Genomic DNA, 117900 nt, shown 5'->3' with positions numbered 1-117900 from the left:
AGCACCCAGCTCTCAATACCCCAGAAGTGAACTTTACTGCTCTTATTAGATTGAACTGTGTTCCGTTACTGTGATCGTGCTATGATACAAGTTCCAGATATTCAAGTTGACAGTTCTCTCACTCTGCTGTAAACAAAGTACCCCCCCCCCCCCACCCCGTAGTTCCTTGTTTTTTCTGTGCCCCCTTCTCAGCAGTACTATGCTGTTGCTCTCTGTCAGGAAAACCCATTGCAGTATTTATGGTTATGGAGTGTTTTTTTGTTGTTGCTTTTCATATAAACGGTTTGTGAACTCAAATATTACTAATGACGAATTAATTGCCCCCCCCCCCCTTCCCGTTTCTCCCACTGACATCTGAAGTTACAGGGGTGGAGGGGGGTCAGCCATTAACAGCAAAGATCCAGCTGTTTTCAAAATAACTCGTCAAGTTGTTGGTTATTATATCCAGTCAAGTAATGCACAGGCAGTTATCGCCACAGTTGTGGGCTTGGCATAAAACCTTGAGTCCGCCGGGTCTGAGACAAGCCAGAGTAAAAATGCGGTTGAGCCTGAGACGAGACAGAGTCGTCTTTTGGGAACATACATATTGTATCACATGTATTGAGTTTTTGTGTGTATTCATGAGTGGTGTGTGTGCCGGCCCAGCGTGCTTTGATGCTAAGCCCTCTTTGGTTAACCTCCTTTGTTGTTGTTTATCTGGAATATGTGCGAGACGCTCCTGGAGGAATATCCGTCCTCAGTGTGAGGTAGCCCGCTCACTGTTAGGAGGCAGAGACGGATCCAACCTAAATTAATATCCAGTTCCATCATGGGGAACCACGATGAAGCTCAGCTCCTCGAAATGAGGGCTTGTTTGAAGTGGTGAGGAAATCAAGGTGACCATATTTGGGTCATTTTGCTGACTTCTGATCAAGTTTTACCAGCACTTGTCACTGCAAGATTCACACACACACACACACACACACACGCTTTTCCTTTTTGAAATCCGGGAGAATCTTCTACTGATCTAATTAAACTCTTCAACTTTCATCTGCAAAAGCCCTTGTATTATGGAAAGGGGGAAAAGAAAAGATTCTGTACTGCTGGAACATGTCTCTCAGAATAATCCTCTGGTTGGAGGAAAAGGATATCTTCTCATCTGGAGAAAGTCTTTGTCACTGGTACATTCAGCCATGAAATATTGATTGGGAACCGTGGAGTGATACGTCACAGATATGACTTTGAAATTCAGAGGTGGTTCAAGATTCATTAGTGACTCATCCAGGACCAAATCCTGCTGCATGATTACCTCTGTCAGGGAGGTGAGCTTTCCTCACGCTTGTCTGTCTGTCCGTCGGTAGACTCAGAGCAGAGATGTTACATATGAGGTGGCAAATGTGATAAATAAAACCAACTTTATTACATTTTTCAAACCAGTATATTTTCAATTTCAAGTTCATTTTCCACACATTTCCACAGATGTCCATTATTGAAAGTATATTCATGTGTTACAGTAAATTAAAGGGCAATCTAAATTTTTTTCTTCCCGGAACCCGGAACCTTCTTGCTGTGACACAACAGTGCTAACCACTGCAGCACCGTGCCGCCCTAAATCTAAATCTAAAATGGTAAGCCTAAATCTGAATGCTAAAATCAAAATGTTAAAGGGTAAAACCTAAAAGTTAAAGGTAAACTGCCTCCTCCTTGGTGGACTCTTACTCTTTTTTTTTTTTGGAGTTATTTTCCATCGGCTCACACTGACAAGCATTACAGGTACAATCTGAGCTGTTCAGTATTTGCCTGTCAGCTCAGCTCCATTTCCTGTATTGCCATTAAACAACAAGAAAAATGATAAAATAAAGAAATGATGTAATACCCTCAAGGGTGTGTTTACACATTTGGAAAAGTAATATGCTGGAGTTAAAGAGTTGAAACATCTTAATGCTAACAGGCCCGTGTTTTGATTTAACACCCGATTTAATGCTGTTTTGTGAGCAGCAAAACATTTTTGGATGACAGGAGAAAAGCAGCTGGTTGCAGAACATCCCTGTGTTGCTGATGTGTGCCTGCGCCTGTGCATCAGTCCTGTCTCGATCTAAAAGGATAGACAAAGGACAGGGAGCAGATTTTTCCATCAACCTCCCACCAGCTTCATATGAGACTGAGGTAAGCAACCAGTTCCACCCAGGTGGGTCCTCTGTGTCATCCTGCACACTTATCCAGCAAATCCCCCCCCTACCTTGACGATCCATGCAAAACATTCAGTAGGCAGGAGAAGGGCCAGATGGTACAGCATATTAGTGGTATTGATTACTGATTAGATTGGAGAGAGTTTGTCAGGAAGACCAAGGGTGGTGTCCTGGAAAAATCACAGGCAATAGCAGCTGTGTTCCAGCTGGTGAAATCAAGCAAATAGCTGCTTTGGCATGGCTTACAGTTCTAAACAAAAACCCTCTCTAAATCAGAGTTAAGTCTATCTCCATACTACAGGTCAACAGCTGCCACTCCTCAGTCAGAGAATCAGGCTGGCTGGCAGAGATTACCAAAAGGGCACAGGAAGATTAATGCAAAATTTTCTCAAAAAAAGAAAAGGAAAAAATGGGAGATTACTAACCCAATACACTAAATACCAAGCCATTTGTGTTCTTGCTCTGCAGTACAACAGTCACTCAAAGAACATTTATTGTAGTGCAGTCTGTTTTGACTGAATTTCCAGTAAAAGAGCACAGGGTTTCTTAGTAAAATGACCTTTTGCTACAATGCAACATGAGGTCCTGTTCTCTTGTTACAGTGGTGGTAAATATTTGGTTGCAGTCATAATTCCAGCGTTGTGCTAAAGTGAACATCAAGTGTACCCAAAACCTACAAGTGTTTTGCCTAGATTTTGTTGGGTTTTTTTTATATTACCATAAAAACATTAAATCATTATGGAAAGTTGTGTTTTTCAGAATTATACCTTTTCAAGGACAGGCACTTTAGACCAAAAGATGACAGAACACAAACAAAAACTCCACTTTAAACACCTTTATTATTTAGTTGTCAAGAGTTTGTCTCTCCAGCTCAGTGGGGTCAACATAAGGAACATAGAAAGAGGCCATTTATCAAGGACTTTTTCGCTTTATTATTTCTTTTTTTTTTTCATTATTGAACTTAATTCTCTTTGAATTTTTATTTTTTTCCCCCAATGTAAGTTTCGAGTAACGGAGTCATGTAACGTTAGCTAGTAAGTTAGCAGTAATTTTTACATGCTAACAAGGACAGTAGTGAAATGTTGCTGGGGTTGGATGGAGTCATGGGATCGATGGTACTCTCATGATTCTTCGCTGTGCTGCTGACAGTCAATCTGGCACTTGGCTTGTTTCACCATTTTCTTGTGAAAATTCTGCCCCGTCCCAGGGGGGGGATTTATATTCCTCTCAAATCCCAGGGATGGTGTTAGTATTGAACATTGGTTATATACTGTCTGTACAGTCCTAACATTAACTGAAGTATAAAAACAAGAACATGTTTTTCTGAGGTATGTACTACAGGTGTACAAAACACACTCACACACTCAATATCAAAATCAATATCAATATCAATATTTTCTGCTATTCTCTGGTCATCCACACATAAAGAGAATTCCAGCGATAGAAAAGGTTGAATAACAGGGATCTAAATATTAAAAACAGCTGGTGCTACTTCAATTGGTAATTTTCCTGAAAGTGTTTCATCTATCTACACGATACGTGCATGTAGCCATGTGGCCTAGGTGCGATCCGCCCTGCTCAGACGGTGTCATATCTCCTTCTCTTGAGGACATAAAGCATCGGCTCAGGAGAGCATGAAATTAAGTTTAAAGCAGATGGACCTAAGTGATGTTTTCATGATAACCGACAGCAAACACCCAGGCCATCAGTAGGTTAACAAGCCAAACATTCTAATGAGCTAAGCGTTTTTCTTCGCTTGGCGTACGACTCTGGAGTGCTTACAGGGTTTAATGATGAACAGAGATAATGGCTGCATGGCAAACAGGCAGTAAAGGGGGAGGCAGGGGAGCAGCTGGGCGGCAACAGGTCTGAGTGTGCCTCCGGTCTCCCATCCGTGGAATTCCTGGCCAAGTTTATTACAGCAGTGCGTCTTTAGGGAGCCTGGTGGAGATGTTTCCGTTAATTAATCAGTATTTATGGCCTTTAGACGTTAGTTGAGAGAAAAGTGAGATGAATCGTGCCACATGGAGAACACAGGAATGACCTTTTCTCCTTGAATGGAAAATATAACTTCGCTTAAACTGCAGGTTTAATGAGATAAATGTTTTATTACCTCAGCCGAGGCGGTCATGATTTGGTTGTGTTTATCCATCACCAGGATTATGCAAAAACTGTGAAATCAATTTTCACTCAACATGTGGGGAAATGGGGCCAAGGCAGAACCCCTTCATCTTTGGGTCAAACAAGTCATAGCGCCAGCTGATGGCAACAGCAATTGATGAACGTTGTTGTACTCCTCCTGCACCTTTTTTCTGACTTAACTGGTGTGGGTTCTTCATCAAAAATGTCAGAACATCAACATCAAGAATGTTTTCACCAATTTTGATAGAACAGAAGTCACACACCTCACAGAGCTGTTTCTGCTTCTATGTTCCAACCACTGCTGTTCCTGATTTGGGGGCTTCAAATGACTCAATCGGTGGTGAGAACGCTCGAAATGACTCAAAATAAGGTTCACCAATGAGAACAGACCCAGTTCCCTGTCAGTGAGAAAGGTCTGCTGGTGGGTTGACTAGAACCATCTCAGATTTTGTGAGAAACACCCTTTGAACCTGGGTTACTGTGAAGACTTGAGTTTTCATTAAGCAGTGTTATGTTGCTGGAGCGGACAATTTCTCCATAGAACATGAAACTGTTGTAACTGGGTTCCGCGTGGTCAGATCTTTAAAAAAACTTCACTTCCTGAATGAGAGTCCTGATTTGGGGCAGCAAGATGGTGCAGTGGTTAGCCCTGTCACCCCACAGCAAGAAGGTTCCGGGTTCGAGCCCTGGCATGGGGTTTTTCTGTGTGAGTCTGCATGTTCTCCCTGTTCCTGTGTGGGTTCTCTCTGGTACTCCAGCTTCCTCCCACAGTCCAAAGACATCAAGAGGGGACGAGGCTGATTGATACTCTAAATTGACTGTAGGTGTGACTGTGAGTGTGAATGGTTGTCTGTCTCTATGTGTTGGCCCTGCGATGGACTGGTGACCTGTCCAGGGTGAACCCCACCTCTCTCCCGAAGGTTGCTGGGATAGGCTCCAGCCCCCCAATGAGATCCTTAACGGGATAAGTGGTAGAAAATGGATGGATGGATGGGGTCCTGATTTGATGAAGCTGTATTTAAATCATAGTGCCACCTAGTGGATACAGTAAGTAAGTGGATGTAACAGACATTTGTAACAGCAGTACAGAGAGTGATTGATCTGTAGTGTGACGTAGAGGATAAAGAATGTTATGTGTGTACCACAGTAGTGGTACTCCTGTCACAAAAAATCAAAATATTAATTGGTTTCGCCTCCCTCTCACGCTACAGATCAGACACGCACGATGACGTTAACACTTAATGCTGCTTGCAGCTTCAAGGCTCAACCATGAAAGTGCCAGGGGCCCAAAGTTGGCCCTGGTGGAGGTAGGCGTTCACTGGGAGCTCTCTGGTGTTTATATTGAATTACAGAGGATATGAGAACTACTGGAATTTAATTTCCTATCTGCACAAATAGCCTTCAGTGTGTGAATTTGAATCATGAGCATTGATCCAAAACAAACAATAATCTGAGCGCAAGGGCTCCAGAGAATTCCCTAAGGGGTACCCTGTTCCAGCTCCAGCTTCAGTCCCTCTGGGCCGCCGCTCAAGTATGAAGAAGAGAGCAGCTGGCGGATCAGCGTCCTGTACGCATGGGACTTCAGGGCACGGGTGAAAGCTTTAGAGAGTAAAATTCCCCTTTTTATAGCCTTGAACCCCAACTTAGAGTTCAAGGAGAGAAATATGAATAGTGTTGAGGCTTACGTGAAGCCCCATGCAGCCCCCTGCTGATATCACCACTTTACAGTTCACAATGAGCGCAGAAGAAGTGGTCAATTCTTTGATATGTCAGAGACTGTGAGGACCATATAAACCCTGCAGTTCTCACTGATGTCCATTCTCACTGCACTGGAGGCACAAAAAAGGCAATGTTACTGCCATGACAAATGTTAATATCAATAAATTGACAAATGCTCAGCTCCTCTGCTGTTGACGCTTACGGTTCAGGAAATGATGGGTTCTGGAAAGCTATTCAATGCGCTGTAATTACAGCTCAGTAAGAGAGATAATGATGCTGAATGGGCCACAAACAAAAGGCTGGGGGTCCCCAGCTTCATGCTCTTGTGGTGCTTTTCAGATGAAATATTGCATGGTTGCAGCAGCGACAACAATAATGTCCTGCCACCTTTCAGGGTTCTATTCAGTCCTCACTCTTCATTCATTGTGCACAAAGTCAAGTCAAGAGAGACACAATTGGACAGTCGGATGATTTGAATGGTTATTTTCATACGATAAGGGGGAGAAAAAAGTTTGACAAACTCAAATTTGCTATATAAAGCAAATCTTTAAACACTGTTTACTGGAATTCTTCCATTGTAGCGTCAGTTTGTGTTTCAAATGATAACGTAGTGTCATCAACGATGCTGCACCATTGCAGAGTATCAAGAATTTGACTGTTTCATCAAACGAGACTCCGGTGATACACGTTTGACATATACATACTGTATGTATGTATATATATATATATATTTTCAGAGCTGCAGACATCATCCGTCTGCTCGCTACCCAATCAAATAAATGCTCTACATTATCCAGAACCTTCGACAAATGGCAAAAAATGAACTTCCTCTTCTGATTGCGGAACAAGTAGATGATGAAATGATATAACTCCTCTGGTTTAGCAGGGAAAGAGATTTACTATCAGCCTTATGCAACAGAAAACAAGTCCATTTTTCTGTATTTTGTTTCCCTGAGAGGAGATCAAACTGAGCCAGTGGAAAAAAGAAAAAAAGAAAAAAAAAAGCACCCGAGAAGCAGAGAGAAAGGTCCTGAGTGGATAACACTCGGTACCTGTAAAAACCGACCTACTGCATTATCTGGGCTGGCAAAACCTGGCCTATAAAAAAATCCTATTTTAGGCTGAATAAAAGTAAGAACAAAGCAGATGAATCGGCATGTGAAGAGAGGCACTCGTACATTTGGTACAATGAAAAAAAAACAAAACCCTGAAGATCACATATCAGCAAACATCTGTATGTGGGTGTATGTTTATTGTGTGTGAGATGTGAATGAGCTTATCTCACACACGCACACACAGACACACACACACACACACACACACACACACACACAGTGTTGCTCTATTATTTGGGATGTAGCATCGAACTCAGGTAGAAGGCTATAATTTTATTCTGTTGCAGTCATGTTATTTGCTCCAGTTACATCGTTTTAGACTGTATTGAGGAAAAGTGGGCGGAGCAAATGTGACCTCACGCATTGATGTTTGCACCCAGTTTTGAAGCCTCAGCTTCAGCATTGTGGCTGTCACCGTCTCGTTTTTTTTTTTTTCAATGTGTTTGCAACCATGTTTTTGATGACACCACTGAGCAGGAAAGAAGCTTGAGGTGGATGGGCAGGCCCCGACAGACAGAGACGGACAGGTTGTCAATCACAAGGTTGCCACGCCTTAAAGACATCCTGCACAAAAACCTCATTCTAGACTAAAGTCTTGAAAATAGCAATTTAGACCAGAAGTTCTTTCTGGAAATGTTTGAGAAAATGACCCAAATTCTTACTTGATTTATGACCAAAGACTTTTCAGCAACCTTGTTTGATAACATAGAACATAACGCTGCTGTGTTTTTGTATGAATAAATAAGACACAATCCCAGCAGCTCGTGGTTAGTGTACAGATGTAGAGTGGCGTCAGTCTTTTAACCTAAATCTCTGCAACAAGGGTGAACTGCATTTTCTTTGTGTGTCAAGGTTTTTCCATGTTGCTGAAAATGTACATAGTTTTGACCAATTTCCAGTGTGTGTGCGGGTGGAGGTTACAGGGGACAGGTCCAGAGAGGACCTTGATATCACCGACACTATCTGAGCAGCGTGTGAGGCTGAGGGCAGATTGGGAGTGTGTCCTTTCCTCCGTTTAGCTCTCTTCGAATAGGATTCTGGGTGACAAGCAATGACAAATGGTTGGGAACACACTCATGATTGTAAAAGTTGAAGTCGGTGCTGAACTTCAGATTAGGACGGACACGTTTTTTGCCTGTAGATTTATGAGGTGTCTGTCCAATGAACTGAACCTTGTTTAGTAGGACTGAATTAGGCCACAAGTTGACACACAGTCAAATCTGTCTTAGCGCCTGGATAGTTCTCTGACAGATGAAGCTCCCTGGGAGGTCATGCTCCTGGATTCAGGTTCTAAATAGACAGTATCTCAGTGCAATGCTTCCAGTCAATTTAAGTATTCTCAGTACATCACTGCTGTCCTCTTTTCATCATCGCCTGCTCAATACACACAAAACCCCCAGATCAACCAGCAATACTGCATCATAGTTGTATGCCTCCACAAAGTGTACTTGTCACACCGACCTTTGACTTTTAACCACTGAGATGTTTTCAGGTCATTCTTGAGTTCTAGAGGATGCTTGCAGCAACAAATTGCCTCTAGACGTTCCTGGTATCACGGTAAAGAGAACTGGATGAAGGGACAACCGTGAGGACGTTATGCCTGAATCACACACTGTTGTTTCTGTCTTTCATGCCACCATATCACTACAAACTGAAAACGCTACAAGTGGGAACCTGACCAACCTTAGTATGCTGTCATCACGACGTCATCTACGACAGCGTGCGTGTCGATCATGGCTGCGTTAGAGGCGATGTGTTTGATGCGATTAGTCGTGTGCTAGGAAAAGAAAACAAAGGAAAAAACAATTGTGGGCCTATGAGTCAGGAAGAGGACAAAATGGGGTGTTTTTCCTTCAAAGAGAACCTGAAGTACAAATGTGACAACGTCATGAAAACCTAAATAACATTACATTGGTAGCCACGTAGCTTACCGTAGCACGTGAACAGTTTAACGTCACTGTGGTAAATGAAGGTGTCGATCTGTTTTAATGTCACGACTCAGATCAAAAAAGGATTCGGACATGCCAGTCTTATCGATTTGGGGTCGTGGGGCATTCTACAAGTGTGGATGACGTCACTCTTCTAGAGTTTTCCCTACAGTCCAATTTGGGTATTGGATGATGTTGGTTAGCGGCACAATCCGGTCAAGATCTGGCTGAACTCGTGTAGTCTGATCATGGCGTGACGGAGTCTCAGGACTCCACATGCGAGGACAGAAAACGTGATCCCCTGCATGCGTCGCCAAGAATATACATTTTAAATTTGTGTAATGTTTTCCTCCTCTCATCAGCTGAAGAGGCTGGTGATATTTTTATTCTTCCACCTCTAAGAAGAGAAATGAAAGTGAATCAAAGCTCCTTTTAAGGGCACAGAGAGAAATCCCAGACCTTCCTGCTCCTGATTGTACTGAGGCTGCAGAGGCAGAAAGATAAAGGAAAGCGCTTTTTTTTCTCCTCCTTTTACTGGGTTTATCCTTGCGATTGGATGACTAATTCTCTTGTTTGTTGGGCTGCTTTCCCTACGGAGATATTTCCTTCTTTTTTTCCGCTTCAAAAACAATCATCTGAGTAAAGGAACAGCTCACGATGAGTCATGTTTCAGGATTATCCACAGAAAACTGACCTGATCTCTTGAATGTGTCGTGCTTCCTGCGACCGCTTTCATCATCAAACGACTCTTGTCTTACTGAACAGGAAAATATTTTACCATCGAGGAATCCCTTTTTGAATGAGCTTTGCCCTTTTGGGAGTCAGATTAGTCAGCCTACATAATGAGGACAAGTAGGGATCTGTGCTGATCGCATCCTTGAACAAAAGGTCACAGATCAATATCTCAGAAGGGAGGTGATTATCTGTTGTTAATCAAGAGTTGATCACCACCTGGGCCACCAAAGTTACTTTACAAGCAAGTCAAGTGCATTTAAGTCATTTCTTTCTGCTAAACACATCATTCCAGTGCTTGAGCTGCATCAACAGGACGCCACGGAAGAGCGTTTGTTGCAGAAACTGAATCAATTTAAAGACTTGGCTCAAACATAATGAGTTAATAAATGAGGACTGAACCGTGAGAATGCATTAGAACTGAATATGGATTCCAACTTGCCAGGTAAAAATCCACACTGTGATTAACTTACTCAATATTCACTTTCACCTATCGACATCTTTCCAATTACTTCCAATAGAGGTGGATTTTTAATCCATCCGGCACATTCAGCCTGTAGGGGTAAAAGGACCCTTCACTTCAGGCAAATTTCGTGTTTAAGGTCTTGAAAATGTTATTACATTTAAACTTTGCCAAACCTGGTTATACATTCTCACCTTAAAAACTTTTAAATACATGTTGATCCTTCTGTGCCTGGAAGTTACAGGGTTAGCTTGTGTGTTGAATCTGTGTTTATGACCAGATTTATGACAGAGATGTACGCACGGCGCCCTCAAGGTCTGGCAACTGGTCCAGTGACGTATGAAAGAGTGACAAACAATAGCATGAGTTCAGGACTCCTTGGCTCACTCTCCAAGAGAAAATGAATTTATATCTTTTGAGAGTTAAAGGCCGCATGATATAATTTGTTCCCTCAATTGAATTTATATGTGGCAAGATTTAGCTTGTTCAAAGTCAAAGTAGTAAAAGCAAGAGCTAGAAGGACTTGTTACTGAGGTGGTGTGGAACATCCATCCATCCATCCATCCATTTTCTACCACTTATCCTGTTAAAGGGGGTGTGTGTGTGTGTGTGTGTGTGTGTGGGGGGGGGGGGGGTGGAGCCTATCCCAGCAGCCTTAAGGCGAGAGGCAGGGTTCACCCTGGACAGGTCACCAGTCCATCTCAGGGCCAACACATAGAGATAGACAACCATTCACACTCACAGTCACACCTACGGTCAATTTAGAGTAGCAATCAGCCTCGTCCCCTCTTGATGTCTTTGGACTGTGGGAGGAAGCTGGAGTACCAGAGAGAACCCACGCAGGAACAGGGAGAACATGCAGACTCACACAGGAAGATCCCACACCCAAGCCAGGGCTCCAACCTGGAACCTTCTTGCTGTGAGGCGACAGTGCAGACCACTGCACCACCGTGCCGCCTACAATGTGAAATGTGAATATAAAAATAAATCAGGAAGTGACATAAAACAAACGGAGAACCCTTAACTCTATGACAACATTTGGGGTGCATTTTTTGACTTGTCACTAGTGCGACGGAATTCGTGGAATATCCGGGATACAGGTCTTTAGTTACTAAGAGAGCTTGTAAGAATCCCCCTCCTCTGTGAGGCTGTTGTTTAAGGATCTTCTCACTGACACTGAGGTTTTATGCAGCTGGAAATTTCTTCCACAGTTCTACTCTTTCACCTACACAGTAATGTGTCCTCATCTAAACTGATGAATTCTACCAGAAGGCTTTTTTTCCCCCTCCTGCTGGAGTATTTGAAGCAGAAGGGTTTTGAAACAGCTGCCCAGTAAGCTGTGTTTTGTTTTTTTTAAGTCAGAAAATGTCTTGATTTAACTAAAATTCAGAGCACATGAGATCCACTTACAGGAAGACGCCAAAGAACAAGGCTGCTTTGTATCTTTTAGACCGTTGTTGCTGTCTGACTTTTCGTTAGATTGAAGTCACAGTTCTACTTGGCTGTTAACCTCCAATTAGACACCTTAGAGGTAATTACCTCCTGCCCTTTGCTGTGTTTAACACTTTCACGCCTCAGAGAAGCTACCGCTTTGGTGGCCCTCAGTGTTCACAAGCAGATTAAAAGTGAAACACTTAGGAAACGCTGCAGAATGACAAAACACAAATGCAAAATAGAAGAGCAGCGAGAGCCAGACTACGGTCATATTTTCTAAAATGTTGCAAATGTGCTGTCAGACCGATGAGAATGTCAGGCTGTCGTGCAGTCACCACCGCACTGGCGGCTTCTCTGACCTGTGAAAGGCGTTCATTCAACATTACAAATGGAGGGAGGGGATTCTTAGATGTCTTTCGAGGGCCAAATTGGAGATCAGCAGAGAGGTGCGCTCAATCTAAGAGGTTATAGGTCGTCCTGGCACGCCGGTCTCACCAACATGGCTGTATTCCAAGGACCGAACACCTGTATCCAAAATTATGTATATGATGTTAAATGTCACACTTCCAGAGGCAGGAATCATCCTGCTGAAGCTGAGAGAGCGGCGCATCAGTCTAAAACCTTAGAGCACAGCGCTCCCTACTGGTGAGTCTCAGCGACAGCAAAAGCCTGAACAAATGACAAAACCTTTCAAATATGACTGTGGTGATTAGTGGAGTTGATTGTAAAGTCTTCCACGTGACTGGAGAGTATGAACTCCTCTCTCCTCCAGGGAGAACATCAAAAGGAAGCTGACAGTGAGCGGTTAGCAGCTTTTTGATGGAAGGTAGAGGAGGCATATCAATCTCTTTACAGGCCTGGTTCCTCAGAGCAGCCAAGCATGCAGTTTCTCTGTAAGCTCCAGCACACACGCACGCGCACACACGCACGCGCGCAGGCACCCCCACACACATATCCATCATTGGATTCTCAAAGCCCTCCATACAGGCTTTGTGGAAACTCATCCTGAAAGGTTTTATATTTCTCAGCCACTCATCTCTGCTAGGCGCCATTTAGGCTATGCTTGTTTTCTAAGCATTAGGATTTAAATCTCTCCCACGAGAGAGAGAGAGCCAAGAAAAATCTAAAACGGGAATATAGGAATTTGAGCTGTCTGCCTCCAGGGGCTGTTTGTGATTCATCACAAGAATACCCAGCCAATTTAAATGGGGTCCAACTTATTTCCATATATTCCTTCCGTTTATGCGCGGCGAGGACCATTCCTTACCTTTCCGTCGAGAGAGATTTCCGAGGTGTGAGATGAGCAGCCACAGGCGTATGAATATTCAACAAATGTTAATGCGAATACGATTTAATGAAACCGCTCAAATGGCAGAATAATTCAAGAAAATAGCTTATCAAAGTGTAATCAAATGAAATGGAGGCATGCTGAATGAAATATGCATGACAAATTGGCTTTGGAGAACACAGAGCAAGCAGGTGAGCACAAAAGCTCATTGAAATTCCTTCCAGTGTGACTGCGGCAACACAGAGAAACAGAGAGGCCTTGCATCTTATACTAGAACATACAACAACACAAACAACACATTAGCATTTACTCATTTTATTTACAAATGTTAAACGCAATGCCATTCAGTATTATATATTCTTCACACGGCTTAATCGTCTTCCATCTTTCAGTGAAATTGATATGCAAGCAGCCATTATTAAATACACTTCGAAAGTCTTATAATATTCCTAATTACTTCTCCCTGTTACAAAAAAAAAAGGCACATGGACTTGATAAGAATACCTTGGTTCACAAACATGTTAATATGGTAAAGAACAGAAGCACAGAGTGGAGATGAACCTCTCCCCGTAGCTGTAAAATCCTCAGATCTGCCTGTGTAATAATAATAGTATAGACAATTTAACACTTGGCTAGTTTCATGGCTAAAAGTCTGTTGCATGCAGAACCCTTACGCTTTGTACAGCTGTAATACTTAATAATATAAACACATTAAAGTAGAGCAAGCTTACCCTCTCAATCACACACGGTAAAAACAAAAAAAACAGATTCTCATTAGTTACTCGACAAGTGTTTTTGCAGAATGATAAATGTCCAAAGTTGCTCCTCAGGGGTTGTTGTCACAAGTAGTCTCTTCATCGATCTGCTGGAGTACAGTCACGTCACATAGCGGTGGGTTGGCCAGCTGACAGGAAACAGTACAGCAACAACGTTAGAGGAGAGATTGCACATCCTGGTGATGATGATGATGATGATGATGATGATGATGATGATGGGCTTTGATCAGACACTCACTTTTAAATCGCATGTAGCAGGAGTTACAGTAAAGCTGTTTATTTCGTATCCGGACTTCAGCGCCGGCTTCTGACCCTCCAAGGCTGGACTTGCAGTCGATACACTAAAGGGAGGTTAGAAAAGATGAACACTCAAAATCAAAGCGAAGAGGGTCATAGGATGAGGAAGGAGACCAAAGACCCTAACTAACAGAAACAGAGGAGAGACACAGTGGGTACAGAAGGTTCTGGAACAATTTACGTTGGCACTATTTTGCTCAACTGCAAAGAGATCAAGATGAGATCTTATCAAGTAGGTTAGTGATAGAAGAAATCTGAAACCATCAGGTTAGTTCTGGAAGATCGGCCGAGGTGTGTGCCTGCCGCCGAAGCGACGGACGAGAGCACGACGCTCACCTTAAAACAGCTCAAATGATAACAGAGCCCGAGGGACTCGATGATCATGGCTGCTCCCTTTCCCAGCGGGGTGTCACAGAACGTACAGATTTTCTTGCCACTCACTGACCTGGATTACAGAACGCACAGCTGTGATTTCACACATGCATGATGCATGTATGAATGCAAACACGCACACACACAAACACACACGCAAACACACAAGACACATGTCTACAACGGTATACTGAGGTCAGACAGCTCTGTCCCTGAAACCAGCGTCAAAAAAAGTTCAAATAGATGGACCAACCGTCTCTACTGCTTCAAGGAAGATGAGTTTAAACTGACGGGCTGTGGGTGTATTTTTCATGCATGAGAAGAAAAACAATTGTCCTAATAATTTCTCCAAAAAAAACCCCACATGAAAACACGCATCCACAAAAACAAAACTATATGTGAAGGTTCAATGAAATGGATGATTTGAGTCCGAACACGTTTGCGCCAGTTCATCTTGCGATACTAGTTTGTTCCTCAAGAGGCGCAAAAGAAGTGCGGTCCTATTCGTTTCTCTCTACTGCAGCTGAGGAAGTGTCCCGGGCCTCTTTGCCTGGCGAGGATGAGACGCGCCTATCTGATCTCACAAAAACATGAAACGACCAGAAAAATGACCGAGACTCTGGGAACCTCATTTTGTGTTTTAACATCTGTTAAAACGATGCAGCTGCACGGGCCAGTGTTCGTTGGTAACAACCATAATCCTCACCTGCCTCCTGATGTGGGTTTTCTTTATGTTTTAAAAGCACTAACCACCTATAATGTGGCCACTTCATGTATTTTCTGATTTCCCCCTGGCGGCTGGGAAAGTTACATTTTTTCTGACGCCAGTGCTGGATGCTGCTAATTTCTGCTACTGAGTTTTGAAGCGCTAACTTGTCCAGAACAAACTGCACCTTTACACAGTGAAATTAAACAAATTATTAAAGCATGTTTGGTCTGTAAATGAAAGGTGAACGATGGTGCAAATCACATGACACACAAATATCAAATGCAGCAATATCAAAGAGTAAAACAAGGTATTTGACTTTTGCCACAACTCCCAATTAATCCACCAGTTTGGAGCAGCACCATCCTGACAGTCACCCAGTATACCAGTGAGATGTTAGAGGCAGCTTGTGAAGCAGCACGGTCGATGTTACCTGCTCCGCTGCTGAAGACCACCAACTTCCGATGTGGGCTCTGGAGAAGTGGTGGGCGACAGAGAGGAGGGTGATAGAGAGGGAGACTGTTGGGACCACGAGGATGAGGGGGTTCCAGCCCTGCCCCGGAGAGAGCCCGTGGAGTAGGAGGAGGGCAGAGTGGAGGAGCCGGACCGCGCCCCTGACCCACCACCATAAAAAGAAGTGCTGCCGGAGAGGGCAGAGTGAGGCCGAGGGTAGTCGGGGATATGATTGTTACTCCTGGGTGTCCATGATGACCTCCAGGAGTTGGAGGAGGCGTCCAAGTTGTCAAGAGACTCGCCTCTGCAAAGCCAACCCACGCCACACCCCGGTTAGCAGTTAGTCGAAGCATTCAAACGTCTGAGTACCAATCATGTGTGGCAGTTTTACAGTAGAAAAATGTGCCAGAGCCAAGATTGGTAGCCAGACCAAAATGAAAGGATATTAGTGTGTTTATTAAGAAAACCCCAGTGTGTTAGAGACCCCTGCACCACATCACACAATGAAAAAAATCCATCAGTATTTCATTTTTTGTACCTGCGCATGGGCGGCATGTCAGTTTCCTTGCCAGTGGCGGTGTTGGCGGAGCGCTGGCGGATCCAGCTGCTGTCGGTCAGCAGCTGATTCTTCTTCTTCATCTCATTTAGGATCTGCTGCCGCTCCAGCTCAGCCTGAGTCATGGGCTGCTGACCCTTCTTGTCAGCCAGTCCACCGACACCCGTCACTACAGACGAGAGGTAAATGAAACATGCTGGGTGACTTAGAAACTTTCATGAATCACTCAGAGAAAGTGGAAAAGACAAAAGTCGGTTTTGATCAAGTCACCCCTGCAGCCTTTGATATGAAAAGTGCGATGAAACTATGGGCTTCAGACTTCGACTCCAACGGAATCACGGCACAATCAATCAGTTAACACGTGATTTCCTGCTGAGCCAGTGATTGATTTAGAATGTAGCCAATCAGCTGTTAATCAAACTCTTTTGATTCGGTGGGTTTGAGATTCAACAGAGAGGCCGAGCGTCAGGGTCCGAGCCCCCCACCTCTCTCTGGCTCTCTGTATCTCATGACAGAGAGGCTGTTTCTCCTCCCCACCTCCAGCTCTGACGCGGCTCTCTGACTCTGAGCCTGTTTGTCATGTTCTCTCCTCAGCCGCTCTTCCAGCAGCCAGGGAGCCGCTACCCCCGGCCGCACACTCACACCTACGGTAGGGTACAACCAGCATTTGTTCACGTGCATGTACTTTATGGTTGTTATTTATTTTAAAACAAACACAAGAGACTTGTGGCATAAACAAAGAGATAAAAATGATCTCGTAAACTACAACTGACCTTTTCTCTGAGGTTTCTCGTCTTCATCCAGCTGTGGAGATGATTTGGACTTGGCCCTGTCAATGAAGGAATTACAATCTTGTATAAAAAGTCATCCTTTTATAGAACAAGCACTTACAAAAGTGTTGAAAATATACATTAAATAATATACATTTTATTACATGATCTATTTATTGTCAAGCTACCTGGTGTGATTTTTTTTTTTTTTTTACTGTCAGTGAATCAAAGTTGCACCAGTTAGTTTGTAGTTTTTAAGCAAGTTACATAATAAGAAATTATACCCAGAATTAAATAAGGAGCTCAGACAAGTGAACCTGTAGCCAAGAACTGTGGAGAATACAAAGGCAACATTTATTCAGCTAATTGTTATCGGTAGGACAATATTCTGACCAAGAATAATAAATCCTAATCATTGTACGGCATTAATGTTTGGGATTACTACTTGATGAAATAGGTTATGAGGCAATCATGCGATGCATAGTAAGTATGTGATGCCTCTGTTAGGGAGCGGGGCTGTGGAAGCTGCTGGACAAACACCAGGACGTTCTCTCCTCTACTAACCTGTCTGCAAAGGACAGTTCAGGCTCCTGAGTGGCAAAGCTGGAGCCTCTAGGCCTTTGAAGCGAAGGGTAGTGTGGAGAGAGAGAGAGAAAAGGTAGAGCACGGAGGTGAAGGACAGGGCACATGCACACAAGTGAGTTGTGTTAAAGCACACGTGAATGTGTTATGAGCAGCATGATGGACAAATGAGGAAGACCACACAAGAGGAGCTGAGGCTCTACTGACCACTGCTGCTGCTCCCAAGCTCTCTCCCTCTCTCTGCGCTGCTGCTCCGCTGCCTCCTGCCTCCTCCTCTCTTCCTCCTCCTCTCTCCTCCTCTGCCATCTCAGCTCGTCCTCCTCCCTTTTCTTCCTCTCCTGCTCCTCTCTTTCTCTCCTCTTTCTCTCCTCCTGGAGACGCTGAAACTCTCGCTCCTCCTCCTCCCTCTTCCTCCTCTCTGCCTCCTCTCGCCTTCGGCGCTCCTGCTCCTCCTCCCACTTCCTCCTCTCCTCTGCCTGCCTTCGGCGCTCCTCCTCCTCCTCCCACTTCCTCTTCTCCTCTGCCTGCCTTTGGCGCTCCTGCTCCTCTTCCTCCCACCTCCTCCTCCTCTCTTCTTCCGCTTGCCTTTGGCGCTCCTGCTCCTCCTCCCTCCTCTTTTGCTCTTCTTCTTCCCATGAAGGAGGAGTAGGCTGGCTGATGGGAGAGAGGGGTGAGAGTGGGCTCGGAGTGCTCACCTCCAGGCTCCCCGGCTGCAGAGAGAGAAAGAGGGGATGAAAGAGGAGGTGTTGAACTAAAATAACTGATTCATTAATTACAAGAAAATTAAAAGGTTAAAAAAATTCAGGCAAGGAATTTGAGTGTAATTAATTTCAATGCTTTTCACAGCCATATTCTATTTATGCAGTCATTTATATTAATTAAGTACAAAACATGTTATTCAATAAATTTTTTCAAGTGATTGACAGGCCTAGTTTGCACACAACGGCGTGACAGTGAGATTGCGAACTAAATGTTCTTCTTCTCTTGCTGTTTTGTATTCAGTCAAATACATGAAAGAACCTGGAATATCACTGCATAGTAAAATCAATCTCAACAGCCCTCAGAGGTCTTTTTCAGACAAATTGTGATCATGGTATTTCCTGGTGAGTGTCTGTAATAAATTCAAATTGAATTGTAATGTATTACTTCTTGTTGCACTGTGCCCTTGGCAATCTCCTGCTGAGCTTTGAGCCACTCCTCCTGCAGCTTCTCCTGGTCACGTTTGTATTTCTCCTGGGTCAAAAATGTTGCAGGGAAGGTCAGAGGTCAGCTTATGTTAGAACATGCTTGTAGTCTTACGAACAGCAACAACAACAAAAAATAACTCATAACCAGATGTTATATTAGTTAACCATATCGCACAGCATGGTTGGAAGAAAAATAAAGAATGAATAGATAATTTAAGTTGATGGCTACTTTCTGTGTGAGTCTCCATGTTCTCCCTGTTCCTGTGTGGGTTCTCTCTGGTACTCCAGCTTCCTCCCACAGTCCAAAGACATCAAGAGAGGACGAGGCTGATTGATACTCTAAATTGATCGTAGGTGTGACTGTGAGAGTGAATGGTTGTCTGTCTCTATGTGTTGGCCCTGAGATGGACTGGTGACCTGTCCAGGGTGAACCCCGCCTCTCGCCTGTTGACGCTGAGATAGGCTCCAGCCCCCCGCAACCCTTAACAGGAATAAGCGGAAGACAATGGATGGATGGGAAGTTGACGGCTAGGGCAGGAGGACTCACTGGCACATCATGAAATCAGGCCGTTTATCCAGCAGGGAATAAGGGCAGAGCACTGAGTCTTCTATTGGTTATTAGTCTCTACTGGAGGTGAAGTCATTTCAGTGCTCTGAGAGGGGACTTCATTTGCGCTTTCACTGAGGAACAGACTCACTTCCCGGTTTGTTTGACACACACACACACAAAGGGAATCAAATACATCATCGCTGCATGAACATTTATGTTGAAGGGAGCTGAGGTTCAATCGTGACCTAAAAACTGCCAATGTAAAGGGCATTATGAAAAGTATTATGGAAAACTCCATTTTGCTCATGTATATATAGATGTCTGATGTGCCTATTAACACACAAATTGTGAAATGAGAGAACCCATTCACTGCCTGTTAGGCAGACTTGTGCTGTACTCTTGTGATTAAAAGAGAAGTTTAGATTTGATGCCTCTAATGCTATAGCATAGCATCTATGCTAACCTCTTCAGGAGCTGCCCTTATCTTCTTAAAAGACAGTGATTTGTTCCTCAACTTGTTGAAGATGGGTTCTCGCAGGATCTCATGAAACCAGCTATCTTACCTGTGATAAACTGGCAATAAACAGTCCATAAATCTAAATGAATGAACCTGAAGCAAGCGCTCCTGCTCCTTCTGCCACTTCTCTTGTCGTCTGCGCTCCTCTTCAGGGTCCCATGACCAGCGGCTAGCTGACGGAGTGATTGAAGGAACTGGTATCTGAAAGCAGAGAAGAAAGTTACCCAACATGAACATACAACACACAAAAAACTCTTTTAGCGTAAGGTAGAACAGGAGCCATCATTTTTAAAAGTACGTAGGCCAAAATCACAAATTTGTATTCAAAGGTGTATAAAATGACAACTCCCTGACTTTAAAATAATTGCAGTATATGCAATTCAAGTACGTCAAACAAAAACTACCCTACATGCATAATGCGACTTACATCTGGCATCACAGATTCTGATCCTCCTTGAAAAGACAGAAAACATCCTGTCAATATTTGCAGTGTGCACAGACAGAGCAGTGGAACATAAATACACAAGTTAACCTTTCATCTGTTTACAATATCAACCCTCAGCTGACAGGCTTATTAAAGTTTTGACTTGATTTTTAGGTCAAGTACTAATTCATCATTGAAAGTGACATTTAAATGCCCCCCCAGTAATTGATGTTTACAACAAGCCTCGAGCAACAAAGGTCAGATTTCACCCACTAGGACTTATTGATTCTCTCAATTCAAGATCAGCCGATAGCAGTCATTGACACTGAATGCTGGCCCAATAGTTCTGAATAGGAAAATCAATCAACAGATTGTGAGGGCAATGAGATCAAACAAACAGAACACACACACGTAAACACACACACACACACACATTATCGGCAGCATGCATAATATGTACACATAATAAGTACAGGGCAGCCAGCCTGAAACAGACACTTCAACACATGCAAAGAAAGCATTTATCACCATGCACAGCAAAGTGAAGAAAACACCACAAAGACAAGACTGAAAGATTTGTATTTGTGTTTGGTACTCTGACATAATGTCTGGCATGCTGTCCAGCCTTTGAATGTAGCCTTTATGCACATTTAAAAAAAAAATCTGTTTTTCATACAAGTTCAAAAACCTTCAAAATGTTGATATTTGTATCAACCCAAGTTAAATGTGGTACACTTTTCCCTCCCCGATACTGATTCTGATATCTGAACTTGCACATCAACTGATACAAGTACTAAGTCTAGGACTTTTGCAGGGTTTTGTCTGACTAATGTTACCCATCAATCAATTTGTCTTCATTGATCTGAAACAGTGCTTTTAAGAGGAAGCAGAGCACAACTTCCTTTGTAGGCAAGTGTTTTAAAGCAGTGAAGAGGAACTGATGTAATATTAGCCAGGGATAACTGAGCTGATTGGGAAGTAGCAGGGTCCCCAGTAGTATCGGAGGAATTCCCTATAGTGGTTTTGGAACAACTCTGTTCACAAGGAAATTTTGTGAGGAAACAATTTTTCAATGTGCCCCAAAGTCGGACTATAATGTCTCTCTACTGGTTTGGACAGCATGTCAGTGTCCCAGGATGCAACAGCCCAAGGTGAGAAGCTCACTGCACACTCAACCCTGTTTACCACAGAGGTAGACCAGCGCACTGACACTGGGCTCTGAGCCGCCTGAAGAAGGAAGGTGCACAGCAGAGGGGTTAACCAGACAAAACCATCAACAACAGGGGCCCCAAAACAGAGCCATGGAGGATTACATTTCATTCCTGAAAGCTCATTATCAATTGATAATAGGATTTAATTCAAGTGAACATGAAGCTTGGACAGGTAAAAACATGCACAAATCCCTTAGAAATCTGAGGAATTCAGTGAGACAAAAGCACAAAGAACCCAGCCACCAAATTACATAGGAAAAGTCATCTTATTGTATTCAAAGCACCACACTGAGTTGTCCAGCGAGTTTTACCTTGTTCAAAAAACTCTGACCTCCGTTTTAAGTTTTTCAAAGATATGGGTTCTGATTCTACATGAGAGATGAGAACAGGATACAGTGAGAAAAAAACCAGGTGAGACACCTCCTTATATGTCTAATATGAATATATTACACATACTTCACATTACATGTTAATATTGACCACAGACCTCCAGCATTAACAAAGAATCCCACCAACTACTGGTGTGTGCTTGTATTCTGGATAGAAATAGTTACCCAGATCAATTTCATAACCTTTCAGATTGTGTGCTCTGCTCTTTACCTTTGTTCCTCATGGTCACAGGCTCCTCACGGAAACCGCCATTCACTCCATTTGAGGCCACATCCTGCACAGAGACACAGTAAGGTGTGCCACTCATTAAAACACCACAGGGTATCACAGCGGGGAAAACAAGCATAAAAATGGATCAAATTTGAGTCCAACTGAGTGATTCTGGGTCACTTACAATGACTGAGTGGGTAGGTGCCTTTGTAGAGGGCAGGGTTTCCATAGAGACGTGCGAGGTCAAATCCAGGCTGGTATTTGAGTCAGGGAAACCTATAAGTATCGGATGATCCATACTGGTCAGATTGATGGTCTTATGGCTTTTAAATGGCAGGGAAGGTTGGTCTCTGTCCCAGTCTGCATGCAGACAATGCAATGGCAAAAAATAGCATGTTTGCACACAAAACCACACATTTCTGTGCATGTAATGTATGTGAAAGCCAACATTTGACAGAGCATTGTCTATTTAAATAAAGAACACTCGAAGCAGGGGACAAGGTTGCTGTTATGGTGTTGTTACAAAGGGCAGCAGGGGGTGACAGAGAAACCACCTTCCACAGCCATGCAACCTATTAAAGCTTTTATAAACCCACGCAGTGTTTCTAACAGGCTCACAACCACTTCACTCAACTATTCTAACAAGCACTAGGTGTTAGAACAAGTGAGCTACACTGGGTGTCATTATTTCAGTAAGGTGACACTGGTTGGAACAAGTAAGCCTGTCGTACTAACACTGTGAAAACAGCACACTCAGAGGACCACGGACCCGAGCTGGGTTAGTTCTCCAGTAGGAAAATACCACACGGATAGCGAGGGGAATGCTGAGACGGAAAAAGGTCGAAAAAAGGAAAAGCTACCAGAAATACATGGAACAAAAGCTGAGTGAAAGAATAGAAAGAAAAGTATAAAGAAAAAGTAGAGATGAAACAAACGAGGTCAACACAATAACAGTCTTCCTTCATCAGTGCCGTCACCTGTTAGCTGTCATCAGATCATTCATGGATGATTTCACAAAACTTTACGGGCCAATTTAGAGTGTCAAAACCATTTAGCGATGCAAGAAGCATGAACAGCACTGTCAATCCAGGAATGTAACCCTCAAAGTGTCTCATTCCCTTTCAATCTCACACTCACCCACATATTTCTGTTAGTCACTTTTTGGATATTTACATCGATTTACGTTCATTTCCTGAGGATTTAGTTTAACCTTTTATCAACACAACCATGCTGTCCCCAGGTAAGTCGTCTTCAGACAGGTATGTGGAGCCACCGTGAAATCCCCCATTGTTGACTGGACTACAATTTTGAAGGTTTTAGTTTGGGATTTTAGCTGTGGACATCTTGGGTTTTTTTTGGGAGAGAAGTGACCAAATTTGAAAAAGTGTGGCACAGATTGAAAATCCTGTCACGAGATAGCCACATCCTAAAAAAATACCTTAATTTATTGTATATTTATACTCTAAAAGTATTATATTGAACGATCATTTACAAATGAAACGTAACAGTGTATTGAAAAAGACTTAAACTAGCAATTGAGATAGTAAATTCATAGGAAACTATAAATATATAACGAGCAAATATAATAAATAAACTGAGATGCAGAATCATTAGTCGCCCTCTTCTGGCCATTAGAAACAAAACAGTTTCAAAGAATTTCTCTTAACTTTTTAGACCTGAAGAGTCTGTCCTCCACATGTGCGCACACACACACACACACACACACACACACACACACACACACACACACACATGCACGCGCGCACACACACACACACGCACGGCCCAAATGACTCACTGTTCTTGCCGTGACGGCGTATATCCATGACCAAACTGCCTGTCATCAGAGCCTCCTCCATGCTGGCTTTCCAGTCAGTGTAGCTCATTTCTGCCACCTTGTGCCCGTTCACCGTCAGCACCTCGTCCCCATGCTGAAGCTGGAACATCTCGGCTGGACTGCCTGTACGTGACAGAGGACTGGGTCAAAGTCGTGAATTGCTGTAGACTTATTTTCAGTGCAGGACCTGAACAAAGCACTGCTGGAGTGTTGTCTATTCATTGGAACCTCCGGGTCACAGATGTCACTGAGACTCTGGTATGAGAACATCAAACCACCAACATACATTTTGGATGCAAAAAAAGTCTTCCAAGTGCTAATCTATAAGTTTGATCATCCCAGCATGGAGGTATTAAAAACCCAACGAGTGATGGTTGCATTCTGCCTCTGAACCTGGTGCATTTACAGTTTCACTTGACGTCCCCGACTATCTGTGCCTAAAGTTGACATCATCTCCATGGAACCACAAAACAACCTATCTTACAATTGTAAAGTACCACAAATACATGTTTTCTTTATTCACGATGCATTTTCAGTGACAGATACTGAACACAAAAAACACAAAGCACACAAACGTCCGCAAAGACACTGTGGTTACAAGGCCAGATGGCCTCTATTGATGAGTGTGGTTATAATTCTTTCTTACAAGTTCTTAAAATCCACAATATAATAACATGCAGGTGGGGTAGAAAGAGAGGCTCAGGCCCAGCAGATCTGACCCAGATAGATGCTGGCCTACATAGGTCTGGCACTGCAATGGACTGAAAAACCTGCTGACAACCAACCAGCAGCGCCTGACTATTCAGCGTAGTGCCAGGGCACTGGTTTTCAGTATTACTACGGTGCTGTAACTGTGCTCACATCAGTCAGATTTAATTCTTTTTCCACTTGGCTCAGGGAATGTTTCGGGCTGCCAGTTTGGCTGACCCATCCTGCACGCATTATATTGGAAGCTCTACCTACAAACCTCTTTGTTTGAAGGTATTTCTATGAAACGTTACCAGCTTGGATGGACGTGACGTGAGCTCCTGTTGAGTCCCAGGTTGCCTGGAATCCAAAGTCTCGACTGCTGTTGGGCTTCTGGTTGAGGCTGATCCGCGTCTCACAGCAGCTCTCCTAGAGCCCAAACGCAAAACGTTTATTTCAGCATATTCTCTCACCGCTCTAATTGTTAGTAAAGCATACAATTATGTTAACTAACCAAAATAAAGAGCCATTTTGTTTTACAACCTGAAAATAATCTGAATACCTGAATGGTTTCGGTAGCTGGAGAAGGAATGACTGGGTTTTCATTTTTAGTCTGAAGTGGGACAGGCGCGATGCTCTGAGTTGAGATCACGTTTTTGTCCGTTGCCTCCTCTTGTTCCTCCTCATCCTCACTGCTGTGGGCGGAGCTTGACTGGGCCTCATCTTCAGACGTCATGAATTGATGGTAGCGGCTCGGCACAGATGATTTCTTAGAAACATCAACGTTGCCGTTGACACGCTTGTTGGAATTGTCCGTCTGTCAAATAAAGACATTCATTTCAAAATGAATGTATAAAAGACAACATCAAAAATGACAATCAATAAGTCAATATGCAACATAAAGATAAGGAACGATATAATTAGGCATCATGTAATGCATGTGATAGGCTCCAGCCCCCCCGCGACCCTTAATGTAGGAATAAGTGGAAGACAATGGATGGGATGGATGGAATGCATGTGAGGGAGGCTGAAACACTGCAGTCCTGTTAGATAACACTATAAAAACACCAGCTTCTCCTATTATTGACACAGTCATCAGATCAGACTCTGAATTGCTTCAAACAAACTGATGTGACCAATGACGTGAGATTTTCTGCCTTCTAAACAAACACTTTCTCATCCTGACCTCTGATGCCCCCCAGCACATTCAGTTTTTAGGTGTACTCACTGCAAAGGCCCGTGGAAGTGAGGTGATGCGGGATGACTGACTCCCGAAGGGCCTTGGCGTGACAACCGAGGTTAGACGTGCGCTATCCAATGGCTGGTAGCTCCTGGGGAGGGAGGCAGAAATCCGAGACACCCCGGGAGGCTTTGGTTCCATCGCAGTGCGCTGTGGTTGTTTGTACAGGGAACCGGAGGAGGGGGTGTTCGCCTCTATATACGACAATGGGCGCCTTGACTCTGGCACCTTTTGTGTGGAGCTAAGTGAGGAGACGGTGGTGGCGGTGGTCACTGTCTTGGTTGTGCTGGTGTGAGAGATTGAACTCCTTGGCAAGGGTGTAGGAGATTGGGGTCTGAGGGGAGAGCTGCGGCTAATGGGAGTGATGCTGGCGGAGGTGTTGCTGTCTGCAGGACTGTCTACAATGTCAGCTTCCGTTGAAGTAGGAGGGAGACTGCCCCTGCCCGTTGCTACAGAAGCAGCAGGGGGTTTGTCCTCTTCTGTAGTGGGCTCAAGGAAGTCAGAGGAACGGTAAGGAGTGTCAACAGTGTAGCTCCTGCTGGGAGGGAATCGGGTACGAGGGGACGTGACAGGTCTCACAAATACGTCTTCGTCTTCGTTGAAGTAGAGAGACCCAAGACGACTGCCAATGCTGCTCTTTTGTTTTGAGTCACTGTCGAACCAGCAGAGGAGGAGAAGGAGGTGGATTAGAAAAATTAAAAGACAGACAGATTTTATGGAGATGGACAGAACACAGTGACAAGGGTGAATCACGAGAGAGAGGAGAAAGCGGAGAGGAGAGAGGTGGGGGACAAGGGGGAGGCGAGTCATGATTAGGTTACACTTTCACACTGACTAAATGCACCATTACAGTCTCCTCATTCAGTCCTGCACAAGTTCAATGCTGCACACATTGTTTTATTACCTGGTCATGAAAAGCCAAGAATTCCCCACCAAGAGTGAAAGAAATAGCACAAAGATGAACAAATACAGTGCTTCCTTTTTTTTATTTTTTAGCAAAAAACAAAAAAGTAGGGATAGCACATCTGAGTTGATAGATGTTGCTGTTGTAACTAAATTCATTTACCTTCATACCTGATCAGGTGTATTTTCTTACCTTTCCTCTTGTAACTCTTGGAAGGTCTGGGACCTTCTGCTGCCGTAGGTGATCTGCTCTATCTTCTCCCTTTCCTCTTTTTTCTTTACAATGTCAGAGTTGACACTCCTGCGTCGGGTCTTCCACTTGCTCAGGTCCTGCGGTGAAATAAGCAAGTCCACGTGCACATTTTCATTTAAAACCTCAAGAAAGATCCAGATAAAACTCTTAGTATGGCACACAAACTGCTCGGTTGTCAAGTTGAGGAGAAAATACGAAAAAAAAAAGACATTTGAAGGTGTTCTATTTGTGTGCTTTAGGCTCCTCCCGGCTCACCACCCCTGTGAATTGGGGACTGTGTGACCTAAATGCTGCTTTAAGACTCCATTATTTTGCTATGACACCAATCAGAGTGTTGACAGACAGCGACATATTTGTACATAGCTGTTTCTTTTATTGTTCTACCCTGGAATAAGCATGGAGTGCTGCCCTTCATTATTTTACAAGAATAAGTTACACGACAGTTGATTTTTGGGGATTCAGCTAATTTATGTACTTCCAAGGGTTTGTCTCCTATACATTTCATAGCAGCGTCGTATCATTAACACTCTACGATTAGTTTTTACAGTACATGATGCTTCCAACATGGAAATGAGGACAGTCCGAAGCCAGAGGGCAGTGATGCACCAATCAGTGTCTGCCTCCGTTTCATCCACAGCCATAAACTCCATCACACCACCTGCTCCAACACCACGGATACCATATGTGCTCATTTACAATCTGTGTCAGTGTGTTACTGTATGTTCCCTGAATGTTGGAAAACAAACATAACTTCCGAGTGTCACGCTCATATCAGCCATACTCACATCCTGCCACTGATCCTCACTCTGCTTGAGCTGCTGTCGATACTTCTGCACTTCCTCCATCCGAAGCTGACAGGTAGCGGTGGGCTCAACATTGATATCGCTGACTGATTTGCTCCTGTGGAGACAAAGTATCAAATTTTAAAAAAGAGACTGGGGGGTATAGTGGTAGCTCAAGTTAGAATGGACGAGATGTTCCGTTTATTTCCTGGCAAGAGCTTTAAGGTAAAATGTGACATTCATTAAAAACAACAACAACAACAACAGCAACAACAACAACAACAACAACAACAACAACAACAACAACAACAACAACAACAACCATGCACTGTTTCGCCATTTTGTCATATAAGCTGTCAAAAAAAAGAAAAAAAGAAAGTCGCAGCAGGCAAAATACTCTTTAACTTGTAATCACCCTCTCATATTTAGCCTGGATGCTGAAAATAAAAGCAATTAAACATTAAAGGAACATGCTGACATTTTGGAAAATTCACTTAGTGTTCATCATCCCCAGAGCCAGACAAGAGGAAAGCCACCCTTCTCTCCTGTGTGTGTGGAGCTGCAACTTCACACACCAGCTGATCGCTAGTTAGCTTAGCCAAATGAATGGTAGTGGATGGGTGGGATAGCATACCTTCATTCAAATCTTCAAATACACGTTTTTCCATAATGGTCTTTACTTGTAGAAATAAAACTAAGGTTGCACAAAGCATTTGAAATAACAATGTAAAAATTGCAAAACATTGTAATTTCAGAATCAGAGTCCTAGCTGGAACAACTGTGAGCGGAGTGATTCGATGCAAGAGGATTACTTCTGGACAACCGAAGGTCATAATCCTGATCTATTTGATGACTTTTGGTGATGTTATGCTTCATAATCCATTACCATTCATTGCGCTATGCTAACTACCAGCCAGCTGGTCTCTGTACTGTAGGTCTATGAGGAGAGGAGCACATCTGTCTTGTTGTCTGGCTCTGGAGTGGACAGTGAAATAAATTTTCCAAAAACTTGACCTTCCTTAAACCTAACAGTTAGTTTGCAAACACAACACACACAAAAAATCACACAAAAAAAAAGACTGTAGGGTGTTTTAAGCTCAGTTGGTTAGTAAAATATATCACAGTCTTCCCCATCATGCAAAAAAGCACAAAGCCTTTAGAAAATCGTACTTTGTTTTTACTTACCTGTAGAAAAGCTACCTATGTCTCATACTGCCATCAGCAGCATGACCAGACTCTCACTGGGACACACAGCAGTTAAGGTAGATGACCCAGCGTATTGCTATTGTCTCTTCTCACTTTGTTGCTTTGTCAATTGATCTTTGTGAGCGTCAGTGCCCCCCCCACCCCCACCCTGAACTTGGCCATGTGCCACACAATACACCATGTCATGTGTCAGCGTTTAACAGCTAGAGAGGGAGAACAGCAGCACAAAAGCAAGAGGCAGCGGGGTGCGACTGTAAGAGGCCAGCGCCAACGCAGTAGTGTTACATTCCTGGGAGCCTGTGTCAACTCACCCGTCGATACTGTCTCGTGTTTGCTGCTGTCTAGGAAACCAGAGAAAACCACAGACAAGAGAGTCACATTTCTTTGAACACACACACACACACAGTCTGAGAAGGCTCAATTAGCCCCTCTCAGATGTCTTCATCTCCGGGTGGTGGGCTTTAAATGTAGCTAAACCCAGCATGACCGCACTGGTTTCACTGAAGAGGGGTCGAGTTTTGGGTGTGTGTCACAGCAGAAAGAATCACCCTTCCAGTTTTGCTCTAAACATGGCTGCTTCTCTAGAGACGTCAACGTGATGTCACTAGGAACTAGGCTTTTTAGAGGAAGAGAAGTAAACCCAGACAGCCTTGACCCTGTAACTTTGTGAGTGCCTGTTTGTGTCATGCAAACACTGTGGAACATATTTGTGTTCACATTATTATAAAGTTGTGTCTTCTTATGGAGCTATGAGGAATTTATACAGGCTTTTGAAAGTAGTGGTCAGGCCTTGTCATTGTCTTTAGGCTCCACACTCTAATGTCGCTGCACTTTGAGCTTCATATGTCGCCGTGAAATTCTCGGAAATATCATTCCACTCTGGTCAGATCTATGTCACCATAGGTGAGAGGCGAGGTCAACAAATGGCCAGTGTAATACATCATAAGATAACAATCGTTTTCTTTATTGAGCTTGAGTATTTGTTTCCATTCACAGGCAAACTCGGTGTGGTGGGGAAACCAAAAGCAGATGTCAAAAGCAGAGATGTTTTGTTCATAAATCACACTTCAAAGTACACAGTCAGTTTTCAAGTACTGGCTTTTCAGTCCATATATATATATATATTGTGTCCTTCGGGTAGAATAAGTCACATTGCCATTATAATGATAATAATAAATGTCCCTATGACCCGATAGCGCCGTTGTTGACTGAAAACAAAAGCAAATGTTCGTTTGGTAGCAACCAGTTCTTCACAAGGAGGGTCAACATGCAGGCTTCAACATCAAGAATGAAAAGGCACAGAAAAATCGAGAAACAAATGAAAGCATAAATCTAGGCCAAGCCAACATAATCTGCTGCTACAACTTCAGAGCAGCCAGCCTCTCAACCATCAGCCTTTTCTTATATCTCTGCTGGCTCGCTTCCCTGATAGCCTGCCACCTCTGCAGGTCACCTTCACTACAGGAAGTTGGCACGGATGGAGTCATCTGATTGGCTAACGAGTCTCTCAGTAACCCCTGGGTATGATCAGAACAAAGCTTACGGACCAGCATGTCATCCGTTATTGGACGTGTCTCCTTCAGAACCTGATTCTGTTCATTTGCTGCCGTTTCCTTTTTCAGAGGACAAGGGGGGCACAGGAGTCTGGACTGGAGCTCAGGAGGCAGAGCCCAAGGTTCTGGGATGGGCATAGGGGAGTAGTTGTCAGGGGCTCCAGATAGAGGCCGTTGAGCATGCTCAGTTTTTTCCTTACGATAGACCACATCGTCCTGCTCGATATCAGGGTAAATGTCCTCCTCGGTGCTGTCACAGCCATGGCGCTGGGTGACGATGTTGAGCTGCGGGTCAGATGTGTACAGTCGACGTTTAATAGGAGTCTTCATCATAACCAGGTCCGTGTTGGACTGGAAGGCCAGGGTTCGTCTGGCAAACATGTCATCGTTCTCCAGGTCAGGGATAATACTCTCATAATCAATGAGGTCTGGGGGTTCCCGAGGGTCTTGGCGCCCCCGGAGGGGCCACTGCTCACATTTGACCAGTCTGGGACCGGAGGTGGGGTCCACTGGGGCAAACACCAGAGGGGTGGGCCCTAACAGAGGGGGCTGTATCTTGGGGAGTTGTGGGGGAGTGTGAGGTTGCATATGAGGACTGCAGGGCGGGCAAAAGAGAAAAGGACAGAAAGGTGATAAGTGCATGCATGAGACCAGGGTCAAAGATCAAGAACAGGAGGGAGAGATACAGCAAGCAGCCATTTTTGATTCAAACAGATGTTGATCAGATCCGAATTTTACAGTCACACTGCTGTCACATAAAACTATGCTGCTTTAAAAGGGTAAAGTCCTCACTACAATAAGAAGTAATAAAGGGAAAGATGCTAAATTCCACTGAGGTCAGATGCTTGTGTTAGGGCAGGCTCGTAGCTTATCATTAGTATTTTAGAAAGCAGCTCGTCAGCTTTTGCTCCCAAACAGGGACCAATCATGTTTCTCTTAGAACATCAGGATGCTCTAGAACATTCCCTCATTGTCACAATCATGCAGCTGTATCGACCTTTTCCCCACAACAAGGGTGGTGTGAGCCGAGGCCTCGTGTGTGTGGGAGTGAGAGGGAGAGGGGCCGGAGGGAGAGGGGCCAGAGGAGAGCCAAGGGCTGACATCACTGTCGGAATCATCTGAAGAAGAGCCCGACTTCTTATAGCTACAGCCGAGGACAGCGGGTTGGACGAAGAGAAAAGGGACAGAAGAAGGTAGAGGGTGAAGGGGAACAAGGAGGACGAGGAATATTTGTCAGGAAAGAGAAACAAAGGTAAGTGGGGGGAAATTTACAGTGCACACATGCGATACATTTTCAAGAGTAGTAAAATGATGGTAGAAAAGTATGGACAGAATGTGTAAGAAGCAGGAATTAATCTCAGTTATACTCATATTGTATTCTGGATCCCTCACACACCTGAACCCTTGCATCTTCTTGTACCACGGCCTCCTCTGAGAGCCCAGTTTGATCTTCTGTATGTGAATGTCTTCCTCAGGCGTCCAGAACTTTGGTAAAAACTGGTCATAAGACACAGTCTGGGCTTTGGCACCTATCTTGCGGGTGTAGAGATCGTCCTGTACGGGGTCGGCATAGCCCACCTCGTCATCCTCATCCTCAGAGTCATCATACATCTCCCTGAAAAGGCTGTCAGTGCACACAGCTCGGCGGTGGTCCACCCTCACAGAGCCTTTCTTGGGGGGCTGCGTTTCCCCGGTGTTGATGCCACTGCTGCTCAAAAGAGACAGCCAGTCACACGTGTCAAAAGCATTTTCACCCTCCCCTTAACAAGCACAGCACAGCAGCCACGCAACAAGGAGCAACGCAACAGCTCTCGCAAACATTAGCAAACCAACGAAAGATGTAAACTTCAAGGGCGTATAAAACTGAACTGAGGTTGCCAACTCAAATGACTCCACCAAACTTGCTGAAATCAAAATTCAGACGTGCAGCTGAAGTTCAAAACAATTCAACGAACAGCAAACTGAGAACTGTTAGCAGTAGCAGCGGCACCCTACGACCAGAGATGATGCTCATGGTTACAGTTAACCATGCAAACTGAAGGTAGGAGAAGCACTCTCATCAGGCAGGCACATCAAACTCCCTGTTCAGACCTGCAGTAACACGCAGCTGTGTGATTCCATCACAAGTGGACGGCTCTCAGTAGGTGTGAACGCACCCAGGATGCATTCAGATGTCTGCTGACATTTGGGGTTGACTGGAACCAGCTAAGATATCGACGTGTTTGGGTTTTCTTGATTTCTCCCTCTTCTTCCTTTAATTTCAAACTAATCTCTACAAACACACAGCCAGCAGGTTCAGGGAACCCATGCATTTGGTTTACCAATGGAATGAGGAAGTGAGATCTGATCAGAAGAGGTCACCTGTAGGAAGGCATTGCCAGGTGTGACCTCACGTCCTTCGAGCCGTCCATTGTGATCCGATCCCTCAGGACACATGTTAATACCGGGTCTGAACAAGGCCAAGTCACTCTATTACGTCACGCTCTCTGACCTGAGGCAGGTCACACTCTGCTGAGGGACAACATTAGGGGTCATAGTGACCTGAGGCCAAGGGTCCCTTTGACCCCCAGCCATTCTTCCACCAGCCAAGGGACTGATCGGTACGGCAAAGTTAGTTGGTGGCGCTGGTGAGGGGCTGTGGAAACGCCTACTGGCCAGGTCATCCAGAACAAGATCAGGGTCTGGTCGGTCTGCATCTGAGTCACTGCCACTTTCATACTCGTAGGCCCACTGTTGCTCAGGCAAGGCCCTTGAGGAGTCTTGACTTACAGCACAGCAGTCGGAAGAAAGCCTTGATTCACTGAGGGTGTTTTTCCACATGACGGGAAAATGAAACACAAGACCAGTACATACCGCCATTGACCAACAACACAGCAGCACAGACACCGTCAGCAAGGAGAGAATGTAAAAAACAAACGGTTCAAATATCACCTTTTTAAAAGAGACATTCACTGAATGTGTTGAGGAGCAGATCAATGTGTGCGTTGGTGAATGTAAAAGTACCTGGTGAGGGGGCCTTCGTCCTCATCGTACACGGGGTTAGCCCAGCTGCGTCGATTGTCCTCACTACGCTCGGCCCGTTTCTTCCTTAGTGGAGCAGGGACATACCCTGAGGGTTTGTCTTTAGTGGGCAGGAACTGGTTAAACTGGGTGCTGACTTTAGGTGTGATGACTACAGAGCGGCGGTAACTGAGAGAGTCCTTGTTCTCTGCCATCCTGAAGACAGAGTCAGCCTCAGTGTCACTGCAACAACCTGGAGGACAACAGGAGGGACGGGAGGATGAACAGGTGTATGGGAAGTGAAGAAAAAGGTGAGAAATGGTAGAGGACAGAGGTCTGGTGAGGTTGATGAAGGAGCAAGAAGGACAAACGAGGAGAGAACTGCTGGAAGGCACTGACGAGCAGCGCGTTGTGTATCCTGGCGAGAGTTTGGAAAGCTTCTTCATTTACAAGTTGGTGTGGAGGGCTGTGGAATGTCTCACCACACTAAGATACTCACTTTCAAAAGCCTACCACTAGATGGCGATAAGTGTTTGTTTTCACAAATGGGAGTCAACTTTCTGGCTCTGATGCAGCATATCTTCCCTGTTCACAAATATTTGAAGTTCACGTCGGATAAACTTAGACTTACATGAAAGAAGAACTTCCGCAAGAGACTCTAACATAAAGTCAGCTATTGCTGTGATGTGAAAAGACGTGAAAGATCTCTCCTACCCTCGCTGCTGCCTTTAAGAGTGGCGTCCGATGAGACGCTGTGAGGTCGTGAACCCAGTGAGTCCAAGCTGTCCAGGGAGTCGTCGCGCCTGTGACCACCTCCTCCTTCTCTTAGTTGATCGAGCTCCTCTCGCTCAGAGTACCAGTTGTCTCCAAAACCACTGTCTCGGACGCTGCTGCCTTTCTGACTGGATATATCTTGGATTGCCTTTCACACAAACACAAAGATAAAAAGGTTGCCAGTTACAATATTTAGCTCAGCTGTGTGTGTGGTGCATGAGAGATCTCCCATGTGGAGTGTGAAGTCTGGCCTCTCATTTCTGCAGACTCACTAACTGTAAACACACACTCCTTCACCGTCTATAACTGGTGATGCATGCTGCAATTAAAACTCAATACATCATTGTTTCCTTTTCACTGCCGTGCATGTCAAAACAAACCATGATCCATGCTTCCTTGATGACTGTGTTTACGACACCAAGAGTTTTTTTGTCACACATAAACACACTGGCAGGCCACGTTAACCAGCGTGGTTGAAACAAGCTAAAAACGGTTGCCACTAGAAAAGAAAGTGATGTTCAGATCTGCGATCCAGGGGACAAAACACAGCCACAAGCCAAACCTGCACCAGTCTTCTTAGATTATCATCTGAAAAAAATGTTATGGCTAAAAAAACAATTCAAGAAGTTCCCAAAAAGCACCTTTTTAGTCTAAGCTAGTGCTTTGTCCTACAAGGTTATGTATGTTTTTTTCTTCGTCATTTATTTCTGTTGTCTCGCTACTTTTTTTTTTAAAGAATTTCTAAAAAATGCGTTTTGTTTACATTTTTTATCTTCTCAAGAAAGTCCTGTGGGGTTTAACACATCTCCGGCACATATCTAATAATTTATTCACTTGTTTCCTGTTGTTGTTCTAAACATTTATTGTGAATTAAATCAGTAAAATCATGAATGACTGGAAATCCCTGTTGAATTATGGAGACCTAACATGCCACCGTCTACGATTTATGTGAAAGCAAAGCACCAAATTCAACATCGACATGAGGCAGGGGAAACCTCAAGAAAGGAAAAGGGGTTTCTTTTTTAAATTTTTTTTTACAGGTGAACGAAGTGAACTGTGAGTCAAACTGTAAATAAGATTAAAATAGCTGAGTTAAGCCATCGGGTCGTTATGACTTAACGCAGGTTCAGTTTTAGCGGCTGCCGATCCGAGGCCCCGAGGCCTATCACATCAGTCATTTTCCCGCTCACGGTCTACATACCAGGGAGGCAGTAAAAGAGGATTTGATTCATGCCGTAACTGCTCTCTAAATGAAAGCTTTTACAACATCAGAGATAAGACAGACTTCAATTGTGTCCTGGGAAAGTTTTACCTTGTAAAGCGCTGTGCCAAGTAATCCCTCAAATGCTTTGAAATTCAAGTAAGGTCCATCATAGAGGCGCTCGCTGTGAGCTCTTCTACCCAGCCAGTAAATGGTGATCAACACCTGCGGAGCAAACATCCATCATATAGTCAGAGAAATAGACATAAACAGAGCTACTGTGCAGTACTAAAGCAGAGGGGTTGTTGTGATAGTTACCAGCCGCTGCTACGCTCTTTGTTTCCAGAATCATCCAGAATAATCTGCTGTCGTTCTGTTTTAATTCATATTGTTTGTCTCTGTCCAGTGTTTTGGTCACCTCGTCCTCACACTGTGAGATTATCTCAAGGGATTCAATGTGTTTTCTGGATCAAATTCTAAATAAAAAGTCATCAATAATGCCAATAACGCTTGTGACAAAATCAGTGCACTTAAGTCGAGCTGCAAAAGTAAATCAATTCTCTATAATCAATTTACATTTTGGACACATTTTACTTATTTTCCTGACATTTAATAGACTCTGTGATTCGTTTATAATAACGGGCGGATGAATCGATAATGCAAATAATGTAACCCTACATGCAAGAGTGCAGGACATTGGTCTTGAAGTGGCCAAGCATAATGAGTCATGTTAGGAGCCCAGGATATTTTTTTAGATTTCACTCATAAAACAGCAGCCTGCCGGCACTGAGAACGACATCGGCAGAGCAAGAATGTTCGAGCTGCTCACAGCTGCTTTTCACATTGTGAGCAATAAAACTAAATTTAGTATTACGCCATATATTTAGTTGTTGTACATCTAAAAGTACATGTGTTACATAAGAGCACATGTTACCTACAGTAACATCACGCCAGCAGTCTAGTTTTTAATGGACTGTAAATTAGGAGAACGTGTCCTCCAGTGACACCTGAGCAGCACTTGTTCTTGTTTAAGATCCATTACACTCCACTGGCAGGCCAACAAATCACGCTCGCCACAGAAACATAACTTCTATTTTTTTTTTCACTCACATTTTTCAGCCTCCTGTTGGTCTCCTGGTGCCTGCAGAGGGAAATAGCAGAGAAGAGAGGTGTGCGTGAGAGAAAGTGACAATAAAAGGACGGTTAGGGCTATGTTAGGCAGTGAAAGAGCTGGAAACTGAGAGGACAATCCAGACTACTGTCAGCCCTTCGCTCACCCTACACAACTACACAAAGGCAGCAGAGAGAAAAACAAACACACGTTTCTGCAAAACCATGAGGAAAACTCTGAGGTGTGAGCCTATTTTTAACAACATAAAAGTGATATCTGAATTCAAATAATAACTCATATCAAACAAGGTTTTACTGTCGGAGCAACAAAGCTCCAAACAATTACACAAGCAATCGAGCGTTTCAGTCATATGAGCTTTGACGGTTGACCTGGCAGAACTTTAATCACTTCCAAGGGGAAAACATCAGCTCATTCCTGCTCCAGTACAACCAAACAGAGCTCGCCGTCTCAACGTGCAAGCTGAATATTACCTTTAGCATGTGTGCACTGTGTACCTGTCACGTAAATGGACCGCGGAGTATCTAGAAAAGCCCATAAACACTGATAATGGGCTGTCGTGCATAACCGACAGAGGAAGATACAGCGTCTGCTTCACATCCTTGGTACATGCTACACATTCCTGCTATCATGTAGTGACACAATAGGCACACATATCTTCCTACCCCTGCAACACTAATAGTTTCACTTTCCAGCATGAAACTTAACAAAAGCATCTGCTGAAGCGGGGCGCATAGTGTTTGAAAACCATATAATAATTCAGCTGAATCGCTTTTAAATCTGGGTTAACTGGATGGAAGATTTAACTGGATGAGAAACACAGCGCAGGAGTTTCCCATGTGTTAATTTGCCAGAAATGAATATTTTTATTTTTATACTGGAAATTTATAATTTATTTGGCCCATAAAGCAGACGGGGGGGGGGGGGGGGCATTAATCGTCAAAGTTAATTGCTGCGTTAGGGTGATCGAAAGTAAAAAGTGTCTGTGGCTTGTTGCATAGTTCATGTATGTGCAGCTGAGCAGATGACAAGAAGGAAAAAAACTAATAAAAAACTATTTTTATTCCTCCGTAGCCTCAGGACATTGATGTAACCTGTTAGAATCAGCTGAGCTTTCATGTGATGGAGCAACAACAAAAAGCCTCATTCGGTGTTTAATATGCTGAGGAGGAACTGACGGCAGTTCAGTGAAATCTCCTTTTTTCTGTTCTTGTGAAATCTATCCGGAGCATTAACGGGCGGACGTTCAGAGAGGTGTGACGTCGGCGGGGTGCGCCGACAGGAAACCCTCCAGCTTGACAAATTAACAGGATCCTCGCATCACCTCTGCAAGCCCTTTAAATCATTTTAATGCACAAGGCCTCAAGTACGGGGTGCTCAAATGTTCACATCGCCGCACTCTCGCAGGTCGAGAGGTGAGAGATTCCCCATCAGAGAGAGACGACTTCCTTCATTCATCCTCTGATGTCGAAAAAATGAAGACGCATCATCAGCTGAATTCATATGGGATCATTTAAACACAAATATCTGGACTTTCTAGGTTTATAAAAGGGCTTGTTCCTTCAGTTTTGATGTGCAGCAGACAAAAAAGTAATAAGCCACAAGAGCAACTCCAACATACAGTGGACGGTGCTAATACCTGTAAACATCGGTTGTCACTTGACAAAACATGTAAAGAGGAAGAAGCTCAGCGAGGACACCCGCCATATCCACTTGTTGAACTGTTACATGAGTTAACCACACAGAAATTCAATTTAGCAAAGACTTTTTTAAACATCAATAAAGATAGAGACAAAAATACTCCACACTTGATACTTCTGAGTACACGTAAGAGCCTGTACTTCTTTTACTTGAATCAGTGGGGTGAATCAGCATTTGTAATTTCGCCAGAGTTTTTACGCAAATACCTTGAGTAGATATTTGTGTACTTTTGTACTTCTGAACATGTGAAGAGGAGATGAAATGCGAGCCAGATCAATAGATGTAATATTGAAGTATGTTTTCTATCTTTACCTTCAAATCGCACAAACGCTCCAAAATGATTTCTTTTGACCTGAAGCCAACACAAACCGACATAGGTTGAAAGCAAAGGAAACCTAAGGTCAAATATTCAGCAAATTTTGAGCAAATATAGGCCATTATTAGCTAAAGTAAATTGCCTCAGTCGATCAGCTCTCCCGGCGATGGCTCTGACTGAGGTCTACAGAAGTGGAGGCTGTAGTTCAAGATCAAATGGCATGATAGGATTCAAAGGTCGAGGGAGCCCAGGGGCGAAAGCCTAAATGAGTATATGAAGGAAAGCATACCTCGGTAATGAAGGTAACTGGCTCTGCTGCATTCAACATCCCTCATCAATGTTCTTTTATTGCAAAATACTTGAACACACACACACACACACACACCCAGACGCTCTAATGTGGAGTCCTACCAAGGGTGAGGGCATCGTTGTGTCACACTTATCAGTCACACTGTAGCCTCTGTGACGAGGGAGCAGGGTGAGACTGGCATTTTTCTCCCCCACCTAACCACAAATGTAACCCTTGTGCAGGCCATTTACAGCCAGGGCTGTGTCTTTTATTGACAGTCATCACTCGCTTGCTTTCACAATCTGCCCACAGTTCACACACCCAAGTGTATATATCTCTCTCTCTCTATATATATATATATATATATTCAACCATGGAAGGGGAGTGCGTGGTGCCAGCCAAGTCAACCACACCCCGAAACACCAACACACAGGGACCGTTGTTTGTCTCATTAGCATTAACATGTGATGGTTCACGACTCCTGCGGCAATGCCATGGAACAATGTTGTATAAATTCTGATAAAGTCTTGTTTAGTCAAATTTACCAGGGGAAAAAAAACGCATTCCTTCAGGGCAGGTCAAACATTCAGTTTGATCTGCAGCCAGAGAGCTGACTCATATAAACCTTTATCCGTTATGAAAGAGTCGTTCACATTCCTCAATGAATTAATGTACTTCCCTATCTTGCCCGGGTTCTCCTTTCTTTTTTTTTGGGTCTGTTTAAAGAGAGGCTTGTCAATAATTTGCGTAATCAAATGGCGGCAACCAGAGAGACTTTGGACTCGTCTCAGCAGGGGGGGAGAAGCACATGATGCAGCTTTTATACTATCATCTATACCAGTCACCACACGGTGGCTTTTGGTTACGTTTAGTAGATTCATGCACACTCAAAAAATGAATGAGTTATGTTGTACACATGAAGCATATATCTTATTTTTACTAACTGTCACTGTTAAGGCACGATGCTCTTTCCTAGTTAGACGCCTCAACGTCTGTGCTTTAACGAACCAAGTCCAATTTCATGCGTCCTTTTAGTCCGCCTTTAATATATTTAATTGTGTTTGCACAATTTCTTCTCACAAAAAACACAGAGAGCAGAAGTGAGAGAATCCCTTCAAGTAACATCTAAGTGAGGAAAAAAAGGGCTGGTTTTTAGACAATGCAGTCTTTTTCAAGAAATATTTTTACAACTGGCACGTTTCAAAAAGTCAAGTCTATCACAGTATACAGTGGGTTCGGAAAGTATTCAGACCCCTTCACTTTTTTCACATTTTGTTATGTTGCAGCTTTATGCTAAAATCCTTTAAATTCATTTTTTCCCCTCATCAATCTGCACTCAATATCCCATAATGACAAAGTGAAACCAGAATTTTTAGAAATGATTGCAAATTTATAAAAAAAAAAGAAAAACTGAAATATCACACTCTCATAAGTATTCAGACCCTTTGCTGTGACACATTAAATTTACATCAGGTGCCTTCCATTTCTCTTGATCATCAGATGTTTCTACACTTTAATTGGGGTACACCTGTGGTAAATTCAAGTGATTGGACATGATTTGGAAAGGCACACACCTGTCTGTATCAGGTCTCACAGCTGACACTGTAGATCAGAGCAAAAACCAAGTCATGAGGTCAAAGGAACTGCCTGCCATGGGAGAAACGTCCAGAAGGACAACCGTCACTGCATCGCTCCACCAATTTGGGCTTAATGGCAGAGCGGCCAGACAGAAGCCTCTCCTCAGTAAAAGACACAGGAAAGCCTGCGTGGAACTTACAAGAAAGCACCTAAAGGACTCTCAGACCATGAGAAACAAGATTCTCTTGTCTGATGAAATCAAGCTTGAACAGTTTGGCCTTAATTCTCAGTGTCATGTCAGGAGGAAACCAGGCACAGCTCATCACCTGCCACATACCATCCCAACGGTGAAGCATGGTGGTGGCAGCATCATGCTGTGGGGGTGTTTTTCTGCAGCAGGGACTGGGAGACTGGTCAGGGTTGAGGGAAAGCTGAACAGAGCAAAGTAGAGAGATATATACTGAATGAAAACCTGATCCAGAGTGGTCAGGACCTCAGACTGGGCCGATGATTCACCCTCCAACATTACAATGACCCAAAGCACACAGCCAAGACACTGAGGAGTGGCTTAGGGACGACTCTGTGAATGTACTTGAGTGGCCCAGCCAGAGCCCTGACTTGAACCCAATCGAACATCTCTGGAGAGACCTGAAAATGACTGTGTACCGACAGTCTCCATGCAACCTGATAGAGTTTAGGAGACTCTGCAGAGACGAATGGCAGATACTTAAGAGAATGTGAGATTTCAGTTTTTCTTTTTTTTTTAATAAATTTGCAAACATTGCTAAAATTCTGGTTTCACTTTGTCATTATGGGATATTGAGTGCAGATTGATGAGGGGAAAAAAATGAATTTAAATGATTTTAGCATAAAGCTGCAACATAACAAAATGTGAAAAAAGTGAAGGGGTCTGAATACTTTCCGAACCCACTGTATTTGTCTAATTTCAAGTCAGATTCTCTCGTTGCGTTTTAATTTGAGACAGAATCACTTACAAGGTTGGCAGTGCGAGCAAAAAAAAAATCCCAACAAGGCATCTTTAATGCTTGTAATTAGTAAAAATATCAAAATATTACACAAACATACTGCTCATACTATAATACACCTACAGTAAACCAGCAGTGTGTACTGGTAAAACGACTATCATTTCCACCTGTAAGTCCTCCTTAATGACAAATGGGACGCATTCCAACATTCAAAGCAACAAAGTAACCAGTTGATACTTTTAATGACATTAGAGAAAACCTGCCTTCTTCTGACCTTTTCAGCAGCTCAGTGTCAAGTCCAACCTGGAATTGATGGTGAATTTTAGAATAGTAGCTGTAGAGGAAGTGGTTAAATGCAGCAGTTGTAGTTGCCGTGATTCATCTGTTAACACTCTAATGCCTTCATTTCCTGGGCAGCTGTGGAAAAATGGCTCTGAAGTAACCAGTGAATCACAGGCTCCGGTGATGAATCGGGTCTGGTCGGGTCACTATTACGCCTCTGCGGCTGCACGGACACGTGGATGTGGGAGGAAATCGTAATCTTTTGGGGTAGTTATCAGTCTCTGTCACAACAGTTTGTCTCCATATACAGCAATTTTGATATTGTATGTATTTCTGACTGATAAATATCTTTATCAGTGACTGCGTTTCACAACACGAGGCAAAAGAGCACTATGTGCTCCAGATGGAGGGAAGGTCAATGCCGCTACAACTGTGCAGCTCAAAGGTCAAAACACACACACATCCAGGGATCTTTTATGGCTGCCATGACAACACAAACTAACATGAATTATATGGTGAACTTATACTACAGTATGTTCATGAACAACTATGAACCTCTAGCCTCCATGAGAGGGGCAATTCTAGGATCAGGCCTTGAGAGGTCCTCAGCCCCTGATGAGGCTGTCGCATGCCAATAACCACCCAAATCATTTCCCCACACAACAAAGGTATAAAGGTATTTTTCAATATTTTCACGAAATGTGAGGTTTTCTTCTGACACTAATATATACTGTGTGTAAATGTAAAGTAAATCATGGCTGTGTACAGAGCCAAATGTTGTCAGAAAGCTGTAAAGAACCAACGGCCAGATCTCAGAAAGGAACGGCTCCTGGAAATGAACAACTCCTTAAGATTCCTGCAGAGAGCTGTAAGTTGCCACCTACGGTACAGTAGTGTGTCAGAAATGATCACACGAGCCCTCTGTTGTTTTAAAGGATTTATTGCACCAAGTATGTCTGTTACTCACACGATTCTTTTTCCTTCTATTTTAAATTTGAAGTAAGCTAGATATCAAGGAGTCGTTCAATACCAGGAGCTGTTCATACGTGTTTTTAAGCAGAATCCTTTGGCAGGGTGGGCTTGAAGGCCATTAGTTGAATAGACTGAAAAATACTCTAAAGCTCAGTTTTTCCAAAAACAATTAAGTGTATCAGTTAGCTCATTAGCTAGCAGTGTGCGGGCAGATTAGCTAAGAGGGCTAATACTAGTCGTTATTCCTCCATAAGCTAGCTTTCTCTCACACACTAATTGGACACTGTTTGCCTGTACATTTCAGCAACTTTCCTTAACACTTTTCAATCCACCCAGGTGGGACATTCAAAGCTACAACACCTCTAGCGTACACCACTTTACCAATGACGCAGCTACTATATTGGAGTATGTACTCTTAGATGAGGTCTTTGGGTGCCTGAGCCTAAAATTTTATTGAACAAATGTAGAAATAAAATGAGTTAAACACTAGAATATGTAATAGACAAACTGATAATTGTTCCATGCAGGGTTTCTCTAGGAAAACAAAACAGTTGTTACAGGATAAGAGCCTTAATGCTGTTATGAGAGGGACTTTGGAAAGTGAGCATAGCACCTGTCAGACAGGGTTGAGGGGAGTGGAGTTTGGACAGACACCAGGCTCAGAGACAGCTGATGGAGACAACTTTCTCTCTCTCCAACTCATTTGCCTCTGCTCTGATAAGCAGCAGGGAAATAAAGACATGGGTTGCTTGTCTGTAGCCTTGTTTGGGATTATCTCCTCATGTTACTCCCTGTGTGCTGTTTGTTTGCTCTGTTTAACTCATAAATACCACAGCTGGGAAACCACATGATTTGTCATCTGCACTTTCCTTAACAAATGTTAAGGAGAAGAGCGACTGTAAGAATTCAGTTATAAGAAGACATTCCCTCGGCACAATTCTGCTTGTGTACAAAACACACAGCTGCAGGTTTATTTAGACATGAGAACCTGGAACTGTTGAGCGAGTTTTTTTTTTTAACTGCAGCAGCGATATCAAAGGCATTAAAACTATTTCTGACTCTTCTCTGAATGAAAAGATCTTTTTTTACAAACCCCCTATGAGATCCAATGACAGACCAACAAGCTCAAATATCAACCACACTTAAACTTTCACACACACACAGGAACACACACGCACGCACGCACGCACGCACACACACACACACACAGGTGAACCCCCATGACCAGATAGTGTAGAATGCAGTGGGAGGGGACAACACACTATTAAAAGATCTTCTTTAGTGTCCCGACACCATTCCAATCAATCTTGTTTGTCAAACTGACCCCAAATATCCAAAAATAGAATTGTGAGTAACCCCCCCACCCACCTCCAAACCCCTGCACATGGCGGCAAAGAGTACAGCTACAACACACAGAGCTCTACAAGAAGATATCGCAGATTTGAAATCGAGACATAGAGACAAGCTCTTAGTCTCCAGGTGGAGTTATGCAGGTGGTAATATGAGCTTCACCGCAAAAACACGCAAGGCATTTTACCAACGTCATGGCTCCGACTTCAAAAACCGGGAATGCAGAGTCAATATCGTCCATCGATTCTGTCAATTTATACCAGAGTACACACAAAATCCTACCCATTGATAGACATCATCACTTTATTTCATAAATGTTCCTCGTAAATAGAAAATAATCGAAATCTCGCACTGTTAAAGAAAAGCAGATTCAAAAATGAAACCATCACATAAGTCTGGAAATAATTCTGCAGTTAGGGGCTGGAGAAAAGAATCAATCCAGTATCTTGTAGCAACATTTTGTGGGATGGTATGGTACACGTATGCCAAGTAGTGCTATTTTACTATATAATTAAACTGCAGTGAAGCGTGTGCAACATAGGATTATAACAGTGCCTGACTTGTAGTGACAACTGCATTGTATTGGTGCACTGCGTTGCTGCCTAGTTCGTGGCGAATAAAAAGAACTCAAATGGAATGAGATGATGTGTTGACAACGTTGTGACAAAGTCAAATTAAAAAACACCGCGACAAATTGTAATTTTTTTTTTAGGCAATGCTCACCATATCGCAAAATTTCAAAAATGTTTTATCATAAAAAACGAGGACAGTACTTGATTGCATCGGCCTACTGAAAGTATGACAAATACGCCTGACCTTTTTGGGTTTGTGGAATATTTCCTGAGATATTCCACACAAAAACTGTGCAATATTATTGAATCCACACTTTAGTCGGGATCTATCCTTAAATCTAATTGGCTGAGCCACAACCCAATCAACCGTATGTCACTGCAATCGTCCAGCATAGATTTTTCTACTTAAGCCCGTCTTACGAAAGACCGGCGCGAGCAAAATCAGAACCTCTGTGGAGCTGTTTACTGCAAATATCAGGGGAACGGTGAGTGAGAGATAAAACGAGAGGTTGCATTAACATGTCATGTCTATATTTATGACAGTGTATCAGACATTGTGTGACTGGTATCTTAGCAGCAGCATATCTTCTGCTGCTGTGAGAGGGTGTGTCCTGATAATACGGCGGATTTGTTTATTTAGAGTTCAGTTCATGCACGGTACATCTGTTTCTGTACATTCACCCGCTTTTCCAACATTATCGCTGGTGTTTTTTTTAAAGGAGGACCGATGGGTGGATCATGGGAACAACGTGTTTCGAGGTTGCGGCAACTAACAAACAGCTTAATTAAACAGTTAAATGACATGGAAAAGTGACAAACAGTTTCCAGATTGACCCGGAGTGTCATGGCTTTTTTGAGGGTGTACTTCAAGATTAACAATCTGCATATGTTGCCGCTGAAGCGCTTTTCTATGTGCTGGCGCAGCAGTGTGAGAGTGCGTCAGAGTGAACACACTGCGCCCCACTGCGCTTCCTCCTCAAGGCACACCTGTGTAAAAACCAAACTGGTCGGTCAACATAACACACGCTTCTACGCCGCTTAGCTGACACGAGAGCAATTAAATAAAAAAACGAACAAATATTACGGCATGATATTTCAGTCACGCGCCACTTAAACTGAACATTTTTTACTCAGGTCCTGATTCCTAAAAACGAACACCTAAAGAAAGTGGATTTTTTTCCCTTCCGTCTACTCACCTGTTTTACCACCATTATATTTTAAAGAAACACTTTAACAGGTGCGAGAATACGTGGACCTTAAAAATAGAGCTGACATTTTAACACCTGCACACTCACAAGAGACAACATGTGTTCTGAAATACTGTTTAACATGTTGCATTTACAAGTTCAGCCTCATAGTGATGAATAAAAAGTGAGAGTCGGTTGAGAAACTGGTGTCGCCTTTAGTGTGGTTGGTGAGGATGGGGAGTCAATACGTAGTAACTTTTGAGAATGCTCAGACTTACTTGACTGTAACTCTGGAGGATAAGTCCTGAAGGTCTCCCGGGTGAAAGAGCTGGGCTTCCTTGAGTCCGAGCTTCAAGCAGGCCTTGAGGAAGACGTTAAGGTTGTCCTGGATGAAGTAGAAAAGCAAAGATGTGGGTCGTCCACCTTCAGAGGCAAAGAATAACCACTCGAGAATTCTCTGGCAGCCTACGACTCATTGCTTCCAAAGTTCATATCACCAGAGAACACAGACGGACAGGGAGGAGCATATGTGCAGCAAATAAGAAGGGACCTGATGCAAAACACACACAAACACACACATGCAAGGGGAAGAGACCGCATGACAGGAGCTGACTGACAGCAGTGCAGCGCGACCTGTGGGCCGGCTTAGGGTGGGGACAATACCAAAACCAGGAAGGATGACATCAGAGTTTTGCTTAAGTCCCACCCAACCGGCCATGCGAGTGCAAAAGTGACACACACACCCTCTCTGCCAAGCCCTTCACTCGAGAACACCTGTGGAATCTGTGGGGCGGTGGCGTATTTTGGAGACATTTGGTTGCTATGAAAGATGAGGTTGGGTGACAGAAACTTACAAATATTTCCCCGAGGCAACTCAGGAGGACATGGGAGTGGAAGGACGGTTTCTCCTCCTACGTTATGTCGATCATTTTATGTTGCACAGATGTGAGAGAGTAATACAGCTTGCATTTTAAAAAAAAAATTACATTATAAGCATCATTCCTTTTCATTTTCCAGTTGCAAAGTGTGCTTCCTATTGGGACTGCTAAGGAGGGTTTCATGTAATGACATCAGCATGGGCAGGAATAATTATGGGGTAGCTGGTTCTATTTTTAAATGGCAAACATGCTTATTAGCAAGTTGACCTAAGTGCTGGCAGCTCCTGCTTACAGATTTTCTTGTCCCTGAGCAGCACTTTACCAGGCCCTACAGGTCAGTATGGGCCTTTACCGGCGGTTCAGGGACCTCACTGACCCCCCTAGTGGCTGGAGTCAAAACATGCATTTTTGTTGTTTAAATGTACTGAATAAAGCATATTTGGTATGACAAAGAACAACAACAAAAATAACTTTTCATGGTTCTGTCGTGGTTCTCTTCTAACTGTGGCCTATTAGTGCTGTTGGTGCCAAAAGCTGCACAAATGTTTCAAGGTTGAGAACAGACTTGCTGACATATTTGCTATGAAGTCTTATGTAAAACGAATGTTTTATGTGAGCATTTCTAAAATCTGTTCATCAACATTCTTCCAAAATGCCAAAAATATCACCATCCCCAATCCAGAACACAATCCAAACCATCTTAAAAAGTATTTCTCTGACTAAACTATCTGGAATTTCAGCAAAACGCGCTCAAATGTTTTGGAGATTGAGATCGAATTTATCAAAAATAGGCAATCAGAGATACACAAACGTCATAATTGCTGGATGCTGTGACGTTCTTCATCAAGCATTTCACATGGACTCACAGAATTTGATGGGAAATAGTCCGGGGTTTCTGTGCTACGCTGCTGTGAGCTACAGCCCGCAAACAGCTTAGAGCAGTCTTCAGCATCAAGGATCTATAATTTGATCCAGATCACCTCCAAGAGTTTATCACTTGTTCTTTGTAATATTTCTTTATCTTTCCCACACATTTCAACAAACAGACGCGTGCTGGTGATCTCACTCCCTCCTGATATCTTATGTTTTTCTCATACTTCTTCTCACCTTCAATAACTTAACCCTCCACATCTGGAAGTGTCCTAAATGGGTGTGTATCTGGTTTACGGGTACATATCTCCATGTAAAAAGAGCCTCTGTTGTACACATAACATTTCAATAAACCTTTACAGACCGCACTTATGCTGTTTGATACTTCATCATTTGAATTTTGAAGCTATAAAAAAGGAATTAAGCTTCATTACAGCAAGACAGATGATCGTCAATTTGAAGTTCCCATTGACGTCTGAATGAGATCCAGGTGAAAAATGTCACTTGTACCAACAATTAATTTGTTCAGAACCCCAAATCACATTTGTAGCCCAAAAAAAACAAACAAACAACTTTCTTTTTTTCAAGTTTAGTGCAATGACATCACCTGCCCCTCCTCCCCTCTCTTCCTCCACACAATCTTATAGCTCGGTGATACACATGAGTTGCGAACACATGTAGCTGCATGTTACAGGTGAGTTCCGAGGCCCACCCAGCAGCCTTTTACCATGACTCTAGTTTCTGATTTGCTTTCAGTTGTTCCCATCTCATATATATCTTGTTGTATGGGGGCAACTAGTTTTTATTGTTAACTCACCTGTATTTATTTGACCACCAAATCCCTAGTTGGGACTTTGATGAAGACAACCCTGCAGGCGTGTGACTTCCGTTGATGATTGCTCAACGGCCTCCATCTATGACGCAATGTTCCACTCAAAAGCTTGTGAGAACCCTTAAAAAATTGGTTGGAAAAGGGCTTAAGATATTGATGTCATTTACCTTAAAAGACCACTACAGACTAAAAGACCCCCCATCAGCCTGTCTCGGAACATGCAGAGATAATGATGTTGAAGGAATGTTACGCTGACTTGTGCCTGCACATAATCCTACTAAATATGCTGAACCCATCCAGCAGCCTCTAATCCTTTCATGCAGACATGAGGACCCTGATTTAAGCATCTAGAAACGGAAAGATTGGACCCAAGAAGTGTCGGATTTGTTACAACGGGAGCTTCATCCATACTGGTCACATTGTGGTCACTCCACAGCATTCTTTGTCTAAGATGGGCATACTCTACAATTACCCTCAATTGACCTCTGGCAGGGTCTCAAACACCAAACCAAGCTATCGTTAAAATATCAGGCTACATATTTCCAAATGCTGTGGACAATAAGCTGAGAGAAGAATACCGGTGTTCTCAAAATCTTGTCTCTCCTGAAACAGGCCCAATAAAAGAACCCCCTACAGCCCAACAGTGAAATCCAGCCATAACATGCACCAATACAAGACAAACACTCGGTCAAATGTCTGTCATCGCACAGATGATTACACAGACATTTTGAGACAAATGTTAAGACACCCCCAAGGCTACTTAAATGTCTATCCATCTCCTCCCACTGCTTCCTTAAATCACAGTGGAGTTGGAGTATCCAGCTCCACGTCAATTAAAGTGTATTTACGGGGGGTTGAGGCAGATGGGGGTCATGTTTTGCTCCATCACTCTGGTTTCATTCCTGATCCAACAGTCATCTGCAGAGCCGGGCCTAAAGCACGGTGCCATGACCCGCTGCTCACTGAGTGTTCACAAACAGGCACAAAAGTGTGCTGACTTTGGAAAACATTCCCTTGGACACAAGTGAAACCAAAGAATAGACCCGGATCTGCAGCCAAATGTTGCTAAATATTCTGCAAAACCAAAGATTTCCGTTTCTTCCCTTTCTTTCCCTGGGATTTTATTATACCAGAGCTGAAGCGCAGTGTTGATTTTGAAAGCTGAAATTGTTCGGATAGCAAAACTAAAGGGGCAGTTATGACCCCAATGACAAAATATCCTCATACTTCAGAGTTAATGGTGCATGTTCGCCTGTCATTCTCTAATGATGAAGTATCTGACTTGAAAGGAAACTAAAAGAAAAAAGAGCAACGTTCATCTTGTGATATGTCCCCTTAGAGCGAGGGGGCGGACATGACTGGGACAAAGAGCAGAAGCCACTTGTCAATCACAAGGTAGTCACACCCTAAGGCGTACCCTGCTTTATCTTTAGACCACAAATTGAAGAAGATCAGGCTATGTTGCAAAAGGACTTGAAACTCGCAACTATAATTCATTAAAATGTTTAATGAGGTAAGTGAGATATGGGGTCGGGTCATGTCGACCTCCTTATAAGCAGAATTCTCTTTACAGCCACTCAAGTTGCCCCCTACTGGTCATGGGAAAGAATGCAGGTTTAAGGCTCTTTGAATTGGCTTGCATAAAGTAATTTAGCCACACAAAATGCACAACATCAGAACGCCGGGTGATTCTTGGGGTGGGGCTCCATTAATTTCTGTACAAAAATTCAAATGTATTGTTTGGGTTATACTTGATAATATTGTGTGGAGAAAATCTCTGGGATTGGCCACAAATCTCTGGGATTGGCAAAGTTTCCTGTGGGCTTGAGGCTAATTTGTTGCTAAGGTGACAGCTAATTGCTGCTAGCTGTACTGGCTCAGCAGCCGCATGAGGGTGCATGAAGACTGAATAATTGGGCATCCGAGCCCAATGGAGGCCAGTTTGATGATATGGAGTCCGGCACCAAAGTGGCATACAGAGTTTACTCTGAGTCAGACAGCTTTCATAGTTTGCTGCTTTTTAGACAGCTAGCTCCATCAGATCGGCAGCTAACGTTATCAAACCTGGGCTTATAATAATCCTCACAATGGAGAGAAGCACAGTTACGTACACACAGTAGTCTCTACGTGCATCAGCAAGTCCAAAAGCAAAGCAAAATTCCATTTTCTAACACTTAATTCTAAACATTTCCAAAGAACATACTTGTTACTATTTGTAGAGATGAGAGATAAAGGACCGAGTAATCTTAAGAACAGTACTTGACCCCTTTGAGAGAAACACTATTCTCACAGCAGAGAGAGAGAGAGAGAGAGAGAGAGAGAGCGAGAGCGAGAGAGAGGGAGAGAGTATGAAATGTTTGTCGAGCTTGCCACTTTTCTCCATGTGTCTGGCAGAAACTGATAGCTCCAGGCCAACCAGGAGCGCTCACATTTGCAAGAGAAATTTATGATCAGGGGTTTTCAGGTTTGTGTCCAAGTCTCGGAAATACCACACCAGCGCTACTGATTGAGGAGATACTCCACCTCATTAGCTCAGCAGGTGCCCAGCCGGTTATATTAGAAACAGTCCAAAGTGAAGCAGCAGGCCAAGTGATTCACGTCATGAGGAGGGTACAGTGTTCCGTGCACCAAAGGCAATATTTACTGTTTATCCCGCTGGAGTGCTGCCCCTGTGTCTTCTACTGCTTATTTGTCGTTGTCTTGCCAAACATGTAGAGTGTTACTCACACCACAGACACAAACTGGGTTGGGGTTCGCTATAATTCTTCTAAACAGCTGGATTCAATTACTCCCACAAGAGAGAGCTTTGTGAGTAGTGGGTTTAAGGTACTTTCAACCCTCAAGTTCCCAGGAACTTGTGCGCAGACTCTCCAGAATCACTCACTTCAGCTTCAGACATCGCTAGGCCTAATAAGACGTATTCTTAAGGCCACAATATTGAGAACTACTGATTCAATAACAGGTTATTATGTAAACCAACCCCCTGCCCCTTCTGACCTCCCATCAGTCAATCCAAAAAACTAATTACTGTGCCGGTACAAAGACATTTTGTCATAAAAGGTTTTGATTGAACACAGCCTCAAGCATGGCAGACATCATATTTCGGGTGCACTCAAATGCGGCCAGTGGCCTTTCAAGCAGCTCCGCATTCACAGAACTTATTAGCGTGGATGGATATGAGGAGCGACAACTCACTGAAGCAAACGCCTCTCTCTCATTGGAAGCCGTTCCTCAGACCTGTCACCAGCCAGCTCCAAGCAGCACCTCGTTCTTCTACTTCTAATATCTTGACATAGACACTGTACAATTTCCCAGACGTGACAAAAAGAAAACAAACACACACCCAGTAATGACTTACCAGTCCAGCAATAGGCGTAGGCAGCCTGTTGACCTTCCTGATGACGCCTGGCTTGATCTGGTTGATCAGACTGTGAGCAGACAAAGGAGAACATCAGGGGAAGGCAAAAGGTTAAGTGAAAGCTCGGTCATTGGCTGGATTGGTCTCACTGGCAAGGAGTGAACAAAAAGCAGCGGCGCAAAGTCTCAGTGTTGTGTGTTTACAACTTAGTTTAATGGTGGCCACCTGGGTTCAGTTTAGTAAATGGCCTGAGCTGCACTGCGATGTAAACAAAGTGCTCTCAAAACACACCCTCAGCTAGAGGCATGGCCCCCTACAAACCTAGAATCATCAAATAATACCCTATTTAGGATTTCAGATTAGAGACGGCAAAATTAAATGAAATGAAAAGGTTCCAAATTCTGCTCAATCAGATGAGAGAAGACTCTGTATCCCTGAAACTTGCCCAAACAAAAAGACCCGGGGCTCAAGTCTATGCAAGGTTCTATGCAATTTATTTAAATAAATAAATACACAAAAAAAGAACTTGGTGATGAGTCATTATGAGTTCTGCTAATTCGTGATCAGATCTTTTCTGAAACTTCACATGTCCAAGCCTGAAGGCATCTTCAAGATGAATTTAAGTCATAGCGCCACCTAGCGGTTCTAGGAAGTCAGCCTGATGTAAAAAAACATTGGATTTACACTGAATGACGCTGTGCTGTTTTCACGTGATGTACAGCAGCTTAATTAAGGGTAAGCTTGAGTTCTCTAGCGCTACCTGGTGGATGCAGGAAGAAATGCTTGCGCCACAGCGCACGCATTAATCTGCTGCTTCGTGGAAAACCCACAAATGATGAGGTTTCATCTCCTTCTCACACGATGAAACACTCAAACACGCTGATAGGTGCAGGGGTGCGAGGGTCCTCTCATTGCTGCTTACAGGTTAATTAAGGCGAGCAGTGGCCAAAGTTCTACCTGCCAAAAGTTCTGTGTGTACTCCCTGAATTAGTTCTAGTTACTGTATTTGCAGTGTAGCTTTAACAAATTAAATGTATTTTAAAATCTTAATTTGAAAAAAAACACAAAAATGAACCATTTTCTTTCATTTTTGTGTTTAAAATAGTAAGTTCAACACAAGACTTGTGGAGGCGGGTGTTACAGATGGTAACTGGGAAAGGAGCTACAAAATCCTCCACTGGCTGAAAGCACAGGTGATGAATCCAAATGGAATTTGGCTTCAAGTCTGTCATGCAACAATGAAACAATAGAAAGCTGTTATGATTTAATCAGATAATGCACTGTACGCTAATAAGGATATAATCATGTGTGCGACCCACACTAAACATTCCTCACCAAGCAGTTGTTATAACCAAAACACAATAGGAATGGAAGCTTTGGAGCTTTTAGGTGAAAGCGATTTAATCTCTGTCTTCCTTTTCCTCACACTGAGAAAACATGGACGTAAATGTGAAAATGTCTCTGCTGCTTTCTGATAGTGAGCCCGTCAGGCTCAAATCAGCAGTTTGAGGGTCTTCTTTGAACTGATGCCAGTTGTGGTTTGGAGGATTCTGCTTGGGCTGCTAGTAATTACAGCTTCCTGCTGATTCATGCAAATCGCATCACGGTGTCCATCAACCAGCCTACATACACATTCATGAAAGGTCCTGATGCAAACCCTCTCATACACTGACTGATCTCAGAAAAGTTAAAGCCATTAAGGTGTCGACGCAAAAGGCAAACCTGCATAAATAGATTACTTCCTGCAGCTCATCAGAAACCTAATGAGAAAGCAGGGTGTCCCGGCTCCCAATGTGGTTTCAGCTGGAGGTTTTGCATTCACTGCATGGTTCGTAGCAGCTCTAATTAAATCGAGGATGGTAGTTGGACCATCCACAAATCTGTAACATCTGTCAAACAGCAGCAGAACAAGTCATCTTGAAATAGATCACACTTTGCACTCTTGAGGAAAATCACAGAGAGCTGATCCGACACCGGGGCCATCAAAAACAAAAGCTATTGTGCCGTCTCGCAACACTGGCTCCCATTTATGTGGAGCAACAACAACAATAACAACAACAGTGACCCGGCAGGAGGTCTGCCTGGGAAATATCAGTAACACTTAAGAGTGCAGACCTAGAAGCGGGCTTCCATATGAATGAGTGGCTTAAGAAAGCTGCCTGCGGAGTACTTACTCACACAACAGAACGCCATTCTCCAGAGCTGATCGGAAGTCGTTGCTCCCAAATGTTTTCTTGGTTACTGCCTGGAAAAAAGGGTTACAGAAACAGTGAGCAACATTGTTAGAAGGGCTGGGTGAGGAGCGCAGGCAGGGGTATGTATGTGGGGTGGGGAGGTCGGAGAAGAAAGGTAGGATGTTGAGAACAGTAGGAGAGGAAGTCAGAGGTATTTCCTCCTACGTTCCTACAGTGTCTCTGGGACAGAGTTGAGAGGACAGTTCTTCAGGTATTCCTTGGGTGCTCTCAGATGGCTAAACTACTCTTAATGCTAAAAACCCCCTGGTAAATTGGAGCTGCGCTAAAACTGTTCTGGAACAAGATTGCCCAAGCCACGAGGCTGTGGGAGCGTCTGGAGCGCTGGAAGAACACAGCGCTGTGTTATAGCCTCCTCATGCTTTTCCCATGATCTCAAACCACTGCTGCAGGAACACCAAGACCCATTTGGCAGGCAAACACACACACGCTGCATGCATGACGTGCCAGCTTCAATGCATGCACATAATCGGTCACAAAACAACTCCATTTCATAGACATACTTCCTTTAAACGGTAAGAATAGTTTCATGTGATCTTGCAAGTTTGTTTTGGATTTCTGAATGTAGGTTGAAGACCACTCCTCATCAGAGCTTCCTGTTCTGTTTTGCTGGAATGTTTCCAACATGAGCTACACCTGAGCTTCTAACACAAGCACTTCAACTAGAAAGCAGCAAAAAAGTACATTTCTCATTTTTTTGTGTTTTTATATAAATAAGAGACACTTCAGAGAATTTTTGCATTCTAATAACGAAATGGCAATAATCTAACAATATTTAAAAAAGCGTATCAAATCATCCTGGATTTGGTCTGAAATCTCTTTTTAAATATAAAAACATCTACATCTATATATATTTATTTATATATATATCTACATATCTCCTCCTAAATGAGCAGACAAACAAGCGCACCCTTTGGCAGAAGTATGATTACAGTGTGGTTGCCACTGTAAACATATTTTGTCAGGGAATTACTTCTATAATCGTTCTATGTTATTTGAGTCACATTCATGCCAGAGGACTGAAATACAAAAACATTTGGTGTTAGTGCTGCAAATCTAACACATTGTATTTGGATTAAGGTGGACATTTCATTCATTCCCATTAACAAAAGCCTGATTTTACTACTCGTTTGCTGTAGGACAGTAAGATGGACAGCTGGCATGACCTAAAAGTACACATAAACATACGTTTAAACACAAAACTAGTTGAACAGGTTGTACCAACCACATAGTCAGGTGTCCCTTGTTTCACAGCTTCAGTCCCGTTTCCTTTTAAGGGAAACAAAACTAGAAAAACTGGGAAAATGACCAGCAGAGCTGAGTCAAGGAAGACAGGAAACAGCAGAGCATTTACATTGATTGATTGATTGGTTGATTGACAGGTGCTATTATTATGTTACAGCTCAAAACACACCGTGGGTAACTTGATCTCAAATACTCGTCATTCCAAGGGAATTAGATGTAACAGATGAATACGATGACTCACAGTAGCCTGTCTGCACACAGAGATCACGCTATTATCAGGAAACAATAGATTTCTTTATAAAACTGACTCTGATCTTGGACTACCGCCACTTTATCGCTATAAAAAAATCATCACATTGTAAAAGTAAAACAGGCACTTAAAGTTAAACACAAACAGGGCCAGCATCTAGTTGGTGAGTGTGTGTGCGTGTGTGTGTGTGTACACGCGCGTGTGCTATCAGGCGCATGAAAGCCCGACCCCTGCTGTTCTGAGTAAGTGAAGACACAAACAAACATCAGAGGTGGAGTTTTTTGGGTTTTTTTTTTTTTTTGCATCTTTCAGACACTTTTCTCCATATTTTCTGATAAACCAGCAGATTTTGTCTTCCAGTTGAAGTGTGGGAGGCCAGACTGGCTCTTTACTGTCATCCTAAGAGATCTTAACTCCCCTTGCGTCCAGCCCACTGTGTCCTCTCGGCTGCTGAACCTGCCGTACAGGGATAATAACTCTAATCTGCTGCAACACTCGGCTGCTCGGAGATTTAAGGCAGGATTTCAAAAACGGCTTCCTGCAGACCTCAAGAATGTGCAGCTGAGGAACTCATGTTCCTGCCCATTAAAGACAGAAAAGGGGGTTTCTCAGAGTTCATTATTACCTCGATACATGTGTGAACTTCATGCTGTTATTATTATTGCAGGGGGCCAGTAGTTGTCTCAGTAGAGCCCGAATAATCAGTGGAATGGAGGGCTCCGTGACCACAGCTATTGTTTATTCATGCAGGCCGCTCAGGCAAATCAGTATTTGAGGCTAGTGTGGATGCAGCCCCACTGCTCTAATTGTTCCACACACTCTGTGTTCTTATGGGGCGGGGGGGGGGGGGGGGCATGGACGCGGGCCATCACAGGACAATCACCCAAATACCTCAGAGATCCACGTCTACGAAGACTTTGGGGCGCATTTGCATCGACACCATCAGAATAACAGAGCTGCATCGACATGTGACTGCAAGTGAATGGCTTCTCGTGTGAGGTCCTGCTTCACGTGATCGGAATGCAGGCGTAATTGTTCTCCATCAAAACAGTCTCACACACACACACACAAAACAGAAGGAGAATGGTGACTAATGAGCCACATAGCTCCAGATATGAAAAACAATACAACAGCACAGGTCACAGAGGGCAACTCACAAGTGTGTGTGGGCCAGAAAAATTCATCAGATGTTATGTTGATGACATGATGTGATATCTAGACCGATAGTTGTTTTTTTTAGTTGAGGTTTTTAGATAGTCACTGCTGAGGTTACCGCAGCTAATACAACAAAGGAATTTAATATTGTTTCTGTTTGCGGACATTCCAAATATTGAAAAATCAAGGGAATTTGGAGAGCCCATACCTCCGCCAAAGACCCGGATCAATTCCAGAATGGAATCGATCGTTCCTCACCCTGACTTGTAGTCCATCAAATTAAATCAAAATTCATCCACAACTTTTTGTCCTACTAGCAGACAAACCAATGTAGGCGATCTCGTGACCTCGTAGGCAGAGGTAAATATGTGTATATCTTTTCTTAAACTGCCCATAAAATGTGAACAAAGCATGTGGAGCTCTGTCTAACTAGCGTTCTACTGCTGCTCCTCTTTGAAGATGTGGTACTTCTTAATGGTTTAAATGCAATTTTTCAATTTTGTGATAAAATTCCTTTGAAGTCCTCTGCAACAGGGCAACAAAAGAAATAGATATTAAACACAAAACCATGTGCATGGTCTTTTGTTCCAGTTATACATGAATATATGAGTTATTATCTATAATCACGCCACAAACAGCTGAAATATGTTGCTGGTATTTATCAGTTTAGCAATCAAAGCAAATATGAATCTGAAAGAATGTGAATGGCTTTTATTTTTCTCTTATATCATATATACTGCATTTCAAATTACAACAATTTTTTTTATGCTGTGCATCTTTTACTGTCAAATAATTAAAAAAAAAATGAAAACCTCACACTGGGCTCTGGGCCATTTTATTCAATTTTTGTGAAAACAACTTGTAGATTAAAAATAAAAACAACATTAGATGCCAGCAAAAGCCTTTAATTTTTGTAAAGGACAACAATACACGTGTTGGATTTAGTTACATGAAAGCAACAACAGGATACGTAACAAAACAGAACTCACAGGATTATGTTACCTTTTATATTCTCCCTCTCTCGCTCTCTCTCTCTCACACACACACACATACACACACACACACACACACACACACGGAGGACAAGGAAAATCAAAGCTGGAGCCGTAATCTGACACAGATTATTAGTTGTTTCCTGATCTTCGGCCAGTTCAATGGTCTTATTGAAGCTGTGATTAAAGAAGTATTCCAAGTATTCTGGTAACACATGAACACTGACACGAGGCTCTTTGAGAACCCAAATCCTCATCCGGCATGAACTCAACAACAGAGGAGAGAAAAAGGGTGTGTTTTCATACTATTATGTGTTTGTGATTGGAACTGCCAACACACTTATTGTACACAAGAGTGCGTCAGCTACCATAACCTTGTAACCTGCTTCCCTTGTTCTTGAGTGTGTCTGTGATAACACTTACACACACCTTCTATTCAGGGCTTGAGGGACGCAGCATTCTGGGCTCGGAGGCTGCTCAAGCACACAGTCATGGCTGCTAATGCAGGAATGTGTCCGTGTGAGAGGCTCCAGACCATTTAGTCCAGTTTTTAACAACACCACCACCTACCTTGCTGTACACACATGCCTCTGTTTAACGCGCTGTGAAGCCAAGCAGCTTGTTAATCATTCAGTGGCTCAATCCAATAGCCACAAAATGTTCCCTTTAAAAGGAAACGTTGCCCCACGCCAGAGCGGCATTGTATTTTCCTAACATCTCCTATTAGCACTGTCCATTAAAACAGTTCCTTTACCTGCTCCCTCCTCCTCCTCTTCCTCTCCTTCATCATCACACCCCTAACAAGCCACCACAATGGGCCAGTGTGTGGGACACTGATGTCACAGCAAAAGCATTCAGGACCCCCCCCCCCCCCCCCATGAAAATTAGAGCAATATTTGTTTGGTTAGAGAGGTGCACCAGCTTGGCGCTACCCTGCTGAGAGGAGAATTTGTGAGATGAGGCAGCATCGTTTCAGCCTCTTGTAAAGAGAGAAGAAAGAGTCTGGCTGCAGGTTGGGTGGAAACTTTGGATCATCTGACATTTTAGAAGGGAACATTATTGAAAGTGCTGGTAGGAAGGTTTGGAAGCCGGGTCGCATTTTGATTACTGCGGGAGGAAATGATGCACCGTTCAGGCCTGAGTGGCAAACGTCCATGTGGCACTGGCTGAAGCGCTTCACTGCTAAAAATGAATGATGGCTTGTCATTTAGTACTAAATTTCAGTACTTAAGCAGTAAATCTTCTCGTTTATTTCTCTGTTTTAAAATGCTTTGAGTGGAAAAAAGCCAACGTGCCTCAAGAGTTGAACTTAAACCACATCTTGGTAAACTGGTTTATATTTTCGTGCTCTGAAATTGTTCTGAGTGTGAAGGTGCCAAGGAACTAAAAACAACAGATTCGTTTCTGGGTGTCTAATACAATTTTTGTTTTGTTAAAATGGAACTTAATTGTACCAAAGTATGTTTTAGGGACAAATTCTAATCATCTTCATGTTATGTTGTTATTGCCATTATCCAGCCTCCTCAGTACAATTATAATAATCAAAATAAGTCAATGTACGTTTCACAGACTGCCTCAAATGCGCCACATCAATGTCAACTCAAAGTAATTGAGCACATTAATAACTTCATTTTGCTGATATCTGATATGTTGAGATTTGGCCGATTTTAACAATGTTGATATAATCTCTATACAAAAAAAATCCCTTTAGTTTACATGATGGTCAAAATTCTATTTTTTTTTTATTATCCAAAAGCATTAGAAAACTACCACACTGATCTCCCATAATCTGCTCTTGAAAAGGCTGGACAGACACTGTAATGACCAAAAACTGCTTGTACTGATATTATTGTGCATCCCTCGTTAAAAATATGACTCAACTATTTCAATTCAAGCCAATGAGCAAAACCCAAGAGTTACAGTCGCTCCAGATTCCTGCTCAGAGCCTGACAGTCTATAAAACGTACATTTCTACATTGTGAATCTAAGTATCTGGCAGCAAGAAGCATCATTCTGGATACATTATCATCTGTAACCAGGCTTCCTCTCATCCAGGGATGTAAAACCATGTAAATCTCATCAAACTTGCCACGCAGCTGCGTATTCTACCAACGTATCATCTTATTGCTGATTATTTCCAACTCTAAACTCCTGGAAGTGTGTGAAGAAGAAGCCTCTCACCTCAATCCACCTCTGCGCCTCCAGGTAGGCTTGGTCGCAGCTGACTGACGACTGCTCCCGCCACTCCATCATCACTGACCTCCAGGCGCGATCAAACCGGGACCAATCGGTTCCTAGTTGCTCCCCATTCACAGTCCGGTGACATCCATGAGGGCCAGTTCACGCACACTGATGAAACTGGCCAGGTGAAGCCTACTCATAGGTAAAATATGCCTCCTATTGTTCTCTACAGCTCATCTGGGTGAATGTAGGTGGATCCGTCACCTACCTGTTCAGACACACCTGTGATTTTGTTGATCTTTCCGCGGGTTCAATCTTAAACCCTCCTCGTGCAGTAGTGCAGGGACTGAGTCTGGAGTTGGAGGTTGTATCAGACTGGTTCCTTGGCTCCTCGCTCTCACCGGTATTTGGTTAGAGGATTACCTTGATCCCATGAGTTCCCGTACTACACAGCAACCCTCCGCCCATTCATAACCAGTAACACATGTCCAAATAGTCCCGGCTTCATATCCTCGCTGTAAAGTCTTTGAGAACCGCTGTTCATCACACTGACTTCAACAAATGTGTGTGTGTGTGTGTGTGTGTGTGTGTAGGGGGGGGGGGGGGTGCGAGACCAATTGGGTAAGTCTAAAAGTTTGAGTTCAGCTCTTGTAGAATACGCGTTTCTCCTGCGACACCAAGCGGTACCTCAGGTGTACTGCAAGGACTCGCCTTTCCGCTCAATCGGTGCCACTTGTGGCTTCTCTTTCTACAGCGCTTCACTGAAAAATGTTTAATAATTCAGAGCGGTTCCGTTTGAGTTCTATTCATTCTAACTTAATGGAATGTTTTTCATATCTCTTAAATAAGGGCTTCTAAAGCTTCCGTGATACTTTTGTATTCATAATTGTAAAACCCCAAATTATTTTGGCTTATCGTCGTTAATAGTTTGAGGTGTATTCATGAATGAATTGTCTCAAGGTGCTGCTTCAGGTAGAAACTGAATACCACCGTATTCAGAAATATTTTTTTAAACATATCACAGTGGTTATGCTTACTCATTTGCATATTAATAGCCTAGCTGTGGGAGGATACAACAGTTGTGAAACAGGTACATACTCTTCTACAGTGTCAAAAGCCAACAGGTGTCTGTTCTTTCTCGCTCATGTAGCAGCTACACAAATGCACACTTCCATCTGAAGCGTCTGCGTGACATCAGCTGACTTCAGACCAGTTACAGGCATCACAGACCCACTTTGATCAGCGGTTGTCGGGTTCAACGTGACACCTCAACTGTGTCGTCAGATCGCATAAGAAAGAACAAGTTAGACAGAATTTCAAATGCGGTTTATGTAGTTCACATCTTTGGAAATACTTTTAAGTAACCTTTTAGCTAAATTAACTTTTTGAAGTGTATCCCCTGCACTTTCCCCTAAGGGGCTTCTTAGGGGGGCAGAAAGGAACGTCTAATAACCAGAAGGTTGCTGGTCTGATCCCCGTCCACCAGAGACACTGTTTGAAGTGTCCTTCAGCCACTAAACCGGTGTACAAATGAGTTATGAGCATCGTTGCTAGACCAGAACGGTGAATCCCAACCATTTAGAGTGTATTTAGAGAGTCGCGACCCCTTCAGATAATCGGGTTTATTCTCGACCCCCTGCACGCCCTCCCCCAGGCAGGATAAATTCCATTGAATGTTTTAGATGCAGTGCATCGGCACAGTCAACACATCTATTCTAAGCCTAGAAGAACAACACTGGGCAGATCATATTCTCATATTACTGAGGTAGCTGTATTGGTGCTTTTGAAGTACAGGCACAGGTTGACTCACACAATCAGAATCTAGGCCGAGAAAAGGATCGTAAAACAAACAAACAAACAAAAAACCTCTCGCTTAAAAAGCGCTATAAATTTGATTAATTCATCGTTAAACCTCCCCTGAGGAAGAACCGATTCTGAGTCCAACAGAAAATCCTCAAGAAAAACACTTTGATAAATTTGCCTTTTATTCGACAAGTTTTCTAATTCATATTACAAAAGAAAAAAGTAGGCACCTCCCACAAGGATACAGTCTGACTGTCAATTAGCCTCCCGTCCAGGAGATGAGCTTTATTGAGAAGCTTTTCACAACACCATCAGTTCATACAACAGCACTACTGGAGTCGGCTTCCAGAGCTACCGCGGACATAAACACCTCAGCTGGTTGGACCATACACAGCCCTGCACGGGTGACAACCGAAGCCACATCAATACAGAAACTTCATCCTCACACTCACATGGAAAAATTGCACCAAAATCTTAGAACCAAACATACTTCTGAATGGCATCGAGGAAGAAGAACTGATATGTGTCCCGGTCTAATATTCTGAATTCAACCCAATCATCCACCTGGAGCAGGTCACTGATAACAGAAAGGGGGACATTAGTTCAGGGGGACATCCCTGACATTTTATTACTTGCCCACAAATCCTTTGCTAAACTATACTGAAGGAAAAATAAGAAGCTAAATTCAGCACTTGAGAGTGTTTGGCAGTGGAGTTGTCTTCATGTGACGGGTCAGTCTGAATATTTGGAGAGAGCAATGATGGTGAAGCGGACCTCCTGGGGGTCTCGAGCCATGAAGATCTTACAAACCTCTACGGCGTCCTGCGGGAGGGAAACTGCAGCTCAGCCCTGAGACGTGTCATGTGAAAGGTTTCGTTTCATTCTGCGGCGTCTTACCTCCAGGAACGTATCCTCTGAAGTTTTGCCGTGAACAACAGGGAAAGGCTTCCTGCCGTCTGGATGGAACAAAAACATCTCATCAGTGGTTAAAGAGACGACTGTCAGCATGAAGCACAGCGGCGGTCCACTCACCCAGCTCGTATAGCTGTCCTCCCACATTCACAAAAGCTATGAAATGAAGATTCACTTTCTCATCCAAGCTCGGCGCCTACGGAACACACAACAGAACAAGTTCGGCACCCATCTTCAGAATGTTCAACACTGCGATCTGACGAGACAAGTCAACACAAACCTCTGTCTGTCCCTCCTGTGCGCTGGACTCGTGTGTGACACGTATACTCTGTAACACAACAACAAGGGTATTCACGGTTTACTGCCTCAGGAAACTAGATTGGTTTTTTTGGGGGTGGGGGGGGGGGGGTTGTTAAGGAGCAAACTGTTGTTCTTCAGTATTTTTCCCACCTCGTCGTTTTCCAGGAAGGTTGCCCGCTCCTTTGGAGACATTTTTGAAGTTTTTTCAAGAAACTTCTTGAGAGCAGAATCAGACTCTGAGGAACAATGACAAAATGTATTATTCTTCCAATAAAACTGTAGAAGGGGGCGGCGTGGCTCAGAGGTAGAGTTGCCGTCCAGCAACCGAAGGGTCGCTGGTTCGATCCTCACTTCCCATGTCCAAGTGTCCTTGAGCAACATACTGAACCCCTAACTGCTCCTGATGGCCCTGAGACAGACTGGTGACCCGTCCAGGGTGAACCCCGCCTCTCACCCAATGTCAGCTGCTGTTGCTCCCTGCTCAACCCTTAACGAATGAGCGGTATAGAAAAAGGATGGATAAAACTGCAGAAAATACAGGTGATGGTGAGCTGGATGATCCATCAGGAATTCACCTGCAGTGTGATATGGTATCACCAAGTGTTTGGCCAGACTCTGCTGCTGGATAATAACAGGAGCTGTGTTTAGCTCAGACAAACTTCATCAAAATGTTTACTTAGACTGAGGAAAGGAGAGCACACATTTTACCACCGAAGCATCAACATATAAACTTAAAAAAACAAAACAGATGAGGTTCATGAGATTTGGCACACATACACAATAACTTGTACAATTAATCCAATTATTATTTGCGTATTTTACTAAAAACCTCTTTTCTTTCAAATTCTTATGTTGGGAAAAACCTCGTCAGCTGTGTCTGCGAGCTGAGACACTCACACCATGGATTACGGAGGCAGAGCTGTTAAACTCAAATTGAAGATTTTGTGGAGAATTGAGCGTCTCGCTGGATGAACCGGGGGATTATGGTGAATGATGCCTTTGAGAGTCGCACAAATGACACTTGATGGGTGAAATACGGTTTTAAATGTATCAGCTGAGTAAAATGAGCAATGAACGATTTTGTCACATCAAAACTGCTAACTATTGCTCAAAAAGTCAAAATAAAAATGTATACAACTGCACAATTCACCTTATTAATAAAACACCACACAAATAATCCGACATCAGAAGCCGTAAAATGAGTAGTTCTCCCATCAAACGCGGCGCTTCAGTGCCAACTCACCAAAATCCAGGTGTTCCTGGTTGTTGGCCACGGCGTGAATTAATCCTATAGTTCCACAGGCATTCCCAATGGTTTGCTTGATGAAGTAGACGTCAGGAGAGACTTGCTGTGGCTGACCCTTGAGTCTCTCCTCCTCCTCTTGCTTAAAGGCTTCATACTGGACAGAGGGGCACCATCAAGAGTAATGTAATATACATGTAATACACAGGTGGGGGACAAATTCCAGGGAAAATTCTTAATAAATGGGTGGAGAGTGATGGGAAACAGGCTTTGGCGAACTATGGGAAGAATGTGTGTGGTGGCTCAGCACCTTACTTAGACACATATGACACTTTTTCAAAAAATGCATCACCTGTCTGTCCAGTGTGTCCTGCGAGAACACTACTGTAGGTACCAACCTTCTCCGTAACTGGGAACAGGAGCAGCACAGCACACACTGGTCTTGGCACCATGCCGAGAAGCTCTGGATCCAATCCATACACATCACCGAACTGCCAGGACTTTCTCATCCCCAAGCAACTGACAAACTGCACAAGAACAGACAAGTTGAATTTAAAGGTGTACATACTTGCTTCTTCCTGAGATTATTTATTCTAATCCTGGAGAGGCTACAACATTGCTCTAAGAAACTATATATATATATATATATATATATATATATATATATGCATATCCACATAAATTGCACAAATCATGTTATTATTGTGAGTCCCTCCTTGTTTCCTGTACTTATATGAATCAGAGTAGGATTTATTATTCGGTAACTTTTATTTTTAACTGGATGATGTTGCAGCATCGCTGCGATGCAGGCCTGCTCCCTCTGGTGCATGGCGGTTTGTCACAGACCGATGAGACCGGTCAGGGGTAGAATCAGTCAACAGGCCACTCACCTTTGTCATGACCTGAAATGGAAAGACACAAACAAATATATTAACGAACTAACTCACATTTACCACCAGAACCGCTCCACTGGCCCCAGCTTTTGTTCTCTTTGCTAACCACAGCTAGCTAGCTAGTCCTCACACGTTGGTGAATGAATGAATGACTTGGCTAGAATAAAGAAGTTCGAGAAAATACCAACGGTACATACTTCTGGATTCGACTCCAGGGGCAACCAGCGAGGACAGTCCATTTTCAAATAACGTTTACGATCAGTTTCTCTTTCAACCGAGACCTGAAACTTATTTTCCCCAAATCAGTTTGACAGCTGGGAATCTCTTCCGCGTCGGGAGAGCGCACTCGACAGGTCCGTGTTATGAAGGGGGGTAGACTTCTAGATAAACAATAAACGCATCGCATTCACGCCATGAATGGAAAAATTCACTGTAATTAACCCATATATCATTTATTTTACTGTTTCAATGTTTGTGACGTGTTATTTTTCGACAAATAGATTAGATTTTAAAATTACAATATACACACTTCCTCCAGCTCAGTGAACCATTCCAAAGACATGGGCGTGTTTCAGAGCTATTTTAGCTATACTTTCTCTTTATGTGATCAGCACTTTGTCGATTCACTCAGTGTAGATAAAATGTTATGTAAGATTAAATTGTGATATTATTGCTCGTTTCATATTTTAGATATCAAAAAGATGTAAATATTTCGCCCCAGTATTTCCGCCAGACGAGGGCGTTGTTATTCTGTTGGCTCTGTGAGTATCAAGCGGAATGTCAAACCAAAGATGTTCTAAAGAATGAGATAGCAAATCACTGTTGGTGCGGCTTGCTACATTTAATTCATGCCACACTGAGCCAAAGATATACTTTCTCCGACCTCACCTAACATTCTCCCAGTACAATTAAGTAAATGTAAAAGGTGGCCCCAGAGATATAATTATCACTGAATCGTTTTTTTCCCCATCAAATTTTAACTTCCTCTTCCCTGACTCCGTGCTAATTAAAAGTACACAATCTTCTCTTTTGTAGCATCTCTGGTAAAACCTGACTGAGAGAGAGAGAGAGAGAGAGAGAGAGAGAGAGAGAGAGCGAAGATGCCAGCAGCGGAGGAGACATGTGGTGGGTTGAAACTGGTACCACAATGTTTTTGTTGTTTTGTTTTTTTTTGATAGACGAGACGTACAGTTAGGATGTCGTCTAAATAAAGAATGTGCTTTTCATAAACGCGCACACAGTTAAGGCTATATGTATTGAATGAAGCCAGAAGTTCCTCGTTAGCTTTAGCTACATTAGCTAAACAGAGTGAGAAATTAGCTGAAGTAGCTAGCTTTGTCCTGACACATAACATGATATTTCTGTCAGTTTATCAGCCTAAATTGATCAGGGGTGATTACTGAAATATTTAGTCATGTTTGCAACAGTAGTGTTTTCAAGAGAGAGAGAGGATAGACAAAACTGATTAAAAACAATTCCTTTGACGTGTGTGACGTAGGTGCAGTCAGTGTTGTGGACAACATCTGCAGGCTCACTCCTGATTTGTTAGCTGAATCCGTGAGTATCTTATCCAGATGCTTTCATCATTAATGACTTTTTTTATGAATCCTGTAAGTAGCAAATATTGCAAGTAGTGTGCTGCTGAGGGTAAAGTGGTCTTGTACGAAAGCTGCAGTTGTAGTCATTGATTTGTACCACTGATAGTTACACTATAATCCTTCTGCAGTGTCAGCACATCCTAACATATCTACAAGGTCAGACCGCCGGGGTAAATTCAGCTGAAATTTCCGATGTGAGTCACAATTTCCATTGTTTTAACTGAATGTAATTCTACTTCCAAGTTCTTCTTTCATGACTTGTGTTTACATTGTTGGGGACAGAGATGCCAGAGAGCCGGAGTAACATTTGAACATGAGGCACTGCAGAACATGATCAGATTTCTTCTGTTAACGTTTAGGTATCTTTTACTCCTTTTTTATTTTCTCCTTCATGCACTCGTAGTACTGCTCACATCTTGTGCCATGTGTTGAATCTTACATATAGAAGCCCAGTATTACAGGATAAAGTGTTAGATCTGTCTTGCCAGGTCAGCCGGGAAGAGCAATCTCACTGGGGATGAGCTGGTGTCTAGGCTGGAGGAAGGCAGTAACAAGTGGTCCAAAGCTTCCCTCCAAGTGCTTCACAAGTTGTGGAGTGAACATGGTGCATCAGTCCATGCTCAGCGCCAGGCCCAGGACTCCCTCAGCATTTGTCAGGTAACCATCTAGTAAGATAACCTGACTTATTTTTTTTCCTGATGGCCAGATTACCTCTATTGCAATGAGATAAGGTTGAAGGAAACGATGAGAAAACTCTCGTCTTTGTCGTCACGTGATGGACAGTGACGTTTGTTTTCATTCTAGTTAGTGGACATGCAGTGGAAGCTCGGTTTGGCGGTGAGCTCTGACACCTGCCGCTCGCTCAACTCCCCTTTTGTGACTGTGATGCTGAAGATTGCGGAACCTTCTGGACAGATCAGTCAGAGGTCTTTTGAGATGACCATTCCACAGTTTCAGGTCTGTCTAACGGCAATGTTGTGTTTTCCTCCATTCATTGGTTCTTGAGGTTAAGATTATTTTTTTTTTAATTCTTTTACAGAACTTTCATAAGCAGGTCAAGGAGATGGCAGCTGTGATGGAGACTGTATGATGGTTGCTGGAACAGTTGGATGTTTCTAGCAGTGTACACGCAGCCCCGTGGGAAACAACTTAATCCAGGTGTTTGTCTGCAGGCTACATGTGACTGCAAGTGACTCTGCAGTCTGCACTTGGTGTTCCTTCAGAGATCTCAAGCTCTGGCCTTCAGTTTTGCATATTCAGAACAACAACAACAACAAAAAAAAAGACTTAACACAGTGAACACGACAGGTTTCTTTTTGCCTTTTTTGTACTTTTGATTGAAAACGTCCGCCTACTACAGTGAAATGTCATATACTGTTTGCAGTATTTGTCTCGGAAAAATGTGAAATAAACCTACCAACTAACTTCTGTTGTCATGCTTTCCGTTTAAATCTGCTGAGCGTAGACATGTTCGTAATATTCTTGTTATTGCTTTTCACTGTAAAGTTGCCTCCGCTGTTATTTGCTCCATTCTTGTGTGCCAGTGAAGCATAAAATATTGATTCCACTGAAACATTAATTGAATTTTTCTCAGCTTTATCACATTTACACACAAGGCTGGAGTCTATTCATGTTAATTAGCTTCATTGTTTTCCATCCCCCCCAAAAAATATTTAAAAGTTATTTCTGGGTTGATACAGTCTTGAAAAGTTGGGAATAGTTTTAGAATTTTTCAAAACATGACAAATTGTAAGGCATGGAAAATTTGTTCTTTTTAATTGAAGGCTGAAAAAATTTCGAAAAAGCTCAAAACATACTTGAATGTCGGGAGTATATGTGGTTCACTTAAGTTCAACTGAGAAAAGCCTATTTTGGTTGATAATTCATTTGAATACATATTAATGTAGAATTATACTTCATAACTTGCTGTTAATTTTACTTATATGTGAGCTGGTGAATTTTGACATTGATTTCTCTGTTTTATTTTCATTTGTTGACACATTCCAGGAAGCGTTTGGTCTTGGAATGTCTCATAAAGTCATCAGACTGTACTGATGAAAATGTACATAAATGCCAGAGTATCTTTCAGAGAGAGAACAAGTCTGGTTTGAGTGCTCAGTGTTCCAGCACGTACACGCACAGCCTCCACCAGTAGGGTTTAGTGGGCTCAAGTAGCTGAAGGTTGCATATGGCATGAATGCTATTTTTGGGAAAAGGGGAGTGCTTGGAGCTCTGGCATTTGGTAGGTGGGAACTGAAGCACACCGGATGTGTGTGGATCTTCCTAAACTATGATTCCACCTGCTTCTCAAATTCATTGAGTAGCCAGTTATAGTTGTACATGTGTGGCCACGGGGAGAGAAGAAGGTTTTCAGGCCACATAACTTGTTCCTTCAATGTAATTAATTTTGGCCACAAGTTAAATTTATTTTGAGTCACCAAACTATAACTTGTCCCCTAGACATACCGTAACATATAACATAGTCCTAAATGTAGTGATTTGGTGGCTACCAGATCCAACTTGTTTGCTCAATTTCATCAAATCATGGCCACTAATCCCAGAAATATCTCAAAATTAGTTATATCTTTAAATCCCTAAATTGATGGAACAAGTTATATCTTTTCATCTTATCTAAACATGTATTTTTTTCTTACAAATGTATTCTTCTCTCTCTGCGGGCTCTGCAGAGTGTACAAGTACCAGGGAAGATCCGAAGAGCCTCTCGGTTAGTAGTGTGTGTGTGTGTGTGTGTGTGCGTGTATGTACTTGTGTGTATGTGTTTGTGTGTGAGAGAGAGAGAGAGAGAGAGAGAGAGAGAGAGAGAGCGGTGGAGCGGTGTCCCGTCACGTTTCTCCCGGCCCTGCCCTGCCATGCCCACTCCTCCAGCACATGGGACGGCTGGGCGGGTCGTCGAGGCGCACGGCCGCTCCTCCTCCAAGACGCCGCCACCGCCGCTGCTGCTGTTGCTGTCGTGGAAGAAAGAATCCTAGTTGTTGGAATTAACAAAGCCTCAAATCAATGCATGTACTTTTCAGCCCGCAGAGGAGGAACTACGCAACCCCTGCGGCCCAGCCCGTGTGCAGCAGGATGTTAGACGTGGGACGGTATTAATGCGCCGACGCTCGGGAGGAGCGCGTCAAAGAGATCTGCGCGGCTGGTGTTTACATAGAAGCCATCCCGAGCCACGTTTTAGCCTGCAGCGAGCTGTGCTGGGGCAGGGCAGTAGAAGGCTGTTCAGCGGTGGAGCCCCTGCATGTGCAAACCGGACAGAGAAGTAAACACATTCATGTCCATATAAGCAAGTTTATTCTAAATTCCAGAGAAAGAGCGTGGTTATTGTTGTTGGAGGAGGCGGTGGAGGGGCGAGCACGTGTAATCCTATACTGGATGAAATTTCACTGCAAGAAACGCTCATGGAAACTGTTGAAAACTAGCCTCGGTTACCCCTCACAGCATTTCTGCAAGTATTTCTCAACTCTCGCTGTAAAGTCTGACGTGTTGACATGGAAGGTCCGGAGGAGAAGGAGAGCAGCTCTCCAAAGTCAGACCGGAGGTTCGCACTGACGTACATCGGCTGGTCCTCCCTGGACAGGCGGACCACGCTGCCTATGCTGCCCTGGCTGGTGGCAGAGATCCGCAGGCGGAGCGAGAAGGGCGACTGCGGCCCAGCGGTGCAGCCCAGGGACGTCCTGCTGGTCCTCAACCCTCCTTTCGTCCGGTGTGTCCCCTCCGGTAGCAGCAACTGCTCGGTGTTCATATTCGAGCACAAAGCGCAGCTCGTCTCTCGCTTCATCCACAACAGCAATGACCTCACCTACTTCGCCTACCTGCTGAGGGGGCAGCCCGACAACCCCGAGTCCGAGATGTCCTGTCACGTCTTCAAGGCCTGCGACCCCAACCAGGTACGAGGCAGGACGGAACCCCCCGGGCCAGGAGAACGTAGCAGTGTTGTAATCCCATCATAGCACTAATATTGTGTCGTGAATATTGTTGTTGACCATTAGGAGAACCTAAAGGAGAACAGTCAAAGATTTAAACAGAAGTCCTCCACGGTGCTTTCAAATGCAGAGGATGCATAACTAAAACATCCCCCTTTTCTTGATAGACCGACTCTAATCCAGGTGTAAATACAAAACTGTGTCATTTAATCTGACAAACAGTAGATTAGGAAATGGTCCAAACATGTTTTGGTATTAAGTATTTAGGCCAGCAGTTGTCGGGGATGATAAAGCGAGCTGGATTTGTTTTGGTGAAAGTTAATCCATCTGTGCTTTTCATTTGCCGAGACAATATGGAGTCAGCACATTTACGAGCTGATCAGCATCTTGAGTAATAAACTGAAATGTGGTCACAAATCAGGAACGCGTGGGTTGAAAATAACCAACGCAACTGAAATGCTGATGAGTGTTTTTTCTCGCCAGAGTTATATAGGGAAGCAGCGATGTATCGGCTGTGTATCGGTATCGTCACACCGTTGACAGCTGTGGGTGTGTTGTCCATCTGATGATGTCACGACGGCTGTATTAATTGTAGCTTTAAGAAAAGATACTATAGAAAAACAGACGACTCCTGAAGCTGGATTGAGTCGGTCCCCTGGTCATTCCAGAAATGGCCCGTTATCGCCTCAGTTTTCCCGCTATGATGATACATTCCTTGATTATTCCATGTTCCACTTCTGAGTGTAACACCCACATGTGCGGAACACCAGGCTGATGTCAGCTGTTTGTCAAACTTCGAAAAATACAATGTCGTGCCCAGGTAGTGCAGTGGTCTATTGTGTTGTCTCACACCATGGTTCAGTTCCCTGTGCTGCCTCTGGTTTGGTTGGACACCCACACACACAATTGACCGCTGGAAAGCCCAGGGATTAGCGCCTCCTTTGGGCAGTTGGGGGCCTGTTTTGGGGAACTTTGGGGGAAAAACACCATCCTCCCACGCACCCCATCCTCCTAGTGACTCTCCGGCGGCTCCAGATATGAATGAAGAAGAGCAGGATGGTATGCTGGGCATTGGCTTCGTCTATAGCTCAAATGATTTTGAACATCAAAATCAGCGCAGAACTTCATAAGTCTATACATTTTCTGTTAATACATAAAACGTGGTTTCTCATCCTGCTCCTTCGTTATCCTTGTTGGACCAAGAACCCTTCACCATTTACATTCTGTGTGACTTGTATGTTCTACTGGTGCTTTTGCTGTGGCCTCAAGTGTACATGAGTTCTACCACACTTCCTGTGATAGGCACACAGCCCGGGCAGGCTGCCTGTCTGCTTGTGAAAGTGGGTTCTTTCAGGGTATGCGGCCTATTTACTGGGTGCTAAATGTGTGCAGTGGCACTGCACAATTATTCAAACATTGATAATATCGCAATATGACTAAGAACAACAGCCAACTAGCAGGTTGAGAAGCCACAACTTTATAAAAATGGAGCTTTGTGGTGTTGCAGAGACGCCTCAGCCTACATGCTCTCCAGACGTAAGGGAACATGCATGTTTTGCTCATATCGTTTTTGTATTTTTCAGAATTTGTAACGCAAATGGCGCTGCTCCCTTTTGCAGCAGTTCACGAGGCGTCTTGAACACACCTCACTTATCGTTATTACGCAACAGAAACTGGTTTGGCAGCCAGCAGCTAGCAACATGTGCAAGGTGGACCATGTGGAATTTGAAGTTCTCTCGACCAGCTGCAGTTACCGTGAACAATGATTATTTGTCAAGTATTTCCTGTTTGTAAGTCAGCGTGTTAGTGTGGGTTTTGCTATACGTGGCAGCTGAATTTAGACTCATGATGAAAAGTTATTTTGGGGGCATATTTTCAAATCTATTCTAGGCTGTTGCTGTGACATGGGTACAGGCCCGAGGGGGAGATCTCCTGCATCCATATCAATATGCAAAAGTTGAAACTGAGACAAGTCGTCACTTGTTGATAGTTCACGAGATATTGTGTGAATCGCGTATCTTGTTCTGTTTCCTTGTTTGAATAGTTTGGTACCAAAAAAATCACGTTTGACTTCCTTGACTTGAAATACAACTTCAAGATTCATCACGTGTACATTCTGAAAGGGTTTGATGAGACTGTGACGGATGCACACTGTTGTTCATTTTTTTGCAAATATCCAATATGCTGATATTTTACTATCAAATATCGAGTGGTAAAATATCAGCATATTTTACCACTCGATATTTGACAGTAACCAATTTAGATAGTAACTGTATAAATCAAGTTTATATGATATTCACATTTGGTACGAACTGAAAAAACATATGTAGAAACTGGGACCTTGAAAAATTTGTTTTTGATTTCCAAAACAAATGGAAAAATTATTTAATAAATGTTGTATCTTGTGATTTATTGATGGTCAAAGAAGAAGAGAATTAAGTGAACCGATATGATATTCATTCGAGCCATTATTGTTTACATATATTGTCGCTGTTCTTGCATTGAAGGTGGACCGGAATGTTTTGTCAGAATGATAGCGATGTTTGACTTCAACACAGCGGAGGGTTTGATTATAACCTTTTACCCTGCTTGGAGTTTGGAATATTCAGTTACGTCCTCAGTGAGACCACAAATTTAACTCTGACCCAACTGCATTGTTCCACTATCAAGCCAGTCACACACAATCTGACCCTGCACAGGCTGAACTGACGGCACGTGCGCGCCAGCTCCAACTCTGCTCTGACTTGGAACCGGTCCACAATGGGGTCTCTCTCACTGGGTGACTGTAGCACCCGGTATCCCTGAGACATACTCATAAGCCAAGTTAGGCCGTTAGACTGTTCTTGTACTCCTCTCCGCTCGGCAACTTGGTAGACCCATCAGTATCATTGGTTATCAGTAAAAACATAAACATCTATTTGTGAAGGAATGTGTTGATAATCCAATTGAGTCACACCAGTGCTAGCACCGGTTAGCCAGGACCAGTTAGCTGATGCAAAAGCAAGTAAAGGACAAACATGTCTTCCCACTTTATTTTGCCTTCCCCCTCTACATCGCGAGTTCAGTCCTTCTTCACGTTACGACGATACATGTTGCTTTGTTTTGAGTTGGGACATGAACTTTGTGAAACTGCTTTGCCTAGTTTGTCCTGAGGCAGATGGAAAAGCACTGGGAGGGTGATGTCATAACTGAGTGGAGGTGCAGCTGCAAACATGTGACAAGGTGACTTAAGAGCAGGGCCTTTTTCAAAGTTCTTCCTGTACATAAACAAAGATAGTCATATGTTCTGAGGCAACAGTTAAGGCTTGTTGTCTACATCCATTCATTGTTTAAGGTACATTCTGTAACATTGTGAATTAAAACAAATAACCAAACCTGCACTGTGTGTGGTCATGTAACTACATTATTCCAGATATTTCCAAAGGGATTTTATGAATTCCTCCCAATTAAAGCAAAGGGTGTGAAAGTTGCATGGGTATGATTTTTTTTTAAAAACCATTCCACAATTTCACCACATTACAATCCAAATTAATGCAAATGAAAGCAAAGTCTGCATTATTTTTTGGAAGGGCGCATACTGTCCAGAGCTGTGTTGTGTGCATGGATAACGTTAGATTGGGTAGGTAAAGTAGCAAGAGATTTAAACAGCGGTGTGTGAGTGCAGTCAGTTCCTGACTCAATAACTCTTGATTGTTGCAATTCAGTTGAAAATACTGTGAACAGCGTGATGCAGAAAGTGAAGCCTTCACATTTACCCATGCGCATCAGTTGACATGAATACCCATGACGGTCTTTGTTCGTTGGTCGTTTAAAAAAATCACATTTCTTTTTCTCGATTGGCTGTTTTAATTTTAAGAATATCACAAAATTGTCTCAAGATCAAGCAGCATAAACTCTTTAGAAGACTGGGGAAGGGAAGGGAAATGCCTCAGGTCAATGATGTCATATCTCAGTTACCCTGAGATTTCATTTACCCCATAGCGTTAGCTGTAGCTTTATGCATGCTGGTCATCTAATCGTAAGTTAACTAACATTACTCGTGTAATTCATGAAAATTAAAAGACGTAAAACATAAATACGTTGTCAGCATGTCTGAAACGTGCACAGACGTGATCTTGCGTGCACTGATTCAGGCAGCTGGCTCCCACCATCCCTCAGTCTGTATGAACACAGCGCCAACCTGTGTGCTGCTAAGAAAAGCCTAATTAGGCCTGAGCACGGATGGCGTGGGAGGCCATTTCGAGCCTTCAGTGTTTCCTGGTGGTTTGACTTAATGATAAGAGCTGCAGCGACTGATGGAGCAGATATTGCATGAAGGTTTGACATAACATGAGACAATGAAAGTGCTCAGGACTCCACTGGCTCAGCGGGGACAATCCTCTGGTTTGTTTTCTGCTAAGCTCTAAATCTGTGCTGGCTGCAGGTGTTTATGTAGACAGGCTTTGGAGCTGGTGTCACTGATGGTGAGTGAAGGTTAGAAAATCCATCTAGAGAACAACCAGAGGGCTAGATTCATGTCTCTATACCTAACGGTGCTCTATGCCTGTCCGTGCCTGTCCCAACCTGTGAAATGAGCACCTTTACTTGTTTTGTATTGGGTTGACTACAAATTATTAATCAGATTGATGGTGGTGCTGTGGCGTCATCTGGCTCATGTATAATCTAGTAGCTCCTTTAAATGTTAAGATGTCGTTATTGTTTTTTTCCTCGCAGGATAATTGTGTGACAGAGCAGCTGTAGTTCTGGGCCACCAAGGCCACCGAGTTACCTTCACCTTGCATTGTCAACACTGAGTTTGCAGAACTGCCTTTATCACACCAGTATCCAGGCTGATTTCATGTAATGTTTGTTTGGTTTTTCCACCCTCCGTTAACAGTAAAAACAGCTCATAAGCTTTGCTCTGTAATGATCCTTGAGAAAAATCGCTGGTCAGACTGAATATGTGTGGCCAACCCTCTTCATCTCAACACAGCCTTCTGTCAGCTCAACCCCGAGGAAGGGCGGCACTTGCAAAATGGGGAGTTTAAAATAGCTCATGTGTTCACAGCAGCAAGATGGCAGACATCATGCCCAGTATCTGATCTGGGTCTCAGCTTTCATGAAAAGTGAGGATAGTCTATGTGGAGTTTATTCCCAATCCCTTTCTGTTTTATATCCTGTTGTTCAAGACACATACTGAAATATTTAGTTTCACAGCCTTCGTCCCCTCTGCGTGCAGAAATATTTGGAAGATGTGACTTTATCGATTAGGAAAGGAGATGTGTTTTTCTTTGGGTTCATTGGTGTCTGAAAAGAGTTCTTGTCTCTCAGTTGTGGCTCTAGTTCCTGGCACTCTCCTTTATTTAGAGAGCTGGAGCTGTCAGTCCTGTTGTGTCTGCAAAAAGTTATTGTGCTGCAACGTCCCAGTGCTTTCTGAGGTTAAAACGCCTCCTCAGTCTCAAATGTAAAAGAATCTCAAGAGAGACTGGCAGCACATTTCCAAGCATTGCACAACAGTTAGTCTGCCTTGACTTGTACTACTTGGTTACTCTCTTGGATTAGTTTTGAATGCATAATTCCTGATTTGATGACATGGGCTACCCTTGCAGGTGGTGAATGTGTTTTGCTGCAACACAACAGAGCAGAAACTGGCTTAGTGGCCTTTCAAGGCTCTGATTTCTTCCTCTGTTTGTCTTCTGTCCTGCGGAGTGAAGGCGGTCCCTGGCTTCTCGCCTGTATCCGTCACCATTGTAGTGTTTGGTCTGTCTGTTGTTGACAAGCCTGACTTTTTAAAACCTTGACTTATTTGAGGTGGCAGCAGGCAGTCATGTCAGGTTCACTTCTACTAGTTGACTTCTGTTTGCCTTTCATGTCAACGTTTATATCCAAAGCACTGATAATGAGTGTCGTGTGGCTACGTTCAGAGTTGTCTCATGTCCTGCACTAGTCATCGCATCAGTTTGACCCTCTGTGTTGTCTGATAGGTTCCTGAAGTGATCAGCAGTATCCGCCAAGTGTCCAAATCTGCCCTAAAAGAAGACACCAAACCCAAACAGGAGACAGAAGAGGCCTTCTACAATTCCCAGAAGTTTGAAGTGCTTTACTGCGGCAAGGTAGTAATCAGCCTCAACGTCTCCAATCAGCTGTCGCTTGATTTGGCCTTTGCATTTATGACGCCATTGTGACTCCAGGTGACAATCGGCCACAAAAAGGCTCCGTCCACCCTCATTGACGACTGCATTGACAAGTTTCGCCAACATGAGGTCAAGCGCAAGCGCACGCTCAACGGCCGGCGAGGGTCCATGGAGAATACCCCAGTGGATTTTACCATAGGAGGAGACGGAGATCCTCTCTCTGCTATTCTGAATGAGAGTATAGAAGACCCAGAATGCCCTGGAGTGGAGGACTTCAGCTCAGGAGGAGGTAGGAGCCTTTGCAGGAAGACCATCGAGATGAATAGCTTTATTGAAATGGCTCATGTGTGCACAGCAACGGTCACAGCTACTACCCCACAGCGCTGCAGTGAGTAGGACTGATACTGCAACATATCCTGATGCCTTCTCTCAGGATATGTTATGCTTTCACTTGTACCAAAATTTGTTTTCAATTTAAACGCTAGCTGTATTCCCCCTTTGCCATCTGGACAAGTCATTGATTCTGCGTTTGTGTGTGAAAAAGGTTCTAAGCTTTTTTTGAACTTCATTTCTTCTGGGTTGTCAAATTCTGTGAGATTAATTCAGCAATTAACTAAATAAAGGCATAATGCCTTATTTTTGCCCTTTAAGGGATATTTTTTTCTTCTTCAGTGCAACTTTCATTAAAATGTAACGATGGCTCATCAGCGAATTGTTAAGCTGTTTTTTTGTTTTGCTTGGATTATGGCAGAATGACTGAATCATGATTGTCATCATGGGAGACGGGGCAGGCTGGTGGTGGCCTTCATATGATATGGTCGAACCGGTCTGATTGGTCACATGGTTGCCTATGAAAGAATGACAAAACCATGCAAAAAAAAGTGTTATCCTTCCCTTTCACCTCCTCTGATCCTTCATAAACCACGTAGAAACATTGAATGAATTGACTACAATGTGTTCATACAACGATACAGGAATTACATTTACATGACAGTCAGTTGAATGTTGATATCGTGCTATAAATGGCAGTTGAATTAAAGCGATCAGTCAAAACAAACAGTTGAGAGCCTCTTCTCTGTTTGTGCTGCAGGTAAAGGTATTTCCAGCAGTGCCAGCCAGAGCAGTCTGAGAGGAGCCTTCCCAGAGTGCATCCTTGAAGATTCTGGTTTCCAGGAACCCCAGGAGTTTCGTACACGCTGCAGCAGCCTGGCAGGAAGTCTGCAGAGGAAGCCGAGGGAAGGCGTCATGATGGATCCCATCCGACGAAGACACGCCAGTGCACCAAACCACGTTCAGCCGTCCGACGCGGACAAGAACCGCACCATGCTCTTCCAGGTGGAGAAAAAAAAAAAACGATGTTCTGGGCTGGACTGAAATCTGTGGTGTGGTATTGCCTGGAATTTTGACCTGTCATTATAGGGTAAACACGGCTATGAATTATGGCCCTGTTCCATTTAGGGCGGCTTGGGCCCTGCCTGCTGGTTCACTGGAATAGCTGTTACACACTAAATCAAAGGGCCCATACATTTTCTTCATCAATTAGACCTGTTTACCCCCTTTTGACACGGCAAAATGGCTGCAGTGATATGTGTGGTACGGCTGAATGGATATCGAACAATTTACAGTTATGTGAAGTCATAAAAATATTTTATGCTCTTTGGATTTTAATGATAGATTTATGGGCAGAACTCCAAATGTACTTACTTAACCAGTGTGATGGATGGCTGTGGGTTTTTTTTTTGACACTTGCTGGAAAGTCCTAATTTGGTTTCATTCAACTCTTTTTCAATCTGTCACAGCAGAAACGCTCACTTGCTTTCGGCACCGTTTGTCACTGAAGCCCTCTCTACATTTAGTCCTCTACTTCTCCCTCACACAAATCATTTTTATGCGCACGTGGCTGTCAGTTCTAATGCACGGACTGGCCCGGCCCCGTGTTACTGCTCCGGTTAAAGAGGCTGTAACTCCTCTGAAGAGAATTTGCGTCTGCCTCGGCAAAACATAAAGGCTTCTGTTTTACGGAAAGCATGCGAGCTGCGAAGCGAGCCAGCTGCCATTCCTCACACACTCTGCTATTTGCTTGTGAAACTAAATTTAAAACTAGAGCGCAACGCTCAATATCATCCTCTACAGTACAGTCAATTATTGGAAAAATCATTTGTGCAGTATGTGTATTAAGTAGCACTGGTGGCAGCCCTGTGTCTGTGCAGCCAGTGAACTGATAATCTACATATTAGATGGATTTACTTTGTGTGGCTATTTTTAATGTCCCTGTGTGTGTTCTTACATGAATCTGTCTGCTTGTGATTCACAGGTCGGGCGTTTTGAAGTAAACCTCATCAGTCCAGACAGTAAAACAGTGGTGCTAGAAAAAAACTTCAAAGATATCTCATCCTGCTGTCAGGTCGGTGTGTTGTTTTGGGTTTTTTGTTTTTGCTCTGTATAACACTATCTGCTCCAATCCCATTTCTTTAAATAGACATCTAATATAAAAAAAATGATACATTGACCTCGTGGGAGCTGAAAGGGAGATGAAAGAAAGAAAATGTCCAAAAGTCAGCCATGTTGGAGGTACTGAACGTAGGGCTAGGTGGCAGTCTTAATTTCAGCATTTAGCAACAGAGTGCTTTATATTTTTTGTTCTTTCTCCAATATGGCTGTGCATCCTGGTAACTGAAAAATCTGTGATGAAGGTGCAACCCTAACTTTTGGTTTTCTTCATATCTTGCCTTCAGGGTATCAAGCACACCGACCATTTTGGATTCATCTGTCGGGACCAGACAGAATCTGGTCCATGCCAGTATGTCTGCTTCGTTTTCCAGTGTGCCAGTGAGTCCCTGGTGAGTCACACGGAAGATGACGATTACTTCATACTTCAATCTGACATTTTTATTTTAAGCTCAACATAGCGTGTGTGTGTGTGTGTGTGTGTGTGTGTGTGCGCGTGTGTGTGTGTGTGTGTGCGTGTGTGTGTGAGCGAGCCTGTATTTTCCTCATGTTTGACGTGCATGTTAGGTGGATGAGGTGATGCTGACCTTGAAGCAGGCGTTCACCACAGCAGCAGCCTTACAAAGCAACAAGACCCAGGTCCAGCTATGTGAAGCTTGCCCCATGCATGACCTGCACAAGCTGTGTGAGCGAGTTGAAGGTACACGACATGAACTTCTCTCAGGCTTGACTCCTGATTATTCTGATAATGCCATCAGAGTTAAAGGCAGATAAAAGAACATCCAAATTTCCTTTTTTTTTTCTTCTTTTTTTTTTTGCAGGTCTCTACCCACCCAGAGCCAAGCTAGCCATCCAAAAATATCTCTCCCAGCTGACTGACAATGAGCAGGCCGAGATTTTTGAGCGCGTTCAGGTAAGGTTGGCTCTGCTCAGAGAGAGACCGTTTCATTTTCCAGAAACTTTAGTGGCGTATTAACATTTGTTAGTGATTTATGGTTCCCCATCTTGTCTTTTTCATGCCTGCAGAGACTGAAGCCAAGTTCAGACCAAGAGGAGAATGAGTTGGTGATTCTTCACCTGAGACAGCTTTGTGGAACCAAACAGAAGACCCATCTCCACATCGGAGAGGCCCCTCAGGTGATTTACAAGACACGGACCACTCATAGAACTCCTTAAAATGACAGTATTGTTATGAAAGCTTGAATTATATTCAAAGGTTTTTGGTCCCGCTTTATTTGGTGACTCTACTTTTTATTGTGGTATTTTGATCAATAATTTGAACATGAAGCTGTTTTGTCAACAGGTTTCTAACACATGATAAAATATCTTGCATTATATGTAGCTGACCAATATACGGTTTGAGTTTGAATTGATTTATTGCGAGAGGCCATTGATTGCTTGTATGAAGGAAGAATGTCTGAGGCAAGTGGCTCTCCACTGTATGGCAGCACAACTGTGCATGGAGGCTGCTCAGACTGACAGTGAGGCATTATTACAGTCAGATTTTATTTTTTAACATTTCTGTGATGGTTGTCTCTCTGTTCATTGTTGTCGTTTGACAGAATGCAGCAAACAACTCTGCAGCAGGAGACGGCGCAGCCACCAGCAGTCGCTTCAAGCTTGACATTCTCAAAAATAAAGCTCGCACCTCCCTCACCAGCTCTCTGGAGAACATCTTTGCGAGGGTGGGTCTGAGCAGAAAATGTTTTTTTTTTCACTTTTCCTCCTCCTGTCTTGGAATTTAATCCTCTCCTGCTATTTTGTCTTAACTGCTTTGCTCATGTTGATCCCTGTTTTGTTCCATTTTTTTTCCCACTTGCCTACAGAATGTTGCCGCTGTTCTTTGTACTGTTTGTCTGTCTGTCTGTCTGTATCAGTTGCTGTTTGTGTGTCATTATCATCCAGGGGATTTGGATTGACCCATATCTGGCAGTGAGACAACAAAATAATTCCTTAGTGGAAGGATACAGACGATCTGAGACCTCTACTGCCATCTGTTATTGTCTGGAAAACACTCTCTTTGCAAACTTAAAAAAATTTGATCCGAAATACACTTTTGCTTTTTTCTTAAAGCCCTTATTATAGTTTGTGTTTCTATTGCTTCTATAGAGATAATCTATGACAGTTTTGCAGTTCTACAGAACTTATCTCATATTTTGTATTCTCTCTGTCACCAGGGTGCCAGCCGGATGCGAGGCCGTTTGGGAAGCATGGGAAGCATTAGCAGTTTTGAAAGGGTGAGTGCCCTTGAAGGCGGGACACACCGATTCCCAGAGCTTCCCTCTAGTGTGGTTCTAGGAATTCTCAATCCATTTTTACCCAGTGGCTTTTTTAAAAGCGTGTGATAAGAACATCAAGCTCAGTCAATGCAGACTGCTAAACTCTCACACGGGGACCTGTCAGCATTATTCCTACATAGTGACGTGGGCACACAGAAGAGTAGAGCAGGGAGTGTGTTTACAGAGCTGCCAGCCAACCATTTGGCATTTTTGTTCCACTGTGTCATGGCAGTGCAGAATGTGTAACGAGAGTGTGATGGAGTCCCTCTAAATTCCTGGAGGGTGGAGTTAAAGGAAGAGAAGTGATTGTAGTAAACACACACAGACATGACATAGACACTCGTATGACCCCTGTGACGTTTTTAGCTGTCACGTGACATTTTGTTTACCTGCTGCGTTGCGTTCAGATTCGTGGCCACATGAAGATCCAAGTCAAATGTGGTAGGGTTTTCTTAAGCTGCGTTTTACTCTTCATTAAATCTACAAACACTTGCTGCTGGAGAATTAATAAATCAGTCGCAGTAGTTCTCTCATAAAGAGCAAGTATTGTGATAGATGTCCTCCCTTTTATCCAAGTTACATGATGTGTTTATGTGTACAAGTGCAGTGCTGGTTGTTTTAGGGGCAATGGGTTGTGTGGTGTCATCAGACATCTCTGAGGTCTTTGATCTCTGGGCTCAGATGTTAATCCCTGACTTTGATTTTTTAGTTTGCGCTTTTATCTCTGGGCTCTCACTTGAATCTCAAACTTTGATCTCTGACTTACAACTGACATTACCAATTAGATGCACCGCCCATCATCCTGTGCGCTGCTTTGTTGTTTGAGGGGGTGCGGCCATAAATTGTGTCTCGAGTTTGATTTCAGAATTCTGACTCTATCACCACGCCATCCAGTAACTATGTGGCCTTACAGAAAGAAAAAAAAATTCCACTCATGTTAACAAATTTCAAGTTGGCACCACACTTCCTTGCGGTACTACCTATGGTCATGCCAAGACATGATAATTGGTTGTTGAGATAATCGAGGTTGGCGAATCCTCGCTGCAATAGTGAGATGCAGTTTACCCTTTGATAAGTAAGGAAGGGTCCTTCTGGGGCGTGTGTCAGGATGTTGACGTCCTGACAAGCAGGAAATCCAAGTCAGGATGTTCAGTCTTGCTGAGCCATGCCTGTCGTGGCTTCCTCTCTGCTGTCCTGCCAAAGGAAAAGACAACACAGAGCCGTTGGTTCTGCACGACTTTATCTTAGAGTCTTTCTTAACATTTAGCTGGCGTTGATATCTGGTGTTAAATGTTAAGTTCAAGGGACGAATCACGTGAACAGATAGTGATAGTACTCCCATTAGACCCAGAAGGGTTTTCTTTTCACACACATCTGCATAATAAAAGGCTGCACAGCTTTCGTAGCATTTCCCCTGTCATATCACGTCTCTTGGAGGGGGAGGTCTCTAAAAACACGCTATGAGAGGAGATTGGAAGGTTTACAGGAGGAGTGGAACCTCTAATGTTCTCCCCACCAATCACGTGTGAAGCTGTGAGTCACAGGACATTGTCCATTAGAATACAATGGATGAGGGGATCTGGCCATGAGAAGGTACATGAGTAGTTAGGAGAAGCTGGAATGAGATCTGCTGTGGGGGTACATTAGTTAGGTGAGTGCAGACCTTTAACTTGAGTAAACAAACTTGTGCATAACCGATGGAATAGTAGCTGTATTTTTAATTTAACCTCTGAAGAGTGATTAATTTTGCCTCTTGGATGCAACCTGCATGGCTCTACTCAATAAGTTATGAGGATTTGGTTGTCAACCAATTGTACGGTCAGATACTTCATGTCACCCCTGCACAGACACCTTACTCTTCTTAACATTCCATCCACTCCAGCAGGATGAAGAATCTCCTGGTCACTCCCCTCCAGGTTCCCCTCCTGCTTTCCCTGAAGACGACCCTGAAGCTGGCATGCAGTTCCGTCGGCGTGCTCACACCTTCAGCCATCCACCAGTGAAGAAACGCATCTCCTTCGAAGGCCAGACAGGCCACCAGGGGAAGCAGGTTCCCCTGCTGCGTAGACAACAGTCAGTTAATGCCGAACTCTTGCAAAGCAGGTAACAAAACACACACACACACACACACACACACACACACACACACACACACACACACACACACACACACAGTCCAAGCGTGAAGTCCCCACTTTTGTACAGAGTGAATTGAGACTTTAGGGGTAGGAAGGACCAAAACTAACATTGCTAAGAGAATTATAAAATTTAGCTTTTCTTTTCATCAGTTTAATACGAACTGAATATTTAGCTGTCAACTCTGTTGCACAGTAATCAGTGTGCAGCTCTTTGATCAGTCCTCCTACTATCTTTGAACAATCGCAGCACAGGTTTCCTGTCTCGGTGTTGATCCTTCTGTGTTTTCTGTGCTCCGACCAGTTGCTCTTTCTTGTGTGTAACATGTCCTTTTTTTTTTGATTTGTGGGCGTTTTCATGTTTGGCTCACCCAGTCCTGTGACTGTCTCGAGAACACGCAGTTTATCGGAGAGCCAGTCCTTCAGCCTCCCCTCCTCCTTCTCCACTCCCACTTTCCTGAAAAGCATATACCAGGGCTCACTGGGCTCCCTGGCAGACAGTGGGAGCCTCAAGAGGTGAGAGGGGGTTCTCAGCCGAACTTCCCCTGCTCAGATCACAACGTATCAGGGTCTTGACAAATGGGATGAGATGGGTTGGAGGGAGGAACTGTTCTTTGCTGGGATACATGTTGGCTGTTAAAACCTTTTAACACCCAGCTCTTTTGTGTACACTCTTCCTGTCTATTCACAGAAGCCTTTTATTAGTAAGACTTTTCTCCAGCTATTTCTATTTTTTCCAACCGGCTCTGCAGTGAGACCCACCTTCTTCCTGTTTCACTCAGAGGTCGAAGTGGATGCTGATACACCCCTCTCTTGTCGCGTTTGCATGTGGATATGAAGCTCTTATGCACGGCTACATTTAACCTGCAGCCTTCTAACTGTTCTGCCATCACCTTTCCTGACCGGTGCGATTCATGGCGGCCCGCATCAGTTCAGCTGCATATTTATTTTGAAAAGTAATTATAAAATAATGTCGAAGAAGAAAAGATATTCAGCAGCATTTGTGTCTGGCAGCACTACATGAACAGAACTGTTGGTGTGTGGCTGGCAGAATGTAAAGGTTAATATATCCATTATGAATGAGTCAGCAGAGCAGACGTGATGTCATGATGTCATGGATGAGGCTGATCCTCATTGTTTAATTTAATCGATAATAAGGACTCAATATTACTTTACCTTTCAACAAAAAAATGAAACACTAAAACACAGCGAATGTAACCTCAGTTTAACAAGGTACTTTATGTAGTAAGGTCAAGATTTTACAATATTATGGCGAGAAACCAACGCTTAGAGGAGGAAAAACTCTTCTAAAAAGAAACCTCAGACAGAACCGGGCTTGGTTTGGGTGATGGAGCTGGAGAAAGAGAGTAAGATAAATGAGACATTTTTATTTTGATCATTATATTACAGACTGACTGGTTGCTCACATGTATAAACAAGAAATAGAACAAATACTTTCATGCGAAGACAAGATAATATGACGAAATTGAGAATTATCATGGTCCAAAAACATTCCCAGGAAATATCACGGTTTCACCTTACATGGTTTTACATAACTATAATTATTAGAGTGAAAACAGAATGGGTTTTGTTCTTTGGTTAAAAACAACAACAACAAAAAAACAGAACTGAAACTTGAGCCGATTGTTATACTACGTGTAAAAAATCAAATCAAAATAATTTAAAAATGTTGTTTTAGGAGGAAAGATAGAAAGATTAGCATATTAGATGCCCTCTGTATCTTCAAAATCAAGATTTTAGATCTGCTAAGGCTCAAATTGAGTTACCTAATAGACAACTTTTTGGGTAATCCACTTATTTGCCACCTTCCCCAGAGCTAGACAAGAAGATGGATATCCTTTTCACCTCTGTATATGCAGGCTGGCACTAGTTAGCTTAGCACGATGAAGACTATTGGGTTGGCATGCCTCTTTTTTTCTCACAGCTCGCGGTTTCACCTGCTGATAGAATGAGATGCTTTTTGCTAGTCAAACCTAGAAGACTTGGATTACCTTTCTAGACCTGCAGGGGAATAGACTGACCTGTCACCTGATCATCGTGTCATAGCCGGGTCGTCCACCTGAGCGTGAAAGCTGTCAGTCCTCAGGTGATTTAAACTGCAATGTGACTAGAAAAATCTATTAATAAAAGAAGGTAAGAGATGCCAAACGATATCATTGTCACATTCATCATAATAAAATCTGGCTGCTGACTAGGCACATTAGTAACCACTTTGTGCTTCCTGTTGTACTGATTATGCTGCACTACCGAGTTGGCGATTGCGTGGTGCGACACCTCTCACTCTTAACCACAAGGGCTTTGTTTGAAATCTTACACCACAAATTCAAGCTATACACAAAAAAATCCACTTTGTAATATCTAAATAAAATATTTTGCATTTTCAATGAGTTAATTTTGTGAATTATTATCAGTTCTGATCATAAATATCAAATATTGCTTAATTTTCAGAATTTTAACCCTTGAAGACAGAGTTTTTGTTTCTGTCATGATATCACAAGGGAGGGGGGGGGGGGTTATTTGATCTTTAGCACAGGAATATGCTATTGATCTAACTGTAGCCACACACACACACACACACACACACACACAAATACTCATGACAACCAATGTATTCTTTTGACAAGCAGTGCCCCTTGTGGAAGTAGTATGTATGTCATTTTTATAGGAACTGAGGTTGATTTCCCAGAATCCTCCCAAACACACAATCTGATGGCATAATGATGAGCACAGCCAAGATGATAAAACATGAACAGGAAAGAAAAGCACGTCAAATGCGCTTAAGTGCTTTTTAGAGGTTTAAGAGGCATCGTGAGCTCTTGGTGATTTGCAGATCTATGTAATGGAGACTATAATTTGATGGGTATGAAACACAAGTGAGACGAGCATATATTTTTCAGTTGCTAATCAAGTCTTCTTCACTCACAACAGCCCCACACCCCCCCACACCCTCCGGACAGACTTTTGCCCTGGCTGTGTGTGTTTGTGTCTGATGTGTATTTGTGTCCCTGTGACTATCTGCTTCATTAACATCAGATATTCAGTGGCTGCCACATGCTTTTTACCAGTATGTTTACGATTCACCTTTTTCTGATTAACTCTGACTCCGCTTTTCCTGACAGGCTGGTATACAGTTTCCTCTGTTAGTCTGAGAGGTTAGACTACAGTATGTGAAGAAGCACTAATGGACGTGTGCATGCCTGCAGTTGTGAACGGGTGTTGAAAGGAAGTGTGTAAGAAGACACCTGACTCTTTCATCGGGTGTCTCTGACGCTGCTATCTTATTGTAGCAATGGGGAAGGCAGGAAACGGACCCTGTCTGGCTGCAGCAGTGACTCTGTGACCGGAGGTCTACCGCCAACCCCACGCAGGGTCTCCTGGAGACAGAAGATCTTCCTGAGGGTGGCGTCGCCCATGAACAAGCCATCATCCATGCAGCATCCAGGTCCGGCAATACAATCACGAGTGAAGAGTGAATACGCTGTGACTAATCCACAAGCGCAGGAGCATTGGATTCATTTCAGATATGCGTGCATATTTTTGTAATTATGACTGCGAGGAACAAGAAGTCAACTCTCCGTGCTTCTTGAGGTCAATGTAAGAGTTTGACTGATAAAACTATTGCTTATGTGCTTATGCTTATGACTATCAAACTTTGCAGTCATATTCAAGAAATCTTTTTATATCAATTCCAAATTAAGTTTGTATATTTTATATGAGAAGAAGTCTTTGTTGAAGTATTCTACTGCCTCTTTAAATGTTGGCAAATTAATCTCCCATATCATCCGTGGAGGGAATAGTTCTGTCCATATAATATACTTTGATAATCCCACAATGCAATGTACCCCATTTTGTCAATGTGACTATTATCAACTCTTAAAGTGACAATTAGGGATGCAGGATAATATTGGCAGCTCATGGATATCGGCCGATATTAGTCACTTTATATGTATCAGTTTGTACCGAATATCCATGGTTTCCTCATGATAATCGGCATTAAAAAGATCAACAAATATCGGTCCGTTTGCCAATATTTGTAAAACAAGTATTGGTCCAGCAGCTGATATCTGTTGTCCACTGTTGAGTAAATAACAACAAAAAGAGGATTAATGGGCTTTTCTAACAGTTCTGGTAAAAAAAAAAACATCCATCAATTTTCTATACCACTTATCCGTGAAGGGTCGTGGGCAGGGGGGCTATAATCTATCCCAGCTGACATTGGGCGAGAGGCGGGGCGATGAGACCTGCATGTCTTTGGTACTGGCAGATATTGCTCTTTTTAAAAAAACAACAACTCAATATCAGGCTGATGAGAAACTTCTTTGCTGGCCATCTGTTGATTGTTGTGCATAAACAAGAGATGAAGTGTGTACATTTCCAGAAGAAAAAAAATCCAATTCATAGTTTATTTATGTTTATCAGTCTAGAAAGAAATGTGACCTGTCCCATAAACCTATTTTTACACAGATAATATCATCATTGTCATTTGGCTACTGGAATAAACAGCTATGAAGTTTCAGATGTCCGTGTACCCTAGGAGAGACAATTGTCCTGCTGGTTCCTGATTTGTCTCGAGCAGCTGGAAGATTTTAGTTCATAATAGGTAGCAACCATTGCTACATTAGTTCTGTCTGCTTGTCCTGGAAGAGTCAAATGAGAGAGTTGGGACTGAGGCACAAAACAAATTTGCTGCACAACCGAAACAAAAGTTTAAAAAAGACTAAAGAGCTGGAAAGTCAAGTGCTAATTCTTCATGTATTCTTAATATGAAAAATGGTGTTAAACAAGACACTTGATGATTGTTTTTTATTGATATATTGTAGATCACTCTGATGCCAGGGAGCTGTTGCCGCTCTCTCCTCGGGCCTTGCATCCGAGTCTGGACGTGTTGGGTCACCTGCTGCCCCAAACAGGTGACCTACTGTCTGCAGAGAGGCCTAAGAGAACCGGCGAGGACTACCGGGCCCTTTGGAAAAATGCAATCCACCAGCAGATCCTACTGCTCCGCATGGAGAAGGAGAACCAAAGGCTGGAGGGTAAGTTGCCGTTACTACTAGCCATAGAAAGCGTGATTCTCGCTCGAGAATGAAGCCTTTCTGCAGTCACATGAATCTGAAGAACATGATGTTCCTCGTCCTGTACCCAGATCTCTCAGGATCTCTTGATGTCGAGTGTGTGCCCTTCCCTGCTGACACTGGTGCTACACATAATTTGTCATGAGGCCGTCTGTAGTGGTAACTGTTCACACTGGGTCTTATTGTTCAGGTTTCTCTGCTGTTGAAAACGTGTATTAAAATGGTGAGAGCTCTCGCCCCATGCTCCGACTTTCAAAGTCTTCTTGTTCCTGAGGCTTTTTTGAGTGGATGAGGATATAATTAGCATTTGTGACTCTGCAGCAGACCAATGAGTTATATCTAGTGTTTGAGAACCCACGGTAGCCTGCACATTCAGTCACGTATGTTGCTCCATTTGCCAGAGCCTGGGTTCTAAAACTTCTCAGAACACAAGCCACCAGCAGCCCCCTCATTAAATTTGAAAAACTAAACAACAAATAAAGAAAACAGAAATAACTGTGCGTTCTTGTGTGTTTGCATTTTGGGGTGTAGAGTCTGATATAAGAGTACGGATCATGTGTCGCCTGGTTTGTTTTGTTGAGGGGAGATGTGTGTGTAATGTCGCCCTGTTGCTAACAGCCCTGCTGCAATGCGGGTTGCAGAGAGGTTATTTTGACCACACTGGTGTGTTCTAGACGCCGTCGGGAGCAGTGAAGGGATCTGGAGTATCTTCATATTGCCACGTCTCAGTGAAACTCTCACAGAAGTCCCTCTGATGCCTCACTAGCTCATTCATCATGAAACAATCTCACATTGCCTCTAATAATAGAAGATACAGTACAGTTAATGCTTGTGTGGAGCCGCCCAGCTCCTCTTCCTCGTCACTGTATTCCTCTTCTCCACCCTCTGTGTGTCCTAATTCCTGGAGGGGTGTTTGTTGTTTTAGTCAGTATGCCAGCTGGCTAGCTCCAGTGCTGTGAGTTGGTCCCTGGTGTAAGCAATCTGAATAAGGTGAAAAAGTAATATGATATAAAAAACAAAAAAAACATTGTCTACTAGTTTGTTTGGAGAGGGAGTAGCCTAAAAAAGAATGACAGAAGAGATAAGAGGGACAAAATACCTGCACCAAAATGGGTTTGTGGTTTTGTAAGGTCAGGCCAACTGTACAACATGGAAAAGACCAGCTGTCTACAGTGGATGTAGAGGACTCCTTCTGGGCTAAGATTATGAATACCCTTTATTTTGAGAGGCAATCTTGTTAGCTTTCATGAGTGCTAATAAGTCAGTGTTGGTGTTGCTCATCTCGCACGGATAAACATACACATATACTCAGACAGACAGACACAGATTTGGTTAAATTGCAACGTTTAAGTTCGGGTTCAGGGTGAGAACTTTTGGTAAGAGCGCCCTCTAAGGGCCGGGTTATTCAGGGTACATCCACAGCTATTTTTTTTTTTAGCTCTTCTCCTTTTCTGTCCTCCATCACCGTCAGTTGTGGAGAAATATCTTTTCATCATTTGTGGATCTTTAAAAGAAAGTGGAATGAAGTAAAATGTCCCAATCTCTAATACTTGTCAATTAAATTTACACCAGCATTCGACTTTAACAATAAATATGAGAGTTCGACTCTGTCACAGTGTACAGTGTTTAACTTTTATCATTATTATCATCATTATTATTATTATTATTATTAATGTCAGTTCCAAAAATGAAACGAAAGGAGAAAACATTTATAACTGAAACTGAAACAATTTTTAAAATGAAACTGATGGTTAGTATTTTTTAGTCATGGCCACATTTATATGCAGGTGTGCCCAGTGTAGCTTTGGGATGCACTTGCTGTGTAAAGCTTTTACAATCACAACACCAACGCATCTCTTTTCCTCTGTTTGTTACTATGACACCAATGCTGGTCAGAGGACCTAACTGTGAATAACCATTTTCAATAGAAGGTAAGTCATTTAAAAGGGGCTGTCTGGATAAAGACCAATATATTGCATGAGCTTTGGTGCTGGTCGTTCGTTTCATTCTATTCAGTATTCTTGTTTGCGTGTTGGGTGATTATCATGCTTTATGGTGTCTCTTTTGTCCTGTGTACTTCTACACACCGTCTTGATCTCACCTCTGCAGCATAATGGATTCCTGCTGTTAATGTGGTTATTGTTGATGTTGTTTATGCGGAGGGGTTTCCGTGGTGACGAGCGGGTGCTGGGGAGAATATACTGTATGTACAAATATGTCTTTGATCGTCAGTTGAATTCTGCTGAAGGGATGGGTCTAGGAGTGTCTTCTATGCACAGCTCGATTTCCTTCTGTTCCATAGAATCAAAATGAGCTGTAAAAATTCAACCTTTTTTCAACAGTATCGTGTTAAAATGGGCTCTGTTATTAAAATGTTAAAATGCTCAAAACTACATGTCAAAAAGTAATAAATATATCTTAATTACTGGAAAATACTAAAAGAGTGCATTCCTCCGCCAAGGCGAACCTTCAACCCCTGACCACTTGTTTCAATTCCGTGTCGCATTAGGAAATATCAAGATAAGCTGCCTCGCTATGACAACATCATTTAATAAAAACTGTTCAGAGTCGTCACAATAACAGATCGTGGTGTTCTTGACCAAACGTTTGGCCAACCCAAGTGTGAGAGTACATCAAAATGTAAAATAAAAGAAGCCAACTTGCCAAGCCGAGCCAATTTTTCTTGTTTTTCTTCACCTCTTCTCTCTTGATCTCTCTCTTTGCATGACCGCTACCAATTTTCTCTTTCCTTTTTCATGTCATTTTATATATCTGGTCTGGTTTCTCCTGTCATTCCTTCACTACTGCCCCCCCGCCCGTTGGTTTCCCCCAACTTCTACCTTATTTGTGTTCTACATATTCTCATATAATTGTTTCAGTCTCTCCTGCCATTCTTTCACTTTTATTTCCTGTCCCTCCTGTCGTGTCTTTTCTTCCTTTCATTTTCCAGTCCCTCCTTTTGTTCATGCCGTTCATCTTCTTTTTCTTTCTTTGTGTGTTCCACCTCTTCCCCCTCTTGTCCTTTAACAATTGGTCTTGGATGTCCCTGTATGTGGGGATCAAAGGAGTCTGAGATCAAAGTGAAAACTCTTGTCAGATAGAGGTGATCAAAGTGGTCAGGTATTAAAATCAGAACACCAAGATCACAGTCAGACATTACACAAAGATTAAAGGTAGATCAAAGTGACCTTTCTACCTTTATATGTGAATGTCATTTTATGTTGTTATGGTGACAAGAATTACATCACGGTACTTTTGAATTGCCAGACCTACTAGGTATATAGATGACGTACAACAAATTGATCATGATACAATATTTACCACCTTTGCACCTCTGCCAGCATATACACCCATTCAGACAAATCAAGAAAGGCTACATTTGTCTCATTCGATCAGTGTTAAAACTGCTGACTGTAGTGGATCTATCAGCCAACAATTTTTATTGACATGTACTTTTTTTTTACTCCAATAGATATGTTTCGGCTGTGCTCTAAAGCATATTAAAAGGCTGCTTACTATTAAATGTGTTGTCTCATCTCTCCTTATCTCAACGTTTATTGTGTTGCAGCAAGCCGAGATGAGCTGCACATTCGTAAGATGAAACTGAACTACCAAGAAGTGGGGCAGGACTCCAAAGATGTGCAGGCATTGTGGGAGAGGAAACTGAAGGCCCCCGGCAGAACGACAGTCCCACAAGACAAGGAGGAGATTTACCGTGCAGTCTGCCAAGGTGAGCGAGCATACACCGTATAAGGATGTACCTTTGATTCTGTGCATTTCTGAATGAGCTCGTTTACTTTCCTCTTTGTGTGCAGGTGTTCCCAAAGGTCGGCGCGGGGAGGTCTGGTTGTTACTGTCCCATCAGCACCGCTTGTGTCACAGGCTGCCCCAGCGCCAGCCTGCCCCAGACACCCCCTACCATGATCTGCTGAAACAGCTCACCGCGCAGCAGCATGCTATTCTGGTGGATCTAGGTGAGCACATGGTGGAGCATTTTGGACAGACCCTCCGCCTCACTAAACCGTAACCTGACATGTTAGAGAAATATTTAGTCTATATTGAGATGCATCTCCGTGTCTGTCCTCAGGCCGGACCTTCCCCACCCACCAGTACTTCTCAGTCCAGCTGGGCCCTGGACAGCTTTCCCTCTATAACCTCCTGAAAGCCTACTCTCTGCTGGATACAGAGGTACTTTTAATCCTGCGAACAGGACAGGCACTTGAAGCCCACAGTGATGGTCATGGTCACATTTGCAGCAGGTAATGTGCTGCTTTGTTGCACACAGGTCAGCTACTGCCAGGGTATCAGCTTTGTGGCCGGAGTGCTGCTGCTGCACATGAGTGAAGAGCAGGCCTTCGACATGCTGAAGTTCCTCATGTATGACCTCGGCATCAGACGCCAGTACAAGCCTGACATGGTCTCTCTGCAGGTATGGGCCAGGGATCACTACAACCTGTATGTGTTGCACAAGTTAAAGTCAAGAAATCCTTTAAATTTCATCTGTGCAAAATAATTTGGGGGTGAAAGTCAGTGATGAAGGGACTAGATTCTGTTTTGAAAGATTCAAATCAGAGTTCTCATGAATTTGATCTGTGATACTACGTGATAGAACATTTTAGATAGAATTAGCACCCCATCCCTTTGTAAAGTGAGCTCATGATGCATTCGGTGCACCTTGTAAACTCTGAAATCTACACTGAAATGGCCGCAAAGGTTTTTTTTTAAAACAAGAGGGTTCTTAATTTTTCTCATTATTTCCTTTTGTCAGCACCTCCTTTCACTGCAACAATTTTATTAATCTCGTCATTATTCAAAATCATCACTTCCAGTCTTAAAAATGACGTAATACAATCAAATCAGCTTGTTAGCTGCATTTTCTTGTACGGCAGGAAATCTCTGTGACGATTTCTCTCCTCTTGATATTTAGATGCCGAAATCATTAACTGTAATATCTCACTCACAAATAAAACAAATGAGAAATCTGATCAAATATGTGACTTGATGGTTTTAGCTGGTGTATGTCACCAGCTTAACCACCAACGTGAAAATATGCCTGAAACTAATTTATCTATTTGCTGCCTGTTAATGAGCATCTGTAGTGAGCATAAACATACCAGGTTGTATCTGTTCTTCAAGCTTTCTCCTGTAGAATCTCGGATGCTCAAAATAAGGATAATGATAATAATATTAAAAAAATACACACACACACAGACACTTGGTGTCTAGTTGATCAAGTTGGGACTTGCTTGAGACTCTAAGGTTATTACTGGAGACTTGCACACGTGACTTAGTCCCACCTCCAAATGGGAATACACACCTTTGCCGTGCAACACTCAACGCAAACATGACTATGTTTGTTATCAAGAGTTCTGCCGTTGTTCTGAATATATATGCCAGCAGAATATGTTTATTGTCACATTTATTTCTAGCCTACTGTATTGCTCACCTTCTTTATTTACCTTTCCCAGCAGGTAGTTAGATATGGGAGAGTTATTGCAGGCAATGAATAACAGTAGCCAAGAGGCCCCGCCTCTTATTCAAACCTCACTTGCGTGTTCTCTGTTGGCTCCAGTTAAACATCAGCTGCACTCATCACGGTGAAAGCATCAGCAGGTGTGGTAATATTTAATCTATACGACAGTTTACTGCTAGCTAGCTCTCTTATTGTAATATTTCCTGGAAAGACTCACCCAGAGTTTGTAAAGAAAGGAGGAACGTGTACAGTTTTCTGTTGCGTACGAGCAGGTAAAGCAATGTCTGGTCTTTTTAACTGTCAGGAAGACTATCGGAGTCGAAGTTCTGCTTCTCCTGTCTGTCTATAGCTGATGACTGTGCAAAAAATTATTTTTTTTAGAGCTGGAAACTTATTAAATGCTTTGACTTGTGCATGTCTGAGCAGGCTCCCAAAATTACCCAGTCGTATTTTTCTGGGTACAGTTACAATACCTCAATTGTCCTATGTGTTCCAATGCAAATCCAGATCAACCAGTTTCCTCATCTGCACTTACATGTTTGTGTGTGTGTGTGTGTGTGTGTGTGTGTGTGTGTGTGTGTGTGTGTGTGTGTGTGTGTGTCTTTTCATAGATTCAGATGTATCAACTCTCCAGACTGTTACATGACTACCACCGCGAGTTGTACAATCACTTTGAGGAACACGAGATCTCCCCGAGCCTCTACGCAGCACCGTGGTTCCTCACACTCTTCGCCTCGCAGTTCCCTCTCGGCTTTGTGTCCCGCATCTTTGGCATGTTTATTGAATAATGGCCAAATGTTTAGCTTCACAACACTTGTTTTTTTGTTTTTTTTTAAGTGTGTGAATCATTGCAGTTCTTAATATTGTTTTTATTTTGCCAGATTTAATATTCGTCCAGGGGACTGAAGTGATCTTTAAAGTAGCCCTGTGCTTGCTGAGCAGCCATGAGGGGGAGATAGTGGAGTGCGACAGCTTTGAGAGCATTGTGGACTATCTGAAAACGACACTCCCCACCCTCACACGGACACAGATGGAGCAGACCATTGCCAAGGTACGGAGAGAAAAGTTACACAAAACACGATCTAAACCCACGTGTTGTGGTGTTTCCCTGATGGTTTTTGATATCAGTGAAAGTTAGAATGTATTTTTAAGTGAGTAAACTGGCCTCGGATTTCATGAAATGATTCTAAAATCTATTTCAGTGATCTGAAATATTTTTGTCACTGCGAGGGCTTCCCTAGTCTGGAGGAAGAAAAGAATTGAAAAATATTAAGGAATAGCTTATCCACCATCAGTTTACTTTCGGTGTGTATTTTCATAGCAAGTTTTATCTTTGATTTCATTTATAGTGATACTGGACGGGTCTTATATTCGATTTTTTTTTCTCCCTAATATAGAACACGCCCTGTAATGACATATAAAGTCAGAGTGTGACATGTCTGTTGCCAGGTAACAGAAATGGACATCTCCAAGCAGCTGCATGCGTACGAGGTGGAGTACCACGTCCTGCAGGATGAGGTGGTGGACTCAGGACCGCTGCCCGATGAGTCCGACCGGCTGGACAAACTGGAAAAGACAAATTCACAGCTGAAAAAGCAGAACATGGACCTGCTGGAAAAACTTCAGGTATCATATAACCTTCAGAACTGTCTTGAAAAAAAATGAAAGTATTAAACTGCAGGAAATATGAAATGCCAATTTGAAAATGTCTCATTGTGAAAGAGTGGTTAAAAGCTCTGTAGTTTCATGTGACATCTGAAGTTGCCACTGGTAATGTCTGGGACTTCCTGTAGATGGCACTAAAACACAACCTAACATAGACTGAAGGCCGGCTGCTGTCACCTGGTGGTCTTCACAAAGTTCACATATGAAATGAGCTTCTGTGTCGGTGTTAATGGACTCAACTGAACTTCCACTGCTTCTGTGTCATTAATTGCACTTGAATGTTCAAATGTTTTGTTAAGATTAGAATATATTATCTTACAATTTTGTAATTTGTACCATGCAGCTACCCATTACTGAGCTGAGGTGTTTGTGTGTTCCAGGCTGCACGGCAAAAGATCCAATCGCTGGAGACGAGCATGGAGAACTTACTTTCTCGAGAGAGCAAAATGAAGCACATGATTCGCTCTCTGGAGCAGGAGAGGGCAGCTTACCAGAAGACCATCGAGCGCATGCGCTCGTACCTTCCCCCTGACGCCCTGACAGATGTGGAGATGACCCAGATCAAAACAGGACCCAACGGGAAAACCAAAACTGTAGCCAAGAAGCCCTGATGGCAACCAGGGGGCTCTGGGCAGAGAGTGGAGTGAACAAATGGAGTGTACTTCAGTGAGAGGCTGCTGAGCACCACAGCTATTGTTGTTGTTGAGCAGTGGGGTTTTGTAAATGTCTGGACTGTATGGGAAATATTTACGTGGTGTTTGTCAGCAGATAATAGAGTGGTGGGTGGATGGTTGCTGTCATAGTAGCACTGACTGTTCCATTAGTGCATCAAAGCTACTGTCTCATCTGTTTCACTGCCAGTTTGAAGGTGAGATCAAGATGCACATCCTCCGCTGCTCAGTTCTTTTGATAATCATGGGGCTTTTTAAAATCTGACACAGGTGAGAAATGTGGTCAATTTAACGCCCGTACAGAGTTTTTAATGGCAACTCAGCCTCAGGCTAATGATGTAGCTTTGTCATTTCCCTTTATTCACTTGAAACTTTCGTGAATGTATCTTTCCTCCAAAGAATTTTTTTTTTCTCCAAAGTGTGAGATGTTTGCAATGCCTGGCTTTAAATTTAAGCAGACATACAGCCTTCATGTGAGAAATTTGTTGAGAATTGCACTCGCTGCTTTTAAGGAGGAAGTGTTTCTTCCAAAGCTCAGGCAGGATGTGAGGTCGTCTGCCTTCTCAGTTTCCTGTGTGACTGACCGCAGTGTCGCCTTGTTTTAGCACCATGTACAGACACCAAGGCAGGGTTCACACTCCCCAGGAGGCACAGAAAAGGTGTGGGAGGCATCTGATGCTACTGCTTCTATGCTTTTGTTGATCAAATCTCTGATGCAGAGGTTTGACTGAGCTAGCGTCTTCTCATTCCGTTGATCCTGAATGAGGCAATGCAAGCTTTTCGTGTACAACTCGTATCATGACATGTACTGCTGTTGGTCACAGGTTTGCAGTGAACCTTTAATGTTTGGGTGAGTAGAGACCACAAAGGATGTAAGAGGAACTGCAAGACACTTGTGTTTCTCGCTGTGTCTGTCCTAAACTTCACTTATACATGTACACACAAACACAAGCCGTGCAGTCAACTGAACAGAGAGTTCAAATAAGATCAAAGAGCGTCCCTGGCTTTCTCCTCAGTTTTGTTTTTTTTCCACCTCCATGTCTGACTCACCTATTCCAGCTCTGATTGAAAACAAACAATTCTGGGTTCAGCTTTCAGCAAACACATTATGAACCAAGGTGATGGCTTGCAAGTACCTGCTAACACCGTCTAGCAGCCTTTCTGTACCTGGTGACACATTTGTGTCGGTTTCATGGTATATTTTCATTCTCATTCAAAGCAGACGTATCTTGCATGTACAAAGATGTTACTGCTCAATATAAACTTTATCCAATAAGTTATTTTACCCTTTCAATTTGTCAGAAGTAGATGTCTTAAGCTCACTAAGATATTTTCCTCCTACCTCACTTCTTTGAGACCCTGGATTATGTAGATGCATATTTAGCTTGAAGCTAATGGCGACTGATAGCTAACAACAGCTACAGTAATAAAGGGGGAAAAATGGCAAAAATACCATAAAATGTCAGTTTAGAAACTCTCAAGTGCATGAACTGGTATAATCCACATCTGTATCTTCCAATTAGCACGGTTATCCCCAAACACTTTGATTTAAGTTAAAAACATATTTCATCCCTGTCAGTTTGATGCTAACATGAACGTTTGTGGATTAGCATGAGTGGGTAGCACAGAATTTTAAGTGTTATGTTTTATTTATTTTTAGCTCAATTCAAAGTGTTTGTGGATTACTGTGCATATGGCTGACTGGAAAAGACTTGAATTATACCAGACTGTGATTTACAGTGCGTAGAGAGATATTTTTGGGCAGTTTTACTGCTTAGTTGCTGTAGCTGGTATTAGCTGTCAGTCACTGTTAGCTTCAGGTTACATACACCTGGCTGTCACTTTCTGCATTCTGGAGTCAAAAAGAAGTGACACAGGAGGGAAAGATGTATTTGGGAGCTCAATACACCTATTTATGTGTACTTGAAAGGCAAAATACACTTTTTTTTAGTGAATTATCTCTTTAAGCAGTTCTGTATAGCGTCACTAAGCTACAGCAGCTTATTCATATACCTTTAATTTTTCTAGCCAGGGTGCAACATTCTTGATTGAGATTAAAGTTTCCCCCCAACATCTCACTTTAGTTCATCAAGTAACTCATTTTAAAGTTTGTCGCAAAGGATATGTAAAATACAAAGCTTTCTTTCCTGCATAAATTGATAATCAAACCAAAGGAGTTGGTTCTTTTTTTTTTTTTTAAAGGAATGAATGAAACCTGCTGTAATATTTGTATATTTTCGATGTGATGATGTGTTTGTTACTACACCCACAAAGAACTTTCAAGTTTGTACTAATAACTTGGAAAAATAACCAAATACTGGCTGTAGAAACCAACAAAAACACCATCGGCTGACTTGTTTTCTCTTAATTCTCATCTTATTTTTTTGGTGCCAAATGTGTGTGATGGCCTCTAATCTCCATTAATAGGAGATAAAAGTCCATTTTGTGGATGTGAGACACACCCGTGAGGGTGTTAACATCAGGTGCTGTCAGTCCTGACGTCAGATCATTCTTGTATCACTGTGTTTCACTTAAAAAGACTGTTCTGTCAACACAAGGGCTGCACGAAGCAAAGAAACTGTCACAAATTCTTCAATAAACCTCACCTTGCCTTGTTTTGTGTCTACTCATGTTCGAATGTCTTTTCTACCAGCTAAGATTTCATACAGAAAATAAATCCTGCACCTTTACTTCTCGATAATGTAGCACTTTTGAGTGTAATACATAGCTTAAAGCTGGAAAGGTCTTTGTGTAGATGTGTTATTGCACACAAGGCTAAGGTAGACTGTCAGTTTCGACAATGTCTATTTAAAGGCCTTTCAAGAAGTGTACTTTTGTTAACGCCTTGGGCAAAAAGATATACAGCTCTCCAGTGTAGGGAAATAAAAATCCTATGAGAAATTCTTCTCTGTAAGTCCCTCAATGAAATGTATACTTGCAAAAAATTAGACTTACAAGAAAAATCTTTATGAATAAAATCAAAATATAGAGTTTGGTCAAGGGTTTCATGAAAAACAGCTTTTTAAACTATTTGTTTCATCTGTAGTCTATGGATATGAATCACTGAGAGACAGCTCTCCATCAGCCAAGGAGGAGCTTTGAGAGATAGCAACCGTAAGACCAGTCATTGTTTTCCTGGGAGGGTCTTACCCAGAAAGGATTGTTGAGTGTCTCTCTGATCTGCCTCTGCCAAGCCTGCAGCTTGTCACACATAAGACACACAAATGACCGCCAACCAGGAGCATATCACACACTCAACAAAAGGGGCCACATTCCTTGCGTATTCCCACACGAGAACCCATCCTGCAGGAGGGGAAGACTGGGACACGAGGGAGTCCACTGGGTATTGGCTGAGAATGACTCTTCCTCTGCCGAGGGTCTTATCAGCGCTGTTTGTGTTTTTTTCCACTCCGTCTTTACTCTCTTGATCCTTCAATCCATCTCGACTTCCCACTCTGCTTCCTGTGCTCCTCATCCTCCCTTCGGATTTGCAGGGCTTGAGCTGAAGTGTTGGTGTAATATTTACCGGTTGCTTACTAAAGAAAAGACAGCAATGCAGATGTTCAGACAGGTATGTCAGGGGACGACAAACAAGCAAACCGAAAGAACCACTGGTGTTTGACACGTTTGTTGTTCTCAAGCAATCCTTAAAGATATTTGTACATGCAGTATGTTTGTGTGTAGATCTCAAGGGCATTAGTTCATGGTCTCAACAGAGAGGAAAGAGCGAGTTGACAGAGCTGGTTGCAATGAAGGAGTGAAGGGGAAGAAGAGAGAGTGGAGGAGGAGGAGGTTAGAAAGGGTCCTCCTGCCTTATATGGGAATTCATACTGCTCTGCTTGTGGCGCAGTCTAAAAACTGTTTCAGCTGAACACAAACCATCAGTACAAAGTATTACAGGTCACGTAGGAGCTCAAGTTCTACTTTAGCAGTATCTGCAATTCAAGTCAATAAAGCAGGCAAAAACAAATATTACACAACAGCAGAGACACAGTAAATGAGCTCATTTAGGCAGCAGCGGCAGAGCGAGTTTGTCTGAGTTTAGAGGAGAAAATGGGGATGGAGAAATGCCTTGGAGGTAGGGAGCGAAACAGCTGGAGGGGTGGGATCGAGACTCAGATGGGCTCAGTTGAGTCCAGAGAGAGAAGTTGGCTCCCCTGAGACACACACACACACACACACACACACACAGACATAGACATTTCACCCCATCTCACAGTTAAGATGAGCCTTGATCCCCCCTCTTTTTTAGATTCACTCTGTTCCAGCTCTTTGTGTCTGCCTTCTCTTAAAACGATAAAATAAACTCTTTACAGAGGCAGCCTTGGATTCTAATCAGCTATCCACTCAAACTCACACACTTGTGCACGACACACACACACACACACACACACAAACACAAAGCATGAGCACTGACATGTTTTTGTGGTGTAGTAGTGTGGTAACAGATTTAGTTCCTGTATGTGTCTGCCAGAAGTGCTGATGGTACGAGGTCAGAGCGGGTAACAACAGAAGGAAGGGGGCAGTAATGAAGCCACAGAAGAAACACTCATAATTCTTATCCCCCTCGTGTCTAGTCTAGTTCATCACTTTTGTTCTCTCCATGAAGAGCAGGTAAATGCAGTCTGGAGAATCTTGTTATTAATGACAAGCCTGTCACGAATGAATCATCTTTTCCCTGACAAGAGCCACTCTCCTCCCCCCCCCCCCCCCCCCGCGGTCTGGCAGATGCACCACCTCTATCTCCCTTGGGGCCAGCTGCAGCCCATACTGGGGAGTATCGCCCTTTACCGGCTCACCTGATCCTTAGGTACATTCATCCATGGAGACTCTGGACGCCTGAAAACCACAAATATATACTGTATGTTTGCACACACTCATGTACTTTAAAGCTTTTCCCTCTGGGCTTTCTCCACACACTGTGACAGTGAAAAACAAGGTTTAAAGTAGAATGATGCTCACACACTGAAACTGTTTTCCACCTGGAGACAAATGTGACACAAGTCCCAGGTGATAGGAATGATCAGGGTTTGTGCCTGAGCCCTTTCTAATCACATTATCAACGGCTCTGCCTGGCCCACATCACCTCGACTATGATTAAGACAAACACAGGCGAGAGAGGAGGAGAAGCGAGAGACACGGAGGGTGCTGGCAGGCTAGAAGGAGGGGGTGGTCAGACAGACAAGGAGTGAGTCAGAAAGGCAGATATCCTCCTACATGTCGGTCCGTCCAATGGAAGTGCAAAGAATATGCAAAAGCTCAAGCTCGATGTGTGTTTGAGCTGACTTTATCTGTTTATGTGTTCAGCCATGAATGGCCTGGGTGCATGTTATCTGCCATAAGGGACTCTGGGTGTGAAGTGTGGCTGGAGAAGTACTCCTGACATCATGCATCATCCTTTTCACAAGGCCACCAGGGCAAAAACACAAAAGGCGAGGTGGCAAGTGTGCACACGTATGACTCAACGTGTGCAGAACAAAGTCTGACGTCAGCCTCTGGAAACTCGATGAAAGCGTATGTCCAAGCAGAGGTTGCCAGAGGTTCAAGTGTCCACAACAACTAACTCCAAAAAAGACTCTCTGAGCGTCACTGGGATGTGTTCCAGAAACTCTACTATCTTGAGGCAGAGATGATAGGTTCCAGCGATTCACTGTTCTCTTATTTTTTTAATCTTTTCTTCTTCTTTTTTTTTTTTTTGCCAAACCACCCAGCTGTTCCTGCGAGCACAGACCAACACACTGGCTTTTATTGTGCTGATCTGACATTGCTGAAGTTGGGAGGGGAGACAGCTGTACATGTGTGGCCCTGGGCGCCCCATCATTAGTGCCAGCCTGACTCCAGCCCTCCCTTGTTCCAGAACTCTCTCCAACATTGTTTCCAAAACAACACCACGCCCTTCACTAATATTTGCTGACCTCATTTCTGCCAGTGCTCCCACCTGTCCATGTCCACCCATCTAAAAGAAGACACTGTACATCTTCATCTCCCCTCTATCCCCCTCTGTCTTCCCAATGTGTTGCTGCTATGCTCAGATTTGTCATGTTTTCCCTCAAAACCCTTCCCTTGTGCTAAAATGATCTCACACTGATATGTTCTGCTATTTATGTACGCAATCAGATTCCAAAAGTTGTATGAGAAAGCGCATCACATGACAGATGAAAGGGAGCGTAACCAAGAGTAAGAGACATCCAGGAGGTGAATGTACCCTGTAAGGTGGAAGTGATCCTTGTGATTGGTGACTTGTCATGTGAGATCAAGTGAGATGCGTGGTAGTTCCATAGAATCATCAGAACTAGTTCAAAAGATCTGTTTAGTGAATCATTTATTGCTCGACTGGAACTCAAACAGTGTAGTCCGAAGCACTCAACTGTACACTGACTAACTAGTTAACAGAGAAGCCAGTGAAAAGAGTTTTGTTGATAAGGAAACTGTTAGCAAACTGAAAGCAGTGCTACCCTTTATATTTCTTACACATAAGTCGTTGCAACAGTTGGTACTGTTAGTTAATACTTTGTGGCAGGATTACGTAAAAGCAGCCTGAACTCAAGAATAAAGGCTAAAAGTAGCCAAACTGGCTAACTTAGCTACTTATGCTAACTTAGGTTGTAAACCTCAGGACTGTCTTTGAGATTAATCCTCAAAAGTTACTTTCCAGCAAAGTGTGTCTGCACTAAATCTGTGGATTTTCTATTTTACCTGTTCTTTAAGTTTCAGCACCTCCTATACTGTACTGTATACTGGCCAGTCGTGGGCTGGAGGCTTTACATTTTATTGTCTGTTTGTAAGTTTCATTATCATTATTGCAGTAACTCAGGTATTCAAATTTGGCACAAACGTCCGTTGGGATTTGTTGTACCCTAGAATGTAAGTCGACAATTAACCTGACAATATCGGACCAAACGGCATCTGTCTCTATCAGCATAGTTAATGACTATCGGCGTATTGCAAACAGACAAATGGCAACCCTGAATGACATACAAAATGAAAGGCAGAGTTTTGGAGATATGACCTCTGACCTCAAGCGGTTAGGCCACTCAGGATTTAGGTCCAAATTAGGGACTGAATAGATTTAATAGAGGCAAAGAAAACTATAAAGAAAAGATTGAAAATTTAAAAAAAAATCCCACTTCCTTTGTATATTTTTTTTAGCAAACTAAATATAACTCTTGTAACAATACATTATTCATTCATGCTCTATACTGCTTGTCCTGGAGCCAATGACACTGAGCCCATTAAACTACTACTAGAACTACTTTGAAGTTTTACAGAGGTATTTTTTAATGCTTTTAAATGTTAGCAACCATAATATCCATCCTTGCCAAGGAAGTCACGTGATCGCCGGTGTTCGTCATTTAGCAGGAAAACTGAAACGTTTGAGAATGGATTGTGATGTAATTTAAGAGAATGATAGAACTGAGGTTTAGGAACAGTTGGGTTAGATTTTGGAAGTTTTGAATCCAGAGCTTGATCTGATTATGTCATATTGCCTGAGTACCCTCTAGTTCAGTTGTGTTACAGGACTTGAGCACAGAAGGTCAGGAGTCTTTCCATGCGCAACAGAAGGGTTTTAGGGATAAAATCAGAATGTGAAATCAATAAATCATGCTCTTAAATTTAAAGAGAGGGGAGAAAAAAAAAACTCCATGAAAATGCATTGGAGAGAGAGAGATCATCTTTGTGCATGAAATAAAGAGTGTGTGGACTAATCACAATGAGTGAGGTGTAATTAACGTTTCACTGGTGCTGTGTGTGCATGTGCAGCCGAGGATCGTGGGTGAGAGGATGTAGTGTGCGGCCTCTCTAACAAGCTCCCACTCACCCCAGTGGAGGCAGGCAGGGAAGGCTGGAGTGACTGCGAGGCTGTTAGAGCAAGTGGGTTGCGTTGGATGTGTCCATTTCTGTGTGTGTGTGTGTGTGTTTGTGTGTGTGTGCGCGCGTGCGCGAGTGTGTGAAAAGTGTGCATGTGTGTCCTTTTGTGTGTGCTGTACTGGGATGTGGAAATTGAATGGAGCCTTTCAGTTCTACTGCTCGTCTCCCCGGGGGTGAGAGACTGGTTGCCATGGTTATCCTGGAATCCTGCCGCTAATGGGTGGGAGTTTGTGTAGCTCTGGCAACCTGGCCTGTCTAGGGTGGAATATGTGTGCGTATGTGTGTGCAGCGTATGTGTGTGTGCGTGCGTGTATGTGTACCGGGGGGGTGTGGTTGGGTGGAGGCAACATTTTAGGACACAGCAGGTCATATGTGAGAACACAAGCTCCCATTCCTGTACAAAAAGACTTACCTCATTCATACCTTCCACTCTACTGTAGATATTTTGCATAGTGGAGGTTCCATCTGCATATAAATGAAACATCCACACCCACTGACATATCTCCAGCACTGTCCTGCTTGATGTAATAGTTAAAGCTTAATTGACTGTATCTCCCAATAGTCATACACTATTGCAAGAATCCTTCATTAAAAAAAAGTCAAATTACAAGGATATCATCATAACGGGCTGATGAAATAATCTTCTACTTTTACAGCATTATTGCAAGTGTAGAATATAATGCAGTGAAATAGTTAAGCCCTGCTCTCCCTTCATCCCCGTCACCATCCTTTTACCCTCAGGCTAGTGGGACTCTCAACTGGGCATAGAGACCCCACTGAACAGGAACACAAGTGGATTGTGGATAATGAAAACCTCCACACCGAGTAGATTAGTGTAAAGAAAGCTAGATTCTCTCCGAGTGTTGACTTTGTCACGGAATTATAGATAAGATTAGAAACGCCTGTCCACAAAAGAGTTCCACCTCACTATTTGGTGGGTGCACATGCTAATTGGGATGTATTAGTCAAAAATTGCATTATGAATTTGACACTTCACTGATAGCAGAGAGGCAGGGCGTGTAGTATTGTGCAGACAGTATATGCCTGTGATATGCAATGCGACCAGATAATCCTGGTTTTCCTATTCCCAGTGTTCTGGTAGAGGGGATCAGTCTCTGATAGTCACACAGATGTCTTGGCTCCTGTTCCTCTTGGAAGGCTAATCCATATGCTGCACGAACCCCTTTGGATTTAAAGGAACTTGGCTGAGGAATTTACTCTCCTCCATTCCAGTCATTATGTATGGCCAATTCAGTGTGCCTGGAAACACTGGGGAAAATGTAGCGCTTGTAGAGCATCCAACGTGCATACAAATACAAAGCAAAAGCAATATTGTCGTTATGATCATGCATGATACTGTCAGTGGATGAGACAGAACGAGCCAGAGATGAAATCATTTGTCAGGAAACTTGCTGTTGACAAGTTCACTGTGGTCTGATCTATTTTGTGTTTCAGAGCTCCTCAAAAGCGCAGAGAGATTGAAGAATGTGGGCTGGATTTGCGGTCAAACCCAGAAAGTCATGGGGGGTAGAAGGATCGTGTAGAGCCGCCCCTCGCTCCTTAGCCCAGATTTATGTGAAACCATTATATAATTCAATAAACACTTCCAACTGTGTTGCTGGACCGCAGCCACAGGCACCCAGAAACCACATGATCAGCATTTCAGTTGTATTTTTACCAGTTAATTACAGCGGTATTGGAAAAAAATAAGCAAATGTGACATGTCTTGGCTGATTGTTACTGATTTATATTACAGCTGCAAATGCACAATTCTTTGAGGTTTTCTTCTCTGTTCACCTTAAGATGACCTGCCAACACTTCCTCAGTTTGTGTCCTCATCCCTGATCAGTGCGTTGTTGTCTCTCTGCAGCGATTCTCATTCTCAGTAATTATTACATTTTCAGTTCTATAGAATCCACCCACATCCATATGCTCACTTTCCCTCCCTGAAACCTTCTAACCAGGTCACTTTTTGTGAGTTTCCTCTAATCCTGTTTTTTTTTTCTTTCCCCCACCCGTCCCTCCCCAAGCCTTTTTTTTTTTTCCAGATTTCCACTCTCAAGCTCAGACAGCCTCAGCCTTGACTTGGGGCCACCCCATGCTCTCACTGTCCAACTATTTAACTAACCACAGTGAAACAGCTTTAATTTCAGTTTACTGCTCGGCCCGGCTGAATGCAGCATCGCTTGGGGGTCTTTCTGGAAAAGCGTGGTATGGGGCCCAACAGGCCAGGCAGGCGGGTAGACGAGAAGGAGAGAGAGAGAGAGAGAGAGAGAGAGAGAGAGAGAGAGAGAGAGAGAGAGAGACAGCAGCAGCAGCCCTGTACAGTTAGACCCCCGAGACGCATACGTCAGTCAGAGCCTCCTCCCTCAGGAGTCATTCAGTCAGTTACGGCTCTAACTCACTGAATGTCTGCACCTCTGCTCTATACATAGAGGTGAGAGTTACTGGGTAGCCAAACTGACATCAATTCAAGGCTCATCATCTCTTAAGTGCACTGAGTGTATACGTAGGTGTTTACTGCATGGACATAGGGGATTTGCAACTACATCTCCCCCCACAACATACATTAAGGCAAATTTTGCAAATCAGATAAAATAGTGTATTTGGAAGTAAAAGCTGATGTAATATACAAGCATGTTGTGAAATCCGTCAGCCACATTGTGAAAGTGTGTAGTTGCAAACTTTAAAGCCCTCTCTTGAAGGGTTTACATGTTGTCATAGAGCTGACCCCTGAAAGTGTCTGATTTGAGCCCCCCCTCCCCAGTTCTTCAAGTTGAGAATTTGTCTGTGTCAGATTTGCCAGCATATCATTGCTTGGGATTCACTGCAAAATAATTAGTTTTTATTTGAGTTATAAACGAGAGTTGGCCGCATGATCATTTATGTGTAGTTACCCATCAAGAACAGGAAAAACTGCCACTACTGTTAGCGTTCATTTGAGGTATATTTCAGGTATTTAAACCTTTAAAATATTTATTTAAATGATGCCTACAATTTGCCAACTTAACTTGCTGTGGCCTGTGAACGTTGACCAGTCACAGCAGCACAGTAGCGATGCTAAGGCATGCTAAATTAATGTTATCCCTCCCTGTTCGAAGGACATCACATCTCTGACAATGTGACACTTAACCACTACAGAGACATGTGAGGCAGCTGCAAACCTCAACTTGATTCACCCATGTGAGTCTATTACGGAACATCAACGACGATCACTCATTTGTACACAGCCAACCAGGCCTGCTAGCTGCAGCCACAGTGTCCCGTGTTCTAAATAATCCCAAAATTTGCCGCTAGCTCAGATGTCCCCCAAAGCGGTTACGAATGAAATATACCGTAATTCATTTTCAGTGAAACAAATACTTCATTGAGCTAACTAGCGCTTCCTACTAGCAGTGCCTCAGCGCTCACCAGCTGCAGATAATCTGTTTTTCTGAATTTGCTGAGATTATGGCCATCAATAACAGAATGTTTCTTTTCAGTGTGTTATAAACTGTGGTTTGAAAGAGGAGAATAGTAACCAGAGAACAGTCTCGTGATTTTTATTTGCCCTCATTCAAAGAGAAACCACCAGGAGAATGCAAATCTTCCATTACACGCAGCTGTCTTTTATTGATTTTTTTTTTTTAGATGAGATGACAAAAAAAATGAACAGTTGAACCATCGCGTTGAGAAAGCAAATCCAGTTTGACTCGAATTCTGCTGAAATTCTGATTTGCGCACAGCCCCTGTTGCACTTGTGATGACTTTTGATATGATCGGCAGTGTTGCACCGCAGGGATTTTACATCAGAGCAGCAAGTTGAGCTGTTACGCCATGGGAGGTTAATATGTTGTTGGTTGGTCTTTATTTGTTTGATAAAGTGGAGTATTAGTCATAACATCTATCTACTAAAGTAAAGAAACTCTGTCTGTGTATTTTCCTCACTATGAGATGAGGAATCGCAGATTAAAGTTGGCTGAATGAGATTTCTGTGAGTTTTGAACAGGTGCTGAACGACTAAAACCTTAATGTTACTTCATCAGACTGGTGGCCAAAACTAGACAAATGAGATCTCGACAGTGAAATATTTCCTCTTGAAAACAAAGTACAAGGAAAACAGAGCAAGAGAAGTCAATGTTCCAGCAAAGGTTGAAGTGTGTGTGTGTGTGTGTGTGTGTGTGTGTGTGTGTGTGTGTGTGTGTGTGTGTGTGTGTCTGTGTGTGTGCGTGTGTGTGTGCATATGTGTTTTTGCTGACACAGTAGACTGGATTTGTCTGGATGAAGGGGAATACATTTATGGTTTTTGAGGAGTGAGGGCCCACACTAGCCACCCTAGGGTCTTGTTATCCTCTCCTATGCCTGTGCTCTTGGGGCGACATTAATGAATACTCCTGTTCCAGCCCTCTTCTTGCTCCAGTCAGACTATCTACAGGGCTTCACCCCCCCCCCCCCCCCCCCCCCCCCCCCACAGGACGAAGGAAGATGGAGGTGATCGTACTGAATAATTGATGAGTGGAGTTCACTCTGGAACACCCCGAGAGTTTGTCTGAACACACTGACCACTGTTTGTACACCTGCTATCCACTCCGCAGAGTCGATTTTATAGCTCAGAATGTGTGTGCATTTGCCAGCACTACAGTTCAATTTCTTACCTCATATAAAAACTAGGATTTGCTACATGTTGGTGAAGATTCCCAGCCATCCATGTCATGGTATCTTTGAAGTGCTGCGTTGAAGGATTTGCTACTTTCAAAAAGTCACTGAGTGAAACCCGATGATGGGATCAAGAACTAGATGAATCTAAACAACGCTGTACAGAGTGAAATCTTGGCTGTTGCCAGATCTACTGCCAGAGAGAGCCAAGCAATGAATGTTAGGGCACCATGGATAACTAGACCTGACAGTGCAAACTAGCCAAGAAATATGAGATGGTAAAATGCAGTAAAATGTTTCCACCAGGGCTGTCACTAGGACTGATAGACAAGAGGAGGTAAGTTAGCACTGTTGAACATTAGAGCCCCTTGTCTCATAGTCAGTGAGCGGGTGCTAACAAGTGGCTAAATGACACGACTAATGTTGGTGTGAACATTTAATACTGTCAGGCCAAAAACAGAGGAAGCCCAAATGTAGTTGCTGAGAAGTCAAAATCATGCGGCTGCACACACACACACACACACACACAAAAACACACACACACACACACACACACACACACACACACACACACACACACACACACACACACACACAAACTCAACACTTTTGGAGGCCGCCAGAATCAAAATCCCCTATGAGTATAAATCATTAACTTTGTCTTTTCTCTGAGGCATCTTGGACTCCGCTCTCTCTACCTTCCATCTCTGGCTGCCTCATAACCTCTCCCTCTGTTTGCATCCTCATCAGTCTTATCAGCAGGACGCTTTTGAATGAGAGGTTGAGTCCCCCACGTCACAGCAGAACTGAACACAAACAGCAGCTACTTTTTTTAATGCTACTAGAGGATTCTGACCACTTTTTGATCTTAAAAAAAAAAAAAAATCATCATCTGGGCCCGACAGCACGAGTGTCATCCAGCTTGTCTTTGTCCATTCCCGGACATGCCAGACTAACAGCATGGCTGACGTCTTGATTCAAGGGTGGAGGTGAACTCATGAGGCTTTAACATAATGAGGTCACAATTAACAGTCTCAAAATCATCATCAAATTCTCACTTCACTTAATTTTTACGCAAATATTTCTAAAAGATATTTTAACGCTACCAAACCATACAATCCAAGTTATCCCGCTTCCCCATCTGCAAGACTTTTCAGTTGGTTCAGTAGAATTCTTTGACAGCTCATCCTCATGTTGTTATCGCATGTTCTTGTATTTGCAAATGCAGATGGGGATATGCAGGCTCTTGGAGCTCTTCATGAATCTGTTTTGTTGTTGTTGTTGTTGTTGTTGTTGTTGTTGTTGTAAGAGCAGATGCTAGTATGATAGACCACAGGCTGAGTGGAGTAATGTGAGGAATGTATTTTCAATATATCCAATTTTACATGTCTAATTTGAGTTGATCTTATGGGGGCTTGTCTCGCAACCCATAACCCTTAACTGATTAGCGGTATAGAAAATGGTTGGATGGATAGAATTAGTGAAAAAAGCAAGAAAGCTTTAAGTAAATACCAACCAGTGACAAACTGTTAAACACTTCATCTACCACAAAGACACCATAATACAAATACACTCAGAAAAAGATCCAGTACCTCTGAACCTTCTGAAATGCAACTAACGCCCAACTGACTATAGGCCTAATAACAATACAGGAGATAATCTTTCTATGCAATTACTTAAAATTTCTACGTTTTGTGCCTTGCTTGTATTGGTTTTTACCTTGAAATTACTGCTGGATTTTACAGCAGAAAGGAGTGCATTTACATATATTGACCGCTTCCTTATTTCTTTCTGTACTTCCCCCCTGTGCCACATTCCGTTGACCTCAGACTTCTCTACTTTTCTGTTTATTCAAAAAAGTCTTCTGACAGGCCATCCTCCAGCCATCCATCCATTTTCTACTGCTTATCCTGTTAAGGGGGGGGGGGGGGCCTATCCCAACGGCTTTCGGGTTCACCCTGGTCAGGTCACCAGTCCATCTCAAGGCCAACACATATTGTACAGACAGATAACCATTCACACTCACAGTCACACCTACGGTCAATTTAGAGTATCAATCAGCCTCGTCCCCTCTTGATGTCTTTGGACTGTGGGAGGAAGCTGGAGTACCAGAAAGAACCCACACAGGAACAGGGAGAACATGCAGACTCCTCACAGAAAGAGCCGGGACTTGAACCCAGAACCTTCTTGCTCTGAGGCGACAGTGCTAACTACTGCACCACCGTGCCGCCCAGGCCATCCTCATGCTAAAACAAATGGTATGTTTTTGTGTTTGCAAATGGACATGGTAAATAACAGTATCTTTACACTTTTATAAAGACAAAGTAAATATAAAGTTAGCAATTTTCTGTGATCACTCTGAATCACTGATTATGAATTATTCAGGCCATTGGAATTTGTCTCTAATTGTATAGTGTAGAATAGAATATATCTAAATAATGGTGTCAGTGATTGGACTGTAGCATGATACACAGTAACTACTATGCACATACAACACCTCAGGTGTAAGAAACATTCTGTGGTTTCTCTTTATGTGGTCTGCTTATATCACTTTACAATAACAGCTGCTGATCCTATGGTAACAGAATTCGGTGGGAAGACATCCCAATGTTTCCTGTGACCATAAATATTTAATTTGTCATTTATTTATGGTTTTAATGCAACCAAAACAACAGTTAAAGCTTTCTGTATAATGTTTGTTTTGGAATCATTTGAATTAAATTACAATTTTAACATAATTTCTGTATTTCTCCAATTTGAAGTGGCCTACGGACTCTAAACCAGTTATTAGTACGAGACCATAGATATTGAACACACTTCTTTTTAGTACCTCATATCGCCTCCTACTGTAAATTTGATATGAAAATTTATTCTATATTGTATTTTGTCCATTTACTGCAAAATGTGACAGTTTTGTCGTCTTTTACTCTGGATTCTGAACGGGTTCAGGGTATTAGTACTTCACATGGAATACAGGACACAACTCTTTAATTTCATTTCATTGCCTCGTATATTTTATATGAATACGGCACCGTATCTCCCAATTGTGATCAAAAGAAAGAACATGTCTCCCAACTGTTCGCTATAAAAGTTACACTCCAGTTGAAATGAGACGGTGAAACCTCATAGATGAAGTCAGTTGCAGGGTGAAACAACAGCTGTTAGTACATGTGATGTTAGAGCAGAAACATGGATGTATTTAGGGGACCTCCACTTGACTAAAGGACAATTGTGGGTCTTGATTTGATTTGATGCAGCAGAAAAATTGTATAAAACGAACCTATTTTGGGTGAAAATGATTTCTAATTTCTTGCGTTTTTCGGCTGAGAGTAACAGCAGTGTGTCTGCAAGTGCTGCATGCATGCGTGTGTCTTTGAATGTGGCGAAGGCTTGGAAAGCTAACACTTCTGGAATGCCCCCTGCAGAGTTAAGACTTCAGGATTGGACGTGTGTTTATGGGAGCGTTTTGGCAGGAAGAGGCAGGGACCCGCTCCAGAATAACGGAACAAGAGTGGAATGTGGTACAGCAGGGAATATCCTGAGTCAAACACAAGGCAATCCTGGGGTCTGAGGAGGAGCACTTTGTGGCAAGACTTATATAAACTACATTTTTAAAGCCAGATAGATGTCTGTGGCTGACAACGCAACATGGATGCCTGCAATCGCTTTTCTTTTGACTCTTTTCATTTCACACCATAGCTAAATTAGAAGACCATGTCCCGTGGAATATCTCTCTGTGACTCATTCACTGAAAATCTCAATCCAAATGTGAGAGCCTCAACTGTGGCGGTGTTGAAGTCACAGTGAATATGAAGTGTTAGTATTTCTCTCCAGGCTGTGCATTAGGCCGGATGCCGCGCACCTTCGCCCACATGCCTCCCACGACCCAGCGCCCATATATAGAGGGCAGAATCGGAGCCCAAGCTGCAAGCAGGCAGATAAAGACAATCTCATTGATGTAGGAGCAGCTCACTGGTAAAAAGAGACATCTCTGACACAACTCTGCCTGCGTTAGCTTTGCTACAGAATCAGATTAACCACCGCAAAAATATTGTGCTTAGGCTTGAAGGCGTAGCGTCTGCTTTTACATACATATCATATCAAACACTATAGTGTGAATATACGTGGCCATACACCTGACTGTTGTGGAGAAATACCTTTACAAGCAGCTTAAAACATCAATACCTTCAGGGAACCAAGTTTAATGCTTGTAATGACATAAACATGCTCCGTGAAGCTTATGTTCCACCCAGGAGCCGGTCTGCAAACTACAGATTTTTTTGCACTATGTGGGTTTTGTTTTTCTTGGTCAAAAACATTCATATGCAAGAGAGTTCAAATGTAACATGTAACACATTTCTTTTGGGAAGCAACACTCACATTCCACCACAGAACAAACACGACCAACATTCTTGTGCTTATTTTCTTCACGAACCCAAAAGGTGCTCCACCTGCTTCCAAGGTTTTCTGTCATTGTGAATGAGATTTTGAAGGAAGTATGATGAGCTAGGCTGCGCTGGCTTGTTTCGTTCAGTATCACCCCACCACCACCACCACCACCACCACCTCATATGCTTTCTCTTTTACTCTGGCTCCTGCTCTCACTCCCAGTCTGTTTCCTCTCACTCTCTTTGTCTTTCTCTTGCTCTCCCTCTGCCAGACCTCTACTTTGCTGAGCTACCCGCTCCTCCCTCCTTCCTTCTCTCCCTCCCCTCACCCCTGAAACCAAGTCCTTGGCAACCAGTTTCAGTGTCTCCCAGAAAGGTAGACAGCCTCTCTCGTGGTGCCACAGCAACCCAGTGCAACATCAGACAGCAAAGCATGCTACATTATTAACCAGAGACAGCCGAAAGGGGCTGCAAAGGACAGAATCGCGGATAGGAAGGACATGGAGAGGCAGTAAGACAGCATAGTGGAAGTAATCACAAGTGGTGGTTGTTGCTGTATAACTTTCACTGGCAGGACAGAACTTTCAGCTTCACCTGGATGTTTATCATCATACAGGAGATCATTCAGTAAGAGGCAAATCATGTATTGAATACTGAATAGAGAAATGCACCAATGCAATGCTAAAGATGGTGGTTTTAAAACACATCCCACTCGTGCACAGTTTTGTCTCACAACAGTCTCAACTCTCGAGGCAACATGGACTAGCAGGTGTAAGCGGACCTTGAATGAGCCCCATAGTTGACAACTTTCCTCCATATAATACAAAAAAAATCCAACATTCATCATTAGAAGCTGCTCTTACTCTGAAAAGTATCATCATTTAGCAAATGTGCTATTTCTGGCATGTTTAATTGATGCTCACTGCTGATGTGTTGATGAATGTGCACTGACCTTATACAATAAACTCAATACATGAATAAAAATAATTACAAAGATGATGAAAAATGTACAATGTAAACAAAGTCGGACAAGTATGTTGGAGGGATAAATGCCACCATGGCATTTTAAAAAATCAGATGTGACTCTTTACATCCAGGACCTCCTTGTGATCCAGAGCAGCGATGGCTCTTGCTCAGTTCATTTGGATGGGTTGTTAGTCCATGATAACTGCTCCGAGGCTTTACCAAGATGGCTGCTGAGGGGCCAGACTTGGACAACACACATGCACACTGCAGAAGGAATAAGACAGACATTAGGGAGCGAGTGAGAGAGAATTTTTGGAGCGGTTACATTCAGCCATATCCACAGGGGGATCAATAAGGAACATCTGGGTCTGGGGTGGACAGGGCAGCTTTTGTTTGCAGGCAGCACATTGGCCTGACACCTCACCCAGATTCTCTGGGAGGGAAGGAGGAGAAAGGGCTGGGGGGTGGGGGACAAACCTTGTCTGTTCCAAGGCCAAGGATATATTACCAATAATACCCATAACAGACAACTGCTGAGAAAATGTACACCATACTTTTTATGTACAATTTTTCTCTTTTCTATTTTCAAGGAGTAACTTAAAATGCATGATTCTTACTCCAGACTCTACTGGATTGGTGATCCGTTGAACAAATATCAAGATGATGATTTGTTATGCAGACCACTGTCTCACACACTGAATACACAAAAGTCGAAACTGCACAATACAGCTCACTTTTTAAGCACCGTTGCCGATTTCCTGGAAAAATCTGTCATCTTTTTCTCAGTAATTTCAGTCCGGAAAAAACTGGACATCCTTATATCTATAAAAAATAGTCATGTTAGTGTATCTGGGAGGCTGCACTGGGAGAAAGTTATACTTTTGCTAAACAACATTTGATTAAACTTCAACTAACTGGGTTTTGAATAAAACAAGAGATGTTCATTCTTGTGAACACAGTAAACACCACCCTGTTTGAATACAGCAGTTTACATCATGGTAATGCAAGCATGCCAATGTTTTGCAGATTTAGTAGTTACGGCTTCGAAAAACAATTTAACTATAACACGAGCTAGCATTAAAGTTAGCAGCACTAGCCTAGCCACTGACCAAGCAAGCGCAGCAAGTGTCAGTGCAAATGAATCCACTTGAGTAGGATGTCACTCTGTTGTGGCTTTTTTCTTAAACGGAACATGAGAGGGTTCAGAGTTTGAACTGAGAGGCAGAACTGTTACGAACACTGTCGTGTCTTCATATAAAAGGTCCACTTTATGTTTGTTATATCTCCTTTTTGGAGCAGTAATAACATCTTATGAGAATTGTCCACAGATGTAAAACTTTCATAAGATGTCTTTTTTTTTTTTTTTTTTTAGCTGTAATCGTCTATGCTCCAAAAAAATAACATCTTATGAAAGTTTTACATCAGTGGAGACAGAGGAGGTAAACAGACAGAGGCTGTATGTTTCATTTAGTGCAAGATTTTAAAAAACTTCTGGGAACTGCTGGACTTAAGTAATAATCTAAAGCCTTTATTTTTTTCGGAATGTCTGAATAGTGAGAAAGTTTGAAAAAGTCTGCGCAATGGAACAATAGGGTAGTATTCCACAATGCAATGTGTCATATTTTAATAGATGCAAATAATTACTCCTTTGTGACTCTATACGTGTCAGTGATGACTAAAAGTGAATAATATGTGTCCAAAAGCTCACTTTTTTACAAAACACTGGGGATTTCTATCTGGGAGTGGCGAATGAGTAATCCAGTGAATTATTTTGGACACAGCTTTTGTGTCCACTCCTCCTGGATGATTTATCATTTGTAATACAATGAGAGAGAGAGAGAGAGAGAGAGAGAGAGAGAGAGAGAGAGAAGTGTCGCCTCTAGATATTCAAACTCCAACACAAAATGAAGAGTTATCAAGGTGAAGGGATTACTGTTGGGCTGATGATGAGTGAGAGGCACTGAGTGAGAGTACAAAAGCTATTTTGGAGGTATGGTATGATAACAGAGAATATAACAGGTAAAAGCCAGATAAGTGGCTGTGAGCAGCACAGATGGTGAACTTTATGAAACCATTCACTTGACGAGAAATCACAAATAGTCCCTGTTACATTGCATGTGTCCAGGTCTGTGAAATGAAATCGGTGGTCTGTGGCTCTCGTCACCAAGGTTCACCTTGATAGTGATGAGAAGGTCAGGGGGTTGGAGATAAACGTCCGCGAGACCTTCCTCGATCCCCCAACATATTTTGATTTGCATTAGAAAAGGCTACAGGAAATGACAATAAGTAGATAAAAAAAACAGCAAAAAAACTTGCAAAAAATATTTTCAACAACCTGAGGTGGCATTAAACTGAAGATAAACACCCCTAATGTGAAAAATCTCTGACATATGACTGACCAGCTGTCTCTGCTGCTCTCGTCTTCACCAATATTCCTAATCTTTGTCTTCCTTTCCAACAGTATGCAGGTACGGCCAATGCAAGCTGCTTTGTAGGGCAAATTACAACGTTACCCATACCGTCGTATCCTCTTGGCATTACGTTCCTATTTTATTTGCTCCAAAAAGGGTGACAGAAACACACCTAATGTGCATTTCCATTTTTTTGTTTGCAACAGCACAATTCAATGTAAATTAGCTTGAAAATGAAACGGATACACAGTGACAGATGTATTTGTAGTACTCTTGTCTCCATTCTGGACAGTTCTTTGCCTTACCTTCTCCAATCTGTTGGACTTTACAAAGAGGTTGATAATGACACCAAAACGAATAGCAGGTGGGGAGTGTGACGTTGAGAACACTTCATTGTCTTCTAGAATGAGACAGAAAGCTGCTCCAGAACACGCTTCGTTTATTTAGAGTGTGGAGAAGGATTTCTATGTTTTACTTCACATTTCTGGAGACTCATGCTCTGGATATTTACTCAAACCCTTTTGTCTTGTGCAGAAGGCCATCAGCATAATTATACAGCACGAGGTACGAGTTAAGCTGAACAAGTGAATATTAAGTGTTGTGGAAATATAACAATTTACTCTTGTTCTCTCTTGTAGGACAAAGTCACCACACTTGTAAGCGTTAAGCTCTCTGGCTATGACCTTCAGCCATGTTGGATTGATTAGCCCTCATCACGCCAACACAGAGTGCTGTCAGTTCAATGAGGATGTGGAATCATCAGTTATGGGAGCTTAAGATGGTGACCACCATCATTGTCAATTCTGAAGCAGGGAGGTCTGGTATTGAAGAGGTCAGACAAGATCCACCAACTGTGGAAAAAAAAAAGCTCAGAAGTCGGCCAAGACAGCTTAGGAGATGGAGGTGGGAGAGGGCCAGGAAGCTGATCCATTTGGTTTCACAAAGCAGCTGTTTGGGGCAAAAGTGCAATGGTCTCTTCTTCCTCCTCCTCCTTCTCACAAAGGAAGAGGTAAACCACTTCCTGCACAACGCTCTGATAGAAAGAGTTCCGCACTGCCTTGTTGTACAGTATATCTCTCATGGTGTACTTCAACTCCAGAGAGCCCATCTGAAGGAAGTCCTGTTGGTGGTTACTTCTGCCAGATCCAGCTCTCCTCTGGGGGGGGGGGGGGGATATAAGCACTGCACAGAGTTCCTAAGAATCTGCAGGAAGTTTCTGTATTGTGTTTCAGCTTTGAAGAAAACAGAAGTTAAAATTAACCAAGG

General features: G+C 43.0%; 4 protein-coding genes across 18 annotated transcripts; 2 read left to right on the top strand and 2 right to left on the bottom strand.

The window, feature by feature from the left end:
- Window positions 1–13219: 13219 nt before the first annotated feature.
- Window positions 13220–60348, bottom strand: lmo7a (LIM domain 7a). 13 transcript variants are annotated; one of them, XM_086220268.1, is made up of 30 exons: window positions 60070–60348; window positions 59802–59993; window positions 53901–53971; window positions 51727–51796; window positions 46067–46173; window positions 36537–36567; window positions 35538–35651; window positions 34166–34373; window positions 33455–33704; window positions 29210–29239; window positions 27696–27810; window positions 26851–26987; window positions 25743–26406; window positions 25077–25331; window positions 24829–24943; window positions 23789–23950; window positions 22175–22350; window positions 21991–22054; window positions 21702–21758; window positions 20183–20208; window positions 19849–19956; window positions 18648–18734; window positions 17709–18211; window positions 17484–17537; window positions 16923–16978; window positions 16132–16318; window positions 15574–15897; window positions 14399–14507; window positions 14004–14106; window positions 13222–13893 (listed from the first exon to the last, which is right to left on the bottom strand). In XM_086220268.1, the coding sequence occupies exons 2-30, from the start codon at window positions 59871–59873 to the stop codon at window positions 13871–13873; spliced, it is 4278 nt and encodes a 1425-aa protein (XP_086076394.1). In that variant the 5' UTR covers window positions 59874–59993; window positions 60070–60348; the 3' UTR covers window positions 13222–13870. The 13 variants fall into 13 exon arrangements, with proteins under 13 accessions (XP_086076399.1, XP_086076398.1, XP_086076394.1 ...); XM_086220269.1 differs by having other exon boundaries at window positions 59802–59978; XM_086220267.1 differs by having other exon boundaries at window positions 59802–60348.
- A 1302-nt stretch (window positions 60349–61650) lies between these two features.
- On the bottom strand, window positions 61651–65100 carry uchl3 (ubiquitin carboxyl-terminal esterase L3 (ubiquitin thiolesterase)). Its single transcript, XM_086221230.1, has 8 exons — window positions 65007–65100; window positions 64458–64586; window positions 64060–64216; window positions 62967–63052; window positions 62797–62844; window positions 62637–62712; window positions 62502–62560; window positions 61651–62426 (listed from the first exon to the last, which is right to left on the bottom strand). Exons 2-8 carry the CDS (start codon window positions 64566–64568, stop codon window positions 62337–62339), a joined length of 627 nt encoding a protein of 208 aa, XP_086077356.1. The 5' UTR covers window positions 64569–64586; window positions 65007–65100; the 3' UTR covers window positions 61651–62336.
- Window positions 65101–65590: 490 nt separating this feature from the next.
- On the top strand, window positions 65591–67991 carry commd6 (COMM domain containing 6). Its single transcript, XM_086221229.1, has 8 exons — window positions 65591–65713; window positions 65988–66077; window positions 66451–66509; window positions 66679–66744; window positions 66833–66909; window positions 67039–67207; window positions 67355–67507; window positions 67590–67991. The coding sequence occupies exons 2-8, from the start codon at window positions 66053–66055 to the stop codon at window positions 67638–67640; spliced, it is 600 nt and encodes a 199-aa protein (XP_086077355.1). The 5' UTR covers window positions 65591–65713; window positions 65988–66052; the 3' UTR covers window positions 67641–67991.
- A 1446-nt stretch (window positions 67992–69437) lies between these two features.
- Window positions 69438–98981, top strand: tbc1d4 (TBC1 domain family, member 4). 3 transcript variants are annotated; one of them, XM_086220265.1, is made up of 23 exons: window positions 69438–70452; window positions 76452–76580; window positions 76659–76890; window positions 77692–77936; window positions 78916–79005; window positions 79337–79441; window positions 79617–79749; window positions 79871–79962; window positions 80076–80186; window positions 80612–80734; window positions 81227–81286; window positions 83214–83431; window positions 83839–83979; window positions 86772–86926; window positions 88305–88517; window positions 92125–92286; window positions 92372–92530; window positions 92644–92744; window positions 92842–92985; window positions 94641–94800; window positions 94911–95080; window positions 95479–95655; window positions 96075–98981. In XM_086220265.1, the coding sequence occupies exons 1-23, from the start codon at window positions 70054–70056 to the stop codon at window positions 96303–96305; spliced, it is 3750 nt and encodes a 1249-aa protein (XP_086076391.1). In that variant the 5' UTR covers window positions 69438–70053; the 3' UTR covers window positions 96306–98981. The 3 variants fall into 3 exon arrangements, with proteins under 3 accessions (XP_086076391.1, XP_086076390.1, XP_086076392.1); XM_086220264.1 differs by having other exon boundaries at window positions 83211–83431; XM_086220266.1 differs by lacking the exon at window positions 83839–83979 and having other exon boundaries at window positions 69440–70452; window positions 83211–83431.
- The last annotated feature ends 18919 nt before the right edge of the window (window positions 98982–117900 follow it).

This window comes from Aulostomus chinensis, chromosome 12 (genome assembly GCF_037954235.1).
Source record: "Aulostomus chinensis isolate RoL2024-O1b breed Wild chromosome 12, RoL_Achi_v1.0, whole genome shotgun sequence".
Lineage (NCBI taxonomy): Eukaryota > Metazoa > Chordata > Actinopteri > Syngnathiformes > Aulostomidae > Aulostomus > Aulostomus chinensis.
This window is presented reverse-complemented; position numbering and strand designations above follow the sequence as displayed.

Bases quoted from the DNA above. Each gene is read 5' to 3' on its own strand.
- lmo7a (XM_086220267.1), bottom strand. From the start codon at position 59,873: ATGATGGAGTGGCGGGAGCAGTCGTCAGTCAGCTGCGACCAAGCCTAC. The intron at 46,174-51,726 runs GTAAGTCATTAC...TACTTCATCCAG, and splicing joins CTACGCCTATTGCTGGACTG to GACAACCTTAACGTCTTCCT. The intron at 16,979-17,483 runs GTTAGTAGAGGA...CTTCATTGACAG, and splicing joins GAACTGTCCTTTGCAGACAG to GGCCAAGTCCAAATCATCTC.
- uchl3 (XM_086221230.1), bottom strand. From the start codon at position 64,568: ATGAGAAAGTCCTGGCAGTTCGGTGATGTGTATGGATTGGATCCAGAG. The intron at 64,217-64,457 runs GTTGGTACCTAC...CCCTCTGTCCAG, and splicing joins TGTTCCCAGTTACGGAGAAG to TATGAAGCCTTTAAGCAAGA. The intron at 63,053-64,059 runs GTGAGTTGGCAC...ATTGTTCCTCAG, and splicing joins CCAGGAACACCTGGATTTTG to AGTCTGATTCTGCTCTCAAG.
- commd6 (XM_086221229.1), top strand. From the start codon at position 66,053: ATGCCAGCAGCGGAGGAGACATGTG. The intron at 66,745-66,832 runs GTGAGTCACAAT...TGTTGGGGACAG, and splicing joins ATTCAGCTGAAATTTCCGAT to AGATGCCAGAGAGCCGGAGT. The intron at 66,910-67,038 runs GTATCTTTTACT...CTGTCTTGCCAG, and splicing joins TTTCTTCTGTTAACGTTTAG to GTCAGCCGGGAAGAGCAATC.
- tbc1d4 (XM_086220264.1), top strand. From the start codon at position 70,054: ATGGAAGGTCCGGAGGAGAAGGAGAGCAGCTCTCCAAAGTCAGACCGG. The intron at 79,006-79,336 runs GTCGGTGTGTTG...TCTTGCCTTCAG, and splicing joins ATATCTCATCCTGCTGTCAG to GGTATCAAGCACACCGACCA. The intron at 79,442-79,616 runs GTGAGTCACACG...CGTGCATGTTAG, and splicing joins AGTGTGCCAGTGAGTCCCTG to GTGGATGAGGTGATGCTGAC.